Source organism: Malaclemys terrapin, chromosome 10, assembly GCF_027887155.1.
Source record: "Malaclemys terrapin pileata isolate rMalTer1 chromosome 10, rMalTer1.hap1, whole genome shotgun sequence".
In the NCBI taxonomy this organism is placed as follows: Eukaryota; Metazoa; Chordata; order Testudines; family Emydidae; genus Malaclemys; species Malaclemys terrapin.
The window spans coordinates 83,801,771-83,915,245 of NC_071514.1; the positions used below are offsets into that span (position 1 = coordinate 83,801,771).

General features: G+C 49.3%; 2 protein-coding genes and 1 pseudogene across 5 annotated transcripts; 1 reads left to right on the plus strand and 2 right to left on the minus strand.

The window, feature by feature from the left end:
• Window positions 1-53,640: 53,640 nt before the first annotated feature.
• LOC128844998 (U4 spliceosomal RNA) lies at window positions 53,641-53,719 on the minus strand (annotated as a pseudogene).
• Window positions 53,720-56,682: 2,963 nt separating this feature from the next.
• MSRB1 (methionine sulfoxide reductase B1) lies at window positions 56,683-62,619 on the minus strand. 2 transcript variants are annotated; one of them, XM_054041182.1, is made up of 4 exons: window positions 62,500-62,619; window positions 60,854-60,996; window positions 60,567-60,681; window positions 56,683-59,128 (listed from the first exon to the last, which is right to left on the minus strand). In XM_054041182.1, exons 1-4 carry the CDS (start codon window positions 62,552-62,554, stop codon window positions 59,100-59,102), a joined length of 342 nt encoding a protein of 113 aa, XP_053897157.1. In that variant the 5' UTR covers window positions 62,555-62,619; the 3' UTR covers window positions 56,683-59,099. The 2 variants fall into 2 exon arrangements, with proteins under 2 accessions (XP_053897157.1, XP_053897158.1); XM_054041183.1 differs by lacking the exon at window positions 56,683-59,128 and having other exon boundaries at window positions 60,601-60,681.
• Window positions 62,620-74,510: 11,891 nt separating this feature from the next.
• LOC128843875 (testis-expressed protein 2-like) lies at window positions 74,511-111,946 on the plus strand. 3 transcript variants are annotated; one of them, XM_054040978.1, is made up of 13 exons: window positions 85,586-85,626; window positions 86,145-86,358; window positions 87,941-89,344; window positions 91,149-91,349; window positions 91,783-92,110; window positions 93,654-93,895; window positions 94,154-94,300; window positions 95,828-95,927; window positions 98,802-98,934; window positions 105,207-105,344; window positions 105,881-106,093; window positions 106,544-106,664; window positions 107,847-111,946. In XM_054040978.1, the coding sequence occupies exons 3-13, from the start codon at window positions 87,968-87,970 to the stop codon at window positions 107,970-107,972; spliced, it is 3,126 nt and encodes a 1,041-aa protein (XP_053896953.1). In that variant the 5' UTR covers window positions 85,586-85,626; window positions 86,145-86,358; window positions 87,941-87,967; the 3' UTR covers window positions 107,973-111,946. The 3 variants fall into 3 exon arrangements, with proteins under 3 accessions (XP_053896954.1, XP_053896953.1, XP_053896955.1); XM_054040980.1 differs by having other exon boundaries at window positions 91,783-92,101; XM_054040979.1 differs by lacking the exons at window positions 85,586-85,626; window positions 86,145-86,358 and adding an exon at window positions 74,511-74,611.
• The last annotated feature ends 1,529 nt before the right edge of the window (window positions 111,947-113,475 follow it).

Here is a 113,475-nt window from a genome sequence, read left to right on the forward strand (position 1 = left end):
CTGTCTTGCTGGGTAAAATATTACTGTACCGCAAAACTAATAGAATGGGAGCTAGTCTGACTACTGACAGAGAAAGTAATGGGATTTTTAGCTGATGCATCTGAAAAGCTCCCTCAGTGGGTGGGTGGATGGAGCAGGCTTGACAAGAAGTTGTACGTGGGAGTAGGCAGCGGAATACAGAATACAGACACCCCAAAGACAAGGAGGTTAATGGCAAACAGCTGTCAGGGATGGGCTAGGTTTACTTGGTCCTGCCTCGGCACAGGGGGCTGGACTGGACTTCTCGAGGCCCTTTCCAGCCCAATATTTCTATGATTCCACAATCTGAACATGCCCCAAGCCACTGTGCGATGCTACTTGAAAAAGAAGTGACAGAGATGATTTCCCAGGTTGGATGTGCCATGTAGGGAAGGGAAAGAACGTGACAAATGTGAAATGAGCACATTTGCTGAAACAATTTTTATGAGGCAGGGGAGGCAGAAATCATGTATTTGGGTTGTTAGTACTACTTCAAGTCAGGGGTGCGGCAGCACACCCAGCACCCCTAATTCCAGCACCTATGATGATGGAGAGTCCACAACCTCCCTTGGAAGCCCGTTCCACTGCTTCACTGAGTTAGAAAGTTTTTCCTAATAGCTCACCTAAATCTCCCTTGCTGCAGATGAAGCCAGTTGCTTCTTGTCCTACCTTCAGAGGACATGGAGAACAATTGATCCATAAACTTTAAAATACTAGGATAGGTTAATAAAACCTAATAAAACCTTTGTGCGTTTCTCCATGGTGCTCTGTGCCTTCCCATCGCTTGGCAGATGGGGGACAGGACTTTCCTGTTTGACTTGCATCATGAAATCAGTTGAGTTGGACAAGACGATTCATGGGTCATTTCCCCTTCTCCGTGGCAGACTCCATTTCACTGTCTCTAAAACAGCCCAGAGAAAGGGGCATCTAGGGAGTCAGGGTGGCCCCTGTGGTTAATGCACTGGCTAGGACGTCATGAGATGGGGGTTCAACCACCGGCTCTGCCATAGACTCCTTGGGTGGCTCACTTGACCTCTCTGTGCCTAGAGTAGGAATTGTCATGTTGGTTTTTTCCCCTCTCTTACCTATTTAGTTTGTAAGGCCCAGATCCTTAAACGTCTTCAAGTGCCTGAGACCCGCTGACGTCCTACACTCTTTAGCACAGGGACTGTCCTGGACAATTGTGTGGCTACAGCATGCAACTCAATGGAGCTTTGCTTTTGGTTGTAGCCCCCAGATGCTACCACCATAGAGATAATCATTGTGCAAACTTGGAAAAATCTCTAGTCTTGGGTTCCATGGGCTCCCCTGACAGGCTGGGCTATTCCGCGCATCCCTAATATTAGCTATGTACCCTTCAGGCACACTGGGATTGCCTGTAATTATTTCCACACATCTGACACGCTGGTTAAGTCAATTTGTATGATGAGTAGCTGATTGACTGGCCATAGGTATCTTGTCAACTGCTTACCTCCCATTTACAAGCTTAATAACTCACTGGGACCATAATTACATGTTCATTGCTGAGCTCATTTAGCGTTAATTACATGCCAAATAGATGCATCTCTAATGAACTTGGGAGCTTCCCAACAAAGGCTTTTAACAGCCCAGCAATATTTAATGCACGTGTATCTTTACTAATTCTATCCAGTGCTTCACCCACCCTGTCCTAATCCTCAGGTCTAAAACAACGTCATCCAGTGTTGTGTTGGATAGATTCTGAGGCATCAGTTCAGCTTCATGTGACTTACTAGCTTAGGTTTCTGGTTTAGTTTATGTCCTGGTCATAAGCGGATCCCTCTTTAGAGACAGAGATCCAGAGACGAACTTAACCAGAACCCAAGAGCTCAGCGCCTCTGAAGCTGGGTGGAGTTTGGATTCAGATCCGAACTCTGGGGATCAGGTTCTTCTTTGCAGAGAACACAGATTTGGAGTTGCATAGTAGGCTGGGGTGTGTGTACGCTACCCAGGGGGCACTACCAGTACCCAATCCTGCATTCCTTGCACACCCTAAACTCCCAGAGCAAGACCAGACTCATCATTCAAAGAAAGTGTGCAGTAAAAAATGGATATTAAAGCTGTCATCTGTTGCAGCCTGCAGATAGAATAGTGGTAAGGACGGGGCAAGAGAGTGAGATACATAGAACCTTATTTTGCAATAACCTTAGCTAGTGCTTGATGAGAAAGACCATTGCTGAACCTGTCCGTATTTAGGGTTTGTACGTGCTTCATCACACTTGTACAATTACTCTAAGGAGAGAGTTGACTTCACAATAAATTCACCTTGCTGCAGTACTTCTAGCACCAAGCCCTTTAGTCCAAGAGAGCTCACTCGCTTGAAACATTTTCTCCCAACTGAAATATGGTACAAGAGAGCTGTTTTAAGCCTGAGGGCAGATTTCAAATTTTGTTTGGGTTTTTATTTACCACATTTAAAGGAAAAAACCCTCCTCAATTATATAACTCAAAATCGGCCAGCGGGTTTGGCCAGTGTTGAGTTATATGAAAACAGCAGCAGACTGGGCTGAGCTGCAGTTTGGCAAACCAGTAACTTGAGAGGAACTTATGGTTACTTTGTGTTTTGATTTTGAAGGCCGGGGCCCAATCTGGAAAAAACACTTATAATCTTTTTTAAAATATCAGCCATTAAGTACTGGGATGTAAAGAACATCCAACCATTAGTTGCTCAAACCAATCTGATTGCTCAAAGGTTTCATGTGCTTTTTTGCTACGGGCAGGCCGTATACTAAGTCCTGCAGCCATTGCTCACTTGAGAAATCTCACCGACATACAGAATAGTCAGAAGTGTAGGGCCAACAGGATCAGGGTCTCTGTAATCCTATTGCCCTGTGGTTTATCATATACATGTAACGACACCCCTGGGAGAGTCTTCGTCTCTGGGGAGTGAACCCAGGAGCACTGGATCTAGTATCTGGGCAAAGGAACCGACCCATAACTCAAAGGCTGTAGCAGACTCACACCTCTATATATGTGGATTAGTCACGGCAGTGGGACAGAGCCAAACTGCAGTGACTAGTCCACATACGGAGAGCTGCATGAGGCAGCTACATGGGTTACATACAGAAAAACTGGTTGGAAAAATCTGCCTATTTACTTGTTACCTGACAGAGGCAATCAAAATTCTTGCTTTTGCTATGAGTTACTGCCGTTCTCAAAAGGGTTTTGTTAAGAACTGCTGTAAAGAGCTATGCAAAGGAAACCCTCTGCAGTGCACAACAAGAAGCTACAAAACCCAGAAACTTACACTGCACATTCTTGAGTGCCATCTACTATCACCTTGTCTATTAACCTATGTACAGACACGGAGCAGTCTTGTAACAAGGGTAACTCACTTCTAGAACTGGCCAGAGAAACGTTGATGGAACCAGATTTCCAGTTCCAGCTAAATCCAAACGCTTTGAGAAATTGGGTCAGTTTCACTGGGAATTTCATTTTTTTTTTTAAAGAAGTTCCAATAATGTCAAAACATCCCATTTAGCTATTGTCAGACCCAAACGTTTTGATTTTTCCGTTTTTATTTTGGATTATTTTAGATTAGAATGTCACACCAAGATTTTTTTAAAAGTCAAAATCAAAATGAAAGATTTCAAACAATCCAAAAGGATTTTTTTTTTTTTTAAATTTTCAATTGAGGAGAATCTCAGATTTTTCAGGTTTTGCTCCAACTCAGAATGGAGCCAAATTTTGAAATCTCAAAATCCTTCATGAAAAAGAGTTTCTATCCTCCACCCAGCTCTGTTTGCCTCCTCTTCAGGTCTAACCTGGAGGTGGAGCCACAGTGCTGTCCCTTCTCCTCCGCCCCGTAGTCTGAGCTCTGCTCTAGCTCTGGCCCCAAAATCCACATAGAACAACCAGCAGCATGGAGAAGGCCTTGCCCTCCTTCTCAGCCATTTAAGACCAGGGCACAGTCTAGCTCTCATCTTCTGGTGGGCGAGTGAACCAGTTCAGATTAGAAAAAGACCTACAAAGCAATCTTGACATCCGGCTCTGGATTTCCACCCCCCAATGTTGGGTGGTGTTTGAATGCTATGTTATTTCTGACCTGAACAGAGATTGGGCCAGGAACAGTATTCCGCTCTAGATTCCCCATGCTGTCAGCGAGGGTAGGAGGCTCTGACTCAAAGGATGTGAGATCCTTCCATGAAGAAAACTGACCAAGGAAAGGGCCCATGTTTATTCAAACTGAGCCAAAGACAGATGAGTGGTCAGTGCCAGTGCTAGCCCATTGGGGGCCCTAAGCAGGAATATTTCCCCCCCGTTAAGCACATACTAATAATTAATGGGCAGCCCCTTAAGCTGCCTGGGGCCCTAAGCAATTGTTTAGTCTGTTTATGCCTAGCACCTGCTCTGTGAGTGGTCCTGATACAGCTGACCTTATATTTGATCCACCTTCTAACTACCTTCAAACACCAGGGTGGGACAAACCGATATCTGTGCTCGCTTTGTCAGTGCCGGGCACATCATGTAGTCTATCCTGTGGAATATTTATCTATTTTAGGCTTTTATCTTGCCACCTATCACCCGCAGTGCCTGAGCACTATCAGACATGAGGTCACACAGAAGGAATCCAGAGAAAAAACTACCTGAGATAAAACAAATATGAAGAGAGACCTCATGGGACCACAAGTCGGTCTTCGGGTATCCAAGAGACATCAAAATACAATAGACGGCCTGGGGCCACATCTTTAGGCTGGTGTAAATCAGAGTAGCTGCATTGAGCTCAATAGGATCTACACCCTCTGCGCACACGGTCCACTTAAAACATCTGCATAAGGAAAAGCTCCAGGGGTTGAAGGAAGAAACCAATTCTGAATCAGAATAATATCCAGGTTCAGGGGATGGCTTTGAAAAGCCCTGTCCATCGGTGAGCCATTTGTGTACCTGAAAATAATGGCTCTCTAAACCGCCTGGAATGACAGTACATTATTTTAACTATGACTTCAATGGCCCGAGGCTACAAATAAATCAACTGCAGCACAGAGCATTTTAGAGTGTAAGTTACTGACTTTGCTCTCGTTTTACCTCTTTGCTTAATCATTATGACAAAAGGCCATAAACTCTGAGACTGAGGAAAACGGAAAGAGAACAGTCCTGGATTCCCCTCTCTTGCGATGGAGTAAATCAAGAGCGGTCAGTGGAGTTGCAGCGGTGCAAAACTGGTGAAAGTGGGAGGAGACTTAGGCTCTGCAAATTTTGAATGAGGTTCCAAACATGAAAGTGTTTCACGAATATCAATGGGCCAGATTCTCAGCAGTTGCAAACTGACATACGTCCATCTGCAAAGGAGCATTACCGGTTTATACCAGTGGAGGATCTGGCACATAAAGTACAATTAAAACAAGAGAGACTCTCCTGGCTCAGAATCTGCAGCTGTTTGGAACAGCATTAATTTGAATCACCACAATCAAATTAGCTCCAAGACTCCGCTATAGACAGCACATCAGCGGCCGGTGCCGTTAATAATTGTGTTAGGGGGAGCTGTCTGGTGGGATTCATTCCTGGCAATGAGAGAAATAAGTCTGCTGATGCCAAGTAGGAGTTAAAGACCATCACACGACAGCAGCAATTTGAATATCTTTGTCAGGAAGCATCACTCTTGACCTCCTAAGAGGGACCTGGGAAGTTCTGAATTACCCAGCATGGTATATGGGGTTTAGAATCATAGACCCGTAGGACTGGAAGGGATGTCGAGAGGTCATCTAGTCCAGTCCCATCTGACTAAGAGGAATAGAACAGTATTGCAGCAGGGGATGGAACGCTGGAAAAACATCCTGAGAGCAGCTCCATTCGTGTTTGAACTGATCTCCAAAGAGAAGTGATGGAAACGCCCCTCTTTTTCTTAGAACAACTGAATTAAGATCTGACCGGACAACTCAGTAGAAAAATCTGCTGCAGAGAAGAATCCTGCATTTCCACGGAGAGAGAGAGAGAGAAAAAGAGAGATGAACAGATCGGCCAGGCCAGTGACTCTCTGATTCTACACACTGTCACCCCCACGGAAGGTCTGGGATACGGACAGGAAGCCAAACCCCTTCTTTGCCAGTAGAGGCCAATTCAGCATCTGTCAACCACATTGCTACATCCCTCTTCATACCAGACTCAAACTGAGGTCACTACAGCCTGCCAACCCTGCAGTTGCTATGGGACATACTACATTTCAGCTCTAGTCCTGTGCTGTTGGATAGGGTTGCTGTGCGTTGCTAAAGAATTTCCACTTTACACTCCAAAGATAGTTGCAGTTCAGTGGTGGGTGTCGTTTGGATAATAGTTAAGGTCTGTGAAGTGTTTTGGGAGGAAAGGCGCTGGATAATCTAAGATTATTTCTTTATTATTATTACCTTATCTGATCTGTGATCCGTATTTACCAGGTGAATTACGCGCTAATGGTGACCAATGTAATCCCATTGGCCACGGTACCTGGCCAATGGGAGCTGTGGAGCCGGTGCTGGGTGGCGGGGGCAGCATGCACAGATTCACTGAACACCCCTTGCCTAGGGGCACATCGGCAAGCCGGTGCTCACAGCTCCGGCGCCCCCCTTAGCCCGCGGCCCTGGGCTGCAGCCCCTAAAGCCCCTGCATTAATCCGGCTCTGAATGTAAAAGCTCCCTATAACCAGTCACAGGCCAACTTGCACATGTCAACAAGTCTGAGTTATTGGCTGTCCTGGATTATTCTTTTCAACTGGCCCATCCCTTCCGTGGTCTATATGAAATTATCCAACAATGTGCATGGGCTGCCAAACCTCAGTCATTTGCTATGTCTGACAGACAGAATGATCTAGTGGACTAGAATATGGGAGTAGGATCCAGGAACTCCTGATTTCTAATGCTGCCTCTGACGCTTTGAGTGGCTTTGTGAATGTAGGCAAGTCGCGTAATCTTTCTGGGCCTCAGTTTCTCCATCTGTAAAAGGTGTCTGGTACGTCTTTCATAGGAGGGCAAGGATGTGGGAACTAATAAAGTTTTACAAAAGGCTTTGAGATCCACACATAAGTCACCATATAAGTGCAAAGGACTGTCCTTAGCGAAACAATCAACAGTTTTGTTGATGCAGCTACGTGAGAACACACGCGCCAGATCCCCAGCTGGTGTGAATCGGCAGAGCTGCATTGTCGTCAATAGCACTGCACCAATGTAAATAGGCCGCAGCTCCATCCCATCCGTCTGCTCCCCTTTGCTCTGAAACGAGCGCAATTGTGTGTCAAGCGAAGAATTTTACATGTTTCCATCTTTTTAACAAGAATCTTTAAACAAAAAGTCTCAGGGCTTGGCTGGCTGCATGAAGAAGTCTACACAACATCTGAGTGCCCAGCATTAATGCGCTACAGAAGAGGGTTTCATTTTTATTTGGAGATAATCCAGCCAAATTCTCACTGGGCAAGACTGAGAGGTAGGGGAAGGTCTGGGCTCATGAAATGCAAAATCTGGATTTTGCTCCAGCAATCAAAAAAAAAGTAATCGAACAAACAAGGTTGAAAAAATTCTCTCTAGCTCCTACATGGAAAGAAAAACCCACGGTTCAAAGAATCTTCCCCTGCCAGTCAGCGGGTTCCCAAATGTCATGTTGTTGTCGATTTGTTTGGCCTTTGGAAGCAGAAAAAAAAGTGATGTTGAGGGAAAAAAATAAACCACCAGATTAAATATTAAGAGTGGCAGGCTCCTTCGCCCCCTGCCCACAACGAAATGCGGCTCTCTTGCTTAGGGGCGTAAAGAAATGCCAGTGCTTGACTTGAGAAACCCAAATTTCAGCTATACTGTTTCCGTTCACCAGATTGTCATAAACACGTCGCTTACTAAACCCTGCCAAGTAGAACGCTGGCAGCCAGAAAGAACTTCCATTCCATCTGAAACAGACCCTGGCTTTTCTCCCTAGGAATTACCCTTCCCTGTCCCCGTGGGACCATTGTCCTCTCTGCAATCCCCAGAGAATAGGCTACAGAACCTACAACAATGTGAATACCACCATCCCCTGCCCTCTCACGGCATCCTGGCTCGCATCAATTCCCCTCCTCCACCCTAAGGGTTTGTCCAAAATCCAGTTCTTGGTGTTACCTTGGCAGGAGCCCATTGCATGAGAAGTAGTAACAGAAAGGCTACAGCTGGCCCTTAAAAGGACACTCAAGATAAAAACGGTTGGGTGAATTCCCTGCCATGCTGCATCCTAAGCCTTCCCTTTGGGATCGGTGGGACTGGATGGGGGACCCAGTCTCAATCCAGTATTTGATCGCCTGTTTTATATTCCTTCTCTCCGGACCTGATGCAAATACTTCCAAACTCCGTGTTTGCTGCCATGATTGCAGCCAGTGGGACTAATCAAGACGGCAAGAGAAGCACCGGCTCTTGCTACCAAGGTATCATGAGTTAAGTGGGGGCCCAATCTTGCAAACACTGAATTCAGTGCAAGCTTGGCCATTCGCTGCAATGGAAGCAGGCTCAGACCTTCCTTCCATCACGACTCCTGCTGTTGGTTTACATGCTGCACTACAGAGCATCGGGTGTGATAACCGGGCCCACAAACGCACCCTACTTGTAAGCTTCACTCTTTAAACTATGTGAAAGTTAATCAGAGGACACAATAACCCATCAAAGGTTAATAAGCAAAGGTATGAAAAGGAGACAGAATGACTCTATTCATCTAAACAAAAACGCTTGTGTCTCCAGTCCCGCGGAGGGGCGTGGAGGCTTGGGGGTTTCCCTCCTTCCCCGCAAGCCAGCGCAGCAGCTCCAGCCCCATGGGGGGGCGCCGACATTCAGAGCTTCTCGCCCAGCAATGGGGTGAGCTGGCGCTCATGGCTCCCGCCCTCCAGGGGGCGCCGTGGGCCTGATTAAATTAACCACGGGACAGGGTCTGGCCCGTGTGCCCACCCCTGCCCTACACGTAGGAGCTGGAGGGGGGGGGCACGCCAGTTGCTTCCCGGGAGCCACGCAGAGCAGAGGCGAGCAGGAAGCCTGTCAGCCCTGCTGCACGGCACTGCCAACCGGACAGTCAACGGCCCGGTCACCAGGGTCCCTTTTCAACCAAGTGTTCCCATCGAAAACCAGACATCTGGTCACCCTAGCAAGCCAGGCCTAATTGGTGTACAAAATAGTGAGGAGACAGGCTATTCCAGCCACCATTCCCTTTATGGGTCCTTAAAGAAGGAGACTTGAGGGGAGAAGACAGAAGAACAGATAGAGGCTCCTGGAGTGAGCTTCATCAACATGGCTGCCACGCCCTCCTCTCTTGGTACCCTTGGCCTTCGTCACCCTGATCCTGAGCGATGTCCTGACCTGACCGAGCTAAAGGGAGGGACCCAGATGACATTGCCACCCCTACCGGCTCCAAAACACCACCAGGGATGAAATAGGATTGGACTTTAACAGCTGCAGCCATATGTACCGACTCAATGGGCGCTCCGGGGCCAGAGCACCCTCGGAAAAAAACAGTGGGTGCTCAGCGCTCACTGGCAGCCCCGTGGATCAGTGCTCCCCCTTCTCCCCCAGTGCCTCCAGCTGTTCAGCGGCGTGCAGGAGACACTGGGGGGGAAGGGGAGGAGCAGGGGCAGGAAGAGGCGGGGTAGGGTGCGGGTTTGGGGGAAGGGGTGGAATAGGGACAGGACCTGGGGTGGAGTGGGAATCGAGCACCCCCCAGGACCTGAGGAAGGCGACGCTTGCGGCAGCAGCCGCAACAGCTCAACCCATCTCACCTAACTTCTTTTCTTTTCCCCAAAAGGACTGTTATCGGCATCTTTGATACCAGCGACGAGACGGCTGAATAAGGGTGGGTTTCCTTCTAAAGCTCTCTGCAGCGAATGGGACAGGGAACAAGGGATGCGATCACGACAGCCTGACGTAATGCTTTACATTTCCAGGGCTGTAACTGTTTTTCCTTCTTTTCTGTGTCTTTAATCAAAGGTTAAAAGGATTTTTAATAGCGTGTTTGCCAGGGTACTAAGCAGACTGTATACCAAACCCCAAATCTTGTTTAACGCTGTTTATTGTTGGACAGTAACTGGGTTATGTGAACACCTTAGGCCCCGTTATTCCATCAAACTTAATTCAAAATACCCTTCAACCTGCCAGGATCTGAATGGGGGACACCGTGACACAGATCCAAAGAGCGGGACCCAGAAAAAAATCATCCAGGCAGGAAACTGAAAATGCCCTGGGATTCCTTCTGTCAGTGCAAATAACTCTCCCTAGAGCCTCAACTTAACGATTCTTTGCATTTTATGTCAGTCATTTTCAGCAATAAAAATAAAGCAGGAAGAGGGCATCAAATGCGTGTTTGGAATATAGGTAACCTGGGGACACAAATGAGTGACCTCTGAAAATGAGATGCCTGTGGAGAGGCGTGTACTACACTGAGCGTGGACAGTGAAACTAGACCAGATGGTCTCGGATCAGTGTCACTTCCTGCTTCTCAGGGAGGATCACAAGGCTGCAGCTGTAACTTCATAACCACCCATCGTGCTTGGATGGAGCAATTCCTTCCTTCTACCGATCACACCAGCTGATCTGGCCCTTCATGGTCACCCCTTTCAGGGCATGCTGAATACTTCCTGCAAGGTGCCTTCCATGGGAATTAAGAGCCACCTAACAAGATTGTGCCCATACATGTCATTCCACTTTGTGGTTCAGATATTGGTTTCTATGAGCTGACGTGATTGCCCCGCTGCTCAACAGGGGAACAGCCCCTGAGGATCAAATCGGCATTCACTTCCTTTGATGTTTCCAATGGTCGGAAGGAATTTCACACCTTTTTTGAGGTGCCACTCGGCTCCAGGGAATGCCACAGCTTGTGGGAGGGGTGCTTAGAGGCAGAGCTAATTGGCTTACACACTTTTGGGACGTGTAAAAATAATACATACAGTTCTGATGATAAGCTAGGCTAAACTGAGTGGCCCCAGAGAACAGCTGCTCTGCGGAGGACGATGGTTTTGTGATTAAGGCACTGCACTGGCACTTGAGAGATCTGAGTTTTATTCCCAGGTCTGCCACAGACAACCTGTGTGACCTTGGACAAATCACTTCATCTCTCCATATAAAATGGGGACAGTCCTACTGAGCTATCTCCTGGAGTTGCGAGGACAGAATAAGTGAGGCGGAGAGATTTGGAGCCATATTAGTGGGGGAGGAGAGCGATATCTGTTCCTCTTGTCTAGTCCAATCTGAATTCTGTGAAAACCCTCAGACTGCAAAAAGTTCTGTCATTAAGAACAGCTAGTGAACACATAATGAATCAGGTAATGAACTTAATGAGATAATACCCTAATTCCCCTGAATAGTCAAATGCTTCATGCGAACTCTTAAATTACAGCTGTTGAAATTAATGGTAAAGCAATTCGCAGGTAGTCTAGAATTAGACTTATGAGAATTGAATGCCCAGAGCTATATGTAACTAATAAAATCTGACAGGAATGGGAATCTGTGGAAGGCAAAGAAAGAAAGAACCTGGGTTTTCTTCTGTCCCCTCTGTGTGATGTTTGGTAAACATGGTGCTCCGTACTGCGAGTGGGTATTTGGGGCTATAATTTCCAATGTCATTTCACAGCAAATTCTCATGTTTTAGCACATTTGTTATATATGGTGGAAGTTCTGAAAAAGCCGGATTATTTAACAAGTGGGAAATTGTCGTCTCTTATAGCTACCTTTGGGTAATTAGCTATAGGGTGTCATATTGTCAAAACCAATATTACATTTACTCAAAAGGAAAAATATTGGTAGTTACTACAAAACATGGCATTATCCAGGGTATAGGGCACTAAACTTAGACTCGGTTGATCTGGATTCTATTCCTGGCTCTGCTGCTGACCTTGGGTAAGTCATTTCACCTCTTTTTGCTTCTGCTTCCCCTGACACCCTATGTTTGTCTTGTATATTTAGCTTGTAACCTCTCTGGAGCAGGGACTGTCTCTCACTATATGTTTGTACTAGGCCTGCTCAAAAATGTTCAGTCAAAACTGCTTTTTCAATGGAAAATTGGGCTTGTGACTACATGAAATTTTTCCATGGAAAGTGTCTGCTTTCTGCAGAAAATGTTGATTTTCCAGCCAAAAAGCAAACACCCAAAGCCCAAAAAGTTTCCTGTAAATTGATGGCATGCCATTTGTGACGACCTCTGTTCCAGGACTGGTGTGTATCATGTAAACAAACAAGTTACACTAAGAAAACACCCAGTCTCTATGTCACTGGTTTTAACTCAAGTGGGAAAGTGACTTGCAAACCTTGACATGCCCTACCATTTGGCAGAGGGCTGACACTATTATAAGATCCTGTATACAATGAAAGCCTTCGATAAGGATTAATTTGTGTATCAAATCCACATACACACACACCTTGGTTTTTGGCTCAGTTGTTACATTTGGATCCACAACACCGTGAACTTTCCACATGTGGAGAAGCAAAATCTTCAGCTTGCAAGGGAAGAGCAAGTTCGACTGGGTATTTTAATACCACGGCTGATCAGTCAACAATAATTGGTTCTACTGTGAATATAATTCCCACAAGCAGTAACATTCTTTACCCACAGCTAAGGGGCACTGAGGAATGTATGAAATTCTTTCCTACCTTTGAAAACATCAAACAACACCAAAAATAAATTAATCCCAGCCTGATCCTTAGGGCCGAATGACTTGTCGACAAATACTAGCAAGGGGCAAACTCAACAGCACTAGTGGGATGTCATTGATTATTATAGTCAATAGCAGCCCGTAAGTACTGTAGAAACACATGGTGAAAGATAGTCTCTGCCCCAAAGAACTTACAGTCCAAGTATGAGACAACAGGGGGCTACAGACAGACTGACGGCGGAGTACAAAGAAACAATGAGACAATATTGGTCCACTTGACAGGATGTGGTCTCTGCTACTCAAGTGCCTTTAGTGAAGGGTGAACCTGATCTTACAAACCTTATTCGTGTCAAAAGTCTCATTAAAGACAATGGGGTTACTCTAAGGTTTAATCTGGAGAGTTAAATGGACATCACACGCCACGATCGCTAGAACCAAAGGCTGTTGTGGGTCACACTTCTTCAAGCAAGTGTCACATGTTAGGAGAAAAATCAAAGTCCCCCCCCCCCCCCCAGTACATTAGCAAATGGTTGCGGGGAGATTGGAATGCAGGTAATTCAAACGCTCATTGCTGTACATTGGTGAAGTCCTCTTACTTACCCTATGAGAAAGTTTTTGGGCCTAGCCCAGAAAAGCAGGGAAAGATGTTACTAATCTCTCATCTTACGTGACACACATGCTGAACTAATCAAGAGGAAGGTTTGGAAGGTTTTCAAATAAAAGAGGGTGCAGAGTATATTTTAGTTCTGCTAACCCTGGGGCTGCAATACCTTTCACACCCATAAACTGCAGGTGCTCTGGTGATTGTAGGCACTTGTCTGTGCTGCCTTCACTAGCATTAGTATTGTACCTAGTAGCCATGTGTAACCCAATCCACGGTAGCCCCTCTCTGCTGGCTAGTTTAGAGACAAAAGCTTCTTGGAGGCGAAGATCCACTCATACAATGACAACAGGCATCTGGTGCTTATAGAGCAGACATTCCCACATGGTATATGATCTTCGTGAACCACATGGCCCAATCCCCTTACAAAGAATCGAGGTTAATATGTTGCACTTCATAACAGACTAATACTGATGACATATGTCTCCTCTTATGGGTCCCACTCATCAACGGATTCACCTTCTGGGTAAGTCTATAACTTTTTAATCCCAGGAATAGGTTTTGGAACCACACCTGGGACATAAAATCCAACACCCGTGCTCTGTATGGAATAGTCTTTCCAGTGGACCAGGAGAACTGGATTATTAAGTTACCTGGTTCCGGGTTAGGATGCACCTCTTTCATGCTGCTTTATTGTTCTCCAGAAGCTAAGCTTTCGGGTTGTTGTTTTTTAAAAGCTGCTGTGATTGCGGAAAGCCTGGAAAATGGGAACCAAGTGCAACTGGTGCAAGTGCTGTCTGCAAAACCCAAAACAGTAGCTCGGAGAGGTGGGACCTGCCCCATTCCTCTCAGTGGGTGTGAGCTCAGATGCCCAGTGTAAAACTTGAAGGGTACCTGTACACTGCAATAAGAGACACTTAGCAGGGCCGCAGCGGGCCTGGGTCAGTTGACTCAGGCTTATAGGGCTATACAATTGCAGTGTAGACATTTGGGTTCAGGGTTAAGCCTGGGCTCTGAGATCTTGCTGGTGGGGTGGGCCTCAGGGCTTGGGCACCGGCTGAGCCCAAACATCAACACTGCTGCAGGATTTTGATTGCTGTGCAGATCTACCCTCAATGTCAACACTGTTAACTCCTTCACTACTACCGCAGCACGTCGGAAAGGAGAAGGAGCGTCAGGGCGCGGCTACAGGCAGCCTGCGCAGACTGGTCAGCTACCAAGTTGCAGTCAGGAGACGATTAGCGGGATCAGGGTCGAGCCATGTCAGGATACCAGGAAGTCAGGGTCAGGTGCCAGGTTACAGGCAGCAGAGTCCAGGATGAACTGAAATCAGAAGTCAAAGTCCAGGGGCCACAGCAAAGTGAGGTCTGGAGCAGAAGCAAAGGGACGGTCTACATCATTGCTCAGACAGCTCCCTACGCTGGTTTATATACCAGCATGAGCCAATCAGTGGGCTGCGAGGGGCTGCCATTCATGGCCTGCTGGGCGGTACTTCCTGTAGTGTCTAGCTTCCTATGGTCCTCCAGCAGCAGCCCAGACTAAGCTTCCAATAGCAACCTGGAAGCAGCAGCAGCCAGCTACCCCTGTAGTCCCAGGTTCTTGTCCCGCAGCCCCTTACAGAGAGGTGAAGATCACACAACCTACTATGAGTGGCCGCTCATTGTGGCAGCTGGGGCTTGGGAAAGCAACTCTATTCCCCCCGACCTCACAAAGGAAGAAGAAAGCTGAGCTCAACAAGGCCTCTGAGAGTCCCCAAGGGAAAGCCAAGCTCCAGGGGGGCAGACAAGCTTAAGTGAGAGGAAGTCACGCTGTGGGGGCCCAGCATAGCCCATAGCTGTATTCACATGCACACAGTCTTGAGCTAGTGTGGGTACCAACAGCAGTGCAGCCGGGCTGAGTACGTACCCCCCAGTTCTAGGTGGGCTTGTACATGGTATGGCTCAGGTGTGCCTCTGCTGCTGTTACAGTGCTCTGTATACTTGCACTAGTGCGAATGTGTGGACACGAGCAGGGGAATCACAGCCCTAGCTCAGAGTATAGACATAGCTATTGAGGGGAAGCTGAGCCCAAGGAACTCACTCTGCTGCGGGCGGAGCTTGGCCGAGTACCGCTACCTTTCTTCTCTCCAGTTTTACCCCTGCCAGGGCATTCTTTTTTCCCCTCATTCATTCCTGTGGGCACTTACTGTGGGTACAGCTCCTCCAGCTTCTCTTAGAAGGCTACTTGTCTTGCTGTCTTCTGGCTCCTGTGAGCAGACTGTCCTCCGAAGCAAACTAAACGTCTGTGGAGTGGCTGGCTCAGAATAATGCCCTCTTCTTTTCATCTCGCGTGGCCCCACTCCAACAACATTTGACCTCAAATCTCCCTCGGCTTTAGATCAATTATTGAGGGCCAGAATGGCCATTTGTCTCCTGTTTGGAACGTTCTCTCTAGGTGAGAACTGCTTCTCTTTCCTTTGGTATTCAACAAGGGGCCAGGGTTACGCCGGTGTAAGCAGGCGCCACTGCCTAGATCCACCCATTTGCGCCAGGTCTGAATTTGGCCCCATCCGTTACCAGCCCAGCTCCTCTCCGTCTACGTTTGAAGGCAGGGGGTGCACTGTGTGAGCCTGGTTTCTCCAGACGCGCAATCTGTGTCTGCGGAAATGATGGATCTGGGAGAACATTTGGGCATTGTTCCGATAACTAGCCCTGTGACGCGGGCGTAAGTAAACAGCCTTAAAGGAGATTAACTGACTCTTAACTTTCCAGCCAGTTCAGAGACATTCCAGAGCAGTGAAATCAAACCTGAAAAGTGTTCAGGATGGCTCCTGGCCTGGCGCCATCCAGTGACGCTGCCAGCAAGGAAAAGAAGCTGCTTCCACCTCGTTGCTGGGCAGTCTGACATCCCACTGCTCCACGCCGGGCCTTACACATGGGCCTCCTCCAAACTCAATCATGGATTTAGAGAGAGTTGCAATCACGTGTTTATTATTTGTATAACAGTGGCACCTAGAAGCCCTGCTCAGGGATCACTGCCCCATTGTGCTATAGGCACTCTGAGATCCTGCCCCCAAGAGCTCACGGGCAAATAACAAGGACAATACCTATTGTCGTCAGGAGATATCTAAGCACTTTTCTTATTATACAGATTGGGAAACTGAGGCACTGAGTATAGAAGTGACTTGCCCAAGGTCACCCAAGGAGCCAAGGAGACTAGAACCCAGGTCTCCTGAGCCCCCATCCTGTGCTTCAGGCAGACATTGCCTAACTAAAGAGACAAGACAAAGGGTGGGAAGAAAGCGAGTATTGCTATCCTGACTGTACAGCAGTGGCACTGAGGCCCACAGAGGGAGTTGTGCAGGATCACCCAGGAAGTCAGAGACAGAACTGGGAAAAGAACCCATGCGTCCTAAATCCCAGTGTAGCGCCCTACATACAAGACCCCTCTTCCTCAAGTCAGATGATCATACCAGCCTGCATCCCATCCCTTAGAAACCCCATGAAGGGCCGCGCCTGCTCCCAAGGAAGTCGCTGGCAAATCTCGCTCAGTGCAGGGGGTGGGTTGCATACATTTCAGAAAGCAGGTTTTTTCAATTGTGAGTGTAAATAAACCCCCGAGCCCTCCCCAGATCCTGTATAAGTACAGAGCAGAGCACTGTATTCAACCCCCCCCTCTCCCCGCACACACGTCCATGCGCGCACACACACACACACACTTTTGTTTGGCTATATATCCTTGAAGTCATCTCCCTGGATTTGACATTTGGGGTCTGCACCAGGTGAACAATGCAAGCTAAGCACCTAGCCCCTTGGAATCAAAACGTAACAGGACTCATGTGCATGCCTCTTGGTCCTTTTTAACCTCAGATCTCTCAAGAGTTATTAATACCATACATGTGGGTCTTTCGTACCCTGTGGGATAACATCTGGGGGATATTCATCATGGCCACCGCAGATTTCATACCCCCCTCTTCCCACAAAATGAAATGGGTCACATCTGAACACCACGCCGCTTGATGTGGAATCATTAGCATGCACAGACTTCCAGTCCAATTACTTGACAGATGAAATCAAGATCCGTTGGTCTTATTGTTTGCATCTGGTGCACCGCATATATATACACAGACACTTTTCTCCTCTCTGCTAATCTGCGCCCTCGTTCTCAATCTGAACTAATGTTCACTTCATCTGGATGTCGTTGAGCATTGTTCGGCATATGGAAATGGATCAAGCACGCCATAATAAAATTAGCCCTACACAACATCAATTATCCGTAGCACCTTCAGAGAAAAAATAGTATTTCCTGCTTCTTCTTTATACACCCATTTTTTGGGAGAGTAGCCCATTGTTTTTCTTCCTGTAATAATTTGTGACTTGAAAGGGTTTGTTCTTTCAGCCAGCGCCGACCAAAGCCACGGCAGATCAGAAAGTGGACTGTATGTATTTTCATTTCTCCAGCCCAGCCACTGCCTTCTTGCTGGTTGATTTTACTCAGAGGAACAATTATGCATTGTGTTAGCCATTAGGGTCAACAATACACGGTCAGAATAACCTGGCATCAGGAATATTTTAGGTGCTGAAGTCAGCACAAAGGTGGGGGAGTCTGAAAAAGCTTGCTGTGAAAGGCTCCGAGCAATGCACCGAAGTCTGAACAGATTTCTGTTTGATCCGAATCATGGACTACATGAACAAGATCCTCAGATAGCGCAACCGGTCATGGTCCAATGAAGTGAGTGGAGTGATGCCAGCTGAGATCTGCCCCAATAGATATGTAATTGTGACAATCTCAGACTCAACTGCCTGATATCAAAGGTACTATTATATAATAGATATAACTGTGATAGAATTCCTTGCCAAGCCCTAGGTGCGTTCAGAACTTGCCTCGCTCTTGCAACGTCCCTTGACGTTTGGATATGGCCACTAAAAGACCATGGCAGGGGTAATGGTAGATAAGGTTAGGTGGATAGATGGAGCTGGGAAATGAAGAAGTTGTCTGGGCTCTTTAATGAAGTTATAGGTAACATGGTTCATGGTCTCAACCAAACACCTACCCAGGTTCCAGGGACCGCTTTGGAGAACCGCATGTTAACCAGAAGGAAATGGGAAAGTTGCCTCTCCAGGAATGCTGAGCAGTGAATTGTGCTGCGGACAAGCTCTCTGCAAGATTTGAAAGCTAAGGAATATTGTCCCCACGGTGAAACGAGCACCTCTCTGAGATGGTGACAAGGAGAGCTGACTTGTGAAAACACTTTCAGGGCTGTTCATTCAGCTCCGAAAGAGAATTCCGAGTCGACCAGGTTCACGTCCCATGAAGATTCCAGCACACCCCCTGCAGTCAATGGCAGTGCTTGGAGAGAGAGGATGGGCATGTGGCTAAGGCACTGGTGGGGGACTCAAGAGGTCGGGGTTTATTTCTGGGATCTGCCACAGACGCCCTGTGCTATCTCATGTAAGGCACTTAATTTCTTCTGGTCTGACCCTTCACCCTTGCTCCAGCCCCTCTATGCCACCTTAAGGGGCCCTACAACCTCATATCTATCTGGAGCAGAATTCCACCAACACAGACACTGTGGGAGACAGCCAAGATTCACCTTCTGAGACCTCCATGGCAAGCCCCAGCATAAGGGGTGGCATTTCGGGGACACAATGTTGTGGAGACTCTGGGTGATGCTACAGCCCACAAGGTAGCCTGGGGAGGCTGCTGTCACCTTGATGTGCCCCCAGGACTGTCCCTTACCATGGTTTTGTACAATACCTACTGCAATGAGGCTCTGATCTCAGTGGGGGCTGCTGAACACTAGCGTAACACAAACAATAATATTAAACGCTTCTGAATTCAATGTCTGATGCCGTTTGGACTCCAGCCTTCCTCCACAGTGAGAATGCGCTAAAGCGGCTACTGTGAAGCCCTTAGACGGATGTGGATTTGTTACAACGCTACGAGCTGTGACCACACGTCCGGGGTGTTTCTTTTTAAACAGCTCTTCTACTTCACAGCAACCTTCCACTTTGTATGCCAAGCAGCCATCTTCAGCAAAACAGCACGCCGATATTTAGCGACAGTCAGTTCAGGGCTATGCCTGGGTGAATGAAACTTCCTGTTCCTCAGATTACTAACGGAAATCACATTTCCACGGCTGGTTCAGTCTATGACTGAGCTCCCTAAAGTCATTTACTGTAGTATTGAATTAGGAGAGATGAGGCAGTTTAATTCTTGTCGTATGTTCCCCACCGTGCTCTTGCTGCTTTTAAGATGCTGACGCTTCATTTGAAAGTCTCTGTTCTGCGGCAGGACGGGAACGTGTGGGCTACCCAGAGGAAGCATTAAGGTCTTGCTCCTCCATGAACTATCGGTGTTCTGACACACACAGAGATTGCCATCTCGCAATGGGGCTTTCAAATAAAATGCACAGGAACGCCTGGGTTTGCTGCAAGTGCGTTTGCACCGTGATTGATGTAACACACCCCAGAATAGAACAAAAGAAGCTTGCAACTGATGGAGAGGAACTTCGCATCCAGTTGAAATCACTTTAAAGATCTGGAAAGTAGGACTGAGGTAACTGTAGCCTCCTCACTGGAAAAAGGTGGATCATGGAATGAAGGAGAGCACCAGGGAGAGAGGAAAAAACATCTGTTAGGAGAAGGGGAGAATGTTGTCAGAGGACCAAAGGAAGAACCAGAGGAGTGAGAAAGGCAATGGAGTTCCCTTGAGATTCCCTTTTGCTCAGCAGCACAGCTGGCCTCTGGGATGATCCCAGAGCCCACCAGAAAATGCAAAGGGGCCCTTCATTGATGCTGCCAGAGACAGATAGATTAAAAGACCTAAACCACTGGTGGGTCATAGTCGGGAGGTGTGAACCACTCCGGGGGGCAGGGCTACATGGGTGTGGTTCCAGTTCCAATCAAACCCCTATGCAGGAGATGACACTGACAGGAGAAGACTCTTTATCGAGCAGCGCCTCCTGGAGGCCTAGACAAGCTCAGTTAATAAAGCATCTGACTTGCTATACCTAAACAAATAGTGAGAACTCAGTTTTTCTCCGACAGGCGGGTAAGAAGAGAAGGTGGAAGTTAATCTACGAAAGCCACAGCGGCAGACAGCGGAACATTCCCTCGGTGAGGAGTTGGGATCGAGGAGGGTCTTGCTAACTGAACGTATAAGATTCAACCGTTGAGAATGGCCCAGAGAGCAAGGAAATGGCTAGAGGGTGGTGAGATACTCTACATCACTGGCTGGAGATGAGAGATGAGATACTGCTGTGCAGCTCCCCGGGGAGCCAGCATGTGAATCTCAAGGGACAGAATGGGACCAAAAATACCCAGCCAGGCCAGATCACCACAGAGCCCAGGGTACAGCCAATCCCGGGTGAGGTCAGCAGCATCCGCCATGGTAAATACTTGGCCGTACAATAGTGGTTTAATAGATTCATAGTTTCCAAGGCCAGAAGGGACCATTGTGATCATCCAGTCTGACCCCCTGTGTAACCCAGGCCAGAGAACGTCCCCACAATCATTCCTAGAGCAGAGCTTTTTGAAGAACATTCAATCTTGACTGAAAAATTGTCAGCAATGGAGAATCCACCATGACCCTTGGTAAATTGTTCCAATGGTTAGTTACTCTCACTGTTAAACATTTACATCTTCTTTCCACTTTGAATGTGTCTAGCTTCAGCCTCCAGCCATTGGGCCTTGTTATACCTTTCTGGGCTAGACCGAAGAGCCCATTATTAAATATTTGCTTCCGATGTAGGTAGTTATAGTCTGTAATCAAGTCACCCCTTAACCTTCTCTTTGTTAAGCTAAATAGATGGAGCTCCTTGAGTCTATCACTGTAAGGCAGGTTTTCTAATCTGTTAGTCATTCTCGTGACTCTTCCCTAAACCCTTTCCAATTTTTCAACATCCTTCTTGAATTGTTGGCACAAGACCTGGACACAGAGTTCCAGCAGCGGTCACACCGCTGCCAAATACAGAAGTAAAATAACCTCTCTACTGCTGGAAAATGGATGCCTATTGTAATATCATTCATTATGGCTTTAGAGCACACTGTATTTCCAAGGGAAGAGATGCTTTTGTATGGTGCATGCAAAGTATTTTTCGGGTGGGTACAACAGTATGGAAAGGGGTCACATTTCAGAGACTGACACCAAAGGGAAGAAGGGATTTGGTTGTTTTGGTTTGGGTTTTTTGTGACCCATCTGTCCTTAATTTGTTAGGGGTTTTCACTCTAAATTCTTAGAATTCTAAGGCAAATGCTTTGCAGTCCTTGATTCAGATCCCCTTGTTCAGCTTCCAATTTTATTTGACTGGCTCAAGGGCACACATGTAACAAGAGGAGAATTACAGGCCCAAAGAAAAATAGGAATCCTGCAAATTAACAACAAATAACTGGCATCTGGGCAGCTTCACAGGCAGTAACTGTAACAGAGGCCAAGCTGGTGCCTATGGAATTTAATGAAAAGACTCCCATTAACTTCAACCCGAGTTGGTCCTGACCCTCACTGGTCTATGTTAGAGCCTGTTAATGCTGACGATGATTATACTGTGTAGCTACATGGATCTACACTGGTGCAACCCTCCAGTCCTGCACCCGTGTAAAAGGTGTTTGCACCAGTGTCTTTGCATCACAATTCCTATCCCGAGAGCCTCCAGGAACAATGTAGCTACACACTGCCCTTTATCGAGAGCTGAGAGTAAACCTGCCGTCTAGCCCATAGTGAAGGGATAAGGCTGAGACTGTGGCTAAACCACAGAACTGACATCAGGAAAACACGCCGCTATTCCCAGCTCCGCCACTGACTCATTGTGTTACCTTGGGCAAGTCGCTTCACCATCTGTAAAATGAAGATGTGTAAGTAAGAAATGGCAATGAGGCTTAATTCAATGTTTGTAAAGTGCTTTGAGAGCCTCAGGAGGAAGAGTTATACAAAGTATCACTATTACTTCCTGATGGAAACCATTTTAATATAAAGGCTTTTATGTGCTTAGCACAAATTTTGCTATTGCAAGATGGTCGCTTTCTGGCTGAAAGCAAATACAAATGTGACAGCATTTTTGTTTCCCAGTTTTACATTAACAGCATCTCTCCTCTTGCTTAACATGAGCAGGAAATGACATCCATTACAGTCACTGTTTACCGTTAATTAACTGCTAATTTTACAAACTTTTTTATAGGTCACAGCCATTAAATCGTCCATGCCGGCTGGAGTGCTGCACTCGTATCTCTTGCTGGGAAGAGTTAGTTATGGGGGCTCAAACTCTAGATATAGAAATCCTCCTGTGGAGCCGTTTCCAGCCCCTTTGGCCACAAGTAAAAGCTTAACGCCAGTCCACACGAGATCAAACAGATGACATCGTTCTAGTGGTCAAGCAAAGAGGCTGCTTTGGAAACACGTGGATTATTTTATTATCAGGAGTCTTGTTGAAGGCATTGATTGGAACATACAGAGAAATACGATAACGATTGTCACATGCGTATCCAAAAGCACAGAGTCCTGCAGTGCCCATGGATCTCTTCTCTTGTGTGTCTCCACAGGATAAGGAGCTGAAGTAAGACAGTCCTGAGGGGAATTATCAAGGCTAAGGGTCTAAGAGGAAGAAAATTCGTGCCAGAGTCTCCCATTCCTTGGAGGAACTCATGGAAGTTATTCCAGTTGAGATCCTATTTCTTCCCCTTACTCTGATTATTCACAGTCTACTTCTCTGACTGGACACGTCATTGCTTTATCCACTGGTCATGGGGTAGACTTTTACTAAAGGAAGGTTGTGATAAGCTGTCGCGATCACCTGGGACACCGGGCCGCTGTTCTGTTTAATTCCCCCTCTACATTGCTTTAAGTCAAGCTTCGGAAGCATATTTCAACTTGGCGTAAGCACAATTCCAGCTAAGGAGCTGCACATTCAGCCTGGTTGGGAGACAGTTTCAGCACACTTGCCTCCTGGACAGGGTGAAAGCCAGGTTCGGATCTGTAATGTGGACAAGACTTAAGCATGCTTTAGCTGCTCCCTGAGTAGGGCCTAGCTTGCTGGAGAGACCTTGGCTAGATCCCGGCTTTTGCCACTTATGTTTTTTATATGGAAAGTAAAATGAGGAATCTCTCTCGATACCCTGTCTCACAGACTGGAGAAAGCTCAAATCCTTTTTCCCTAGGGTGAAATTCACGCCTGTGCACAGGGCCAGCAGGAGGACACATGAGCCCAATTTAAACTCAGTTTTGAGGGCTTAAGTGACCCCTAGGCTTTGCAGAAGCCTTCTGCAATGGGATGAATTTCAGCCACAGAGCTTGAGTCCAAACCACTCTTTTGATGAGTACTTTGATTATACTGTACCGGCCCTGGATGGAGACACAAAATGAATATTTCAGATATTTTTGGTGACTCGTTCACATGAGCAGTTGTAACAGAAGACACGATCAGCCTCTCCCTTCAGCATGTAGCTGTGAATTATAGCTTTTTATTATTGTCTCCTACGTTAATCTACATCTGCCAAAAAATGTTAATAGAAAAAACTTTTTAGTCCCTCCTGGGAAGTCCATCTACAAACATATGCCACAAAAACAAGAAACATTCAATTTTATCTCCAGCCAATCTTATAAACACATCACTCCATGGCAATGGAATGTTTTAAAATGATCACTGCACAACTGCGTAGCAAAAGGGCTTTCCCACGAAGCATAAGCTGTGGATAAAATGCTCCATTAAACTGGGGCCCCAAGAGACCCCAAATTTCTGATCTTATAACATTCTCGCACAGTCTGATACAAACCCTTTCTATTGATTTCAATGAGCTTTGGATCAGGCCTGCCACCGGTGCTCGGCGGCAGTTTCACACAGGCCAGTGGTGAATGTGCTTTGGAGACTCAGTTTACCCTTTTACTCTGCTGGAGGTTGTTTGTCCCTGTAGGGTAGGGTTGAAGAACATTGGTGTGTGTTGGGGGGTGGCATAAGGGGGAAGCGTCCATGTGCTGCCGGTGCTTTACCTATGGTACGAATAAAATCAGGTCTTCGGGGCCATCCAAATAAATCAGTGAAATATTAAATAAATGTAGCACCTTTCCCCAAGATTAAATTTGCTTTTAAGGAAAAAAGGAATCCTGGAAAACCCGATTCGGCGGGTAGTATAGACGTACCCTGAGAGAGCCCTTTGTTTGGCTGCTGCTTCTCCTGATTCTAGTTAAGAGGTAAACGTGCTCTGCCCCTAACAAATCCATGGCTTCATGTACCACCCTGGAGAGGAAGGATGGTCTAGTGGCTAGGGCACCGAACTGGAACTGAGGTCTTGGTTCCACTCCCAGGTCTGCCACAGGTTCCCTGACTGACTTTGAGCAAGTCACTTATTTTCCAGGCCTCAGTGTCTATCTGTAAAATAGGGATAACCACCTTTCCTTTCTCCCACCCTTTTCCTGTCTGATTTCTTTAGACTATAAACTCTTCAGGGCAGGAGCTGTCCCTTAACGTGTGTCTGTACAACACCCCGCACAACAGGGCTTTGATCTCAGCTGGGGCCTCTGGATACTCCTGTAATACAATTAAATAATAGTTATCAGCACAGTACATGCTGTGGCCATTCAGAACTTAGCAGCAGCAGCAGGGGTTGCTGTCAGTTCCAAAAACATTCAAGCTAAAGAACAATCTCCATTCACTGTTGAAAATATAGGGCATATGACACACAGTTGAGCCATTCAGATCAATAATAAATGGAGATATACCTATCTCATAGAACTGGAAGGGACCCTGAAAGGCCATTGAGTTAAGTCCAGTCCCCTGCCTTCATTAGCAGGACCAAGTACTGATTTTGCCCCAGTTGGGCCCCTTAAGGATTGAATTTACAACCCTGGGTTTAGCAGACCAATGCTCAAACCACTGAGCTATCTCTCCCCCCACACACACTGAGTGCAGCAGTGGTGCACATAGATACTAGCCAGTTCCTTAGATGATGATTATATTTTTGTTTTGATATGCGTGTACATTTTGTAGAATCCTGAACCTTCCCCATTCAGAAAAACAAGAGCAGAAGGCATTCTCCTGTCTCAGGGCTCACACAATCCTCCTGGCAATACATCAAGAATAGGACTTCGCAGGTGCTCCTGGGAGCAGCTAGAGTTTGGTTCAGAAGCTGCACGTTGAACAAACCAAGCCATGTGAATTTCACCCAGTTTGGAGTTTCATGGTTCAATGACACAAACAACTGTGCACTGGATTTTTACCCACTAAACTTATTTTCAGTCAGCATTGAATCTTGATTCCTAGAGGCGAAGAGCTAGAGCAGGGCTCCTTAACCATGTTCATAGTCCAAATTACACTGGGAGAGACTGTGTTGTGGATGCCCCCCTTTGCGTTCATGACCACACGGAGCTGAGGTGGATCTATTTAGGGCCATGTGCACCGAACCGTCCTTTCCCAGAACAACCCTGTGCGACAGCAGCGATGGCTTACATCACAAAGTAACATCAGGGAAGCACTTCATGTGGTTTTAGCTTCTTTTAATGCAATTTAGCAGCTGGGAAGAAAGACAACACCCCCACATGATCCGCAAGCTCTTCATAGACCACTAGCACGTGATCTGCTGACTACCAATGGTCGAGAGACAACTATCAAGGCAGCAGTGAGTTCCTGCATTAAGGCATCAGGGTATTGAGCTGCTCCCATCGGTGTCCCTATGCACCCTCTCAACTTTGTTACACATTTCAAAACAATCCTTATTTTCGATCCAAAGACAAACTGGAAAAAAAAACCAAAAGCCAAACATTGTAGCCACAAGATTTTGCTTCCTCTGTGAATGCCAGTCTCATTCAGAGCAGACGAGAGCTAGTTTACATAGTAAAGTTTGCCTGCAAGGACTTGTTTGGAATTATAGCTCTTCAGAGGAATTGGAGCTCCCGCAATATGGATCCTTTATTAAGGTTTTAAGAATGCATCTCCAGCATTTGGTGTCAAAGAATTATTGGGCAATATTCTCCATGCTTTATGTCCCAGACTAGGGGCTGCGCTCTACAACCATCAGCCTATTAGAGGATATTTCACTTTGACATTTATTAGCGTTTATCTCTTGTTCATTCTTTTAAAAACACAATAAAATGTGTCAAAGGATGCAGCTCAGGGCTTGAGTCTTGAGTTTGTTTGTTTTTAATTAAAAGAAACAATTTGCCCTTCTTTGGACCTGGAGTTTTTATTTACTTTAAATCCCCACAATGGAGTGTTTATGTAGTCCCTGGAAAATTCATGGAGCAGGTCCTCAAGGAATCAATTCTGAAGCACTTAGAGGAGAGGAAAATGATCAGGAACAGTCAGCATGGATTCACCAAGGGCAAGTCATGCCTGACTAACCTAATTGCCTTCTATGACGAGATAACTGGCTCTGTGGATGAGGGGAAAGCAGTGGATGTGTTATTCCTTGACTTTAGCAACGCTTTTGATACTGTCTCCCACAGTATTATTGCCGGCAAGTTAAAGACGTATGGGCTGGATGAATGGACTATAAGGTGGATCGAAAGCTGGCTAGATCATCGGGCTCAATGGGTAGTGATCAATGGCTCCATATTTAGTTGGCAGCTGGTATCAAGCGGAGCGCCCCAAGGGTCAGTCCTGGGGCCAGTTTTGTTCAATATTTTCATTTATGATTTAGCGGATGGCGTGGACTGCACCCTCAGCAAGTTTGCAGATGACACTAAAACTGGGAGGAGTGGTAGATACGCTGGAGGGTAGGGATAGGATACAGAGGGACCTAGACAAATTAGAGGATTGGGCCAAAAGAAATCTGATGAGGTTCAACAAGGACAAGTGCAGAATCCTGCACTTAGGATGGAAGAATCCCATGCACTGCTACGGACTAGGGACTGAATGTCTAGGCAACAGTTCTGCAGAAAAGGACCTAGGGGTTACAGTGGATGAGAAGTTGGATATGAGTCAACAGTGTGCCCTTGTTGCCAAGAAGGCTAACGGCATTTTGGGCTGTATAAATAGGGGCATTGCCAGCAGATCGAGGGACGTGATTATTCCCCTTTATTCGACATTGGTGAGGCCTCATCTGGCATACTGTGTCCAGTTTTGGGCCCCACACTACAAGAAGGATGTGGAAAAATTGGAAAGAGTCCAGTGAAGGGCATCAAAAATGATTAGGGGGCTGGAGCACATGACTTACGAGGAGAGGCTGAGGGAACTGGGATTATTTAGTCTACAGAAGAGAAGAGTGAGGGGGGATTTGATAGCAGCCTTCAACTACATGAAAGGGGGTTCCAAAGAGGATGGATCTAGACTGTTCTCAGTGGTGGCAGATGACAAAACAAGGAGTAATGGTCTCAAGTTGCAGTGGGAGAGGTTTAGGTTGGATATTAGGAAAAACTTTTTCACTAGGAGGGTGGTGAAGCACTGGAATGGGTTACCTAGGGAGGTGGTGGAATCTCCTTCCTTAGAGGTTTTTAAGGCCTGGCTTGACAAAGCCCTGGCTGGGATGATTTAGTTGGGAATTGGTCCTGCTTTGAGCAGGGAGTTGGACTAGATGACCTCCTGAGGTCCCTTCCAACCCTGATCTTCTATGATACTATGCCTTGACCTGTGCCTAGAGAGATACCAGATCTCATCCAGTTAGCGGGGAGGAATAATACCTCAGAAATCAAACATTGACAAACCTTCTCCAATCTTCAGAAAGGCTCAGTTCAAATTTTGGGCCACCGCTTGGGGTTCTTGTTTTCTCTGAGCTGTTTCACCTGCCCCTAGTCCGACTCCTCATGTTCACCTCCTTTTCCCGTCTGCCTGGATTTCTCGAGACTTAACAGTCAGCCCCCACATGAATACGCAGACACACACGCTCAGGCTGTTACTGTTTCTCATTGGACAAGCCAGTCATTGACACAATTGCAACAATATCACTTCCCTGGTGTTTTTGGAACAGCTGCACCGCAAACAAATGGATTTCAACTTGTAAAACCAGATACGAGGTCACCCACCCACCCACACACACACACTCCTTCCCTGTGTGCGTCCAAATAAACTCAGCACAAACAGTCTGGGAAAGAACAAATTCTGCAAAAAACAATAGCTGCACTCTGTCCCACTGCCAAGCCTTAGCATGGGGGAAGCGGGGTCTTGTGGTTAAAGCCCAAGATGGGGAATCAGGAAAGTTATTACACACAGCTCAGCCACACCCTAATCGAGTGACCCGTGGGCAAATCCCTTCCCTTCTCTGCCTCCATTTCCTCACGTGTACAATGGAGGATAATGATATTTATCCACCTCGTCAGGGTTCATTAGCTGGGGCCTGATCCTGTGAGGCGCAGTCCCATTTTCAAAAAGGCACCTAGGCTACTAAGTTTTGAAAATGGGACTTAGCCAGCTAAGTCACTTAGGCCTTGCACAGCTGAGCAGAGCAACACCTGCAGACCTTTAAAACCCTGGGCCTAAGTTCCTTCAGCATGTATGGGGCCAAATGCTGAGTTCTTTACTCAACCCTTCTGCGGGCAAAACTCCCACTTCCCTTTAATGAGCGTTAAGACTGAGTAAGGACCCCAGAGCTGGGCCACTAACTTTAACAGGAACTGAAGTACCCCGTGAGGGATGCTCCACAGCTCACTGGATGAGTCCCGGTGCTTGCGGAAAACTTTGGAATCCTCCAGCGGGAGGTGTGGTGGAATCCCAGCGTATTAGGACATGTAGCATCGTCTAGATCACGAAAGGTGGGTTAGGAAAGCAGCCAGTTGGGTGGATGCTTCAGTCTGATGAACCATGTAATCAACCTGAACAATTTGGATCACAAGTCTATGGCTTTTACTTGAGAATTTTTATTGCAACCTGCCCCTGATGTCATTACCAGCAGTCATTTTATTATTAAGTGACTGAGCTGCATACGTAAAACAGACCGAGTTGCCCTAGTCTAGAACGCTTCCTGTTTGTGCTGGTTTGTGCAAGGAGCAGGCATGCCCGAGTATTCCCATCTATTCAGGCTGTGTAGGATGGACAGGAAGAAAGAACAATCTTCAAAATTACATTTTAATAGCTGCCAGTTAAAGGGGGATCTTTTTAATTAAGTACAATCTAAACTATGCAGTAATGTCAGGAGGGATGATAAAAAACATTCCACTTGGACTAGTGCACAAAGAAAGGTGTATTTCATGAGTTTCATTACCAGAGGGCTGTATTGTTGCAGGAGTTATGGCCTCATGATCTATAATGCCCCCCCTCCACACACACACACACATGAGAGCTCATGAAAAATATTGCTTATGTTCAAGATACATTAACAGAAAAAGAGTGGGTCACTGGATTTCTCTTCCGCAGCCGTAGAGCGTTGAGATGCGGAGATCTACAGCAACAGCAATTGAGGTTAGCTGCTGTCAATTGCATGGTAGTATCTGACTGAGTCAGCTCCTCCTGGTTGAAATAACACAGGTGTCCTCTGCATGTCGTGCCTCTTTCCTTTCAAAAATAACTTCCAAGCGTGAAAAGAAGCTGTTGGATTGGGGGTTGGGAGCAAAATGGGGCCTGTGGGGTTCACTGCTGCTGCCCCAGTTCTTCCCACATCTCTAAGACAGAAGCACTGCCCATGGCAATAACACATCCTGACACGCCATGTTTCATCTTCAGCCAAGAGTCTAGTTCATCCATAAGTTGTGAGCTTAATGTAAGAATCACCAGGTGAAATTCTCTACCCCATGATTTGCAGGAGGTCAGACTAACTGATTGTAATGGTCCCTTATGGCCAGACAATCTATGATCTGTGATTGGGTCCTTCTCAAAGGATCTTACCAGAATAAAAACCAAACTGAAAACAATAATCTTGGCAGCTTGATGCATTGGCTTTTCTTCCATCTGCAGATGCAGCACATGCTTTTGAGGAACTTAAACCAAGTGCTACCAGTGAGGATGCTAATGTAGTTTCAAGATAATTATGTTCCAGGGAGCATGTAAGACAGGACTAATGGAATGGCAATAGCATAAGAACAGAATCTTTGTCCCCTCCACTATTTTGTTTGGTAAATGCCTTTCCGTAGGACACTACAGGGATACTGTTGTGGCACCGTGCAATAGGCAGAACACCTCTGATGAAGATCTCACATTGGTTTTTGTGCCATGTGCATCTGTGATATATTTCCAAAGATCTGCATACGCTGTAAGAACCCGCATGCTCCCACCTTCTGATCCAGTCCTGAATCAATCAGAGATTCACTATTTAGGTCTTGAAAAGAAAACCTGTGAGATTTTAAGATAGCACAGAAATGGGCCTCTGATGCTACCACGCGCATCCCATTGGCGGTGGCCGGACGAGTGTCCACATGCAGACAGCTTAGAATAGTGAATAAGGAGCTGTGGACCTAATGTTGCTCCAGGGGCTGGTAATCCCTTCACATAGAGACAAACTTACTACAGAAACAAACACCAGCAGCCATATTGATCTGCAGTAGGTTCAAGCAAAAGATCAACCTCTGTGAAGAATTTGACAGGCATTGGTCAAACCCGTGTCCTGAAAAGTCCCTTACTCAAGGCCAGATCCGTAATGAAAATCGGATTCTGGAATGTGAAAACGGTGTACAAAGCTACTAAAACTGCTCAAGTAATTAAAGAAATGGACAGATACCGTCTTGATGTCCTTGGAATTAGTGAGTGTAGATGGACAGTTTCACTGAAACTATACTTTAGAGAAACAAATAAGACCATCATCTATGCCAGGAATGTGGATGATAGACATGAAGCTGGTGTAGCAATTCTAATGTCAAATAAAGTTGAGCAGACTGAGTGGGAATCAGTCACTGAAAGAATTATTAGAGCTTGCTTTCAGACTAGAGTCTTCAAACTAACAGTCATACCATGCTATGCACCAACCAATGCAGAGCCAGATGAGGGAAAAGGTGCTTTTTAATGATTTGTTGCAGGACGTGTTAACCCACGTCCCAACACATATCATGGTGACTACGCATGATTGTAACACAAAGGTTGTAAGTACCAATGATGGGTTGGATAAAGTTATGGACAAGCATGGTAGGGGTTTGGGCATGAACCAAAAGCGTGAACAATTACTAGAAATTGGCAGTATGAGCAACCTAGTGATTGGCAGACCAATATTTCCTCATAAAGAAATCCATGGAACTCCCCAGTCGGTACTACAAAGAACCAGATAGATCACCTCTGCATTTCATGAATGTTCATTGGCAGGAGTACAGGGAAGCAGATGTGGGCAGTCATCGTAACCTTTGTATCACTAACTTGAAGATCAAGTTAAAGAGGATGAACAAGTTAAAAGAAGACTGCCCATCAATAGCACACAATTAAAAGACCCAAACAGAAAAAGTACTTTTCAGCTTGAACGGAAGATCAGGTTCAGAATTCTAATGAAACTAACTGAAGAAAACCAAGACATTGATACTCTTTGGGAATACATCAAAGAGTGCTATCTAGAAAGTGCAAAAACAGCTCTAATAACAAAAAAAATCCAAAAGCGAAGACTGGATTAGCGATACTAATTGGGCAGCAGCGGAAAAGAGAAGACGTGTAAAGCAAAATCTCATGAATGCTAAGACATGAAGAAAGAAGCAAGTGGCAAGAAGAATACAGAGCTCTTGACAGAGAGGGGAAAAGGAGTGCTAGATGAGATAAAAGGGCGTATGTTGCTAGAATATGTCAAGAGACTGAAGATGCTAGCTAAAGAGGTGACCTTACAACCTTATATAAGACAAACAAACAGCCAACAGGAAACTTTAGCAGTGCTAGAGTCTCTGTTAAAGATGCAAATGGAAAGATTCTTAATACAGGAGAACAACAAAGGAAAAGATAGGTAGAACATTTTCAGGCTTTTTTAAATACACCAAGCCCAAAAGAACTACTAGAAATGCCAAATGTAGAGTCAGAGAAGGTGGCGACGCCAGTCAATGGTTTGCAGTGACAAATGGAGTATGGCAACGGTGTATTATGTCTCCACTATTTGTTTGCATTGGTCATTGACTATGTCGTGAGGAAAGTAACTTCAGAAGGCAACTGCGGAATTTTATGGATAAACGATAAAGCACAATTGGATAGCCTCGGTTTTGCCAGTGACATTGTCCTGCTTACTTCAACACATCGCTTAATGGACGGAAAGACCCACCTTTTGGCAGATACAGAAAAACAAGTTGGTTTGTTCATCAACAAGGGGAAGAGAAAATATATGGCTATCAATGTCCCCAAAGTAATCATTAGAGTGGACAAAGAAATACTAGAAGAAGTTAGTCATTTCACCTAGCTAGGAAGTGAGATGTACAATGATGGTGACACCATGCTAGAGTCAAGTAATGAATATCAAAAGCATCAGACAACTTTCATAAACTTGAAACTTGTCCTCCTTTATGTAGCAGAGTCATAGAAATCTACAAGACAAATGGATAAGAAGATCAACTCATTTCAAAGTAAATGCCTGCAGAAGATCTTCAGAATCCATTGGAAAGAGTTTCTGGCAACATCCGAAATTCTAAGTAAAGCAAACCAAACTAAAGCATCAAATATGGTAAGAAGACAATGAAGGACATATTTAGGACATGCTTTAAGGGTGCCACCAACACAGCTTCCACAGCGGGTGATTATATGAACACCACCTGAAAAGAGAAAAAAAGGGCAACCTAGAGAAACGTTACGCAGAACATAGAGAAAGAAGCCAAATCCATCAACAGGACATTCAGAAGCCTGAACAGACCAGCACAAAACCAAAATAAATGGCAGAAACTGGTGGACACCTTATGCACCTGGGGGTGCAGAGGAGAAAGAAGAGAAGAAAAGCTTCAGTTAGTTGCCAGATAAGTAACGGTGTTGCTGGTGAGCCCAACTATGACAATAAAACACCAAAGTCACCTAATTCCCATTGATTTCTACGGGAATTAGGCACCTAAACACCTTTAAAGATCTGGACCCAACACCACTTTAATATGGCAAAGAGAAAATTATATATCTAGCTATATCGATATCACTATAGATATCTATGTCTGATACATAAAAGATGCAAACTTTAAAAAAAAGAAATGTCTTTATAATGTAGTAGAATCTTCAAGCCACAGATATATCCAGGTTCTCTCATTGTCGGATCTTTTCCTCCTTAAATACACTGTATCCATTTATCCAGTCCTGGTATCTTTCCAATCCCTATTTTACATTCCATTCTAACAGTGGTGTCATATAAAAAATTTTTTTTTGCAAAACCCTCCACTAGGCCGCTTCAATAAGTGGCCTGATTAATTTTTAAGACAAGCAGATCATGACTCAATGCACTGAACATCTTGACTAGGGGGTGGTCTGAACCGTAGCCTGCAAGCTGAACATCTAGGGTAAGATCAGGGGAACCTGGAGAACATGAAGGCTTAGAGAGATTTCTGGCAGGTTGCCTGCAGCTTTTCTACTCCTGAAATTAAAGGCTAGAACCATACTAACTCCTCTGTCTAAATTAAAACGAGCTATATTTACTGCTCATTTTAATTGAATTATATTAAATCTAAACTAGATGATAAGCAGAGCCAGCCCTTGTAGTTTGTGGTCTAATATGTTTTGCATTCAGACAAATATATACCAGCATGTCATCATGTTCAAAGCAAAGGATTTGTTTCTGGGCTATTTTCATCCTGCATTGACAAATTTGACCTGGAAATTTGAAGTCCGATGGTTTTGCTAACAGCTTGATGTGCTTTAAGAAAGAGCAGCGACTGTGTAAATGTTAATGTTTGCAAGTCCAATGGAAAAAAGCCATTTTTTCCTCTTTCCACTCAAGGGGATCCAGCAATGGATAAGGTTGAAAGCTCTTAACTTAAGGATGTGCTATATTCCGGTTTGTTAAATACCGGCCTGAGACTATATTACGTGCTGTTGCTCAAAGAGATTCGAATACAATCGTCTGAGGCAGAAAGTGATGTGTATTTAATGAGTGTGAACACCGAGGATGTGGTCCAAGGAATAATGGGATCAAACTGAGGAAGAAAAATTTAGGCTGAAGAGAGGGGAGGGGAACATTGTCCTAAAAGTGAGATCAACTGTAGAATAATCTCCCAGTGGGAGGAGTCAGAGCTCCATTGCTTGGTTGGGTAAAGCACTGGTGAATTCATTACAGGGAATAATCCTGCATCAAAGTGAGGTCAATGGGAGGAGGGAATGGACAAGGTGTCCCTTCTGGTCTGTCTGGGAAGCACACAGTGGGCGCTATCGTATACAAATAAATAGCAGCAATAGGTCTTTTCTCTAATTTCTATGATTCTATCACATCCCCCCGCAGACAATCCTCATTCTGAATTCTGAGTCTCACCCTGGTCCCTCACTGGGGAGGGAGGAAGCCATTTTCCTCCTGCTGTAATGCTCCGGCCCATGGTTCAAACAGGGAGCTTGTCTTTTTGAATATCAAGAGGCAGCTAACCAAATTAATCCACTCCGCTTCACTGAATGGGGATAATGTAATAATAGCAACCATCTAGTTCCACCTGCCTCTCAAGCAGTATTTCAGTGGCTTTCAAACGCCCAGCAGCACCAGGTCCCCATGGGGGTGCAGAAAGAGAGGGGGAACAGAATACTTTAGAGCTGTTCTTCAGTGGTGCTCTATGGCTGGTCATATGGGACTGGTTCCTCCTCCTTATTTTTAGCTGATAAATTGAATTGAAAGAAGCTAAAAATATATTTGGTGCTTTCCTAATATCGTTTTTCCACATAAGCAACTACTATGGGCTTTATTCAATGGCCAATGGGGACATGGGGATGTGGACCACATGACTGTGAATGGGCTTAGAGGTGGAGCCAAGTGGTCATGAATGGAAGGGGTTGGAGCCAACTGGTTTTGAATGGGAGGGGAAGTGGTCACAAGAAAATCTCTTTACCCAGTTAGGGCTTGTCTACACGAGGAAATTGACTGGAATAGCTATTGCAGAATAAGCTCTTCTGAAACAGTTCCCATGTGGACACACTTATTCTGGAATAAAAATGTCTTTCTTGTGATTTAGCTGAATCCACTTTGGAAGATAAATAGCTTCTATCTCTAGGTCTCTGCAGAAATCACAAGGGCTATAACTATCCCCTGTTATCCACCCCTGTCATCCCCAGACCCTCTCTCTCTGTTGTCCTGTCATTGGGTCTTCCATTTCCTACAAGTCCCTGGGTAGAATTCTATGAACTGGGTTATGCAGGAGGTCAGCCTAAATGATCATAATGGTCCTTCCTAGTCTTGGAAACACTGCAGATAATACAGTAACATTTTCCTTCCATGGAATGCCTATGATCCATTGCAATTCCCATTTCCATGAGCTGTCCTACTCTTATACCTAAAGCTGTCCCTGAAAGATGCCTGTCACTGAAGGAAAGAAATGCTTTGCTCCAGGTGGACCATCAGCCAGAATGCCGGGCGGCAGGCTGTCTCCTTTAGCAATCGAAACCCACAGCGTCACCTGGGTCTGCTTGCTAGGTTCCTGAGCTCTCTCACACTCGAGCCCTTCAGCCTCGTTACAACAGTTGTCATAAAACGGGGAGATCGGAACCGTGACTCATTCAAATGGGAGGAGCATGAGCCAGGGCGGTAAGTGCTTGAAGGGTGAAAACACCAACCCAGGAGAAGGACTAATAGCCTGTCCTGCCTCACTGCAGCCGATGGGCGTTTTCCCCGTCTAATGAGTGCAGGGTCAAACCCCAGTGTTTGGGGGCTGTAAGTGGGGGTCCCTAGTGGGCTGGCAGTAATAGAATGATACCGAGAGAGTGACATTAAGGATGAAGATAAGGGGAATATCTCCTCAGAGTGAGCTCCATTAGACTGTGGAACGGCCTCTCCAAGGACAAGGGGTGGGACAGCTATCACTGAGGTGGACGGAGCACTGGATCAGGCACCGCAGGGAACTGCAGCTGCTGGTGGAGGCCATTTCCATCTTCATAGGTCATTTCTATCTCTAGCAGGGCTAAGATAACTATCTATATATAGTTATAGAGAGAGATAACTAAGATATCTATAAACATCAGGGGCCACCCGTGTTCTCAGCTCCCCACCATTATAAATCTGGCCTTGCATGGATCACACTGACAGGGTCAGCTCATGCTCTTAACTGGGAGGAGGATCTTCCTACTATATTTCCTCAGAATCGTCCAGCGAGGCCTGATTTGGACCTCACAAGGGTGTACATCAGGAGCGACTCCACTTACGCCAGAAGCATTACATGGGTGTAAAACTGGTGTAAATGCTAGCAGAATGAAGATCCCTGCCTTTTAATAATAAAATCCTACTTCTATTTATAAAAATAGACCCTGCCTCCAAGCCCAACTCCCTATCAGACTAGAGTTCATCCTTAGTGGATGCAAATTGGCATAACTCCATTAAAGTCCATGTGGATGTGAGGAAGTGGGAATTTTCTTAATGTGTGATGCCATCTTGCTCCCTGGGCCCAGGCAATGGCCAGACATTCTGTATCCTGGCAACTGATGGCCGGGGACCATCCTCTGCAAGGAGCCATCCGAAGGAGTTGCAGAACAAAGAGAGAGGGGGAGGCCAGGTGACCAATTTGCCCAGGAAAGAGACAAAGGACAGAGGAGGGGCAACTGGGCATGCCAGAGGGTGGGCTACTAGAAGCTGGTCGGTCTCCTGGTTTGGGACTCGGGTGCAGAGCCCAGGGTTCTGGATCCCCCCCCAAGATGGACTTTGCTGAATCTTCCTACTTCCTGTGCTATCAAGAACTGTTCTATGCTGCGTTCCAGGCGACTAATAAACCTTTCACAACGCTGGCCGAAAGTCACTGCTGACTGCAAAGCTGGGGGTGCATGGCCCCTTTTAGGGGGCGTGCAAGGCTTCCCCAGGTGTCCCATTCAGGTGGACGCACTGCTGGGAGCTCATGGCGGGAAACTGGGAGGGATGAATGCTCCGAGGTCAGACCCAGGAGGCGCTGAAGCCAAGGAGGCTTGCCTTAGTGAGAGTGTGCCCGGAGGGGAGTCACACTGCAGAGCGGTCCCAGAGCACAGAGCCAGTAGGCATGTTGATTTACACTAGCTGACGATGTGGCCCTCTATAAAGAGCCCTTCAGGATGGAAGCTGCTACATCAGTGCAAGACTTTGTTATGACGTTATTAAACAGCCTCGTTAATAACCACTAGAAAAGACAAGGGCTGTGAAAAAAACGAAACGAAAATGCGTGATACCAGCAGAATTGTGTCTTTGTAGCATGTGTGCCAGGAAGCATAAAAAAAATGACAGTCGATAGATACTAGCAGAGAAGAAAAACATGCCACCCGTCCTAATGCCATCCAGATGAGCTTAATTCAAAAAAACTTGGGCATGTGGCTTCAATAAGATCAGGGGACCCTGCCAAGAGTCACACTTCCTATATTGGATTGCATAAAGGCTAGACATGTAAGACATGGAGAGAGCACAGGATAGTCCTGTGCCAACCAGCAAATATATAACACTGGGAGCATAAAATATTAATCACTGATGATAAAACAATAGGAAAAACCTGCCTTTTGAGGCAGACATCAATCCTCACTCAGCAGGGAACATCAAGAGAGGCCAATACCATACAGGTTCTGTTTAAATATTTGCCTTCCTTAATGCTCACGCAAAAAGCATTCACTTTGAAGTTGAAAATAGACTGTAAATGTCTTTTGTGGGAGATGAAACATGATAAGACATGAAACTAGGAGGCTAAACCATAGTTAATCACGGTGGTTTTACAAGCAACAAATCATTACTGTAGACAGTAAAGTGTATTACTTAAAAGAGTGCTCCTATGAAGTTCAATAGAAAGAAAAGTACCTCCCTGACAGCACAAAGGACACAGAGCTTTTCAAGTCAGGACTCGTCCATAATAGCTGGGAAGGAGACCCCTCCAAAGAGGCAAGAAAGCACATTGCTCTGAGCTCCGTGCTTTATTAACGTATGCAGATGAGCACATACCGTCTGAGTCCCATCACCTAAGGACAGTAACTACAGATGCTCTCCACATTATGCAAAAGGTTACTCACCTGAACTTCAATGAATCTTAGGCAGACACAAGCTAAACAGACCAGCTGTTTATGCAAAACGGTGTAGCTAACAGATCCCACCTCAAAAACTTGGTCGCACAACAAAAGATCCTATTTGTAATATATTTAGTGTGATTTCACTGGTGCCATAAAGAAGACATAACATGACAATACATCCCCAAGGTATTTACAGAGGGAGGTGATAATGCCGTGGCATCATATTCCAAATAGCCAGTTCCTTTGGAAAAACCCTGGGAAAGCACCAGAAAATTCCACGGGAGACCCTTTGCAGGATTTCCCAGGAAAAGTCTCCTCAGCTGGGAGCGACAGAAGGTCAGAGAGTTGGCAGCAACTGGTGCCTCCCAGCTTCACGGATTCAGGGGGTCTGCAGGGAAGAATCTTCTTTTATCAGACAATAACGAGATCAAAGTTAGCTCAGGTACATCTATAACGAGCAACAACCTCACCCCAGAAGCAGTGGAGAGATCCTCTGCATCTCATTGAGAGTCGCTCAGGAGCGTGTGAAATTTTTGCCCGGGATCTCTTTTCCACTTGATGCAGACAAAAGCTCCTGCTGCTGCAATTGGGAGTTCTGTGGGTGCAGCGAGGGAAGCATTGCTGAGCACTTACCAGTCTCGGGCCTCAATGAGCTTCCACTTATATAAGAACATGGGAATGGCCATACTGGGTCAGACCAATGATCCTTCTAGCTCAGTACCCTGTCTGCCAACAGTGGCCAGCGCCTGGTGCTTCAGAGGGAATGAACAGAGCAGAGCAATTTTTGAGTGATCCATCCCCTGCCATCTAGTCCCAGCAGCTATCAGTCAGAGGTTCAGGGACACCCAAAGAATGGAGATGCATTCCTGACCGCCTTGGTTAATAAAAGCTTTAATCTATCTAGTTCAAGTGCCAGTCCATTGATGGATCTATTCTCCATGAACTTATCTAATTTTTTTTTTGAGCTCACTTATACTTCTGGCCTTCACAATATCCCCTGGCAGTGAGTTCCACAGGTTGACTGTGCGTTGTGTGAAAAAATACTGCCTTTCATTTGTTTTAAGCCTGCTGCCTATTAATTTCATCAGGTGAGCCCTGGTTCTTGTGTTATGGGAGGGATAAATAACACTTCCTTATTCACTTTTTCCACACCTGTCATGATTTTACAGACTGATGAGTAATGAAGTTTGGCTTACTGGCCTGTAACTGCCAGGATCACCTCTGGAACTTCTTTTAAAAAAATCAATATTACTTTAGCTACCCTCCAATCATCTGGTACAAAGACTGATTTAAGTGGTAGGTTACTTACCATAGTTAGTAGTTCTGCAATTTTATATTTGAGTTCCTTTAGAACTCTTTAGTGAATACCACCTGGTCCTGGTGACTTATTACTGTTTAATTTATTGATTTGTTCCAAAACCTCCTCTACTGACACCTCAATCCGGGACAGTTTCTCAGATGTCACCTAAAAAGAATGGCTCAGGTGTGGGAATCTCCCTCACATCCTCTGCAGTGAAGACCAATGCAAAGAATTCATTTAGCTTCTCCACAACGGCCTTGTCTTCCTTGAGTAATCCTTTAGCAGCTTGATCATCCAGTGTCCCCACTGATTGTTTGGTGGCCTTCCTGCTTCTGATGTACTTCCAAAAAAACTGCTGTTAGTTTTTGAGTCTTTTGCTACCTGCTCTTCGAATTCTTTTTTGGCCTGCCTAATTATACATGCAGTCACTCTCCAGCGGCATAGGTCAGGTCATTTGTTTTTCAGAAATGGATGGTAGGAAGGAAGAAAGTATAGACAGCCACACTGCTGCAGACTGTCATATTGCAGAGGTTATCAGAAGAGGATGTGTAAAAGTAGTTCTTTGCCCTAGTCCTGTTCACACCATTTGGCAGATTAACAAACCCATTCAGAGAAACTCAGGATCCATTTGTGAATAATTCCCAAACAGAAAAGGGGCTGAATTCATCATAAATTCATCCCCAATTTATCCCCATCGACTGTGGCCTTGACGTCTTTGGGAATTTGTCCTTGATTCCAGCAATCAGCGACCAGCCGAGGCAGCTGACCCCGTGCAAACCCCTAGTACGGGCAAGAAAAACTGCTATTTGTACTGGAGGGGCTGACCCCTGCTTGAAAGTGGAATGGGCCCCACTAGCATTCCTTGTTGCGTGATGAGCTTTGTACAAGGGCAAGCTATCAACAGCTGGAATCAGAGCAGGCATGGCTACAGGCAACCAGTGCCAACATCATCAGCGCAAGCCAATAAAGAGCGAGGAGGAATGATCACAAAAAAGAAAGGAAGAACAGGAGTACTTGTGGCACCTTAGAGACTAACAATTGTTAGTTGTTAGTCTCTAAGGTGCCACAAGTACTCCTGTTCTTCTTTTTGCGGATACAGACTAACACGGCTGTTACTCTGAAAAAAGAAAGGAGAGTGTGAAAATCTTGATCAACTGATGCTGGATCCACTCAAGTAAAATACAATCTGCTATAATGCTCAGAATGAAATCAGTTGCTTCAAATGGAGAAAACGGGGCGGGAGGGGCATATATTTTTATATAACAAAATGAAGAATATTATTAGGAGAGAGATGCGTGTAAGTATGACTGATTAACACATAAACCCTCACTAATTGCTTAAAAAGTCAGATCTCAGCAGCCGGGGGAAACATGATTTAAATTTTCCTTGGGCTAAACATTTTTCCAGCGAGCTCAGACTAGCTGTGAATGTTTCCAGTCATTATCTCCCTAATTAACACACACCACAAACTGAAAACAAATGTCAACACCTCCTGGCTTTAAGAGATTCGCTTGGATTAGGCAAACTCGGGGGGAATGGGTCACCTATCCATTCCCATTAGGTGCATGAATTCTGCTGGGAGTGATGCAGCCAGGAATAAAGATAGATGAAGTTATTATCAGAGACTGCAGTGAAATAAGCCTTTAATTTTCTCCAGATGTTTTTGGATTTTCTCTATTGACAGGTCTGCTCTCAGAGGGATTGGGAATGGGGGTTCTGATAGGAAGATGACTTTCATCTAATTAAACTTCTTTTCTGCATGTCAGTAAAATTAGAAGGGTTTTTTTTAATCTAATTTTATTGTATGCAACTGACAAAAAAATAGCTACAACCCCTTGCTGAGTTGTGTCAGCCCCAGATGTAATTAAAGCAATTCTTTTTAAACACAATGACGATTCTAAAAGCCTGAGAATTAGATTACGGAAAGTGCATCAAATCTGTTTTATGAAATGGGCCGGCGGGGTTGATATGCGGGGCAGAAAAAGGCTTAGCAATCGTGCAGATGCATGAAATTCCACTCTCCAGGGAGACAAGGAACGAACTGCCAATCGGAAAGGAAGGGTGAGTGTATATTTTAGCAACACCGTTTCATTCTCAAGGAGCAGCTTTAATTCTAGGCGGGATATTTCTTACTCAGCTAATACATGGCCAGAGAGTGGGATAACCCTAGACAGGGGGGATAACGAGAACCTTCTTATCCTCCACCCATTTCTATGGGCCCACGGTCAAAGGGCATGTCACGGAGCCAAAAACGGAGCTAAGCCAGTGCTCCCCCATGCTCCATCGCAGGGGAAGTGAGAGCAGCGTTTAAGTCCTCACCAGGCAACGAAGCTGAGCTACCACCACAGCGCACGTGGGCCGCGCCTTGTTAAAGAGCGTTGAAGATCCCCCTCCAGCCTGGACTGCCCTGGAGGAGGTGCGGCTGGGTGGGCAGGAATGCCGCTGAGGAATCCTGCTGCTCCATGGTTTCTCCTCTTTCCCACAACCCTGGTTGATGCTGGGGACTGCACCAGGGACTTACTAAGCTGACAGCACAGACTTGGACTAAAGAACCAGGCTCTGTAGTGGGGGGCTGCAACAGACTCACCTCCCCTGTAGATCAGGCAGAGAGAGGGGTGCAGGACACACACACTGACCAAGGGAGGAAGGATGGTTTTGTGGGTAAAGCATAAGACTAGGAGTCATAAGATCTGGGTTTTATTCCTGGCTCTCCCATAGCCTTTATGTGACATTGAGCAAAGTCACTTAAACCTCTTTGTACCTAAGTTTCCATATCTTTAAGGTGAAGATATTATTGGACAGAACAAGGAGTAATGGTCTCAAGTTGCAGTGGGGGAGGTTTAGGTTGGATATTAGGAAAAACTTTTTCACTAGGAGGGTGGTGAAGCACTGGAATGGGTTACCTAGGGAGGTGGTGGAATCTCCTTCCTTAGAGGTTTTTAAGGCCCGGCTTGACAAAGCCCTGGCTGGGATGATTTAGTTGGGGATTGGTCCTGCTTTGAGCAGGGGGTTGGACTAGATGACCTCCTGAGGTCCCTTCAACCCTGATCTTCTATGATTCTATGAATGGGTTACAGCAGGGGTAGGCAACCTGCGGCACGCGAGCTGATTTTCAGTGGCACTCACACTGCCCGGGTCCTGGCCATTGGTCAATGGGGGGCTCTGCATTTTAATTTAATTTTAAATTGAAGCTTCGTAAACATTTTAAAAACCTTATTTACTTTACATACAACAATGGTTTAGTTCTGTATTATAGACTTATAGAAAGAGACCTTCTAAAAACGTTAACATGTGTGACTGGCACACGAAACCTTAAATTAGAGTGAATAAATGAAGACTGGGCACACCACTTCTGAAAGGTTGCCGACCCCTGGGTTACAGCATGACAGACCTGCGCTTGTGAAGGCCTGATTCAGCAGAGAACATGTGAGTTCAGTCCAGCTCCACCTGGACACGGGCTCTCCATCACAAAAGCCACCACCCCAGCCGGCACTGAGAGTACCCTTCTTGTGGCAGTCTCGGCAGAGAGGCCCAGGACTGAATGGACCCTGGAGTCTGAGCTCCCCTGACATTGCCGGCTCCGACCAAGGTAGGGATGGGGCAGAGGGGGAGCCTTTGCTGCAGTGTCAATGCTCCATCTGTTTTGTGGGTACCGGGCTGTCAACGCAGCACCTTGCCCCAGCTCTGAACAAAACACAGAGTGCAGCTGCAGTCCTACGCCTGGAGCATTGTTAGCACACCACAGCCCTAAAGACTTGTTAGATGGAACGTGCACAGTCTACACCCGGGAAGGGGCCAGTGCCCCCGACAGCAGCAGGAGCTGGGATCAGACCCAGCTTTGAAATAGAGAAGTCTCTGAACCAGACCCTCAGCTGTTATAAATCAGGGTCACTCAGGTTGTCTCTCTGACCAGCCGTAGTCTTGGAGTGGCCAGCTAGTTTATGAGACCTTGTCTCCTGAGAATGGAACTGCTGCACCAACTTTGGATAGTTGTATCTGACCTCCTCGTCTGGACTATATCATCTGACCCAGTTTTCAAAGTTGCCCCCATCACACAGCCGCTCAAAGCAAGCAACTTGGAAGGCAAGTGTCTGGTGCTAATTTGATGTAACGCTCCTTCTGACAATTTGCAGATGTCATGAATAGGCAGTTCTATGCGGTCTTTGCAGGAAGGTTAAACTTGAGGAAACTTTAGACATCCACAGCTGTAAGATCAAGACTGTTAGAATTGCGACCTTTGACCTTGTGCCGCTAGTAGAAGACCCAAACTAGAGGCCAGATGCACTCAGAAACCCCTGGTGCTGGGAGTGACCTGATGAATCTACAGCCAAGCACTGAGGTACAATCGCATCTGCTCCAACCCCTCAGACAGAGACCAACACCTACAAGATCTTCACCAAGCATTCTCAAAACTACGATACCCACACAAGGAAATAAAGAAACAAATCAACAGAGCCAGACGTGTACCCAGAAGCCTCCTGCTACAAGACAGGCCCAGAAGAGAAACCAACAGAACTCCACTGGCCATCACCTACAGTCCTCAGCTTAAACCTCTCCAACGCATCATCAGTGATCTACAACCCATCCTGGACAATGATCCCTCACTTTCACAGACCTTGGGAGGCAGGCCAGTCCTCGCCCACAGACAACCTGCCAACCTTAAGCATATTCTCACCAGCAACCACGCACCGCACCATAACAACTCTAACTCAGGAACCAACCCATGCAACAAACCTCGATGCCAACTCTGCCCACATATCTACACCAGCAACACCATCACTGGACCTAACCAGATCAGCTACAACATCACCGGCTCATTCACCTGCACATCCACCAATGTCATATATGCCATCATATGCCAGCAGTGCCCCTCTGCTATGTACATTGGCCAAACTGGACAGTCACTACGCAAGAGGATAAATGGACACAAGTCAGATATCAGGAATGGCAATATACAAAAACCTGTAGGAGAACACTTCAACCTCCCTGGCCACACAATAGCAGATGTAAAGGTAGCCATCTTACAGCAAAAAAACTTCAGGACCAGACTCCAAAGAGAAACTGCTGAGCTCCAATTCATTTGCAAATTTGACACCATCAGATCAGGATTAAACAAAGACTGTGAATGGCTATCCAACTACAGAAACAGTTTCTCCTCCCTTGGTGTTCACACCTCAACTGCTAGCAGAGCACCTCACCCACCCTGACTGAACTAACCTCGTTATCTCCACACTGATATATACCTGCCTCTGGAGATTTCCATTACTTGCATCTGAAGAAGTGAGGTTCTTACCCACGAAAGCTTATGCTCCCAGTACTTCTGTTAGTCTCAAAGGTGCCACAGGACCCTCTGTTACTTTTTACTGATGAATAACATTTCCATACATGCACAGAGCGATCATCGGATCGCTATGAATTATCTCAACCCTGAGAGAGACTAGACATCATGACAAGGCCCCTATTCAAGGAAAACAGCACGTTACAGCAACAGAAGTCTTAGCAAGATTCTCATCGGTGATGAGCAATTACCTTCCAAACAGGAAGAGAAGCTCCTAAAATGGTGGCGTTGGGGCGTGTGAACAATGTATTTCTCTGTGCTCGGAACGCTAGGTACGCACATGTTTACATCATTTACTTAAACTGCATACAGGAAAAAGAGGCAACGCTCCTCAGTACAAAACAGTAACAATAATCCAAATCCTGATCTCACCAATACTGGTGTAAATCCACAATAAAGCTGGATGCATACTGTATACCGTATCTATCTAAATAAAAACCACATCTTCTCTTCAGTGGCATTCCTCTCTGTTTGTATTCCTTCTCTTTTGGGGCTAGGGGCTGTGCCTTACTCTATGTACAAACAGCACCTCGCACAATGGGACTTGCCTGTGAGCTAGTGGCAGATCCAGATTACAGGACTCAGGAGTAGCCCTCAAATGGGACCTCGTCCCCAGCGGTGCAACACAGGCAGTGGGCAGATGGTTAACGCTAAACATCCTGGGAAGAAATGACCAACAGTGAGTGGAGAACTCATCGACCTGGAGAACTCATCGACCCTGGAAAGAAACACAAGACATTTCTTCTCTTCGTGGCTCTACAGGCACTGAGACTTTACATTTGCTTTGTCCCCGCGCCCAGCTTTTGTTATGGACCGGGAGGTAGGTGGTCTGGCCTAGTCATCAGAGCAGGAGTCCGGTCTAGTGGGCAAAGCAGGCATCCAGATTGGAGAACAAAGCCAAGGGTCAGCACCAGAGTCACCTGCCAGTCCCCAGAGCCAGGGTTCAAGCCGGAGTCAGAGGCTGGGGTCGGAGCCAGGACTGGTCACTGAGGATTGGAGGCGAGGTGAAAGGGCAGGAGGAGAGGCAAAGATCAAGTATGGAGCAGGAGCGCAGTGGGAGTGAAGGCAGGAGAGGCCAGGGGCAGAGCAGGAATCAGGTACAGGGTTGGGTGCAGGAAGCAGGCACAAGTGGGGTCCAATGTAGCCACAACAGGAGACCACCTCGCTGCTCAGACAAACATCCTGTTCCTCCTCCTGGCTTCAATAGTGTCACTGAACCAATCGGTGGAGCCGGGCGATCCTCCAGTCAGAGCTCCCGTGGGTGGTACCTTGGCTGGGGCTATAGCTCTAGTAACGTCTCAGCCCAGCCAGTTTCAGCAGCCACTGGGTAGAGGTCAGGATGTAACAGCTGTTTGGGGACTTCAAGACTTGGGGCATCACCGTGTTTGGGCTTGAGCCTCCAGAAGGGGTTAATGACACCAAACCGCTCGCCACACGTCAGCTCTTGGTATGTCACCAGGGATGCTGATTGGGAGCCAGATGTTTTCCATCTGCCTCATTAACTCTTAAAGAACTCCTGGTCCATCACGCAGTAGGGAGCGTCTCCAGGGCGGACAGCTGCTGAGAGGTAAAAACACGATGTGAGATTTCAGCGCTGGCTTTTACCTCTTCTCTCCTATCTGGTAACGCAAATAAGGGCATAGCCATAAAGATCTTCCTCGGAAATCTCAGTGGGGAGGGGAGGCACGAGCTGATGTTAGAAAAAAATTTTGACTGAAGGACAGAAATGAAGAGGGGGTCAGTACTTAAAGGGCAGAGATTGCCAGGGGTCACAGACTCAGCCAAAAAAAATAATTAATCAAGCTGGTTCGCTTGCACCACACTTGAAGCAGTCTTACCAAAGCGCCTGCCCCCAGATTCTGACCGTCCCCAGCAACACACACACTTTTCAGAGCACTTTAAGCTCTGCTGGGGAGAAAGGACCCGAGGAATTGCCGGAGTGGATCAGGCACAAGGTCCGTGTGGTTCAGTCCCTGTTCTCTGACTGCATAGAAGCCTCAAGTGGCGTCTGTGGCCCAGATCCTCAGGTGGTGCAAACTGGCATGGCTCAGCTGTAATGGAGCTGTGCTGGGGATCTGGCCCTGTGTATTGGAGAGCAGAAAGGGAGGTGTGTGGGTGTGTGTGTGTGTGTGTGTAAAACACAGATATATATATAGGTTACTGCACCCAGTGTAATCTTGTGTAACACAGATATATATATAGGTTACTGCACCCAGTGTAATCTTGGGTCAGATTGCTGCTTTATCCCAATTAACTTGCCTAAAGGAATAACAATCATTAGAACTTCCTAATGCCTGGTGATCGTTTTTGAATATAATGTCATTTTTATAGGAGCTTTTCTATGGGGTTTTTTTTATTATTATTAAGAAAAGGAGTCACTCTCTCTTCCTCTCCGACATTTCCACTTTTCACTCCAGCCATTTCTACGGAGGTCAGAGAGGTGCATTCTGTCCATTCTGTGCCGTGCAAAAGAAAAAAAAAAACCCCAAGGTCAGACTGAGGCTATTGGGAAGGAAAGTGATGATTTTTTAAACAAGTAGCGAAGTTTCCATAGGCCTGGGAACATAATCCAATTTCTGTCCTCGGAGCCCTTTATCTCGTTAGATGCATGGTGCTGATGCGAGGCCTCTTTTGCTCAACTAAGCAAAATATTCGTATTAAGTCAGAATTGTCATTAGTTGAATAACAAAACAAGGGTTTAATGATGGAGGAGGGGGGCAGGCCTCATCAGAGCCCATCATAGGCAATGATAAGCAGTAATAGGGCAATCAGGCGCTCCGCAGAACAAGCGTTGGAAAAGGTTATAGCAGAAAATGGGACGGTTCTTGAACAAATGGGAATCCCAGACGGGGCTGCGGAGGTCTCTAACAATGGCCAGCCGGGTTAGTGAATGCTCTGAAACCTGGCAAGGGGGAGGGTCTCGGGGTCCAGGCTCCAGCCCAAGCAGGAAAGGCTACACTGCTCTTTTTAGCCCCACAGCCTGAGCCCCACAAACCTGGGCTCTGAGACTCAGGGCCACGGGTTTTTCTTTGCAGCATAGACATATCCTAATAGTTAAAGATCAGCTGAAGCCCTGAAGTAGGAGGTGTGAATTCTCCTCCAACAATTTTGTTATAATAGTTAATGCTAACTGGGCATTCTGGTTATCCATATAAATGTCCAGTCTCTTCCAGAATCTCACTAGGTTCTTGGGCTCAACGATATCATGTGACAATGACTTCCACAGGCTGATTACGTGTGGGCGGGGGAGGGTTCGAGAAATGTACATCTTTTTATCAGTTTTGAATCATACACACATGTGGATAATTACATTAGGATGCACAGAGCTATGCACTTATTATCAGGCCCAGTACTACCAGGGGGACAAATCTCTCCTCCGCCCCAAACAAACTTCAGAGGGCCACAAATGATGGTCAGAAAGGCCAGAATATGTACAAAGTTTCTAATGTTAAGCAGCAGAACAGGAGTGGATTGGACAGTCCTCATCCTTTATAGACATTATAAATCACAGCAAAATACTGATACAGTAGCCAAATTTTAATTTTAAAAACTCTTTAAAATCCAAGATTTTCCAGGGGTCTAACTAGCCCCTGGACTCCTGGAAGGTTGTGTGTTTTTTAAATAGAGGCATCCGTGGGCCCCAAAATCCCCCCTTGTTGTCCCCCCAGTGATGGGACCCTAGAACCATCTCTGCCGGCTATGATTTGGTTTTCTGCGTGCAGTGTCTTTCAAGGTCGAAGAGTCATTTGCTGGAAGTAAAGAGGTAGCAAGGCCATGTAATCCAGTGACTAGGTACTGGACTGGGAGTCAGGAGTGCCGGGTTCTGTTCCCATCACTTCCCCCGTTTCACCTCCCACGCTGTCTCTTTTGATTGTAAGCTCTTCAGGGCAGGGACTCTCTCTTACTATATGCGTGTACAGCACTACCACAATGTGGACCTGTCACAGGGTCTATTCACTGCTAAGGGCACCTTCTCCTGGCCACTCTGGGGATTAGCTCCTTCCAGGTGCTGCGTCCTCTCTGGCGGTCTCTCCACCCCTCATCCTTTCTCGCCTGGCAGCCCTCTCCTTCCAGGAGCTGTAGTTTCCACTTTGTGACTTGACCCTCCGGCCAGGCCACTATGGGCCTCCTCTTCTGGGGTATCCAAGTCTTTTGGGGCAAACTGTCCCAGGCAGTCCGCTCTTCTCTGCCTGCTCTGTGCCACTTCCCCAGTGGCGGGCCCACCCTCTACTCCAGGTTCCAGTTCAGGGGCCCCTCTCTTCAGCAGCCAAGGTCTCCACTATCCTATCCCTTGCTGCTTTCCCCGACTCTTCCCTTTCTCTGGGTTTGCCAGCCACACAATTCCCTGCACCCACTGTCTTGGACGAGGAGGACTGCATGAGATGTCACTTTGGAGCCGATCACCATGCTGCTTAGAAAGCACTCCTGGTCCGGGCTGCTTTGGGGCCATGCACTGGGTTAATGCCGGATGAATCTCCGAAGGTTTGGAAGTGTAGTCCGGCTAGTCCCTACTGTGAGATGGGCTCCAGAGAGAGGGAAATGGAGACATCCTTAGTGCTCCCACAGCAGAACAAAGAAACCCCTTGGAAAGATCATCTTCAGCATATTTTTAAAAAATGGAACTGTAACCAAAAAAAAAAAAAAGAGAGAGAGAGAGAGAGAGAGAGAAATGGTCCAGCCACTCCAGCTTCCAGGACAGCCCGCTGGCTTTTACACTAGCTCTGGCTATTCTGCAGGGAAACGGAATTCCTTCTCAAATAGCACGAGATGTGTTAGGGCTGAAAACGATATTGAAAGAGACAGACTTTAGCCTGCGGCTTGTCTGCATCACTGCACGATCCATCTTGCTGCAGGGGGCACTGAAGGAAGCACTGAAATCTCATCAGCCCACCAGGAGCCGATGACAGCGCGGCGGGGGATGGAGACGGAGGCGTGGGAACAAACTGGGGAATTAGTGGTGATTCCAAGTGTGGCTGTGGAAGAAGCCATTCCTAACCCAGTGACCATCTCCGGGGACGCACGGAGGATGCCCAAACCAACGTTCAGAGAGGTAAAGATCTGCAGCTTTATAAAGCGCTACCCAACATCTGAGACACTGCAAAGTGGCCTGGTTTCCAGCTGGTGGGTGCTCGAGACTTGTTCAAAATCAGGCCCCCCAAGGTATCCAAAATCACTAGCCACTCTTGAAAGTGTTGGCTGGGGGCTAGCAGGGATTCCAAAGGGAGTGAGGGCCCAGAAGCAGGCTGCAAAGTATTTGAACAGAAGGGAGAGGAAAGAAGGAAAAAAATGCTCAAATCCCACCACATGCAGGTGCTAATGTAGCTGAGCCCCCCGATCGATGAGGTTTTCCAAACGATTGTTGTTATCACTGCCGTGTTTACATGGCACCCATCACTGTGGCACCTGGGTAGCTTGCAAGACGAGGTTAACTTGAGACACTCTAATCTCAATAAAAGTCCAAACGCCCTGCTCCCCTCCAGCTCTGCAAGCCAGCTAGGCGAGCAGGACGAAATGGGGTCTGCCTGGCCAAGAAGGAGAAGAGCATTTTAGACAGGGGGAAAAAAGAAAATCCAATGCATCTTATTCATAAATGTTCTGGGTCATTACAATAGGGCCAATGTGTCTATAGACAAATGCAAGGCATATTGGGAATAAACAGGAAGAACTCACAGTCTTAGTGCATAAGCTAAATTCTGACTTACATATGTTGATAGCTGTTATAAAGAGGATGGTGATCAGCTGTTCTCCATGTCCACTGGAGGCAGGACAAGTCGTAATGGGCTTAGTCTGCAGCAAGGGAGGTTTTTAAAAACAAGCTGAACAAACACTGGTCAGGGAGGGTCTAGGTTTACTTGGTCATGCCTCAGCGCAGGGGGCTGGACCGGTCCCTTCCAGGACTACATTCCTATGATTGTCTGACTTAGGGGCTGATCCTGTGCGATGCTGAGCGCCCGCAACTCCCACCCACATCACAGGGAAGTGAGGATGGTCAGAGCATCACAGAAGGGGCTAGACACATTGTAGGATCAGGCCCCATCTGACAGGGGTAGAACTGGGCTCCTTGCCGTTTTCCCCATTCTGTTTTCATAACGGTGTTTACAAAACCCAGTGGGCCAGACCCTGTGGTCCTCAGCCGGCTTTTACTCCAGGTTTACTCAGTGCCTGCTCAGAGACGTGCCTAGGAGTTTGCCTGAGTGTAACATTTGGAAGGACTGCAGGATTCGGCCCAATATAGATCAAAACAAACTGGCACCCACCAAAGCCCCAAAGCTCTTCCTTTCATTACCGCTCCCTGAGCCACCTGGAGGCACCCAGCCACCTGGTCTAGGTGCAGGAGAGCAGCTTCAGCAGCCAAAAGACTGAGCAGGGGGAGAGAATCAGAGAGAGCCCTGGCTACACGCCATCCCCTTAGCAACTCAGCCTCCACGGAGGTTCCTCTCTCCATTGGGGAGCTGTACCCCGTGTCCCTTCTGGATGCCTGCCTGGACCTTCAGTCCTCCTTCGCCAGCCCTCCCTGTATGCCGGCAGGAGATCAAAGCAGCGACTTGGCTCTCAGCTGAGGCATCTGCGCCCTGCCACCAGGTGCTGTGGCTGACCTTAAATAATCTTCGTCACTCATTGCCCCGGATGCTATCCCAGCAGATACCTCATCCCTTGCTCTGCTGGGACTCGTCAGCAATTCGCCTGGCACAGAATAACATTCACCGATGCCCGTCAAGGAAACAGGTCGTGATTTATAGGCACATGCTGCACCGTGCCAGCGAACTGAGAATCAAGGTATAGACTGTGACGAAAGGGGCAAAGGGGGAAGCAGCAGACTTGCAGACTCCTGCAAAGACTTTGGGTTGTGACTACCTATTGTTCCTGGCTTCGTGTGCTCATTGGAACAGTCTTTAGTTAACACCGAAATCCTTAGCGCGTTCCGTGTGTGACAAAGCCAGGAAAGGAGGCATAATCCAGACCTTTCACTCCAAACAAGTCATGAGCATTTATTCTATGCTACCCAAGCTGTTGGCTGATCCAAGCAGAGAGAAGCCTACCAGGAGCCTTCAGAGAAGCTAATGCTCACTGGGCAGCCTGCAGATTGCAAAACTGGAACAGCAGGACGCTGGGGAAACGTAATTCTCAGCTCCAACGCCTGGGCTGGATTCAGGCCAGAGTGACACTGAGTTCTGCCGGCATAAAGCAGGGCACAAGGCCCCGGCAATAGAAAGGGAGCGGGGTCATCATAGTGCAAGGTGCCGTCAACTCAGAAAACTTAGATCCTCGCCGTCCTGTTCATTTTGCTCTCGTGCCAATGCTGCTGTCCAAGCCAACGCCCGCCCTTGCAGCAGCTTCAATGGTTTCAGGATCAGGCCCAGATAGTAGATGGGCATTTCAATTGCACTGCCTGGGGTGAGCTCCCACACAGCGCAAAGGACAGAGGGTAGCAGCACACAAGAACGGGGTGTGCAAACCTGACCCTGCCCTAACAAGATCACTGCTGTGTATGCTGGGAGCAGGAGGGAGGCTCGGCTCTTTGTTAGAAGTTCATGCTTAAGTCGCTGACTGTTCAGCCCATACCCTACCCCCTTCTCACTAGCCATTACTGAATGGGCCAGCAGGGGGCCTGGGACTCCCCACTGCCCAGGGCTCAGGCCAGCACGGACCCTCATCTGCACCCCCCTGGAGGGTCTGCTCACATTCGCACGGAATCACAACCACCTCACACCTGTCAGAAGTGCTCACTGGGTCAAGACCAGAGGGAGGGGATTGTCCTTCTGGCACCCCACCACCCAGGAGGCAAAGGCCCCACATGCACAAGTGCTCAAGGGATGGACCCTAAATTGGCAGATGTGGGAGAGAGATGGGGTAGGGGGCCTCCACCCCAGGGGTCATGGGGAATTCAGGCCATGTATGGATCCACCAGCCATCCCCGTTCCTAAGCCCGCACTTCTCCACGCTGCCCTGCTCAGATCCCACCCCGCAGAGCGCAATCCTGCATTATGCCTCCCCACACACACCAGTTCTGCAGCTTCTCTCAGCTCTAGGCACCCACAGTGTAACTCAGCCTGCGAAAGGCCTGGCCCTTACGTCGTATTGAGGGAAGGGCAGGATTTGCCCCTTAAAAGCTTCTCATTGCATGAATCCTTGCTATGCTGCTCTCCCCCCACTCCTGGACCAGATCTGTAGCCCTGCTTATGCACTAGAGCAGCGGTTCTCAAACTGGGGGTCAGGACCCCGGTTTAATGGGGTCGCCAGGGCTGGCATTAGACTTGCTGGCCAAGGCGAAGGGTTTCAGCCCTGGGTGGCAGGCAGGGCCGGCTCCAGCTTTTTTGCCGCCCCAAGCAGCGAAGAAGGAAAAAAAAAAAAGGATAAAGCCGCGATCGGCGGCACTTCGGCAGCAGCTCTACCGCACCGCTTCATTCTTCGGTGGCCGGTCCGTCCCTCCGAGAGGGACCTCGAACGTGCCGCCCCTTTCCATGGGCCGCCCCAAGCACCTGCTTCCTGCGCTGGTGGCGGGGCTTAGGTGTGTAAGCTCTCTGGGGAAGGAGCATTTGTTACTCCGTGTTCTGTTAGCACATCATGCCCATTTGCAGGGCTCTGGTGTCGTCCTCAGCACTAAGCCATGTCAGTCCATTCCCCGGTGGGCTGCGAGACACCTCCTACTTCCCTTCGAAATCCCTGCTTCTAAGGCTTGAATCCGCTCAGTCCCCCTACAGCCCTTGCTCCCAGCTAATGGGTCTTCTTTCCTTTGTGACGGCTCACAAGCAATGTCACTTTAATGGACGCTCATGATAAGTCAGCTCGCTCTGCGAAGGGCACCGGTGGAAAAACTTCAACATCTACATGCATCTTTGGGCAAAGGGGACATTTGGAATAGCAACTGCACCCCCTAGTGTCTGTTTGGGGTACAGCAAGTCAACATTAAACCCAGTTGAAAAGTTTTCAACTAGCAATAATCACACCTCAGATTAACCTCATTGGCTATGATACTGCCACTGCGCAAAAGAAGTAATTATCAATTATTATTATTATTTGTACGGTGAGAGCACCGGGAGCACCAGTCATAGACCAGAACCCTATTGTGCTCGGTGCTGTACAAACATATATACAAAAAGATGGTCCCTGTTCCAAAGAGCTGACAATCTTAGTAAAGTCTCTCTCTGTTATACAACTATTGGAGGCTGAACTAATCAGATCTTTTCCTTACAAAGAAACTAACTCCAGGGACAATAGGGCCTGAGCCAGAGTGAAGGGGAGAATACTCAGCTTGGCTGGCGGACAGGGGGGGGCATTACAAAGAATCCAGGAGCTTGAAGTTTGGGGGATAGAAAATCGGTGATACTAACAGATCCGCCGGCACTATTCTATATTAAATCATTGATAAGACAAATCCAATTCTGCCCCCTTTCGACAGCCACCCACAGCTCTGCCACTGCACCTCAATCTTCTCCAGCAGCAACCTCTGTTATTTCAGTTCTGAGCTCCCCCCATGGAGCTCACCCAATGCACTTTGATCCTGGCCTGTGTGCTCAATCCAGGCTCCCTGATGCTCCATTCCTCACAAACTCTGCCAACACACCCCTTATCCACCCTGTAGGCTGTACCCTCCTCCGTCCTGACATCCCTGTTATTCCAGTCTTGGGGACCCCCCCACCAGCCTTCCTGATGGACTGTGGTCTTGGCCAGCAGCATTCCCCCGTAGTTTACGTCGGCGCAGACAGCGTCATGTCCAACGCTCTAAGTCGGGGTTCAGGGACGTTGTCCTTGCAATCTTTGCGTTGCTGTAAATGATTCTGCGTTTCCTCCCAGCAAAGAGAGCTTGGAGAGAGAGCGAATCTTTGCTTGCTACGAGGTATCAATCTGTTTTCACAAGCGAAGCAATGACCAGGTCACCTAAGAGGCTGTTCTCCCCACCCTGTACAAATGCTCAGGAGAGTCTAGCTCTACTGGACCCACCTTCACCGCTGCCTGTCTAGAAGACGGCTCGGGGCTGAAGGCTGAAACACAACAGCTTGGCTGGAAAATGAATCAGGTTTTGTTTTTTAATAAATAAGGCTTGGAAGGAAACTGGATTCAGGTGCTTGTGGGGAGGAGAGTGGATTTGCAGGGAAGCCTTCATTTCAGCCTGCAGCTACAACAGTAAGGACGAAAATGAGGCCACAAGATTTCAGCCGGCCCTTCCCAGGGAGGGCTGCCAGGCACTGAGGTGAGTTAGGACAGCAACTTTCACTCCACTTCCCTAGCACACTCATGCTGCTCCTGGTCTCCAAAGCTGTCCACGACTTTGCCCCACCCGTGTCTCCTCCTATGCCTGGGCCCTGCCCCGATTCCATCCTCACTGTCCCCTTTTGTCTTCTCCATCTGAGCCTGAACATCTAGTTCAATGGGACGATGCGCGTCAGTAACATCACTCACATGTGTCTTTGCAGGCCCAGGCTCTAAACTCACATCCCGCCTGCCCTCCAGAGGCCCGGTGAGGTGCACAGCAATTCCATACCGCACGAAAATGACTGAAACCCAAAAGCTGAGTCGTCAGCGTTGCTTCGGGAAGTGGGGAGGGGTCCCAGCCATGTCCAAGCAGGCTCTTCAGGAGCAGTGCTAAATGCAAGAAGCAGACGTGGCCCTGGACGTGGTGGTGGCTAGGTCCTGGAGTTACAAGTGGGCCAGCAGCCGATGACCTGGCCCGATGCTTAGAGGTGACCAGATCAGAGGAAGAGCTTGGCTCAAAGGTTTCATCAGTTGTGCAGCAGCTTGGACCTAATACAGAAAGCTGATTAGCAACCAGTGTAACTGAGCCAGAACTGGTGTGCTCACCCATGTACAGTCAGAGCACAGGCAGCAATATTGGTAGCAGCTGGAGTCAGAGCTGTGCATCAGGGAAAACAAGAGAGGTGTGCTCCCCCCTGCAAAGGCCGGAGGAAGGTTTGACTGGCTCCCTACCATCCCAGAAGGCAGATTTCACCCTAGCAGAGGCATGAGGAGCAGACACAGGCAGATTCCAGTTTAAGGAGAGAGCGGTCAAAGAGAGCCACCTAGACAGTCATGGAGGCGAGCGATGGCAAATGCTGTGCAGAAAATTACGCCGATGTCAGACCCACTGTAAAACAATCAAGCTTGCATCACGCTCAGAACTTAATGTGCCTGACACGCTGCAGCCACTGCTACTGAAAACACTTCTCGGTTTGGTTTCATATTTTAATGCATTCGCTCTTGACCAAAAGTGTGTGTTGTGCGCGTGTGTGTGTCTGTCTGTCTGTCCACATTGTCCTTTTCCAGCGAGTCAGCCAGATGGAAGCTCCGTAACTGTCCACAGGAGACAGGGTATCCGAGCTTGTCAGAATAAACAAACCCATTCAGAGGCAGATTCCTCCTGTGCGTGACTCTGGGGCTATAATTTTGCAACTGGATTGGTGAGATTCCTTCCAAAAGGCCCTTTCACCATTACAATGCCCCAGCACTGACTCTCCCTTCTTTCCAACCAACCCCAGCCAACCAAAAAGACAAAAATGGCCGTGAAACAAACAAACCTAAACAAAGTAAACGAATACACTCTTTTTAAAACCTCAGAACCAGAAACTCTCCCAAACAGAGCTTCCACCCCAAAAGGGAAGAAGTGCCCGAGTGTCCAGTCCATTAGCGCTTTCGCTATCGCTGTCGATTTTATGGGGAAGGGGCCTAGAGACGATGGTGACGGGTGGCAATACAAAACTTGCTATTTGTACTCCAAGCCAGGCTTGTGCGAGGAAGACAGGGTCTCTGACCCAAAGAGGTTACGATCTCAGACATGTGACTGTGACGTGTCTAGCACATCTTTGGGCACTCAGACAAAAATAATAATAAATCTGTTTTTTCCCTCCTCATCCTGCCATTCAATACAGTGAGGATGCAGAAAACAGAAGAGGAAAACTGGGATTTATTCCCCGCAGGGGTCAGCATGAGGAATGCTTCACAAAGCAAGTTATTGCTCCGGGACAATGAATCAATGGTTTATTATCAGGTTGACAGTTACAGAGGCAGATACAAGAGCAGCAGCAGCAAAGGCCCAGTGCTAAGCTGGGATGTCACGTTCTTTGTACGGGGTCCCGGTCACCTCCCCTCCGCCCCTGGGCTGCACCTCAGCAGGCAAAATGCAGCTTGTAAAGTGCCCCTCAGTGCAGATGAACCGTAATACTGCCATCAGCGTGCCTTAGTCCTCTGCCCACCGGGGGTGGACCCAGTTCCCTATTGCGCTGTGCACCTCCAATCTTCACTCCATAAGAGGGCTGCTGTGGTTAAAGGGGGGCTTCCTGGAGCTCTACGGTCACGGATGCAGGTTCAAGATGGCACTTGGAGCTGCACCAGTCCAGCTGGGGGGCAGATTCTGATCTCACTTAGGGTCAGTGGTGATCCTACACCACCAAAGCCAGTGGAAGTTTTGCCACCCACTTCGGTGGCAGCAGGATCAGGACCTTAATGTGGCATAAATCCACCGCCGCACCCCGGGGTTACACTAACGTCACAGAGCAGAATGGAGCCCCTCCAAGGAGACAGCCGAAGAGACTCAAGGAGGAGAAAGCAACCCCGTCGTGCATTTGTACTGGTGTCCCTGTGGACTGATCAAGGAACAAACGAGGGTCTAGGGTTTGGAGGAAGATACGCACATTCCAGCCCAAGGGAACGGCAGTGGGCAGTGTGGTGAAGGGGAGAATGAGGTGCTGATTCAAGGGGAAATAAATATAATAGCCCTTTAGTATCTAGAGGTAATTCACACATGATTTCCAAAGCCTGAGCTATGCAAGTTTTTGCTGAAAGGGCCCAATTCTGAGCTCCCTTACTCTGGTGTAAATCAAGAATAACTCTGCTAAGGCCAGTGGAGTCACACAGTAATAAAACCAGCACACGGCGAGATCAGAATCAGGCCCAACGCAGAATAAAATCAAATCAACTTCTAAAATTATTTCTATTGTGTGCAAAAAAGATAAAATACCCAGAGCGATTATCTGGTAGGATCATCCAAACATCCTTACCCTAACCATCCTGGAAGGGTTTACCTAGGGCAATTCATACCATGATCCCAGACCAGAAAATAGCATGTGAGAATGGGACCAGATTCGAATCTCAGTTAAATCCAGCGTCACTCCCTACTGATTTCAATGCAGTAACTCTGGATTTACATGGGCATAAGAGATCCGAATCTCCACCCATTATCTCCGTATTTCATTCTGGAAATAAAGGGTGAAATGTTGGCTCCTTTGAAGACAACAGCAAAACTCCCATTGACATCAACAGGGCCAAGATTTCACCCATCGTGCACGCTACTTATAATGGACAGGAGAGAAGGAATTCAGTAGCTGGTACTGGTCAGAGGCTGGGCTGTTTTGGGACATGGGATTGCTGGGGGTAGGGTCTGATGGATGAGAAGGAGTTACAGCATTTGCTTCCCCCCCATTCACTATGTTTAGGGGACAAGTCACGGACCGTGAAATCTGGTCTCCCCTGTGAAATTTGGTCTTTTGTGTACTTTTACCCTGTACTGTACAGATTTCATGGGGCAGACCAGCGTTTCTCGAACTGGGGATCCCGACGCAAAAGGGGACGTGGGCGGCGGGGGGTGCAAGGTTATTGTAGGGGGGTCACAGTATTGCCACCCTGACTTCTGCACTTTGGTCAGAGCTGGGTGGCCAGAGAGCGCCAGCTGCTGGCCAGGTGCCCAGCTCTGAAGGCAGCAGTGAAGAAGTCAAGGTGGCAATACCATACCATGCCATCCTTACTTCTGCGCTGCTGCCTTCAGAGCTGGGCTCTTAGCCAGCAGTTGCCACTCTCCGGCCACCTAGCTCTGAAGGCAGTGCCGTCACCAACAGCAGCGCAGAAGTAATGGTGGCAATACCATGACCTTCTCTCTACAATAACCCTGTAACTCCCGCCAACCCTCTTTTGGGTCATGATCCCTACAGATACAACACCATGAAATTTCAGATTTAAATATCTGAAATCATGAAATTTACAATTTTTTAAATCCTATAACCGTGAAATTGACCAAAATGGACCGTGAATTTGGTAGGGTCCTGACTATGTACAAGTTTGCAACCAGATGGTTCAAAGCAGAAGTTGTCACCTTGTGCCACATTCGCTCTAGGGAAGAGATAACCCACCTGACAGAGCAAAGGCAATCAGAGATCAGTGTCCCATTTCCCTTCTGCTCCCCCAACCTCATGTTCCCAGCTGACAAACCAGCACCCAGCACCCATCTCTGATGGGAGGCGTTGTATTGCAGAAGCCTGGAGGAACTTTGCTTCACTAGATTCTCATTTAGAGCACACAGACACTTGATCCCAAACCGTTATCACAGGAAACAATGGGTAGCGTGTAGGAGTCCACTATAAGCAGCGAGTGAGTCCGGCAGCCCGCTTACTTCTTAAGATTCTGCTCCGCTTTGTCTGAGAAAGGGGGAAACAAAATCAACAAGTCAGCCTTTCGACACCACTCCTCTGGAATCCCCTGCTAATTACACACCGGAAGTTTGGATGAACACAGTTAATATTTCACAAGTTTCGTGGTCTGGGGACTAGCAGGCCGAGCTGGATGCGCCGAGTTTTTGGTTCTAATTCGGGCTCTGCTCTTGCACCCTCTCTGCCCTTGGGCAAGTCCCTCAGAACCTTGCTCCTTGCTTTGCAGAACCCCCCTGGCAGCAGGATCAAACCCTCTTGTTCTCAGTTTCCCCATCTGTAAAATGGGGGGCATCTTTACCTCTCTAACAAGGCTTTTATAGAACTTCCATCGTTAATGTCTCTAACACATTTTGAAATGGGGCAGAGACACAGGAGGAATTACCTAGCTAAGAAGGCCCTGAGCTGAGTGAGTTTTGGGGCCTCCCGTGATGAGAGAGGGCAAAAGGACAGGATGGGGCTCGTGAGATTTCCAGCCCACACTGCACTTCCAGGGTAGGTTTGGGGTCTCGCAGGATTTGGAGCCATGATAGGAGCCCTGTGCACAGGGCTACTTCCTGATTGCTGGTTTCCAGCAGCCAACCCATCCTGCCCCGCTTATCTAGGTCTTAGTGGCTTGTGCTGTCTCCACTTCAGGGCTGGGAAGGAATTTTTCCCCAGACCACAAGCTTGGCTGAGGCATTTTGGCGGTGGGGGGCCCTTCAGTTGCTCCACGTCTTTGGCAGCACTGAAGGACCCGCCGCCGAAATGCTGCCGAAGACCCGGACGGCCACCGGGCCAGGGCTCGCGGGGCCCTTGCAGGGCCTGGGGCAAATTGCCCCACTTGCTCCCCCCTCTGGGCGGCCCTGCCAATGACCTAATAAAAACCAGCCACCCTCTAACTGAACGTGAAGCACAACACAGCTCATCAACGCAAATCTCACAGAGAACAAGATCAGTGTGACCACACCCAGGAGAGTTTACCAACGCGGCTCCAGCCTCATCACTTTGTTAGCTTGGTGCCTGCTCTTGTTCCCATTGACCTAACCAGAGAGGGCCCCAGGGAAGAACATTTCCTGGTATTTGTTAATCGGGTCAGCCTGAGGCCCCCTGGGCGCTTTCTGCCACAACGGCCATGATCCTGGACAGTGGCTGTCTCGCTAACAGAGGTGGAAGAAAGAGGGAAACAAATGAAGGCACCTCACTCCTTGCCAGGAGGCAGGCCTGATCAAGAATGCTCCCAGGGGTACTCTCAATGCCCCAGCTGTGTTTGGGAATGGGGAGGGGGGCGGCCTTAACACTGGTCCTTGGAGATGGAGACACCAAACGCGGATGCTAGACAAATGCATTCTTATTAAACATGCTCTCGCTCAAACCCTGGAAACCACTGGAGTCTCTAACCAAACCAGGCAGACCCCAGCCAGAGGGACCGTCCGGGTACAGCCCTCACCTGCAGAGATGAATTTCAGCGAGCTACTGAATATTCAGAAGCGAGACTTCCCCCTCTTCGGCCCGTCGTTGAGGAACTCATGGCCCAGCCCATTACCACATTTGCCGCAGGACACCTAGAAGATGCAAGGGAGGAAAACGAATGAACCGGGGCCAACCCACGGGCGCTCCCTTTGTGCTGCTATTCGGACAGCGAGCAGCAGGCACTGGAACGGTCCCTTTATCAGAAACAAGTCAGGGAGAGCTGGCAAGCTTCTGCTTTACTCTCTACGAGGTTTTCATCAGCACCTTCAAGGCGCCCGGTCGCTCTTCGTACTTGGCCACGCTGTCGGCGTGAATGGTTTCAGTGAAGGCGGGCCACGGCGACGAGTGCTGGTATTTTGCTTTGCTGGAGAACAGCTCATAACCGCATTTGGAGCAGACGTAAATGCCTGGGGAGGGGGACAGGAGAAATGACGGGTTAACTTCGGGTGGCAAATTCAATCGCGTGTGTGCTGCACCTGTAACGCCTGCATCCTGCTGCCCAGACAGCGCGCAAGGTCAGAGACGATCACCTCAAAGGATGGTTTACAATACAGCCCTGCTAAACATGGACACAGGCCAGGATACACCAACAGGTCACCTACACAGCTTAACCAAACCTACCGCCACCTGCTGTCACTTTCCAGTGGCCAAGATATGACTCAGGATTTCATGGCGGTAGCAAGGGATGAAATCTCAGAGCGTTCTGCTGCAAAATCGCATGCCTCTGTCACATGAACTAAAGAGAATCCCATTTAGCTACAAGCAGTACAGGGCCTATGACACAGTTCTGAGTCCTCTCTGTCACACACACACACACTGGCCTGTTCCTTACGCACCTTTGGCCCAAGCACAGCTCAGAACAGAAGTCCATGCTAAGCCCTGGTCTACACCCACCTCCTGCTGACCCCAGCCCCGGCGCGCTTTCTCCAGCAAGACTGGGCCCAACCCAGCCAGGCTCTGCGCAGTCCAAGCTACCTGCCACTCCCACGCACTGGCCTGGGTGCCAGGGGGCTCTGCACACACCTGTGCCCCTCCGGGGGAGTCATGTGACTAGTGGGGCCTGGCTGGCATCCGGGGAGGATCCAGTTCAGAGTCACCCTGCGCCAGGAGACGGGAAGACACTGGGGGCGCAGCGCCCTGCAGAGAGGGTCTGAGGTTCTGTGCAGCCACCCGGGGATTGGGGGAGCTCATACCCAGGCCCCACGGCTGAGCTGATCAGGGCCCCGTGTTACCAGGAGGGGGCTGGCAAAGGGTTAGGGTTACGGCAATGGCCAATGGCCACCCCTATGGACAGGGGAATCCCAGCCACCCCTATGGACAGGGGAATCCCAGCCACCCCTATGGACAGGAGCCTGACCCCTATGGGCAATGGCCACCCCTATGGACAGGGGAATCCCAGCCACCCCTATAGACAGGAGCCCGACCCCTATGGGCAACGGCCACCCCTATGGACAAGGGGAGCCCGGCCACCCCTATGGACAGGGGAAGCCCGGCCACCCCATGGGAAATGGCCACCCCTATGGAGAGAGGGAGCCCGGCCACCCCTATGGAGAGAGGGAGCCCGGCCACCCCTATGGACTGGGGGAGCCCGGCCACCCCTATGGACTGGGGGAGCCCGGCCACCCCTATGGACAGGAGCCCGGCCCCTATGGGCAATGGCCACCCCTATGGAGAGAGGGAGCCCGGCCACCCCTATGGACAGGGGGAGCCCGGCCACCCCTATGGACAGGAGCCCGGCCCCTATGGGCAATGGCCACCCCTATGGACAGGGGGATCCCAGCCGCCCCTATGGCCAGGAGCCCGGCCCCTACGCACGACAGCCGCCCCTCCCCGGGCCGACAGCCGCCCCTACGGACGCGGGGCTCGGGCCGGCCGCTCGGGGCAGCCCCCGCCGGCGCCGCGCTCCCTACCGGGCTGGAAGTGGCCCCGGAACGCCTCGCCGCCGAAGAAGGCGCAGAAGGACATGGCCGCTGCTCGCCGCCGACTGGCCGCGGGGCCGGGCCGGGCTCCTCTCGCCGGGCCCCGGGCCAGGGCCGCCGCGCACGGGCCGCCAGGGGGCGCTGCCGGGCAAGGCGCGGGGAGCCGGGCCCCGCCCTGTGCCGGGCTCCGGAGGCGCTGCGGAAAGGGACCGGGGGGGTAGCTGGGGTGTGACCCCCCCCCCCCCGTGCTGTGATCACTTACACTGGGTGCCAGGGGCCGGGCGTGTCACTTGCACCAATCTGCCACCCGCAGGGGCCGCAGAGTGAGAGCCGAGCAAGGAACTGGGCTGCGTCTCCTCTCGCTTACCCCAGAGGAGCCTATATAAGAAAAAGACCCAAACATCGGAACTGTCCTATAAAATCGGGACATCTGGTCACCCTACCCGTGTAAACCTGCGCGGACTCCACCGCTTTAGGGGAGTTATCGCTGCTGGACACCAAGGTGCCGCAGGGGCCTGCTTTCACTTTATTCGTCTATTGGCTTCTCGTCCTACTCCCCCTCCTCATTGAGCCCTGATTTTCTCCCCTTCTTGCAGCCGTGCAAATCAGGAGTAACTCCCCCAGCCGTGCAAATCAGGAGTTACTCTGGATTTACCCTGGGGTAGCTGACATTGGAATCTGGCCCATAATGTTTATCTTGACATTCCCTGTTTGACTAGAAATAGCTCCCTCTATAAGAGTCCTCATAACCTTCCCCTGTGACCTTTCAAATGAGCTGACTATTTCATTAAACACAAACCTGCGGGGGATCTGCCTGATGCGCCAGACATTTCATGTCTCAGCCGGACACTGAAGAAATCTGAATGGCACAGGGCTGATAGCAACCCGGGCTCTGCAGCAGCGAGCAAGCACCGCTGGAGAATAATGGAGTTTGCCTTGTTTTGCTGCAAAGAGTTTTGAAGGACACTTCCAGACCTCGCTCATCTGAAGTGGCATATTTTGAACTGCTTGTTACACTCCTGGGCATGGCTAACCTGCACAAAGTAATAATCAATAGCAATCTCATATTCTCCCTGGGCAAGTTCCTGGGGGGGAACGGATTTGGAGTGGGAGGTGGAGCTCTTCCACTTGCTCAGGCCCCTGTTCCCGGTCCCCAGGAAACCTTAATCCGCCTCTGCTTCACTGATCCCCTTTTCCTGGATGGATTTCGGCCTTGGACCAATAAGCATTCATTCGCATGGGCCGTTCAAAGAGGCTGCAATTCTTGCACAATAAAGAGATTTGACTTAAGCCCCCCATTCTGTCTCAGGAGTAAAAAATCTCCCTGATAGCGATCTAGAGCCACTCTTCTCAGGCTGAGAACCTGACCCCACCCACCATGTCACTTTGCAGCTACGCTCTCCATTGCACAGACAGAGTTTGTTCGAACAGCTACACACAGCTCCTAGTCCAAATGCCTGCAGCCTAGATAGGCAGGTAGGACTAGGTTAGCTTGCCCTAGTGCCCAAGATACTGGCCTGATTCTGATCTCCCTGAGACTGGTTTTACACCGATGATGTCGGTGCAGTTACCCCTGGGACCCAATTCTCCTCTCTCCCCCACTAGTTCCACACTAGTGTAACTCCACTGACTTCTGGGAAGCTGCTCTTGATTCACAGCCGTCTACATGAGATCAGAATCAGGCCCACTGTCCAGGCCTCAAGTCACCGCTCCCATCAGTTTTATCCTGGTGCAGCTCCATTAGCTTCAGAGGAGTCACTCCTGATTTAACCTGAGTACGGACGGGGCCGTTTATCTGTGCGTGTGCTTAGCACGTCTCTGCCCTCGGACTTCCAAAGGCAGCACTCAGCAGAAACTCAGCAATCGCATCTCATGCATTTTCCTCTCTCCCCCTCCCCGGGGATTTACCGCTGGGTCTGAAACACCCCATTATTTCCTATGGGGTCATTTTCAATCCCTTTCAGAAGTAGGGTTGGCAACCCTCCAGGATTGCCCTTGAGTCTCTTGGGATTACATATAAATCTCCAGGAGACGGCGGAGAGCAATCCAGGAGATAAATCATGGGGCATTCTGGAAATGAATGTTGAACGCTGAATCCGATTTATACAGTAGCCCAGCCAGTGTTTAAAATGCCATGGTAATGCGCATTTGCCTGCCCAGCTGTTTCATTGTGCTTGTATTTCTTTACCTTGTGCGACATTTTATGTCATGACGTAAAGTCTGTGCACCGTCATTGATCTACACATGCATGCGGGCACGTTCGCGTTGTCTCTTTAGTCTACGCTCACTGCAACTGCCTCGCGCTTTCAAACAAAGAGAACAGAAATGGATGATGGTGAGGGCTCTTCAAAACACAGCTGTTGTTACACCAGTGGTCATTGTAAAGACCCCCCCACACACACACTCTAAAAACTGCCTTCGCAAAGTTGATGAATTTACAGCAAAACACATTTTGTGTCATCGAGCATTTTCCGTTCCATAAGTCTAATCAATGAGGTTTTGCTGTATCTGTCATTTTCTAATGGCATGCTATAGTTTTCTGTATTTTAAAACAATGGAATAAACTAACGCACCCATGCACGCCTACACGCAAACATTTACACGTGCATTAACAAGCTAAGTAACTGAACCCGATCTCGCGATTTACAAATAAGATTCACATTACCGTACAACTGGAGATTTTGCAATATTGTTTATTTATGCAACCTGCTTAAAATGTGAACGTATGATTCACACGATGCTCCTTATTTCCACCAACGGCAAAATGATGGCTCTGTCGGGAAAGAGTTTTAGACGACAGTAGGTCGGTCACTAATGCTATTACGTCAGGGGATGAAACCTCCCAGAATAGATCCAACCAGAGTTGGCAACCCTGTCAGAGGCAGAGCCCTTCCCATGCACCAGCGATTCTCAATCTTCTTGAGGCCAAGGAACCAACTCTTCCAGAACGCTGAGTCTGCAAAAGATGGCAAGTGAGCTTATTGCATTCCCATTTTACAGGGGCATTGCAGGCACTTGGCAAACGTTCCCAGTGCTAATCACTCTTCCTTGAGCCTACTATGAGAATCTCTGGCATTCAGGATGCCTTGGCAAGCGTCGTTTCATTCTGATTCACTTGGCCAGACTGAACTGCCATCAGCTGAGTGATCTCTCTTGTGGATCACTGTGCTAATGCTGCCGAATGGAGACTTGCTAATATGGGGTCCAAACGGAGGTTGACTGTCAAATCAGCCAAAGGCAAATGTGGTTGCTGCGTGCAGCTAACCCCGCAATTTGTAAAAGACCTCTTGAGCGGAGTTTGGCAGTGTCTGTCTAACACCCCTGGATCTGCAGTGTGGATTGTTTAGGGATCCTGCAGACTGTAGCAAATCCCCCAGATTAGGGACTCACAGGCAGAGATGCTTCCTCGCGGCTGCAGAATTCTCTTCAGCTTGCATCTGGACTGGCAACAGCCCTGTGGTGCTGCAGAGTTCTCGGGGCCTTTCTGTAATCCCAGACAGATAGGAACGCATCGACTACTGGTCACATAGACAGGTTAAACCTTTGTGTAACGGGATGCACGCTGCGCCCCGTAGGATTCGGCTCCTTAGCCCCACTCCTTAAAGACTCAGGGATGCTCCAAGCTGGTGCAACACTTGTGCTCTTTATTTTGTATCCGTTTCCCACCACCAGTTTGCCACTGTTTACATGGCTTGGCCTCACACCAGCCTGTCCAGCAACAGACTATAGGCTCCTTCCCCCATCTGAGCCTGACCTTCCCCTCCTGGTCTCCACCCCCCCTCTTCCACTTCCTCCCAGCCTTCTTGCTCCTGTGATGAGGCTGGCAGGTGCGGGCAGTTCCAAGCACTGGCTATTTACCCAGCCCCAATCCATTGCCCCTGATTGGGGCTAGGGTGGCAGGAGCTGATTAAGGACTTTCCTAGCAGTGCCCTGCCACACTTTGTCTAAGTCATTTTTTTTTATCTTGGTCCCTGATGATCAAATTGCTGGCATTCCTCAGCAACCTGTATTTGTCACCTACCATCTGCCTGGATAGCTGAGCCTGTAATGCACTCCACCTACTGCAAAGATCTGTCCCGTAAGCACCAGCCCAGTGATTTTGCAACTTTTGCTGATGCTGGAGGTTTTGTACTCTTCAATAATTGATGCGTCTTATCTCTGAGACCTTGTTCATTCATAGCACATTTGACCTTGCTGAAATATACCAGTGCAAACTCCCATCTGCTCTAGAGGAGTGTTCTGGTGTCTGGCCTCTTTATTAGCAGTCAAAACGTTTTCTCACACCGTGTTCGGCGCATCACTGGGCTGGCCTCTGACTCTGTTTCTTCATCTGCTTAGATTGAGGCTTTAGTGTAGGAGCCGTGAGGAGAGGAGGATGGGGGTGTGAACATTAGCACCTCCACTTCCACTTCAAGAGAGATCAGATAGTTTTCTCCACACCCTGGGGAAAGCAGGAGGACTTTGGAACAAGCAGAAGGGAGTCTGTCCCCTATCTAAATTCTAGCCAAAATTTTACACTGAGCCCATTGCATGCTGGGACAGAAGGCTGGGAGTTTAGTTTGTCCTGGATGGTTACCCAGGCAGGGCAGGCATGATCAGCAAAGCTCCCAGGTATGTCCTCACTATTGAGCCTCAACGCTTTGATTTAAGGATCCAAGGATTTAAGGACACAACACCTTGTTCCGTCACAGGGGGGCGAAGAATTTCTCTTAGAAACTAGCTGTGAAAAGGTCATTTCCTTCTTGCCCTTCCCCATCCCTGCACAACCCAAAGCCCACTGACTTCTGTAGGCTTTGAATCAGGTGCCATGTGAGTGCAGGAGTCCCGCTGTATATTCCCACCAGATGCACAGCATCGATATTTTGTAGGTGTTGACCCCTCCCCACCATATCTTCTGCTGCTAGTTTCATGCAGTTCCTCACCCCACGGTCACAGGAGAGATTCCTCTGCCTCCAGATGCAATGCAAAGCCTTTCTCTAGAAGCAAAGGCACTAAACAGTTACCAGTGTCACAAACCGCTTACCCCAGCTCCTGCTGCGTTGAGCACTTCACTCCCCCGAGGATTGTGGTTGCAAACTTGTCAAAGGTTACTGATCAAGGAGGAAAGAAGATCCAGAGGGTAAGATCCAGTATATTGGCCCTTGCAGCATTTTTAGTGATAGTTTAGCTTTCCCTTTTGCTGCCACTGTCTCCAGGAATGTTTGTCCCTCGACCTACCTGGCCTCTTTCTCCTCCTCAGTTCTTAAGCCCATCCCATGCTCCCCTTCCTGATCCTGCCCTGGACGTGGAAATGAACAATGAACTCAAGTTGACACCCTCTGTTTGGTTTCTTTCTCAAGATACCTGTCTGTGCTGCGTACCTGAAAAGTCTTATGCCACCTTGGGCTGAGTCAGGACGCCTGGATCCTGTTCCCAACTCTGTCACTAACCTATTGTGTGACTTTGGACAAGTCACTTACATTCTAGGCTCCCAAGTCACTTACATTCTTGGACCCTTGGTTCCTGCCTCAATAAAGTAGAGATAATCACACTGGCTTACCTTGCCAAGGCACTGTGAGTCTTAACGGTTGCTAAGCTGTTATGACTCCTCAGATGAAATCTGCCATAAGAGGGCAAAGGATAATATTAATAAATCATAATCATAATCCATGTATTATTCCAAATCAGCCTGTGTGAATGAACAACTTCCCAGCCTCGCTCTCAGTCATTTCTCCATCATCATTGATCTGAGTTATGTCTACACCTGTCAATGTGCATTAGGTCCTGTTATCACTAAGAGAACTGATGTTCCAGAGCCCCTGAATCCCTCTCTCCGTCTGTCCTCCCTTCCCAACCCATTTGGATTCAAGCAATAGGTTCCCACTAAAGCGGGAAGGGGACGGTTGGCCGAGTCCCTTCTGAGGTCCCAGTGCCAAGCTGTTTAAAAGGCAGCAGCGCAGGGTGGCCCTGGAGGGAGGAGAGGAGGGAGGGTAAGAGCAGTATAGAGCAAGAGGGAAGAAAGATGCGGGGGCGCAAGGAAGGCTACAGAGGAAATGGGGGAGGGGGAGCTCCAGCGGGGTTGGAGGGACGGGGAGGGGTATCGAGGTGTGTGATGGGGTGCAGCAGCACCGGGCTGGGCCACAAGCTGTTTACTCGTATTCAGCCTGTGCAGTCAACTACTCCGGGTGGTTTCCTGTCCCTGCTAAGGGTGTAGGAAGTAGCCAGGCCCCAGGTTTCTCCCTGTGCTGGTGCTGGAATAGAGGGAAGACAGCTAAGGCCTCCCCTCTGCAGGGACTACCCTGTACCTTGTTTCAGTGGCCCCTCTGGGGCTTTGGAGGGGTGCAGAATAGCCAGGTGCAGGTCTGCCCCAGCCACACCCCCACGCTGCCTCAGCGCTTCCACTCCACCCTCAGCCTGGCAACTCCCCTTCTGCTGGGGCATTCTGTGGAGGTCCCTTAGGCCTGGTTTCATGCCCCATGTGCTGGGTAATAAGATGGGAGGACTCCATGTGTCTCAAACTGGCTCTTTAGTGAGAAAGCTATTGACAGAAGGGCTGTACCTGCAGCCGGCATTCCAGCCATGTGCACACAGACTGACTTCCTCGTGCCTCCTCCAAACACTTCCTTCCCGCAGCCTGTGCTCTTCCCTCCAAGTTCCATGCAGGTTGCTACAAGCCCACCCTGTGACCCCTTGGCTCCATAAATGAGGACCCCTACAGGGAAAACCCCACTGGCTGTTCATAAACAATCCCTGTAAAGCCAACTCCAAGGCCAACTTGACTTCAGGAGCTGGGTCTGCCTCCACTGTCAAGGAAGAACCCTGGGTATTGTCAGTGGGACGTGAGATCCGATGTAGGAAGTGGGGATAGAAGACCCTGGATCTTGCTGATAGTTTAATTTTAATCCACCAGGGTGGGGGGTAGGTGGTGGGGGCTGACCAATGAATAATTTACTACACCACAATCTTTCCCCTGGTAGTTGAGTTGCTGATTTTCTCTCTCTCTCTCTCTCTCTTTTAATTCTCACTGCATATTTGATCCCACCAGGCTGGTGGTATATGGAGCAGCATCTTCTAATTATACAGAGAGACATTAAAGCTGGAGGAAATGGAACCAAGAAATGACTCTGATACTCCAGGTGCCTGAGTCATATCATCGTATAGGCTTCAGAAGACACTAATGAAGCAGGGATGAATTCACCAGGGCTGCACAGGACATTATCCCCAGGGGCAGCTGTGTTGTCGTTACTGCGGATATAGAGCTGTCCTCTGGGTTATTTTACTGATGTTCGTTTTTTATACTCAGTGGATTTAGGTTCCAGACTGGGCGTACATGGAGCTGGATTCTCGATCCCCAGAGCAGTATGGGAAAGAAACAGGACAAATTTCCCCCATGTACCACCCAGTCAGTGTCCCTGGACTTAACCAGCCCACCTCTAGAGGGAAGAAGGCACTTAGCTTGCGGTTAGAGTGGGCCTGAACCACCAGGGTTGGAGCTGATCTGGAAGGAGAATGTTTCCAAGGTTTGGGGGGCTTGGGCTGTAGGGTTTTATCGACACAAGGGCCAGCCATAGGGCTCAGGAATGATTCCAGAGCCTAATATTGGGGGTGGGGTTCAAATTGAGTGTGTTGGTTCTGGTTCTGGCCCATCTCTGCTCCCAATGGCCCTTCCGTCTTTAACCCCTGCTGTGATACAGACCTTTGTGTCCACTGGGAACCAGAGTGAAACAAGCGGGTCACTTAACATTATGCCACTTCCAGCAGTTGCCAGCCCAGGTTGGATTTGAACTAGTATCCTAGAGGGGGATGGCCCTGCAATTACCATAATACCGGCATCAAATAACAAGGCATTTTGCTGTTGCATTTAAAGTGTAACTAAAGCATTTCGGGCCAAATCTTGTCCTTCATTATGCATCAGCACCCTCTACTGGTTGCAAACAGGGCTGCAAATATGGGCCAAATTTGGTCTCCTTACTCTACAAGAGAATTGGGGCCAGATCCAGAGAGATACCAGGTACCGATGGTTCCCGTTAGAGCCTCGGGCTCCCAGCACCAATCAAGATCAGGCCCTTAAAACAGATTCTCTTCTTCCCAGCTGTCTCATTAATAATGTAGCTGGTACCTGTGGGGCCACTGGCGAATGCAACACTCACAGCTGTGGTTTGTTGCATGAATAATACATATGTTCAGCTATTGTTATAACAAGATTTTAATTATGCCGCTGCCTTCAGGATACGTCTGCCAGCAAAGGGCTGTGTCTCAGATTATAGAACTGCTTAAAACATCCTCCGTAGTAAACACTTTGGAGTGAGGCAGAAGCTGGCTGGTTTATACCTGACTTCTTAATCCCCAGCTATGACCTTTAGAATGGCCACAGAGTGGACAATGGCACAGAACTCAAATACCAGGCATGGAACAAATGTAGGACATGCCCCTCTAGTTTTAAAAGCCATTTTAAGGAAATCAGACTGGTTTGGTTTGGCAGTGGGCTGTGAAGAACCACGTACTTCTTGTAGTCTCTGGCTATGGTTGGAGGTTGTCACCATTTGATGGCTCCTGGGTGACTTATGTGAAATGAGATGGTGATCTTCGGTACCCACAAAATAAAATACCTTCACACGTGGCTATGTTGCCTCATGGTTTGAGCAGGCGTCTACATTTTTCTGTTTGAAAGAGATTTTTCTACCTCTTTTATAAGAAAAAAATTGACAAGAAGTTTTTGTATCTGTCTGAATTTTTCCACTTCTTCAACAACAAAGTTCTCAGTTTTCTAAACCAAACAATATAAATACTTAAAATGTCAACTACTAAAAAATGTTTAATTTTTAGAAACCAAAACCAACCAAAAAACTGGAGGGAGAGGGCAGCGGACAAATTAGTTTTGTTTTGTAGGGGATGTTGATGGGAAAAAATCCATGAAATTTTTTGAATTAAAAAAAATCCATGATATTTTTGGAATAAAAAAATTGATTTATTTCAAAAATTTGCCTGAACAATACTTACTGTTTTCTGACTAGCTGGACCTGGTTTCTCCTCCTGGATTTCCCAGGGGTTCGGTGTGTGATGATGGGTCCCTGATTTTGGCTGGGGCTTCTAGACACTACTGTAATGTTATAGGTTGGGACAGCTTAACCCTCTTTGAAATTGTGGTGGGGGAGGGGAAGATAACCACTGCCCTGCATTTAAGATAGTTGTAAGAAGTCAGGTAACTAGGTAGTTGAAACAATAGCAGCCTCTCCACCCCAAACACAGGCATATGTCACCGCTGAAAGCAAAAGGCACATATGGGCAGAGGGGATGTGTTAGCTATTGTCTTGTGAGAAACAGCGGACAGAAGCTGAGAGAGAAGGCAACAAGGAAGCACCAGGTACAGTCATAACAAGCCGTGGGAGCATGGCACTGCAAAAAGTCTGGAGAGAGAGCTTTTGGGGGCTGAGTGCTGGCTAACAGGGGCCTGGACCTGCGAGCAAAGAAACCAGCTTCTGCTGTTTGATTCTTGCTGGGTGCAGGGAAACAGGACTTCGTACCTTCTTCATAAATACATAGGATTGCATCAAAGTAACACCAGACTCGGCACCAATTTCTCCTGCTAACTGGAACAACGTGCAGGATCCTGAATTTTTGGCTGGCCTCTGAGGTAACGAGGGTTACAATACATCACTCACTCACTCATGCCCGTCACCCCAATCGGGGTATGGGCCGCCAACCACAGATCTCCAGAGTCCTCTATCCTGGGCCATTTGCTCTAGCTGGTTCCAGGTATAGCCCATTTTTATGCTATCAGCCTGAAGGTCGCGTCGCCAGGTGTTTCTTGGACGGCCTCTTTTCAGGTTGTTGCTCCTCATCTCTGCTGCGACCTGCGCCATCTTTCTTAACTCGTACATGGTCCTCATGTTCCATGTACCGATGGTAATCCTCCTAGTTGCAAGAAGGGTAATCGGCTTTGTGGCTTCCTCACGACTTTCACCACCCAGCGTCATGCGTCTTCGAGTTGAAGACCCTTCTTTTTCCAGGCTAAAAGTCTCTGTTATCTCTATTGTTGGCGTTTCTGTAGCAGGTTAATTTTTTACGGGGTGGAGTTGCTAGCCCCACGCCCAACCCTCCTCCTTTATCCTGACTTGGGACAGGCAGATGGCCCCAAAGGACCTCTCTGGTGGAGTTTTACAATACATATATAAACATAATATAAGGACAGGGGTCAAGTCCTAGGGGAATGTATAGATTAAAATCTCTCGCCTTAAACTGTATCCAGAAATGGCTCAGATCTACGCCGCAGAGGGGTTAGGTGTACATCCCTGAGTACACCCACAGCTGCGTTCTGCGCTAGCTGAAGCTTTCAAGCTGTCTTCAGCTGAAGCCCCAGGCAGAGGGCACTGCAGTCATCCAGCCTGGAATCTCAGCTGTCCTGTTGCAATATTCCCTAGCCGGCCTGATCCTGGCATTTCCTTACTGATGTTAATGGGAGCAGGACTGAGGTCTCTATTGCAGCACGTATCCGGTGAGCTCCCAGCACTCATCATCCCAGCCTGAGTATATGGCATGGAAAACACATCAATATGGCTATAGAAAAGAAAAGAAAAGAAAAGAAAAGAAAAGAAAAGAAAAGAAAAGAAAAGAAAAGAAAAGAAAAGAAAGCATTGCCCACAGCTGAACTGGGCTGTTAATATGGGAGAATTTTAAGTGATCCTGGAAGGTTAAGAATCCTGCATTGAGACATGGAGAGATTCACCCTGGAAACCATACAATCAGCCCCAGGGCCCAGTGTGTTTGCTTGCTCTTGTTTAACACCCACAACATGCTCAGAACCGTACACTACCCACAAGTATAGGCAGCCCCTGTCCCAGAGAGCCCAGAACATAGCAAATGGGATGCACCGACAAATACAGCGGTGGGGGTCCCAGGGTGGTCCCTTGTTTTATTAATGATAAACTCGCCGCTTGGATTTGCATGAGGGCAGGATGGTGGTAATTTAACAACATGAATTTCCTTCCTTTTTCAAAGGGAAAGGACTTTAACCACGGAGAGCCAGCTCCTCCGCAACACAGCTCCACTGCAGACAAGGGAGAGAGGCCCATTTGCACCGGCTCAGGACCCGGTCCCCAGTTTTCCTTTTGCAGCCTGTGTTGGTTCACTTTTTGCGTTTCCTCCAGCCTGGACCCTACCAACGCACGAGGTGGTTTCTCTTCACCCACCACCTTCTGGTTAATTTCTCTCTAGCAAGGTCCTGCAATGCTGGGCTTGCAAACACCAGGATGGGAAGGTTTCGTTTGTTTGGGGAGGACATGAACCTGTTTCCACTGGATTTGGGCCCCTCCTTTCCCCATTTGAGCTGCCACTGTTCCTTAAAACAGATGCACTGCAAGGGCCCCCCCCTCCCTTCGCAGGGGCTGCGTCCGGACCGACCCCGCAGGCAAAGGCTGCTTGGGGGACCCGCAAGTCACTGGCCCTTCCCCGTGAGTGGCCCAGTGAGTGCGAGCAGCGTGCATCGGGAGCCGTGCCAGCTGCAGTCACGGTAGCACAGTGCCGGGGGCGGAGGGGAGGGTGGGATATTTATAGCATCTTGGCCACTGGGGCGCAGCGGAGGGGTTCATTGTTCAGAGCCCTTCTGCCACCCCTGCAGCTCAGGGCTGATCGTTTGGCAACGTGACAAGGAGGGGGGGGGGTCTCCAAGCCTCTAGCTGCTCAAAGCACCAGCCCTGCCAACGCCGCAGCAGCCGGGGCTGACCATGAGCCGGTGCCCGGGCCGCCGGGCTGCTCCCCGCCAGCCAGCCGCGCTCCCTCTGCGGCGCGCCTCGGAGCCGGCGGCGATGCGAGCGGGCGGTGCGGGGCGCTGCTCCCGGGGAGCCCCGCGCTAAGCGCCGCCACGCACCGAGCGGGCCCCGGCTCCCGCCGCGGCGGAGGAGCCGGGACTCTGGGAGCCCAGTTCAGCCCATAGGGACCGTGCCAGGCAGGCCGCCGCTTGCAGCAGCACCGCCCAGGCGCCGGGGGCTGCAGCGGCGTGGGCCCCTGTCTCGCGTGGGCGGATCGCAGCGGCGGGGCCATGCCCGGGCGCTTCTCCAGCTGAAGGATCCCGGGGGGCCGGCCTGACAGCCCCGCCCGCCGCCCCGCTTCCCCGGCTCCCACGCAGGTGAGTTCCGCGGAAACCTCGAGCTGGAGGCAAACGGAGGAGAGTCGCGCGTGGGACTTTGGGGTTTTGTTGCAGCCGGGCTGCGTGGCCGGAGGGCGGTGCACAAAGACCAGCTCCAGGGGCTGCCCAGGGCTCAGACCTAAGGATTCAAATCCCAGAGGCAGCTTGTGTCCCAGCCAGGGGGTTGCCCCCGTGTTAGGGGCGACCCAGGAAGAGCGCAAGGCTGGAATGATTTCGGGGCGGGCTGTGTGCGGTCCACACCCCAGGTAAAGGCCTTGTGGGGCCGGCAACCCGCGCTGCGTTGGAAGCAGCAGAATAATCCAGCAGTTTTTCCGGCTAGAAATTAATGTCACCAGTGCGATGAGTTGTGAGGAGCTCAAGACATTACAAAAAGAAAAGTTCTCGAGACAGTCGCCCACTTAGAGACACCCAGGGTGAATGGCTACCCGGGTGTGTTTGCGGAACACATTTCTGCAGCATGTGTTGTGAACCTCCAACTCCTGTCCCTAGTGGGACATCGATATGTGCATTGCAAATATATAGCAGAGTAGGGCTGGGTTTTCAACTACAGGCAGTTCAGACCTGACCAGACATGAATTCACCTGTTCTATAAGTGTGATGGATGATATGTAACTGGGGGGCCGCGTGAGGAATGTCTGCTGGCTGGCGAGTTCAGCATATGCTGGAGACTTTCAAGGGGATCCCACCCCTCTGTGCCATGTAGCCTCAATGGTGTCTTCAACCGGGTGCCGCAGGAGCTTGGTGATGGCTCATGGGGGTTTTCTCCTCTCGGTAGGATGGACCATTTTACCATCGGATGAGGGTTTGGTGAACTATGGAGAATGACTGGCTGGTTTCCCAGGGTCTAGGGTTAGAGATCCACAGCAGAAAATGTCACCATCCTCTTACCTCTTCTACTCCCCACCCCCCACCGCAAAAAAAATCCCCAAACCCCCACCCTTTCAGAGACCAAGCACTAGGTGTGGAGAGTAGAATGCTTTTAGAGCATTAGAGGCAACGCTTCAAGGTCAGGAGAGAGGACTATTGGCAGGGCAGCCTAGAGCTAGCTTGCCCTGGCGCTGCCCCGTGCGTGGCAACCTGGCACCCTTCGCCGCCACTAAATCCACTTAAAAAGAGGCCCAAGACCATCTCCTTCCAAGCACCTTGCAGTGATCAGCTGATCCCTGCAATGCTGCCGGAGTTTTAACAGATCCTTAGCATCCTGCTCCCACTTGGCGACTGGAGCAAACCGTGGGTGGACGCAACAGAGGGGCAGATGTGCATTTGTGTCTCCCCTCCCAGTGCAGTTGGGATCCCCCTAGCCAAGCAGAAGTCTCCTCGGCTGCTTTGGCGTGGGTTTTACCTGTCTTTCTAGTGAATACAGCGCTGGGGAAGGGTGCAGGATTAACAGACCTGGCACCATGGCATCTCTCTTCCCAGAGCAGTGGTCATTGTTATGTATTTCTGTTGCCTGCAGAGGTGTGCACGGTGCTGTACAGAGGGTTACAACAGACAGCCCCTCCCCCAAGGACTTTGCAGGCTGAATGCCCTGTGCCTTGGATCATGAGAATGGATCAGTCTGGGGGTGTGTGGAGAGGGGGGAAGCTCTTCAGTATGCACCTCCAATGGCCGTCTGTGGGGGGCTCCCTGTGGATCTAGATTCACAGATGGAGAGAGGGCCAGGAAGGGAGAGCTGGGAACCTGAGGGTAGCTCCACAGGTAGCTCCACCTGGGCTCCACAGGCTTCTTCCATCCCCCAAACCCAAAGGGCAAACAGGAGCAAGGCAATACACTGAATCTTCCTCCTCTGCTCCAGGGATCACCACCCTACGCGGGCTGAAGGGGCTGCAGCTGTCAAGGATTACTAACAGCACAGCTGTACTGTCCAGGGTCAGTAGGAGGCCCCAGGGTGGCTGGGAGACCGACTGGAAGCAAGGAGAGAGTCTCCATGCTGTTGCCCCAGGAGATTTCCTTGAGATCCCCACAGGATCAGCGAGCTGCTTGCATGTCTAAGGGCTGCAGGATGCAATGCCAGCAGCCAGTAATATTTAGGCTCCAATCCTGCAGTCCAGCCCCTGCTACCCACCCACAGCCCTTTGCAAGATCCTGCCCATAGCTTTTATCAGGTGGATGTACTGAAGTGGATGTCGGCTGTTAACGCTGTCAGAGAGCCAAGTAGCTCTGAAGGTGATCTGCAAAAGAAAGAATCTGGATTAAATTCCCTTTGTTTTGCTTCTTGATGGGGACTGAAAGGTGCATGCGGGAGTGAGCATGTTGGCATGCAGGGTTCTTTTTCCCCTTATAAATATCAGGCATCTCAAGTCTTTTCTTCCCTGTTTTTGCTGGATGGCTCCTTGGCTGACCAGGGATGTGAATCAGGTGCTTTCCAACTCTTTAGCTGAAGGCGCTCGTTCCGCAGTAAAGAGAGCTCTTTCCCCAGATTCTAAAGGGACCGTTAGATAAAACCGAATACAAATCACAAGCAATCCCCTCTCTTCCTTTGATGTTATAAGCCCAGTTGTTCTCCAGTGGGCCATGGAGACAAGGCCTGAATTTTGAATGTAAAAAATATCGAGACACATTTTGAAACGAAAAGAAAACATGCCTGCTCCAGCCTTTTCTCCAACATGAAGAAGCAAAGAAAGGGGGAGGGATAGCTCAGTGGTTTGAGCGTTGGCCTGCTAAACCCAGGGTTGTGAGTTCAATCCTTGAGGGGGCCACTTGGGGATCTGGGGCAAAATCAGTACTTGGTCCTGCTAGTGAAGGCAGGGGGCTGGACTCGATGACCTTTCAAGGTCCCTTCCAGTTCTAGGAGATAGGATATCTCCATTATTTTATTTAGGGCACAGCCCCCATAGTTTTGTCCTTTTCCAATCACCTCCAAGCGATATGCTCTGAACATCAGCGCCCCCGCTCCTTCTAGACCAGTGGTTCTAAACCTGTTTATCATCGTGGGCCGCCTATGCAGCTCTCCCTGTGGTATGGGGGCCACATCCACACAATATATATACCACCTGTATGGCCCTGAGGATGTCACATGGGACACAGCTGTGTGCTGATTGGGCCACAAGCAGCCTGCAGGTTGAGAACCACTGCTCTAGGCCCAGAGCAGAGTGACTATCCAAGTGCACATGGAAGCCTCTGAGTTCTTTGGTTACGAACAACTGATCTGGCCGCAGCTCTGAATCGAACAGGGGCTGTGCCCAGGGCTTTGAAATCTCTGTGCTCAGGCAAGCGGTGGCAGCCACTCTGCCTTCTGGATGCTGCCATTTCAAATTAGGTCAGTCATTCATCGCAGATAGATTTCTGCAAAGCTCCCTCCCAGAGGACAAAGCGGAATTTGGTAGCAGTGGCAGGTGCCGAGGGACCATTAAGCGAGGACCTCTCGCTGCAGCGTGCGTCCTATGGATCAGAGAGCAGCAAGTCACTGGAGGTGGCAGTGGGGCCCATGGGGAATGGGGAGCTGAGGACATGACTTACCTGCCTTGTTTTGTGGTGTGTAGAACAAGCGATGTGTTATTTTTCATACTGGTATTTATTATTCAGAGGGATCAGACAGGCTGGAAAAGGCTCATAAGAGACAATGGGCCAAATGTCTCCTTGGGGGCCAAGCTTCAGCTGGTGTAAATCAGCACTGCTCCACTAACGTCAATAGTGCGACGCCAGCTGCGGATCTGGCTCTTGGAACATACTTAGTGGAGCTGCCAGAATATAAACACCAAGGATGAGGATATTTTTACAGTAACCTCTGTTTTAGGTACAATTGTCACGATGCTCTCTCAGGAGTAGAGCCTGCTGGTCAGGGATTTTTGTCCTGAAAAACTGTCCTCTAATCAGATATAGTCTGATTAAATAACAGGGGCTTATTATCCAGATTCGAGCCCTGCATGTTAGACCCTCCGCCCCTTTTTAACACCAACAGGAAATGCACGTGTTGGTGCAGGGTTGCACGTGGCTCTACACGTTTCAGGTAAGGCCAGCCTGATCTCTGTGAGGCACAGCACAGCGTTAGTGGCAGCGGATACGGGCAAGTGAACAGACACCGAGTCCTGAATCGCAGCAGGGGTGACGGCCCATTACAGCGGAGGTCAATGAGAGATGTAGCGCTCCTCTCCCTTGAATGCATGCAGGCCCCATGTCTGAATCCCGCTGCCTGCATGGCTGCTCGTCAGCACTGGAATGGGGCGCTCTCCTTGATGCCTGTGTTCTTGCATGTGAGCTATATGCCTAGAGTCGGAGAAAACAGCAATGCAGAGAGCTGCACGGGGGTCTCCCTAAGAGATCCCTGACCCCTCAGAGACGAGACTGTCGTGGAGCGAGTGTCCACTGCATTCACGGTACAGAAGTTATTCTAATGCTTTGTATCACGGCAGCACCTGGGATCAGGGCCCTTTGTGCTAGCTGCTTTATAGTCACATAGTAAGAGAGAGGCCCTGCCCCCAAGAGCTTCCAGTCTAATCAGAGACAACAAAGGAGGGGAAGCAACTACCCAAAGGTCACAACTGGGACTAGGGCCTAGGTCATCTGACTCCTAACCCAGAAGCCTGAGCGCTAGACCACATAGCCTCCTGAAGGAGACCCTTGGTCATTGTTTAGGCCAGAAAGAACCAGAGGCGAAGGTGGACTCCTTAAAAGACTTAAGAACGCCCCCTCCTTGAGCCAGTGGTCAGGTTGGGATTCAGTTTGCATCCCCAGCGGAAGACAGAAATTCCTCCCCGAGCTGCATTAGTAAAGGGAACCGGGAACTTCCCTGGGTGCTCAGTTACACCTCCGTCACTGGGGTTACCCCCGCCTCACCGAGATCAGAATTCAGCCCCTCCAGGAGAAGAGGGCGCTCATAAAAAACCCACCCCACCCCACCCCAGCTCTCTGGGCCATTTTAAAGTGACGCTCTCAGCACCTTCCGTCTCACCTCATGATCAGCCCGGCACTTACGCAGCGCCCCAGAGGCACGAGGCGGGGGAGTGTGGTCACACGTTCTGCACCTGCCGTTTTTATTTTTATCTGGGCCGAGCTGTGAACATCAGTGCTCACAAAGGTGAAAAACTGGGATGGTGCCAGCTAGGCAGGGCAGAGGAGGTTGGGACTGAGCTTCCTGGCCCAGTCCTGCCAATGGCCCTCTACCCAGACACACAGCCTTCCCCATGCCCACTGGGCACCTCACTTCTAGCCTGTACCCATCCTACTATTCCAGCTGTTGGTCTGACCCAGCTCTGCCAATGCACCTCAGAGCTGTCCTGCAGCCTCCTCCCCCACCCCCCATTCCAGCCCTGGACGCCCCACCCACACAGCCCTGCCACTGCCCCATAGTCCTCACCTGCAACCCCCTGCATTGTAGTCCTGAGCCTGACATCGTTCTGCTAACACCTGTGCTAACCTGCAGCATCTCCTGCTGGTCCAGTCCTAGGCTCCTACACACAGCTGCACCAATGCCTTTCAGTCCTGACCCGTAACACCTTTTTACAAGGGCCACAGATCTAATCCACTGGATGAGAAGGAGTCTGATGCAGAAACTGGTCAGGGGCAGTGAGGCAGTGAAGCCAAGAGGTGTAGGAGCCTTTGGGCTGTAGCAGGTCCTGTTATTTGTATTACGGTAGCACCTAGGAGCCCCAGTCATGGACCAGGTTGCCAGTGTGCTAGGTTCTGTACAAACAGAACAAAGGTGGCCCCTGCCCCAAAGAGCTTGTCTCGCCCCCCCTTTCACTGTTTGTGCACAGAGTGACCTTGGCCTTTTGGGGGAGAGGGACTTCAGCGTCTCCCCAGTTTCACCCCATTACTGCCACTGCGTGCACCCATTCTCTGGTCCCGGAGGGCTGGAGGCAGCTCCATCCTGGACTATCAGCAACACCGCTCTGAGCATCATGCGGGTTGAGTCAGCGAAGAGCAAGGCAAAGTGATTCTACTCCCAGGGGTGACGTTTCCAAAAAGCTCAGGACCTGAATTCTACGGTGCTGCCGTAATACCCTCAGGGCGACACTGATTGCAATGTTCTTTATGAAGCTAGCACCACCAGGCAAAGCTGCTCAAGGAGTCACACACTTGCCCAGGGCCTATTTTGGTTCAGGATTTACTCTTTCCTGACCCATCTGAATCAAAACCAGCTGTCATAATATATAGCCATAACTCAATAATGCTGGTTTTCTTCAAGCTAGGCTTGTTTTGTAGATCTCATTGCAACTTAAAAAAAAATCAAGCCAAGCTTGAAGATTGTACCTGAGGCTGTATAAGAAATTCCAATGTGTATTTACTCTAGTATTCATTAATAAGTCAAATAGTTTAAAGCAGAAGCTCAAGAGGACAGAGTTAAAAATGAGCTTCAGCCTTTTCTGTCCATGTCCTGTATTTTGGGTGCTTGATTTCTCAGCATTTGGCCAAACTTTTTGCCTGGAATATGTAGATCTGTTTTATAAAAAGGTCAATTTGCAGATAATTTACATCCTTTGATTGCAGTTTGGTTTCCTTCAAACTGCATCACTTCCTAATCAAAGAGCAACTGGAGGAGCTCTCCAGTCCCCAGACTAATAACCACAGCAGTTTGGTTTCTGTATCCGTATATTTCAGGGATAATTAGATGAGGGATTTCTCGCCCTTTTGGTTGGCTCATAAATCAGTCTCTTTGAAGTGAAGCAAAACTCTGGTGCAGTCTTCACTAGCAGCCTGCTCACTGCTCAAGCAGCCACTGACAGTTTAATAGGCTGGAGAGAACTCCTGGAAATTATTTTTTTCAATTAACTCTGGCTAATTTTGGGACAAACGCAAACACTAATTTGGCAGTGGTTCATCTGGGAATAAGATGCTGGGAGCTTTAATTGGATAGAGTCCAGTTGGATGAACCTTTATATTACAAAATGATTACGTAGCATTTGTAAGTATCACCTGTTCATTTTAATAAACATGAAGTACGGTAAATAACTACGGTAGCCGTTACAGCTTTGTGCAATTAAAGTGTTATCAGACTAGAGACATGGATGTGCTTTCCAAGAAAGATCAGACCAAACTGTCCCAAATGAACAATCCTAAACACTGGATCATTTCAGGATGCAGCTCTCCTCCATCTCTATGTTGGATCAAATCAGAACCCTAGATCCAAACACCTACAAGCTCTGAGGAAGTTTGGATCTAGCTGAGACCCCACATTCCTAGTATTTTTGACCAAAATTTTCAAACGTGACAAGTGATTTTGAATGCCTCAGAGTTTGGGTGACCAATCTGAGATGCCTTAAAGGGACTCTTTGCTGGGGGAGAAGAGGTGCTCTTGGCCGCCTGAGGGGGGGGGGCAAGTGGGGCAATTTGCCCCAGGCCCTGCAGGGGCCCCCATGAGAATATAGCATTCTATAGTATTACAACTTTTTTTATGGAAGGGGCCCCCGAAATTGCTTTGCCCCAGGCCCCCTGAATCCTCTGGGCGGCCCTGGAGGTGCTCAGCACCTTCTGAAAATCAGCCCCCTTTAGGAGGTCTCAAATTTGGCCCTTAAAAACTGACACATCCAAACTCCGTAGTCACTTTGGACTCGCTTGTCTGTGGAGATGTTTGTAGCACCTTGCAAGGTGGACAGAACTGGGTAATATGCCTCAAAAAACCGTTGGTGAGCTTTCTAGTGACCCTCCCTGCCTTCTGTGTTTCAGAAGTCACCAGCACTCTGCCACTGCAGTGGTGTATTCATGGAACTAGGCCTGGCATGTGGACCCTCTTGTGCCATGAGGTTCCTTCATATTCTGTATGTTGTGTAAAGAGTGAAAGACACCACAGTGGGGGAATAGTGAGCTTAGTTACCCACACAGAGCAGGATACCATTAAAAGGAAGGGGGCGGGGGGGTTTGAAGCAGTAGGCAGAAAAAAAGAATCACATTTCACCTCTGTGCCTCAGTTTCCCCATGAGGCTAATAATCCCCTACTTTCCAGGGAGGCTTAATTCATTAGTGTTTGGAAAGCGCTTTAAGACCCTCAGATGAAAGTTGCCACTGGTGTAATGAGTTTTATTCGTTATAATTCTATTGTACGCTCTTCCATGAGCTGTGGGTCAAAATGGGTCTGCTCTTGGGTTTAGATTAGCTCAAGTGCTTCTCAGACCTCTTGGATCTACAAAGCAGGCTGAAACTCTTGTGCGAAGAGCCTTTTTTATGGTTGAATTGAGGAACTGGCATAATTAACACAACGTGGGCAGCGAGGAAAGATGGCAGCCAGAGAATTGCCCTGGTTAAATATTTGCCATTTTGAACCCTGAGCTGGCCTGCGAGGTTATCATCCAAGGCTCACCTGTAAAAATCACAGGGGACGGCTATGAGTTCTAAGCACCAGGTTTAACCTACCTACTGTGTCTGAAAGTCCTCACTGACATCCTAGCAGACGCTTCAGCTCTTTCACCTTCCAGGAGAGGTGCACACTGCGTGGAACGGGAATGGGTGTAAGTCTTTCTGACAAGACCTGTAGCCAAGGTGCAGCCTGCTTTGCGTGGCCATTAGTGGCCCCTGTCTGATCCCCAGCTTAAGTATAAGGATTTGTCCTGGCATCCTTGGCCAGCCTTCCTCCTTCCCCCTGAGGTACTGCAATGTGCTGCTGCCTTCATTCCCCAGAGGTGGCTGCATTTCAGTGGTTGCTATATAGCATGTACCATACTTTGAGTTCTTTCCGGATGAAAGCTACTATATAAATACAAGCTGTATTACTGAACAGGCTGCCAATGTATTAATGGCCTCTTAGGATACAGGACTTTTTAGCTTTTAAAAACCAAGCAAAATATGACTGGGATAATTGAAGAAGGGCCAAGTTCTGAGAGGTGCTGAGCCCTCAAGCACTTGCTGCTGACACCGCAAAAGGTCGGGGCCTCTCTGGATCTGGCTCTAAATGCAAAAGCTGCTCTTAGCCAGTATCTGCCGATTCTGTACCTGGAGCTAGTTCTGGTACCCAGGGGGCTGCAGGCTCAGTGGGTGGAGACGATAGCGTGACTCAGGACAGTCTGCTCTTCTTTGCGAGCAAGCAGCATTAGGGAATCTCCACAACGGCCATGTGACTCGTGCGGTCACAGCCATTTTCACAGCGTGGGCCACACCCTAATCCGTGGGTAGGTTTTTCTGCCAGAGGCAGTAGGAGCAGCCGTCTGAGCACTGCATTGGGAGCCAGGTCTAGTCCCAGCTCTGCCTCTTGGGCAAGTCGCTTCACTTCTCTAGGCCTCAGTTTCCCCATCTGTAAAATGGGGATCATGATACTCACCCTACTTTGTACACTGCTTTGCTATCTATGGGAGGGATGGAAATTGCTCAGACCAGCTCCGTTCCCACTGGCAATCGTGTAACATCCCTGGGGCAACTGCAGGTGTTAGTTACAAAGACAAAGGAACCATAGGAAAATATTTATATGTTTTTAGCTTCTTTCAGTGGTAGTGGAGAATTGCTCAGGCTCCATCTTGCACCTCTATCCTTGTACTAGCTGCTCCTCGCGTGGGACCCTGTCTACACGAAAGACATTTGCAGAAGGGTAACTAGCTCACGCACACCAGAGCACACCCCTCATAGAGACATGCTGCCCTGAGACAAAGTGAAGCTTACGGCAGTGCAGCTTTCTTTGGTCTGACACCAGAGTACGCGTGCAGTGGTCTGAGCTTCTAACATCATCGAGACCATTGCAATCATCTAGTCTGACTTCCTGCACAACACAGGCCATAGGACTTCTCTGTGTAACTCCTGCTTCACCCCAGTAGCTGTGCTTTAACCAGAGCAGCGCTTCTAGGAAACATCCGCTCTTGATTTTAAAATCGCCAGTGATGGAGAATCCCTTGGTAAGTTGTTCCAATGGTTAATTACCCTTATTGCTAAAAATCTGCACCTTATTTCTAGTCTGAAGGAGTCTAGCTTCAATCTGATCGGATCTGGTTGTACCTTTGTATGCTAAACCGAAGAGCCCGCTATTACCAAATTTCTGTTCTCCATATAGGTACTTTTGGACTCTGCTCCATCACCCCTGAACATTCCCTTTGATGAGATAAACAAATAAATTGAGCTCCTGAAATCTTTTTGCTGTTGGCTGCGTTTTCCAGTCTTTGAATCATTCTCATGGCAGTGCCTTGGCATTAAGGTCTGCACCTGTAAATTCCTTAATGACGGCAGGACCTGGGACTTGCCGCTAGCAAGGTCTCTCCTAGGCCAGGGTTTAGTTCTGTTCTATGAAGTGGTGGTGAACTCTGCAGAGGAGCAATGTATCCAAGGCCCATCTACACCATCCTAAGGAGGGCACTGGTAGAATCTTTCTTCACAATCGCTCTCAAAACAGGGTGTTAAACAACCCCGGTCACTTAACATAAATCAGTCAAACCACACCTTTAAAAAGAGCTTCATTTAGCATGACTGATCACTACCAGACAGGCTTTCTCTCTCCCTTTTAGCTCCTCCCTGGAAGCCTGACTCCTGCTCCAGGTGTCCCAGTGCAAGCTGTTTGGGCCACCCGTAGCCCATTAACCCTTTCTGGGACTTGCATGCCCCATCGAACAGAGGAGAAAAGGAAGGCTGTTTTTTCTGGTGCGCAGAGCAGGGAAATGGGAGTCCGGACTCCTGGGTTACTTTGAGTGTAAACTCTTTGGGGTAGGGACAAGGCTGTACAAGGCTTAGCACAATGGTGCCTAACTGGGGTTTCTAGGCACACCTGTAATAGCTATCACTGGGTTCTCTCCCCAGCTCTGCCGCCGACGCGCTTGCTTGATCTTAACTTCACTTTGCCTTTGTTTAGCCATCTCTACAATGGGGATGAGAACAGCTGTCCTGCCTCCCACGTGGGCTGGGACGTGCCAGACATGTTCAGAAAATGCGAGGCTAGTTTAGCTTCAAGACAACGGGCGACAGCAGTGCAGAGCATCACGAACCCTGAAGCTCGAACATCAGCATGCCGCGAAAGCGGCCAGGTTAACCTCAGCCTCCTCAGTGCCTTCTCTTGCGATCTCACTGGAAGGAGGTAAATATCCAGCTACTGCACAGCGCAGAAGGATGAGATGAATGATATGAGACGGCTGCTGCTGAGAGGCTGGGTAAGTGCAGCTGAACAGACGTCTTTGTTCTTCACTTCGAGACTCCTCCTGACAGCGGCAGAAGTGTAAATGCAAATCAGTCACCGTTGCTAGCAAACGTGCCGCAGCTCTGCAGCTGACTGCAAAACGAAGCGTTTGCAAAGGCCTTGTAGCTAGACAGGGAGCGCTCCAGCAAAATACAGGGGCTAGCTCCAGTGCAGTGCTCTCTGGAGCCCCGAGGAGATGCTCTCCAGCCCTCTCCTGGATGGACTGGGGCATCCGTCAGGTTTATTCTGGGACCAATTTGCTCATGTAAATCAGGAGGAGGTAGGGAATACGAAGCATGAGATTATATAAACCGAGCCAGAGGCGGCTGCTGCACAGCCTGTAATTAATTCATGTCTGTAAAGTTCTTTGCAGAGCCAGAGCCCAATGCAGCCCTGGTGTAAGCAGGCCAGGCCCTGACAGCAGGGCTCCATTTGGCCCCAAAAGCTCTATAAATGCTAAGCATTCTTTTTCCCTCCTGTAAATCTGAGCAGCACTGGACACCCCTGCCTGGCTATTTGGAACAGGAACACAGAAACATGGCGTCTGCTTTGGAATTCATTTCTAACGACTCATTTTGAGTACACTGCTTGGCACAGTAACAAACTGGCTGGGGTTGATATCCCCTCTGCCCCCTACTGGATGGAATAAGCATTGCTCAACGGTGTGTCATGGGCCCTATACTACTAACAAAGATTCGCCTATAGCGTAAGTGATCTGTGCTTTTGGAGCCAAGGGGAGCAGAGTTCTAGCCCAGCTATCACTATGATGTTCCAAGTGGCCCTGCAGTGTGTCATTAGCAGGAGTTTTCTGGCCAGAATGGTAAACGTTTTCACCCCACTCCTGCCCCCTCCCAAGCAGAATAGCAAATACTGTCATTTATTATTTGTATTGTGGTGACATCTAGGAGCCCCCACGGAGTCAGGGCCCCACTGTGCTAGGGGCTGTACATACTCCTAGTGAGAGACAGTCCCTGGCCCAGAGAGCCCACAGTCCAAACAGCCTTCCTCTCCAAATAATGCATAACCACAAATGCGAATAATGATTAATAATGTTTCCCGCCTGATTTTTTGGAACAATTGCTTGGCAGAGCTCGGGAGGGTTGTTGTGGTAGTTTGATATTTTGGGATGGAGCGATCTGGCAATATTTTATGACAACTTGGAAAATTCTCTGGTAAAACAAAGTAGTTTTTGGGGGGAGGCTAAACTTTTTGTAAATCTAGTAAAAATTCAGATTATGGAATTTTTTCCCTCGTACAACACGAGCTTTTGTTTAATTGAATTGGGGCCTAGATATAGTTTTAAAACCATTTGTCAATGTATAGCTAATGGAACACAGGGGTAGCTCTGGCTTCAATTCAAATATCTATTAAGCAAGCAACACAATTAGAAGAGTAAGATAATGCTGTTTAGTACTAGGCGGTTTATTCTTCCATTAACCATAAGAGGCTAAGAAGATCAGTCACCACCAATAACTCATAGTGCTGTAGGATAAACTGCCCCCAAAACACAAGTAGAATTATTAGATTTCTGGCATCATTTCTAACGTACAACGGATTAAAAAGAAAGCTACAGATGAAATCCCATGTTGCATTTTTTTAAAGGAAGTTGACTATGGTAATGCGTGTGTGTCAGTGTTATCTGTGTGTGTCAGGAGTTGGGCCTTGTTGTTTATTTATGTGCATCTGACAGCAAACTACAAACCCCGCAAAGACTTACGCATGTGAATAAATTAACTCATAGGTGTGGTTCTATTAAATTCAATGAGACTGCTCATGTGAGTGAAGTTACTCACGGGTATACATTTTTGCAAGATTGGAGCCATAAAACCATGCACATCCCCCAAGACTAAAAAATCACCTATCGGCCGTGTACCTTACTTTACTGGTACTCCGCTGAGCCCCTCTTCTCTCTTGTTTTGAAACACACCTTTCCAAAGTCGGTGGGCTATGAAGGCACTACCTACCTGTGCCAGGGTAGAACACTTCTGTGTCTTGCCTTTGGCAGTTTGCCTATCTGCCTAGGACAAATGCTGTTCTACTGTTCCAAGGTTTTGTGGAATATTTAGCACAAGTGAACAAGAATCAGCATAATACAGTTTGCCATGATTACCCAACATGTATATTTGGTATAATATATTCCATATTGACACCATGCACGTAGTACCTATTCATGTGGGAGGGCTAGGGAGGTGTCACCTATATGGTTTTCCCCCCTTCCATCTAGTTCTCCTAGACAGTGAGGTCAACTGGGCCCTACCCACTTTGATTCATTTGTGCCTTCCTTACAGAACCAAACACTAGCAGTGATGTGAACAATGGCTGGTCACGCCAAAGCGACCCTGGAGCCAGCGGGCTCTTCTCCTGCCTCCTTTTCTCCCCCAGGCTCGCCTCAGCAAAGAGACCCGATGGTCAGTTCCCAAGAGATAACCAGCCAGTTCGCCAGTGCCAGGAGCAAAGAGGACTGGGAGAACCTGGACGGGAGTGAGTTGATTTTCACCTTGGATAAGGATGAAGAGGAAGGAGCTGCCAATTTGCCTGAGAACTCTGTTCTGTATGTGGACACTGGGCAGTGTGAAGGCCAACCTGGATCTTCGTTCCATAGGCCATTCCCTCCGGTTTCTCCTCCAGAGCTGGGCTTCCTGATTGACATCCCCTTCTATCACCTGCCTGGCTTCTCTCCACCGAGCTCCAGTGCCCCCCCGAATCTGCAGGGCTCCCCGGGCCCCAAGCCCCTCATTAACTTAGTGAAGTCCCTGTCGACCGAGATACAAGCCAAGGAGAGCTGCCCTCTCAAGCCCCAGCCCTTGCTGAACTTGGTCAAGTCCATTTCGACGGAGATCTCCCACCTGGAGCCTGAGGTGACGCAGTCCAAATCAGACTCGAAGCTCAATGTGCATCTGTGGAGGCAGATCACCCATCCCAAGAGCAGAGATGGGGACTCCAGGACAGCCCCCTCCTCCCCCAATATCTCCCCTTCAGAGAGCAAAGGCAGCTTCTTCAGGGTGCAGGAGGCCAAGTTCGAGGACACGAAGAGGAGGTTCTCCGAGGCCATGCAGGAACCTCTCAGCAGACTCAGCAAAATCATCGGGGACGAGAACAGCGTCTCGGCCAAGTATAAACTGCCCCACTCCGGTGCTTACGTTCATGACTCCCTGTCCAGCCACAGCGGGGACTGCAGTAGTGCGGACGTCAAGGCTGCTAGGCCCAGTCCCGGGAAAGCGGAGAGCGACCGGCCGGGAGAGCACACGTGCAAAGCGATCCGGAGGACCCAGGCGAAGGACGGCTTCCCCTTGGAGCACAAGTGGGGGCCCGCCTTGAACTGCAGGTATGAGATCTGCTCCTGTGGAGACGTAATCCAGGTGGTGGAAATGGAGCAGAGTGAGAACGGCCCGGAGGAGGCGCAGCTGCGGCAGCCCCTGGACGAGCTCCTCCCAGCCCAGCCTGGCAGCCCGGTGCCATGCAAAACCCTCGCCTGCGTCGCCATCTTGGCTTACAATTACTTCATCCTGCCTCTGCCCCCTTACCTCTCGGGCCTCTGTCTGGGACTGGCCTGCGGGTTCGTACTAGGCTTCCTGGTCATCCTGCTGTTCGTGCCAAAGCCTTCCCTGGCTCCCCGGCAGGGACGGTACCCACAGGACAAGCTGCACTCGGAGCTGCTAACGAGGAAGCCACGGGAACCAGACGTCCTCAAGGTAGGAGATACGTCTGGTGGGGGGTGATGCCCGCTTAGGGGTCGCTCTGCTCCAGGGGGACAGCAGTTATCCAGACCACGGCTCTGTAACATGCACGGCCTGTGCGACGCCAGGGCCGGGTAGCCGTGCTCCAAGTGCTGATCATTCCCACGGCGTTTGGGTGCATGCAGACAGCGCCCGCCACATAGCAGCACCCCGGTTGCCACAGGAACCCCTGTGGGCCCCAGACATTCGGGACTAGGTGGCTGCTGGAGAGTGTATCTAATCCACCGGCTCAGGGTGTGTGACGACCATGCCCCCAGCAACTCCAACAGCCTACTGCATATCCCCAGCTAGCGTCCTCCTTTAGCTCCGCCGGTGTCTGTCTGTTTAGGTCCCTCTAGAGCCCCCATCACCACGATCCCTGAGCACCACACCATGAATTTATCCCCACATACCCCTGTGAGGTAGGACTGTGCTGTTATCCCTGTCATGGTTATGTGATGGGAAACTGAGGCATGGGGAGGGTCCATGACTAGCCCACGGTCACACAGGACGCTCTAGGAGAGCCAGGAACTCCTGAGTCCCAGTCCCGTACCCATCCTTCCTCCCTAAAGCATTGCTGCTGGGCAGAGACCGGCCTCTGATGTGGAAGGCTAAGCACGCATCTGGGCATAGGGTGACCAGACAGCAAGTGTGAAAAATCGGGACAGGGGGTGGGGAGGTAATAGGCTTCTAGATAAGAAAAAGCCTCAAATATTGGGACTGTCCCTATAAAATCGGGACATCTGGTCACCCGATCAGGGCATGAAGAGGAGCGGGCTGGGCTCCTCAGTGCCAGGTAGGTAGCAAAGGGGGTTAGAAAGGCAGCAGCATTAATTACTTGGAAGTCAGGCAGGGGAAGAGAAATGCTTCCTTCAGGGCTGACAAGGTGGGGAGCTGAGCTGCAGCCAAGCTAGGGCAGACACCGAGCAGGAGATTTGATTCAGGGTTTGGATTCTGTCGATGCATTAATGACACAGTAACTCCCCAAACCCCGTTGACCCAGAGACTGGATCATGTGTGCGCCAGTCAAACGTCCCAGTACGCTGGCTGGGCGATATTTCAGGGCCAGGGTGAGGAACGGGCTAATGGCAAGCAGCCAGGAGGCTAAGCCTTGTGTGTTTTGGAAATCTGCTGAAACGCTGCCCTGGAGGTAACAGAAACGTTTGAGCAGACGCAGGCTTTGGGAGCTCCGGGTCGTGATTTCACATTGCTGGTTAAGTGTCGCGATAGTTGAAAGGGAATTCTTTATCATCCCCATTTTCTCCAGACGTGTGTCGAGCCGTATCGCTTGACACTGACGAAGCCCCTCTCGTCTCCAGGGGAGCAGGGCTGGGGTCCAGGGGTTAATTTGCTGTGTTGCTGTTGTAAAGTTGCACTTTATTTGTCCTTGTGGCCTCACACCGGTGAAAGATAATGTGCACACTCACACACCTACGTGAACACACGCACCCCTTCTCCTTTGCCACTCAGCACACACATCTCCCTGCATGCATGTGTGCACTTGTGCACCCCAGGCCACCCCACGTGCGACATGCACACACATCCAACTCTCGCGCGCGTCACACCACACCTTACCTGCACGCTCATCCCCTCCTACTCGATAGCACATTTCTCATGAGCGTGTCACAGCAATTCTTTTCCAAGTGCAAGCAACTGGCCCGAAAAACAATTCCCATCACACTGTAGGCAGCAAGGAGCACATACCACGGCTGGTCCCACAGTAAATCCATTAGCCGGCCACGGCTGCAAGACATAATCTCATGCAGACTTTCCCTTCCAGAGCTGGATGAACGAAATGTATTTCTACGACCCGGAGACCTACCACCCGTCGCTCACTCACTCGGTGTTTGTGACGCTGGAAGGCTCCGCCATGAAGCTCTCCTACCCTAAGAACAACGTCCCGCGCCGAGCTACCTTCGAAGAAGAAACCCTCGACGTGGCCTTTGTCAGCCATCGGCACTACGACATGAGCAACGCCCAGGTAGGACTCTGCCAGAGGAGATCAAACAGTCCCCACAGAATAGCTGAAAGCATCTAGTTTAAACTGAGCCAAGACAGGTGGATGTAGCTTTGAACCTGAACTCGTCCCATTGGGGCTGGGTGATACAGGCCTCATGCTGGACTTCATCCTACCACATCATGGATGTGTTTTGGCCTTCAGTGGGAACATTTGGTAAGTCCTTCTCAGCCCAGCTGGACCATTTTGGCCCTTGGGACTCTTCATAGCAAGGCCATTGCTCTTCCTTCACTGTGTCTCCATTAAAGAGAGTCCCCGTGGCTGGATGCGCCATGTGATTGGTGTAGCCCAGTGGGACAGGGGAGACAAAGAACATACGCAGTCCCCAGGCTGAAGGAACGGCTCAGTGTCCCCATGGCTTAGCCTCCCTGCCTGACAGCATTTGTTGATATTGCAGGTCTTTCTCTTCCCACCGGGCCTGGCCCGAAAGAGGATGTGGAACAAGAAATATCCCATCTGCATTCTGTTCCCAGACCAAGAGGACCAGAATTTCAGAAGCTCAAATGAGCATGACATGGACCTCTCAAGAGATGAAAGCCTGAAAATGACTCGGACACCAGGCCAGGATGTCCCCCTGAAGCCTCCAGGGGACCTCCAGGAAAGGACTCTCTACCTCTTTGGAAGAACAGGAAGGGACAAAGAAGAGTGGTTCCAACATCTCACGACAGCCTCCCTAGGGGACTGTCATGAGGTGCAGAGTGCCAGCTGGAGTGAAGGCAAATTTGGTAAAACATTTGGCCCGGGGGGGAGGGATAGCTCAGTGGTTTGAGCATTGGCCTGCTAAACCCAGGGTTGTGAGTTCAATCCTTGAGGGGGCCACTTAGGGATCTGGGGCAAAAATCACTACTTGGTCCTGCTAGTGAAGGCAGGGGGCTGGACTCAATGACCTTTCAAGGTCCCTTCCAGCTCTATGAAATAGGTATATCTCCATATCTTATTTATTTATCATGGTGGCCTCTTTTGCATTTAGGCAAATACAGATAATCCAATGGAGGAGGTCATTTCTATAGCCATGGGCTTTAATCGGCTTGCTGTGGGCTAAATCCACCATGGGGGGAAACAAGTATAATCCCACTAAAGTCAAACGAGTTGAGCCCAATTGTGCGAGCACTAACTCTGGAGAAAGACAGAGGGGGATGTCTGGTGGTAGATGGACCAATCCGCTTCAACCATGCCCCAGCCTAAAAGCATTTTCAGCAACTCTTTAGCAACAGATTTGCTGACATTCTACATGGCAGGTTTATTGGAAGGTGCCAATCTCAATATTCATGGCAACCAGTAAAACTCTGAGCAAGAGTCTTTACATTGAGCTAAATAATAATAACTAGCTTCAGAAGCTGATTCGGTTTGGTGGGATGCCATCCGGATTCATTGTCGCTGACGGCAAAGCTCGCTCAGCTCTATAAACAACTACCCCGGATTGAGCTGCAGCAGAGGGTGCTGAAAGCATGCTGGATGTGCCTGCCGAGGCCTCGCTCACCTGCAGAGAGATGCAGAGTGCCCGCAGTGTATTGCATCGGTACCTGGGAGAGAGAGAGATGGTCTGTGGCCTGAGCAACAGATGAGGAACCAGGAACTTCTGAATTCTAAACCTGGCTCCAACTCCCGTTGTAGCTTTGGGCGAGTCGCTGCACCAATCTGTGCCTCGGTTTCTCTGTCTGTGCGACAGAACTAATGATACCCATTGCCCTTATAGGGGGGTTATGAGGATTAACTGGCTGAAGTGTGGCAAATGCTTTGAAGTTGAATAGAAAAATCTGATCATTACACTCTGCATCTTCCTCCTGGGCAGGGAAAGACTCCTTCCTTTCCTAGATGCACAATTGTATCTCAGAGGGCGTTACACTTTGAGCCGGGGAGGGGGCGATTCCCAGCTTGAGGAGACGTCTCTGCGCTAGCGCTGATCAAACTGGTGTGCTATACAGAGAGCGTCGCCATGGTGGTGGCAGGGGGCTAGCTGTCCTGAGTATGTACCATCTGAGATGCTCGGCATGTACTTGAGGTGGCTGGCCCCTCCCGCTGCTCGCCCCGCTAAGCGGCACTCCGCTGACAGCACACCAGCTCGAGCACAGCGAGCGGGAGTCCATCTCCTCCAGCTGGGAAAACCTCCCCCCAGCTTGAAGTGTAGACTTACCCTCAGTGCTGATGGGTCTGTCCTTCCATCCGGCTGGCGTTGCTGGACGCCATTCGCTTGCACCGCTCCTCTGTCTCTACTCCCCTCAACGGAACACAACCAGAGGACTAGCTCCATTTGTTTCTGTTTCCCAGGTTTCGGTCCGAACCAGCTCTCCAGCCCTTCAGGAAAGGGCATCAACAACAGTGGCAGCAGCCGGGGAAGCACGGAAGACATCCCTTCGTTGTTGAGACCCAAGGATCTAGCTGGCACCGTCCGGCAGAAGATTCTTCTGGATTACAGCACCTACATGTCCCGGTTTGTCCAGCCAGAAACGGGCACCAGCCCCCTCCAGAGCCCCTGTCACAGCGCCAGGGGCAGCCCAACCTCGCAAAAGGTGAGCGAAGCCAACGGCGTAGTCTGGCAAGAAATCCAGAGGCTTAGAGAAACAGACACGTGAATTCTCACAAAAGATTTGCCCATGCCCCTCGGCATATACTAAATATAGTATGTGAGAGTCAGGGATACTACTGTACACTAATTTGATCTGATACTTACATTACGCTTCGGCATTTGTTGGTCTCCTTCATTCTGTAGCGTATACGTGGCCCATTTTCAGGTATTCTTATTTCTCTCTCTCTCACTCTTTTTTAAGTTCCTCAGGGACATGAATGGCAGCAGTGAATTGTCCATGGCTTGGATGAATGCACTGGTTGGGCGAATCTTCTGGGACTTCCTGAGGGAGAAATATTGGATGGACCAAGTGTCAAACAAGATCCAGAAGAAGTTAAGCAAAATCAAGGTGAGACGGTATGGATCTTTGCTTTCCCTTGCAGAAGAACCTCATGGTGTTCCACCTGTCTCATTGGCTGGGGAATGGGACTGGAAGAGAAAGTCCGGGCTCTGGTATTTTTCAGAGCATTGCGATGCAAGTGTGATGCATCCATCAAGTTGCCTTTAGGACCATATGGACCAAGTCCTTTATTGAAGTCAGTGGAGTTTTGCCACTGACTTTGATGGGAGCAGGATTTGGCAGTCAAGTTGACATATGGACCAAAGACTTGACTGATGCTCTGTGAACTGGTGATTCATGTGCCCAGCTTTCTCAAATCTTTCATTGGTAGGAAACCTTACGACCAGGGTTCATCATTAAAGTTAAAGGGTTTATTAGGGAATTAGGAATTCATTTTTGGAATCTTTTAAAATCAAGATTAGATGCTTTTCTCAAAGCCACGCGCTAGCTCACATCAATTCAGGGCAGTCCTACGGCCTGTACTATGCAGGAGGTCTGACAAGACGATCCTGATGGCCCCTTCTGGCTTTATAATCTATGAATTAACAGCGCAGTTGGGAAGCGTTTATTCAAACCCAGCCTGGGTCAGCAGTGACGGAGAGCCCTTTGCTGCTGGCTCTGGTTGCCTTTGGGCACAAGCTGGTCTCAGATCAGTTCTTAGTGGGACAGGCGTCCACACTACAAAACCCTTTAGCACAATGGGGTCCTTTGCTGGCTCTCTCAGCAGGGAGGCCAAGGATAAATGGGGCCCTAGAGATGGCAATCTCCTCTGCCCCCCTCTCCCAGAGAGCGTCCCTCCAGGGCAGGGACAAAGCATGTCGGCAGAGAGCAGCGTATGGGGACATGTGCCCATCTGAAACCAGTTAGAAAGGGTCTGAAGTAGATTGGTTTTGGGAGGGGCCTCGTACTGGACCTTCAGTGAGCACTAGGACTCTGTCAGTGCTTGGAGATGCTTACGCTCCATCCATTAAGCCACCATGGATGGAACAAGCCGCATGCATTAGCCACGGTACAAGTTCAGACATTCTGGGGAGCCCTTCTCCTAAAGGGTTTTCTACTCTGCCCTCCCCCAGGTCTGTTCTTCACTGGGTTATGAGTTGTCCGGTTTTAATGACATTTTAATTAAAAATTTAACTCCGGGGATCCAGCAAGGCTATTCCTGTGAGATAGAGGGTGGCTTTAAAAAAAAAATAGACTGGAGCACAGTTTGTGTGGAGAATTGTTTGGGACACAGAAGAATATAGCAGCTACAACACCTACAGAAACCAACGGTCATAGAGAACAATCCTGCATTGGGATTTGGAGGATGGACCCAGTAGATCTTACCCATCTCTCATTTCTACAGCTGGAATAATGCTCATCCTACTTTGACAGTTTCATTGAGATGGCCCCATATCCTGGCTGGACAGCTCGGCCAGGGCCTCTTTAAACAGCCCTGTAGCCTAGTTTCTGATTAATGATAAGCAGCTTCCTTTCTGCATCTGCTTGGAAGGAGATTGGGTTTAATCGCTCTCCTTTGTTCTCGCTCCAACCTAGCTCCCGTACTTCATGAACGAGCTCACACTCAACGAGCTGGACATGGGGACATCCATCCCCCTCGTTCTCAGTGCCTCCAGTCCGATCATCGATAACCGAGGTAAGGGTCCCAACGGCAGCCCCCCTCCCACCCGGTTCAATGCATTCGCACCAGGCCTTAGCCCCTGTCACTTTGCACTAACGTAGGGACTGGGCTCAAGACTTCTTTAAAAAAAACATGTTTTGGGAAGATTAAAGCATCCCTGTGAAAAGTGACCAGCCCTTGTGCCCATCAGCCACGGACAAAGACCATTTCAGAGCAACAAGTCTGTAGAAGTTACTTGGTGGCAACTATTTGACACGAGCTTGGTTCTACCACAGCGATAGCACTCCCTGCTTCGTCCAAAGAGCAGTCAATCAATGGGAGGTTTACATTGACTTCTGGGAGCTTTGGGTCCAGCCCTATGGCATTGCTAATGCACCCACAACCAGATTATCCTACAGTCCAGTATTCCACAGAGACTGACCTCTGCTGTCACTCCTAGGAGGGATCCCTCCAGCTCAGGGTGGCGACACGTTGGTGGGGTTGTAAGGGAGAAGCTTGCATTGTTGCTGCCCAACAATGGCTTCCCTGTGCTCTGGCCTCTGATCTCCAGGGCTGTCGATCCAGCACCTTCCTCCATCATTAATTGACTGACAAAAGAAACCCAAAATGGGCATTTTATAGAATCATACAATATCCGGGTTGGAAGGGACCTCAGGAGGTCATCTAGTCCCACCCCCTGCTCAGAGCAGGACCAATCCCCAACTAAATCATCCCAGCCAGTGCTTTGTCAAGCTGGGCCTTAAAAACCTCTAAGGATGGAGATTCCACCACCTCCCTAGGGAACCCATTCCAGTGCTTCACCACCCGCCTAGTAAAATAGTGTTTCCTAGTATCCAACCTAGACCTCCCCCACTGCAACTTGAGACCATTGCTCCTTGTTCTGTCAGTGAACCAAACTGAGACAGTTACAGCTGGGGGCCACTATGAACTGGAGGGTTATAACTGGGGGTGCTATATACTAGGAACCCGCCCCCCCGGGCAGTGAGAGCCCCTCGCCCTGATGGAAAACAGGGCAAGTAGAACACCCAGAACCAATGGGTCCCTTCCCTGAGGGGGCCACTGCAATGGGAGGATGGGGAAGGGCAGTTGTCCATGCTGCTAAGTCTCATCCCAGGGCAGCCCTGGGGAAATGGCAAGTTGGCAGCCTCCTAGGGGAAAGGAAGAAGTGTGTCAAGTGGCAGAAGAGTCCAGGACTGCCTCAGGGACAGGGAAAGAGTAGGCTTGGAGTAGAGGAGGGAGCATAGGGAGGGGCCAGGTGTGGAGAAAGGCAGGCAGAGAGTCAGGGCACTGGAATTAAGCTGGATTAACCCCAAGCACCACAGCCAGCGCTTCCACACCCACACCCACTTTGTTCCACATGGGTGGCCATTTGGAGAGTCACGTAGCAACCAGCCTGAGGGTAGCAGAGGGGTTAGCCACTCACAGTGATGCACAGCTTGGAACAAAGGCTTAGGGGAAGGTCACAAACCCGTCCCCAAAATGGGGTGCATTTGGGGGAGATGCCGCTGGATCCCCTAGACTGCGGCACCAGTCTTTCTCCATCCCAGGCATCCCACAACCCAGCTGTGGCAGCACGTTAACCCTCCCAAGTCTCCAGTTATCCTCTCTAAAAAGGTCATCCTTCCCCCCCTCCCCTCCGGAATTCATTCAATAGAGACGCTGGATTAATATTTCATCCCCACACACTGTTTGCCAGGGACTCCTTGCAGTGGAAGAATAAAGCTTGTGTTGACCCCCTCCCCCCCACATGCACATCCCCTCGCATCCCTCCAGATCTCCCACCAGCACCTCAGTCTCCATTCCCACTGTGCAGCCTCAGATAAAGGGGGCGAGAGCACGCAGGGGCTCAAAACATTCACAGCCTGCTTGGGAATGCGCAATCTGCCACCCACACTCCCAGGAGGCGGGTGTAAAGGGGACAGAGGAGGGAAAAATAAAGGGGCCACGCTGAGCCTTCAAACAGAGCCCTCTTCCTGCTCCCGGCGGCCGACTCAGCACAGTAATAATCGCTCTGTGCAGCCAGAAGCCAGTGCAGTGCAGTCCAGTCCTTGCTACGGGCATCACAAGAACCTGCTGAATTTCCCAATGTGTGGAAAAGGGATCCTGCATTATTAATGTCAGGATAAAGGCCTCGACCAGGATTGGGCCCCACTGTGCTAGAGGTTGTGTGTATGTACGTACGCACACGCACGCACACACACACACATACACACACACAGTTTCTCACCCCCATTTCACAGGTGGGGCCCAGAGAGATTCAGTGACTCACCCCAGGAGACAGTGGCTAAGCTAGGAATTTAACGCAGCGCCTCCTGCCTCTCAGCCTAGCGCACTGCCTCCGGAGCAGCCTTCCTGTATGACGGGAGCAGCAAGGCAGCTGCTACCCAGCCAAGGCCAGGGTGGTTGACTGAATGGGGTAAATTCCACAATTTCCAGGGTTCAAGACTCTATGTCACCTGTTCACAGCGAGTAGCAACCAAAGGCTGTTATCCTCTGGTGGCTCTTCAGGGGCCTGCGTGAGAGAGGTCAGTGACCGGAGCCCAGTTCCCACAGGGCTGGCGTCCCTGTATGAGGCGTCTGCTGGCAGTCTCAGCAGAGGCGCCAAGGGTCATGAATAGAGAGGCCGGCACGACGGTGCTGAGGCAGGGATGGTTGGATAGATCGATGCTGAGCTTCCCTCTCCTCCCAAAAGGTGGTCTGTCCCGGTCTCGAATAAGGCACCGTGATGAGGCAGCGTGGGGAAGCTGGTACTGCCCAGGCAATATCGGCTCTCAGATACTATTTCCCCAGTACCAAGTCCAATGAGGCTTTGTAGCAGGCACCGCGCATCCTCCCAGACACCACAGATTCCTGGGACCGTGGGTCACCTGCATCCTGTCCCCTCTGCAGGGCTTTGGGTGGACGTGGAAGTCATCTACAACGGCGCCCTACAGATGACACTGGAGACGAAGATGAACTTGTGCAAGCTGGGGAAAGAGGCACTGGTGGAGGAGAGTGGGCAGGCGGCTGCTGGTGGGGAAGGGTAAGGTCACTAAAGCGTTACTGGGCCTTCACTCCTGCAACATAAAATCATAGAGTATCAGGGTTGGAAGAGACCTCAGGAGGTCATCTAGTCCAACCCCCTGCTCAAAGCAGGACCAATTCCCAGCTAAATCATCCCAGCCAGGGCTTTGTCAAGCCGGGCCTTAAAAACCTCTAAGGAAGGAGATTCCACCAGCTCCCTAGGGAACCCATTCCAGTGCTTCACCAGCCTCCTAGTGACATCAGGGCAGGAGAGACCCTGGTCCAACTGTTCCTCCAGGAGAAGGTAGTCGGTTCTGTAGCCGTGCTCAGTAAGAGCACTGGATTTTGACATGAGTATGAAGCCTTTGGGTATTAATTCAAGGCACCCAGGACGCTGCATTGTTCTGTCTCTACACTGAACGGAAAGGGCTTTATAATTCAGTGAGGTCTGCAAAATCATGGTTCTGAAGGGCACCTCACAGGGCTCTGCGGGCAGCAGATCTGCACATCTACAGTTTGCCTCCCTGCTGGGTGGCACAGGCCAAATGGATTTAACTCCATGTTCTCATCACGCCGCCTTCTAATCAGAAGGAACCTAGTCAGTCTTGATCTGAAGCAGCGTCTTAGAAGAGATCGGATTATTCCAGAGCAATGGGACAAGGTGTCTGATACTGGGGGCCATCCGGAGTCACATATCATCCAGCTGGGGCAGAAGGAATAAGTCAAATGAAAATAAATCAACTCCATTTGGAGGGATTTATCAGGCCATCTGTGCTGAATATTTTCCATTTGTCTGAGCAGGATGGAGACAGCTGGGAAGTTAGTTCTAGGAAAGAGTCATTAATAAAATAAAAAGATAAGAAGCGCGTGCCTGTGGCTTGTTTGTCATGACCAGCTTGTGCTCTGAGTTAGCTGACAGCCTCATCCCGGCCTTGTACTAATCTCTAGTCGTTTTATCAGTGATCAAAACAAAAATCCTCCCCCATCCCCATGTGCCGCTTTGGGTTTTTGTTTTGTTTTTTTAAATCAGGACAAAACGTTCTGTCTGGAGCTGTGAATGTTCTCATGGCCTGGTATTATTCCCACCCTGCTCCCGGGCACATTCTCCATTTAACTGGGCCCTGTTGAAAGCACAGATGGGCTGGAAAGTTAAACCTTTTGTAACATGAACAGCTTTAGGCGAGGAGAGGGGACGGCCCAGAAGTGGGTGAATTCTGAGTTACTCCAGATAACGTAAAGAGCGCGGGAAAGACAAGCATTGAAGGAATGAGGCTTTTGCTCCATGCAGCGGCCTGCTCTTCAAAAAGAAGTCTGCTTCACCGGGGCGGGGGAGACAAACGTCATAGAATCAGGACTGGAAGGGACCTTGAGAGGTCATCTAGTCCAGTCCCCTGCACTCATGGCAGGACTAAGTATTATCTAGACCATCCCTGACAGGTGTTTGTCCAACCTGCTCTTAAAAACCTCCAATGACGGAGATTCCACAACCTCCCTGGACAATTTATTCCAGTGTTTAACCACCCTGACAGTTAGGAAGTTTTTCCTAACGTCCAACCTAAACCTCCCTTGTTGCAATTTAAGCCCATTGCTTCTTGTCCTATCCCGAGAGATTAAGAAGAACAATTTTTCTCCCTCCTCCTTGTAACAACCTTTTATGTACTTGAAAACTGTTATGTCTCCTCTCAGTCTTCTCTTCAATGGCCTCTCCCTCTTGGTTCAAATGCAACTCCAGGTTGCTAGTGCTTGTCTTATCATCTGGAAGTATATGAAATAAGATGGTGGATCTTGGTCTAGCTCATGGTGGACTTGTGTTCACAATGCAGACAGCAAAGCTAGCTGAGAAGCCAAGGGCTGGTTAAGCACAGAAACTGGATCTGCTGTAGCGCACTTACACGATCTCGTCTCCGAGACGGTGGAATGGAAGAAACTTGCACTAGCCTGGCCTTTTGCTGTACTTGACCAGCTGTGAACAAGGTTGTCAACCACTTGTAATGATAGTGCAAATGAATCATACTAATCACATACACCTGGCCCGTCCTTCTCCCAGCATGCTGCAAACCTTCACCTATTCCTCAGAGAGTGATCTGCTGGGATGTACTTAGCACTATCGGAAGAGTCTGTTGTTGACACATTTCCCCACATCCCCCATTGGCTTATTTACAAGTTACGGGAATGGGTTTTCTTCTGCCTTTTGGAGACACTGTCTGTATGGCTACTTAGCGCATGTCTAGCTGACTCAAGAATGATCGGGGATCACGCCACTCACGGTCAATTAGCAGCTATGTCTGATGAGCCCGGATTCTCATCCCTGATCCTGGAGCACTCCGCTTTGCTCGGACGTACATTTGCTGACAGATCATTGGTTGCTCTGACTTTTTAACAGAGCTATTCCAGGCCAGAATGTGAGCTGGGGCTTGGCCTACCACTCGAGCGCCAGCTTCTGCTATGGAGATGCTGCGGTGTGCACGGCTTGCCTAGAGAATTATCCACCTGACTCCCCGCTACCTCTACCCACTAGGGAGAACTGGGTGACGGGTGACTGCAGCAAGAGGTGCATTGATCTGGACAAACATCATCTCATTCGGCCCCATGATGCAGGATATGGGCTCCCTGAGCAAGTTAAAGGGAGGCCTGGACTTACTAAGTCTGGCTGCTGTGCTGAGACCCACCTATAGATGCTGTGAGCCCTCCACACCACTGGAGTCCATGACCAGTGAGGGTACCCCGCATCCTTCAGCAGCAGGCCCTGTGCTTGCACTTGCTTTTACATTTCCTAGAACCAATGAATTCTTGCTCATCTTATAAATAATAAATGTACCCCAAGAGCCGCAGTCATAGACCTGGATGGGACCCCCTTGTGCTAGGCACTGTACAGACTGAACAAAAAGACAGTGCCTGCTCCCAATCCAGGACAAGAGAGGACTGATGGATACAGAGAGAGGGATACATGAGATGAGACTGGTCAGCCTGATAGGCAGTCGTCTCAGAGGCCAAACCATCGTCAAGTTTTTTGTAGACCTCAACAGCGGAGGAGAGTTTGGAGGAGAGATCTGAAGGAGGGCTATGAGGTAGCTTTGTGGGTGTTTATGAGGAGCTTCTCCCAGACATGATGGGAGAAAGCACAAAGGTGCTTGTTTGAAAAAGTAACAAGTAGGTGATGGAGGCTGCGGAGGTGGGAGCTGACATCTCAGTAGCAAGTGAGAGATGCTAGGTAGGGTGGGGGTTGAAAGTGAAGACAAGCAGCTTCTGCTTGATACAGGACAAGTGGATGGATGATGGTCAAAGCAATAGGCTAGAAGACTGATCTTTGCAGCAGCATTCTGATTGGCTATTAGCCAGACAGGCTAGCATTTCTCAAGGCCAGAGAGAAGGACGCTGCAGTAACTGAGATGAGAGATGCTGAGATGCTGGCCGAGAGTTTTAGCTGGGTGGATGGATAGGAAAGGCCACATCTTACCACGTATGTAAAAAGAATCTGCAAGACTTTGACACAGTCTGGATGTGAGGAGCCTGGAGAGAGATCCGAGTCAGAGGCAGGATGGTGGTGTTGTCACAGTGATCGAGAACGGAGCTACAAGGGGGGGATCTGAGGGGAAAGATTAAAAGCGCTGTTTTAGCCACTTTGAGCTTGAGCTGACAGCTAGACATCCACGAGGAGAGGTCAGAGTGATAGGCCGAGATGCTTGGACAGGAGGAGACGGGTCTGGAGCAGAGAGGTAGATCTGTCTGGTGTCAGCACAGAGCTGGAATTGCAGGTTGTAACAAGAATCCTCTCCTGGGCCAGTCCTCTGATGGAAGATGATGGGAGTTTCACGCGCAGCACTAGGACCTTTGTCACATGTGGGGCTGCTTGCCAGGAGCCCAGATGGGACAGCACCTACCTTGCTTCTGATTCTGTTTTCATCCTGGGCAAATGCACAGAGCCATAATAATTGCTTCGCTTCGGTCTCCCTTAGTGCAGGAAGAGAAATTGCTTGTGGTTGGAGTTCACCAGCACTAAGGCCTGGCAGCTGGTTGGCTTTGCACAGGGAGGAGGTGGCCGGGGGCTGCGTTTTAAGGATCCAGGGGTAGCATTTGACTTTAAGGCCGGTCACACCTGCTTTGTTGCAGCTTTTGCGGGTGGGGATATGGGAAACCACCCATCCCAGCAGGACGTGGGAATATTCTGCCAGGGGTCGTCTGCACAAGATGTACATCCCCATCGTGCTTTACCGAGATAAATCCCAAATAGCACAAGGAGAGAGACTCCGAGGTTCTGTCTCTCGCGAGATACAGCAAAGGTGAAAAGACCAGGTCAAATTCAGCCCTGACACAGCTGCCACAGTGAAATTCCTGGATGTGCACCCACTTACACTGGGGCTCAGCTAGGCCTCCTGTGTTTTCAGCTGCGATTTGAAAGGGGATGGAGAGTGATGAGACAGAGGGATCCAGGGAGGTGGTTCCAGTTGGCAGGGGCTGCAGAGGAGAAGGCTCTTGCACCAGCCACAGGGAGGAGAGTGACAGAGGAGAGGCCGGGGCTGGAGGAGTGGAGAGAAAGCAGCTCGATGAAAGCTTTAACGTCACGCTCAGCGGCGCATTAAATCTCTCTGCAACTGGAGCCAAAGCTCTTTGCTTCACCAGCCTCACGCTGGATTTCCGATACCTCAGAACCAAGATGACTCTGCGTGGTTTCGATTGCGAGGCGTGCATTCCCCTGCCTCCCTACCGCTCCAAATCCCTCGCCTCGCGGAACAGCTCCGCCCTGGCAAGGGGATGGGATGGCTCTGACACAGGAAAGGTAGCCACAAGCCTCCTTACTTAGCCGCATTTTAACAATACGCTCCGGCAGGGAGCAGCATCAACTTTTGCCTCCCCCAGTACAGCTCTGGGGGAGGTCACTAGATAACAACTCTCAAGCTAACGCCCCTCCCCACAATGCTGGCAGTCTGCATTCCCCCTGCAAAAGTCCTCCCCAGCCTGACACTGCATGTAGGTCAGTGTCACCAGGTCATTTCTTCTTAAAGGCGAGTTAAAAGATTTAAATAGAGAACAATGCTGCCTGCAGGGGAAGGGAACTTCCCAGCTTGGGGGCAGCAGGGTCGTGCCCCAGCTATCCGCACAACCCATGCAACAAGAGAGACCAAGGCATTACGCCAGGATGATCCGTTTGGCCTCCGTTGGGGTCACCATCTACGGGCAAACCCAGCGAGCAGCAGGAAGAACTCCCAGGAGATCAGTCCAGCTGGGGCTGCCTGCACGGGAGATGGTTCTGGAGCCCCCAAGCCAACCAGCTGCCCAGACTCTCCTGCATTTAGACAGTGCTGGGTAAGCGTTTCAGAGCCCCTGTAATTGGACCTGGCTGGGCATCCACCTCCAAACTCTCGCCCCCAGCAGCAGCTCGGGAAGTCCCATTGTCTGCCTCAAGCTCCAGGGACTGTCAAGTCCCACTAAACCCCTCACCTTAGAAACTGACTTGGAAGAGCCCCATTGTAGCAGGTTCTGACCTCTCCAGTGTCAGGCGGGGCCATTGCCTCAGTTTCCCCTCTGATACAATCTCCCTCTTGCTCTTAGTTTAATATAATCCTACAGCTAAATTACACTCCTCCCATGCTGGGCTAAGGAAAGTCCAAATGAGGTCTCTCCCAGTCTGCCCTGGGTCACCAGGCCAGCCTGCTCCAGTCACTCCCCACTCTGTCTCCCAGGGACCTGCAGGAAAACCAACAGATACACACCCCAATCTGCCCAAATCCCCAGTTGCTCACCCACTTTCTCCAGGGTCCCTGCAGGCCTACAGGGAACGAGAAGACCTCTCTGTCTGTTTCCCTTTGCAGAGAAGCCTGCAAGCCCTCCAGGATATTTCTTTCCATAGAGAAATCCACTCACCCCCCCATACCAACACACCCCCAAACCTTGCTTCTTCCTGCTCTCTTCTCTGTCCTGGGGGGGAAGAGTCAGACATCTGCTTATATCCTGCTTCCTCCTCCCAGCATGCCTGGCTATAATGACCTACCATTCCCAGTGGTCCTGGGAACTGTAAGTCCCAGAACGCCTGGGTTCTGGGTTTAAAATGAGAACAGGCTGTCCCGGGGCTGTAGCCTTAAAGGGCCAGGCCACCCTGCTGCATCCATGTTCATCCTAGTATGAGAAACAGAGGTGACCCTGCCATGCATCCCTGCCACCGGCTCCTCTTCCCAAGCACCTGGCCCATGCTGCAGGACTAGAGGGAAGACGCCAGGCCCGTGCAGTCTGCGAGTGCCGCAGCCCAAGGACCCTCCCCACCCAGGGACTCACCCCCTCCCTCTTTGCTCGCAGGGCAAAGCCTCGGGGGATCCTGCTGGCAGACAGCGATGCAGAATCCTCCAGCGCCGGCTCCTCTGACGAGGAAGACGTCCTTGCAGCAGAGTCTTCTGGAGCCCTGGGAGAGAGGATCGTCCCCTCTCCTGCTGAAGGGTAAATAATTAATAATAAAATAGTAATAATAATCCCTAGCCTGCCTATAGCACTATCCCTCAGTAGATCTCAAAGCACTTTAAAAAAGAGGTCACAATCATCATTCCCATTTCACAGATGGGGAAACTGAGGCACAGGGCGGGTAAGTGACTTGCCCAAGATCCCCCAACGAAGCCATGGCAGACTCAGGACCCAGGTCTCCCGCATCCCAGTCAAACAACCCCCTCTCAGAAGAGGGGTTCCTCAGCTAGCCCTGCCTGAAGGGTTGTAGGAGTGTGAGAGTCTCACACCTGCAGCGCCTCCTGCTGGATGGATTTCCGTGTCCTGGGAGCCACGGAGAAGGGTGGTCTGTTCCTGCTGGAGGACTGTTGCAGTGTCATGGACCGCGGGATGGGGGGGGTTCTACAGGGAGTGAGAGGTGCCCCCAGGACGAATGGGGTGGGACCGAGTGAGGTGAGGCCCCAGCTTAGCCCCCTGCCTTGGAACAGCCGCCCCTTTTTCAGGCTGACGCTGACTCTCCTCTTCCCCCTCCTTAGCCACGGTGGCGGCAACAGCACCAGCCGCAAGATCCTGCGCTTCGTGGATAAGATCGCCAAGTCCAAGTACTTCCAGAAGGCCACTGAAAACGAATTCATCAAGAAGAAGATCGAGGAGGTGTCCAACACGCCGCTGCTGCTGACTGTGGAAGTCCAGGAGCTGGCCGGGACCTTGGCTGTGAACATTCCTCCACCCCCGACAGACCGAATCTGGTAGGAGCGCCCTTGTGTCCCGCCACGCGGTGATTCGCCGCGGAGCCCGGCTTCTACTTCCCAGAGCTTAGTGGAACATGGTCGGCGTTTCGGCCTAAGATTTAGGATTAGGGAACTCAACGTGGGCAGAAATAGTCTCCCAAAATGGGGACTGGATTGCTCGGGGGATTGGGCCAGACACGTCACACTTTTCCCATCTAGGTCATGGGTTCAAAACCAGCACCAGGTAGTGCTAGTGACCAAAATCTCTTATGGTCTGATGGCTGTTCAGTGGGTCTCAGCCCCCCTCTAATGGACAAGTGTCCAAAACTGGCCCTTTCCCTGGCAGTGTCAGCAGAGAGGCCAACAGCTGTATGGGCCTCGGAGACTGCACTCCCCGGTCACCAGGCCACGTCTGCAGGAGCACAAGGGAGTTTGTGATGGTCTCTGCTTGCTTCCTTCCCCCTCCAGGTACAGCTTCCGAATCCCTCCCCAGCTGGAGCTGAAAGTCCACCCAAAGCTGGGCGAGCGGGAAGTCACCTTCATCCACGTCACGGAATGGATTGAGAGGAAGCTGCAGCATGAATTCCAGGTACCTGCTCCCAGAGCACTGGGAGAGGAATGATGAGTGCACTGGGGATGGATCAGAACCAAGGAGGGGACAACTGGGACCTAAACAATGTAAAGATGGGCCTGCAAAGTCTGGGGCCCGATGTTGCAAACCTCAAGTTTGGGCAGTGTTTAGATCCAGGGTTTTGATTCATTTAAAGGAAGGAGATAGAGTTTGGGCATCTCCAAATTCAGTGGTGGTCAGGCCCAAGTTTTGGGTCAGGCCAATCTGGAGAGAGCCGAAACCAAACCGGACTCAGGCCTCTTTGGAAAACACGAGTTAAACTTTTTAGGGTTTGATTCAAATCAATGAAGTGCTCCAAGAGCCGCTGCTCTTGTAGGATTTCCCACCCGGTTGAAACCCAGAAGGCGCTGGTGAGACAGCCTTGGCTCCTGAGCCGACCAGCCTGATTCTCATCCCAAAGAGATTCAGCCAAGTTCAGCTCCTAGGGGCATCTCCAAGAGTTTGAAGGAGCTACATGCTTCGAGTTATTCTCTCTTTTGCATTCCTTGTTAGAGCGGTTATCTATCTACCTTTTATTCTGAGGCTTCTGGTCAGAGACCATTGGCAAGTCCTAGGTGGAAAGATCTGCTGCAAGTTCCCAAAGCCCCCTGCACCAGCGTGATCTGCTGGGATTTTAGTGTCTTCTTAACCAGCTAGGAAGGGCAGAGGTTTGAGAACTTGTTGCCAGTTTCCTGCGCAGCACCCAACCCTGACTCTAAGCATGGCCAACCACATCAAGGAAAAGCCATGTCTCCTTGTCTTGTCACATCTATGGTCATGTACATTTGCTGAGGACATGGTCAACTGCTAAACAGCACTCAGTCGCCATGGGAAACAGGACCTTCTGATCCCAAACAGGCTTCTGCCCGGTGAGCTGAAGGAGATGCTCCATTGGGTTACGGCTCTTGTTGGTCTTTAGCCACTAGGCAGGGGGGAAAAAACCCTTATAAACCTGGGAGGGCTGAGTCCAGCCAGCAGAGCTGCACGTAGGCATTAGCCACCCCATTACACCTCTGCTTATTGTAAGCTGCATCCCAGGTTCTGAGCCCCAGTGGGATGGTAGCAACAGGTACCAATCAGCCCTTCAGAGCTCCCAGCTTTGTCCCTCTGAAGGTTTTTTTCATGCCATGGTTTTAGTTTTGTCCAATTTCCTTTTTTCAGAAAATTTTAGTGATGCCAAACATGGATGATCTCATCATTCCCATCATGCACTCCGGCTTGGACCCCCAGCCCCCCATGGAGGGGTCCTTCAAGGACCTTCCAGCGGATAGTGAGAAGTGGCTCTGAAAAGTGACCCACTGGCTGGGTCAAGACACTTGGCAGAACTCTGGAGGATTTGCGGAGATGCCCAGCTAACCGGGGCCTGGCCACCAGTCACCACACAGGAGCCAAGACACTGATCTGAAATCGCCGGGTTCATCTCTCCACCTCATCGTCAGCATCCCCCAGCCCAGCAAAGGAGCCTCTTCTTCAAATATGGTACAGCACATTAAGGACAGAAACATACACCCCCGGGGGGGGGAGCAAGTTGGAGTCACCCAAGCATACAAAACTCCAGGTAGCTCATCCATCACCACCAGGTTCCTCTGGATTAACACAACTCCCTTGTGGCCAGGTAGGCATCCTCTGTGCCAGCCGGGGCAGGAACTTGCTCAGCACTGTCTGCTTTACAAAGGGGGCTGCAAGAAACCCCAGGGACGGGGGAAGCCTGAGGTCTGAGAGTGTTAATCAGACGTTCCGATCAGAAATGGTCCACGCTTATTGCATCAGCACTGGACATCCTTTAAACAGGCAGCCGGGTCTGCCAGGAAAACTGCAGGCAGGAAATGAACTGAAACACACACACAAAAACCCATAACCCCCATTGCCCCTACAAGTGTTTTATTGTACTCTGAGTCTCACCTCCACGCAGCAGGCAGAGAGAGAGAGAGAGAGTGTGTGTGTGTGTGTGTCTGTCTGTGACAGGCTGCTTTGTATCTGTGTCTGGACACATAACAGTGATGTTACCTGGCTCTGACAGCCCCCAGCCCGGGGGAGGGGAGGACCATGTGCCCCTCAGTCTGGGGAGGAGCGTGTGGGAGGTACAGGCAGGGATGCACAGCCCTGCTCCTGGCCGGGCAATGGCTATCACAGGGGGTTAGTTGAAGGGGGAGAGTGGGGAAAGCGGCCATTTGATGGTAACCAGGCAGCAGCAGTGCGGGGAGGGACTGAAACAGTCACATGTCAAAATCCACCGACTGTTCCGTCAGGCGAAGTTGGGGCAGAGGGTAGGGACGTGGGGGTGAATCCCCCAGTACCTAAGGGGCGGGGAGCCTGAGGGGGAGCGCTCAGTATGTCAGGGAAGGGAGCGGAGGGGAAGTCCCATGAGCCTCAGAGAGAGAGCGAGAGCGGCTTGTAGACAAAAAGAGAGGCAGCATTGTCAGCTGCCCAGGTTCAGCCCATCCTGAGCTCATGCCCTCAGCCCAGGCAGTGCACCCTGCGCCTGGGGAAAACGGAGGCCATGGGAATGCCTGGGCACGAGGCCCCGTGCAGGTCAGGGCTCGTTGCAGCACCTCTAATAGGTCAAAAGCAGGGGAGGAGATAGCAACAGCCCTCTTCTCCCATCCCAGGCCCAGGGGAGCCCCCAAATGGAGGACTGGAGTGAGCCAGCCTCACTGGGGATCAGGAAGCCGGTGGAGCGGAGGTCGGAGGGAGATCGAGTGGCGTTTGTCCTCACTGACGCTCACCGACATTGCGCCCTGAGTCCATCCTGCCCTGGGAGTTACCCCTGATGGGGACATTAGCAGGAGGAGCCTGGGCTCCCTTGGTATTGAAGCCTCACTGCACGAGGCCTGTGCCCCACTGAAGCTGGCCCCCTCTGCCTTGCAATGAACGAGGCAGAGAGAAGTAGCCTCCAACTGGCATTTTCGTTTGCTCCATGCTTCCTCGCTGTGGCGCATTTCAGGAGAGACACATCTCAGCCGCCAGCAACACCACAAGCATCTGAAAACACCAAGAGGACCAACCCTGCACCGGGCAGCGATGGAAGGCGCCCGTCTGGACGACAGCACGAGGCACAAAGTGGGACCATTAGATCCTCCATGCAATAAAAGTAACCGATTCTGTCAAGTAATGTCACGGCACCGCGTTAAAACAAAGGGCTTTGCAGACCAGGTGGATGTGTAAGAGAGAAGAGCTGAACTGAACTAATAAAGTTTGCATTCATCCACCAGGGATTCAGGCTGGGATGTGTTTGTTGTTATATTTATTGTCCTTCGTGTCTATAGTGCCATTTCAGTGTGGCTTTTCTTTATAGCCACTCACTAAAGACCAGGATGTAGAACTCCCTATCCATGGTCCATCTAGCCCAGTAGCTCATCTTCCAACAGGGGTCGGTGCCAGATGCTTCAGAGGGAGTGAATAGAAAAGGGTAAGATATTTAGTTATCCATCCCCTCTTGGCCAGTCCCAGCTTCTGGTAGGCGGAGGTTTAGGGACACCCTGAGCCTGGGGTTGTGCCCCTACCATCTTGGTGAAGAGCCATTGATAGACCTGTCCTCCAAGAACTTATTTTTGAACCCAGTTATACTTTTGACTTTCACAACATTCCCTGGCAATAAGTTCTATAGGTTGATTCTGTGTTCATAGAATATCAGGGTTGGAAGAGACCTCAGAAGATCATCTAGTCCAACCCCCTGCTCAAAGCAGGACCAATCCCCAGACAGATCTTTGCCCCAGATTCCCTAAATGGCCCCCTCAAGGATTGAACTCACAACCCTGGGTTTAGCAGGCCAATGCTCAAACCACTGAGCTATCCCTCCTGTGAAGTATAGGTTACGTACCAGTTAGTAGTTTTGCAATTTCACAAATGAGTTCCTTCAGAACTCTTCCGTGAATCCCATCTGGTCCTGGTGATGTATTACTGTCGAATTTATCAATTTGTTCCAAAACCTCCTCTATTGACACCTCAGTCAGGGACTGACTTCTTCGAGTGCTCCATTAGCACCTCGATCATCCTGTGTCACCACTGATTGTTTGGCAGCCTTCTTGCTTCTGATGTACTTAAAAAAAAAAAATTTTGCTGTTAGTTTTTGAGTCTTTGGCTAAATGCTCGTCACATTCTTTTTTGGCCTGCCTAATTATACTTTTACACTGCACTTGTCAGAGTTTATGTTCCGTGCTATTTTCCTTGGTAGGATTTGACATCCACTTTTTAAAACATGGCTTCTTGTCTCTAACTGCCTCTTCTACTTTGTTGTTTAGCCACGGTGGCTTTTTTTTTTTTTGGTCCTCTTACTATTTTTTTTATTTGGGGGTAGACATATTGTTTGAACCTCTATTATGGTGTTTTTCCAAAAGTTTCCATGCAGCTTGCAGGCATTTCACTCGTGGGTTTTTTTTTATTTCCATTTAACTAGCCTCATTTTTGTGTAGTTGCCCTTTTTGAAGTAAAATGCTACCGTGGTGGGTTTCTTGGGTATTTCCCCCTCCTCCCCCCCCATGAAGGTAAATTTAATTACATTAGGGTCATTATTACCAATCGGTTCAGCTATATTCACCTCTTAGACCAGATCCAGTGTACCACTTAGGACTAAATCAAGAATTGCCTCTCCCCTTGTGAGGTCCAGAGCTAAGTGCTCCAAGAAACAGTCATTAATGACGTCTAGAAATTTTACCTCTGCATCCCGTTGTGAGGTGACATGTTCCCAGTCACTATGGGCATAGTTGAAATCCCCCATTATTATTGAGTTTTCTGTTTTTGTAGCTTCTGTAATCTTCCCAGGGATTTCACAGTCACCATCACCATCTTAATCATGTGGTCAGTAGAATATTCCTACGGCTATACTCTTACTGTTCAAGCATGGACTTTCTATCCATAGAGATGCTATGGTATTGTTTGATTTATTTAAGATTTTTACTGTGTTTGACTCTATGCTTTCTTTCATATAGTGTCACTCCCCCACCAGTCATTCCTCTATATTTTGTACCCTGGTATTACTGTGTCCCATTGAGTAACATTGTTCCACCAAGTTTCTGTTATGCCTATTATAGCAATATCCTCATTTAATGCCAGGCACTCAAATTCACCGATTATATTATTTAGACTTCTTGCATTGATATACCAGCACTTATAAAATGTGTCAATATTTAGTTGTCTGCCTTCATGTGATGTAATTGAATGGGATTCTTTTTTATTTGACTGTTTCTCTTCCATTTCTACCTGTACTTTACCAGCGTACTAGGATATAGAGTATCCCCTTTAATAAATCCACCCTCTCAAGGGATGTGTCTGTCCGAACCACATGGTCCTCCCCACCTGTCGGCCTCCCCCCGGCCCTTAATTTACAAACTATTCCCAGCTTTGGCTGTTTCCCAACTCTCCAATCTGGTTTACTTGTGTGTAAAATGGGAATAATATTATTTCCTTACCTTTTATGGAGTGGACATGAAGTATTACCGTCGACTTTGTGAAGTGGGTTGAAGTCCTCTGAACGGATCCAGGGCTATCTTCCCTCTTCCTGTGCTAGTATCACAGAGTTCAAACAGCGGCCTAACCTCGCACCATTCAGACTGGGAACAAGGCGTAAATTGGTAATGGTCAGAGTAATTAACCATGGGAACAATTTATGCAGGGTCATGGTGGATTCTCCATCACTGACCATTTTTAAATCAAGATCAGATGGTTTTTTAGATCTGCTCTAGGAATTATTTGGGGGAAGTCTCTGGTCTGTGTCCTACTGAAGGTCAGACTAGATGATCGTAATGATCCCTTCTGGCCTTGGAAGCTATAAAATCTATGATCATGGCTCTGAGGGGCCACGCTAGGGTGGACCCTGCCATTCAACCACAAGGGAGAGGTTTTTGATTGCTCAGCGTTCCTTTTCGGAGAATAATGAGCCAATCTCCTCTCCTGTTCTCTGCTCATTTTGTTCTGTTCTAGCCGGGTGCCAGCCCGGCGTGGGGCTCTGTAACGATTTGTGACAGGTGATGACGCTGTCCCAGCCACGTTCACGTCTCATCGTCCCCAGCAAAGGCCTGTGACAGGCAGCGATGCAGACGGACAATGCTGCATCCTCTGGAGCCCCTGCAGCAGGAAAGTGCCTGCCTGCCTTCCCTTGTAATCAGCTGGGTAAAATGTCAGCTAGCGACATGACAGTGCAGGGGGGAACCAGAGCCCTCCCCCTCCCTCCCTCCTGAGGCACACGAACACAAATCGCTTTAGACTAGTCCTGCATGAAAGGGCATCTCTCTCGCCCTCCCAATCGGTACCAATGGGACCTTCCCCTCCTTCTGCAATTGGCACAATCCTGAGCCCCTGCTAACGGCCCCATCTCCCCATTTGTACAATGGATACTTCCCCCCCCCTCCCTTGAGATCCAGGGATGAGTAGCTCATAGATCCATGGGGTTAGAAGGGACCATCTTGTCTTACCCCCTGCCAAGATGCAGGATTTGTTGGGTCTAAACCATCCAGGACAGATGCTCTCCAGCCTCCTTTGGAAAACCTCCAGTGAAGGAGCTTCCACGACCTCCTGAGGCGTCTGCTCCATAGGCCGACTGTTCTTACGGTTAGGGAGTTTTTCCTGAGATTTAATCTAAATCTGCTGTGCTGTAGTTTGAACCCATCGCCTCTTGTCCTGCCCTCCGTGGCGAGAGAGAACAACTTTTCTCCATCCTTTTTATGGCAGCCTTTCAAGTATCTGAAGACCGCTCTCATATCCCCCTTTAATCTCCTCTTTTCCAAACTAAACACACCCAGTTCCTTCAGCCTTTGCTCGTCTGGCTGCATTCCATCCCTTTGATCATCTTCGT

Bases quoted from the DNA above. Each gene is read 5' to 3' on its own strand.
- MSRB1 (XM_054041183.1), bottom strand. From the start codon at position 62,554: ATGTCCTTCTGCGCCTTCTTCGGCGGCGAGGCGTTCCGGGGCCACTTC. The intron at 60,997-62,499 runs GTAGGGAGCGCG...CCCCCTCCCCAG, and splicing joins CCGGGGCCACTTCCAGCCCG to GCATTTACGTCTGCTCCAAA. The intron at 60,682-60,853 runs GTGCTGATGAAA...TGCATCTTCTAG, and splicing joins AGCGACCGGGCGCCTTGAAG to GTGTCCTGCGGCAAATGTGG.
- LOC128843875 (XM_054040979.1), top strand. From the start codon at position 87,968: ATGGCTGGTCACGCCAAAGCGACCCTGGAGCCAGCGGGCTCTTCTCCT. The intron at 95,928-98,801 runs GTAAGGGTCCCA...TCCCCTCTGCAG, and splicing joins TCCGATCATCGATAACCGAG to GGCTTTGGGTGGACGTGGAA. The intron at 106,094-106,543 runs GTAGGAGCGCCC...TTCCCCCTCCAG, and splicing joins CCCCCGACAGACCGAATCTG to GTACAGCTTCCGAATCCCTC.